Source organism: Mus caroli, unplaced genomic scaffold, assembly GCF_978045245.1.
Source record: "Mus caroli unplaced genomic scaffold, Mus_caroli_1 scaffold_16, whole genome shotgun sequence".
NCBI classification, from domain to species: Eukaryota; Metazoa; Chordata; class Mammalia; order Rodentia; family Muridae; genus Mus; species Mus caroli.
In genome coordinates, this window is record NW_028227271.1 from 73202398 (window position 1) to 73346576 (window position 144179).

General features: G+C 46.2%; 1 protein-coding gene, 1 non-coding gene and 1 pseudogene across 3 annotated transcripts; 1 reads left to right on the top strand and 2 right to left on the bottom strand.

Moving 5' to 3' along the window:
• Window positions 1-6975: 6975 nt before the first annotated feature.
• On the bottom strand, window positions 6976-7326 carry LOC147000796 (TIM double twin CX3C motif protein pseudogene; annotated as a pseudogene).
• A 2196-nt stretch (window positions 7327-9522) lies between these two features.
• Dap (death associated protein) lies at window positions 9523-59217 on the bottom strand. Of its 2 annotated transcripts, XM_021183854.3 has the most exons (4): window positions 58952-59217; window positions 48111-48207; window positions 11443-11485; window positions 9523-10657 (listed from the first exon to the last, which is right to left on the bottom strand). In XM_021183854.3, the coding sequence occupies exons 1-4, from the start codon at window positions 59004-59006 to the stop codon at window positions 10544-10546; spliced, it is 309 nt and encodes a 102-aa protein (XP_021039513.1). In that variant the 5' UTR covers window positions 59007-59217; the 3' UTR covers window positions 9523-10543. The 2 variants fall into 2 exon arrangements, with proteins under 2 accessions (XP_021039513.1, XP_085688153.1); XM_085832027.1 differs by lacking the exons at window positions 48111-48207; window positions 58952-59217 and adding an exon at window positions 47418-47548.
• A 23152-nt stretch (window positions 59218-82369) lies between these two features.
• On the top strand, window positions 82370-82505 carry LOC115029465 (small nucleolar RNA SNORA17). The gene has a single exon (XR_003835041.1). It is a non-coding gene; the product is annotated as a small nucleolar RNA SNORA17 (small nucleolar RNA).
• Window positions 82506-144179: the final 61674 nt, after the last annotated feature.

The window sequence follows — 144179 nt, forward strand, 5'->3', positions numbered from 1 at the left end:
TTTTAGCTGTGATAGTAAAACAACTGGGTTCGGAAGGACAGTCAGTTGTCACCAGTTGCTTTAGCATGCTCCCGGGGTGTTAACTGAGGAGAGAAAGACATTGCACATCATTCAAAGGGGGTTCCTTATTGCATATTATGGAAATGTGACTGTCTAGGTTTTCCTTGCTTTTGACTGTTGTTCTGAAAGACTCTGAAAGGAACCCCTCGCTCAGGCCTCAGGACAATAGCGGACACCCAAGAACTCACGATAGACCGAGCTTGTTGCAAACCACATGAGGCTTTATTCGGGGAAAGCCAGAGCTCTGGGGACGACTCATATCCCACACAGGGGTAGAGGAGTCGCCCTCGAGGGGAAAGAGGTCCCAGTTTTTATAGGCCCTCAGGGGAGAAAGGAGAAGGGGGAGTAGGGAATTTCCAGATCTAAACAATGTCTATTCTCAAGAAATGGGTATGGGAGGGGTACAAGGAAAGAGTCTGGTGCAGGTGTAGCAACTCAGGATTGGCCGGGCTGTGGTTGCTGGGGAGATTTTCTGACTCTTTCTCAGCAACCAATATCACAAACACCTGGCAATGGGCTTCATCAGTGGGCACACACATGAGTCAAGGAATGGTCAAAACATTGGCAGACACACGGGTTCAAGGAGTGGCCAGAGCATTGTGCACCTCTATTTTTCTAAATCAGTGAAGCTAGTTCTGCTAACAGTGACATCTATCTTGCTAATTTCAGGGCTTCTGTGACCCTTTACATTCTGTCAGGATCTTTCAGTTCCTGTTTTGCAATCCTCTTTACGTAGAGGTTCCGAGGGCAAGCATGTCTCAGGATGAGGGCTTCCTGCACTGGACACTGGGCTTGTCAGGTCAGGGTGGAGGCAGCATGGTGATGGGGAATAACACTGTGGAGAGGGAGGGAGACTTTGACAGTCTGTGTTGTCCTGTGCTCGGAACTGTGTCTTTACAGCCATGCGGACTCACCGAGCTGAACCTGGAAGCAGGGCAACTGGACGACAGCTCACGGCAGGAGGGCTGTCAAGGAACCACAGTTCCATGTTCATCTTCAGGCTGTGTGGGGTTAAGTAAGTGCATCCCACCAGAAAGAGGAGCCGTATCAAACACAAAAGAAAGTCAGGAGAACTCAGAAGAAAGGTACAACCTCTACAGGGGTATGTCAGTGCTGGGGGTGAGTCTTAGAGCTACCTGCAGGCTGTGCAGGGGCTTCCTGAGATGCAGTGGTACCCATGCTGGGGTTGGTCTTCAGTGATGCAGCTGCCAAGTCACCCAAGCACCTGGAAGGAAGCCCAGTAAAGTCACAGTTCACCAAGCTGGGCATGGATGATGGCATCAGGTCTTTGGTCTGTCAACAGTGCCCTATCAATGGTGACTAGTTGTTCATTTACATCTCTGCAAGAACTCCAACCAGTTCATGAATCGTCCTTGTTCCTCAGAATAGAAATGAGGGTGTGATAGGTAGGAACTTAGCTAAAAGACAGGGACACAGGCGAAGGCCAGGGACCCCTCTACCTGAAGGCACTGGTTACCTACTTGAGTTTCTTTCCCAGCAGTCTGTTCTACAGAGAGACGCCTGTTCTCTTCTTTAGCTACTTGTATTTATGCAATGAGTCCTGATAGCTCTGAGGTTAATCAGCTTGAGTACGCACTGTTCACTGTAGAAAACAGGCTGCAACCATTAGGAAAGAGGTTTCTAGACCTTTCTTAGAGAAAATTTAAATAGCTGAGCCCAAAGCCTGTAAGCTTGTCCTGCCTGCCCTCTGTGAGTTGGCTGGGGAAGCCACCAGGGGACTTTTATCTCTGTTCTTCTTTGTATCAGCATCGGAGAAAACAACCGTTACACTGTAGCTCTCCCCGAAGGAAGAGATTTGCTCTATCTCACGCATCCAGGAGCGAATCTGCATCATGGCAATTTGCTCTGCAGGGCTTCAGGGACTGAGAAGGCGCAGGAGCACAGGCTATGGCAGCCGCTTTCCCACTAAACGTGCCTTCATCACAGAAATGTGGATTATGTGTTTTCAAGATTCCTGATTAATGGGAAATTGCCTTTGAGTGTTTGGTTACATTATTATAAGCCAGGGGCTTCTAGGACAGGACAGGCTCATAGGATTTTAATGGTCTGCGCACTGCTGACCTTTTGAGTGGGGTCGCTCTTCGAGTGAGGGGATGGATGCCCATCTATTCATGGTCTCTACCCACCAGATGCTACCAACAAGCTCCTCCCATAGCTTTCTAGTTTTAACAACAAAAAATTGTCTCCTGTAGGATATCACTCCCGGGTGACAACCATTGCTCTGGGGATAATGAGTGTCCTTATTGATTCTTTAAATTCACTCCATAATCCCAAGAATGTCTCTGGAAGTGACCATGAAGGGTTCTTGTGACTTGCAAGCAACAGCTTTAGAATGCTGGCCTGTCTCTTTCAAGTGGCCTGCAATAGTCATAATGACAATGCTGAAATGTAATAAAAAAAATCTCATTTAGGGCTTCTGAGCAGAGTCCCAAATCCTCCTGATTATAGGACTTCATTATATCAGATGGTGCTGGGTTTTTTCCCGTTGACAAATTGGATTTTTTTTTAAAAGCATGGCAGTTGGATTTATCATAATATTTAGGATAAAGGGGGAGGAAGAGGGAAACGTATTTTCTCTTGTCACGAGTGTCCTTAATTGAATTTCAGATGGCCTCTTTGGAAGAGCACAGCCAATGCTAGACAGAATGCTGCAAAGGTTTGCGGACACGTCAGTGAGGTCAGAGGGAAACAGATCGGAAATCCTTTGGGACCCAGATGAACATGAGTGGTGAATTCATGTTGGTTTATTTTCTGTGTAAACATGCCATGGTGTCTAGATACTTGGTTAAACATTATGCTGGATGTCCGTAGGGGGTGTGCAATTTTTAATATGGCTTAAATTGGTAGCAGTGGACTAGAGCAGACTGTCCTCCATCTGACCTTTAAGCTGTGCCTCTGAGGCTGATATCTCCAAGAGTCAGGGAGGTCTATCACAGATGAGCCCTAGGCTCCCACTGTTATCTCAGCTCTTCCCAGGTCTGCATCCTACCGGCCCACTCTACACAGTGCATTTGCCAGTCTTCATAGCTGTTATGAGCTAACTCTCATCTGTATTTTAAAAATATTTTATTATTTTATTTTATTTTATTATTTTGAGGTAGGATCTCTCCATATAGAGTTATACTTGTGGTCCCAGCACTAAGAGAGACACATAGGCAAGAAGATGGCCAACATGGTCTACCTAGCATGTTGCAGGCTACTTAGGCCTACACAGTGAGTCTGTTTCAAACCTACCACCTCCGCCTCAACAAAAGGATGCAAAAGCAGGAGAGGGAGTGGTTGGAAAGGCGTGGTTTGGATGAGAGTGACAGGAGAAGGAAAGGAGGGTAAATCTGGTCAAAACATATCATGTATACGAAACTGTAAAGAAACTCCAGAGCCACATTGCAGGGCCGAGAGCTGGTTTAGCAGTCAAGAGGGCTTGCCTCATAAAACTGAGGGCCCAAGCTCAAATCCCCAGCATCACCCACTCCCACATGTGTCTGTAACTCCATTGCTGTATAGAATGGAAAGAGGTGGTTCACTGTGGCTTGCTGGCGGCTGCCAGCCTTGTTACAGGTACAGTGAGAGACCTCGTCTCAAGAGAATAGGGAAGAGAATGAGAGAACAGGACACCTGCTGTCTTCCTCTGGCCCTCTGCTCAAGGGTATATACATAGTCTTCTATCAGGCACTCATAGGCTGCACACACACACACACACACACACACACACACACACACAGACACATGCACATATATACACATACAAATAAAAGTAAAAAATAAACACAATGTACATGGATATGAAATTGTAAAAAAAAAAAGAGCAAACAAGTTTCTATGAATGTGCTTCTGCATGTATGTCTGCGTATAGCTAGATGCCACTTAAAACAGGTGTTTGCTCTGAGAAATGAGCCATGACATGATTTTGCCATTTTCAGACCTCGTGTGTGCTTACACAGCCCATGACAGGCGCAGTTTGCCTAGGTGATGTAGTCTCAGGGAAATCCCCAGCATAGAGTGAGATCTATGAGGCCAGTTATTGGCTACAATGTTCTATGAGTTGTGACTGTGTGTAGTCACGCCCTTTGGCTCTGGTTGTCTGGGGACTCCCAGCCTAGGCCACAGTTATAAAGTTATTTACTGCCGCTTCCTGGTTCTTCGGAAGAATATGGCTACGGAAGCCCCTCTGGAGCCTTGTGAAAGGCAGAGGGTTTTATGTTTTTTTGTTTTTTTTGTTTGTGTGTTTGTTTTCTTGGTTTGGTTTGTGTTTTGATCCTGCAGAGGCCAGCAGGATGCCCTGTCTTGGGGGGAAAAATTACTTTCGAGTTTGTAAAAGGTAACGCTTTAACCAGAACAGCAGCTGGGAAGTCAGGAAACCTGCAGAACAGCAGAACACCAGGGGCTGTGGAGGCAGGAGGCAGATGTTTAGAAAATAATTAATTAATCACAAACCTGCTGGGTTGGCCAGTATCTGCCCCCCACCTGGCTCTAGGGCATCTGAGTTCAAGGCTGTACTAGGCCAGGTTATGCCCTCTGTTTGGCTGATGCCCATTCTGGTGTCCACTGACAAGGGCTACCACAAGCCGGGTCTCTGCTCCTGGATGTACACAAAGGCTCTTCTGGCTGCCACACTTGCTCTCTGGAGGAGCGAGGATGGGTGTGCAGGGTAGTGCTGTGTATCTTCCAGGCAGCTGCTAAGCTTGTGATGGCAACTTGTGCTCCTGAGCACACCCCAGGGTTGATTCCTCTTCTCTTTCCCCACCTCCTCTTGGAATTGGATAATTGGACAGAATTCACAGCATCTCCAATCGATCTTGTTTTATAAACCAGAATGATGATAAATCAAGGTCATCAGAGAACCCACTGTCTTAGCATGTACAACGGTTATCAGGGAACTTCTGGGAGGTTCTGCAAAGTTCCTAGTTCCTGTGTTATGACGATAAAACTGAGGCTTAGAGAAGAGAAGCAAGTTGTCCAAGGTCTTGTGGGTAGCAAGCAGACAAGGCAGAGCTTACACTGGGGCCTATCCTGAGCCCTGGGGTTGGCTGTCCTGGGGAACCAGGAGCTAAGAAGAACCCAGAAAATGGATGAGTGTTAATCCACCTAGAACAAATCCAGGGCTCATTTGAATTTGACATTTGCCCTCCTTGGCCAGGAGGAGGCAATGTCGGGGTTTCCTCTGCTCTAGGCTCCCAGGGTTGTTTATGGGAGCCTACTTAGCTCAAGGTCACCTGCTTAGCTTCCTGATCCTGTTCAGTCTGTCTCATCTGCCACGTGTGCTTTCTGGCGTGCAACCCTGTTTCAACAGCATCTCTGCAGTCACATCTGCACCGTTCCCAGGGGGAGTGTCCATACCCCCTCTTTCACCAGTCCTTAGCCTTCAATAGAGCTTCCCTGACGATGGACCCCAGGCCGCACCTGGCCTTGGCATCTCTCCCAGCCTTCACTTCAACTTGTCAAATCTCTAATCAGAAGCTCTGCCTGAGGCTATGTAAGAGCCTTCGGTGAGTAATCTCTTCTCCCATCCAGGTTCTTTCTCCATTCATGTTCCCGTTGGTATCACTCTCCCTAACATCTTGGCTACAAGCCTGAAAGCCCAGCAATAGCTTGGCCCTCTGCCTCTCCTACTCTGACCAGACAGGCAGCAGCCCTTCCTTCCACATGGCCAGAGGCTCGAAGCTCTGTGGAGAAGATGATTCTGAAGTCAAAACAGCGTGGATGCAAGCCTCAGCTTTGTCATTTGCTGACAGTGACTTTCTTTTTTTTTGGAGACAATGAAACTTTACTTAAAAATCAAACCACTTGGAAAATATATTACAGGCTTGACACAGCAAACAGACAGATGTATCACTGTTTCAAGTAATTAATTGGTATAAATACAACATAGTACCTTATCTAAAAGATAAGGTACTATGTTGGGCCAGCTACACTGCACTGCAAAGAAAATAAAAAATTAAAAAAAAAAAAACCCAGGCAAAAATGGCATTTGGCAAGAAAGTGTGTGCCTCTCTTGCTCTACAGTGGTCCTAGCTCTCTGTGGCCCAAGTTGCTCACTTTCTGGCTTTCTTGTTGCTATAAGGCTCTGTAGATTCAGAGCTGGTTAATACTGGGTTCGCACTTCTCAACAATTCCTATGTACTGTTTACTCTCAGCGACTGGCCTGTGAGTGACAGCCAACCCCCTTGCTTTTCATAAGGATGTGTCACTTTGCTGCACAAGTCAGTGAGGGAGGCTGTTTCCCATGTTCACTGTGTGACACTGTCCGGCTTCTTCAGGGGCTTCTAGAGTAACAGAATTTGAAGAAATGGACATTCCCATCTTGATGGTACATAATACTAGGAACCTTTAGAAGTGACTCAAACCACTCTCCCTCCTGTATCTTAGATCCAGTGTGCCCTGCATATAAGACAAAACTCAGCAAAATATAGACTTGAAAAGGAAATCCTTTCCTCTGAATTCCTAGCCTACTGGGTTTTGTTTCCCAGCATATGCAAGGTGGTGTGGTGATACTTCTGGTCAACAGGATTTGTCAAGCTTCTCTGAGGAGACGCACCTCTCCTCAGATTTTACCAGCAGGTTGAAGAGAGCTGCCAGCCTGGATGTTTGTAGTAAGAAACTCAGCTCTTGGTACAAGGTTGATCTCTACTACAGAACAGACACATGCATATGAATATTTAGGATCTGGACTTCTCCTCTGAGCTCTCTGCGATCCAAATCTTAGCACCAGCTTCTTCCTACTTCACCATCTAAGATCCGGATGTAAAGGGACTAGTGTCCAGCAGTGAGCAGCATTTGTCTGGAACTTGCTGTGTCTAAGTTTTCCTCATTCGTAAACGTTGCTTAACATATTAAACTTCCATTCTTCCTTTTAAATAGCCTGCCCGCTGTCCCAATGGTCACTGGCAAACAATTTTATTTCCCGATAGATGACAGAGACTCCTTCATCTTCTTGGTCATTGTTGGGATGAGGTGCATATGGTCATCCACACACTTGGCCACACATCTGTCTAGCTGTCGCTTCACCTGAAGCTCCTTAGTTCCTGCTTCCATTGAGTCTTTGGCTTTGTCATTGCAATGCATCGTGTAGTGGGCCAGGCGGTCCTGGAACCTTTCCAGCTTGCTGGTGACCAGAGCCTGGGCTTGAGCCAGAGGTGCATGGCAGCGCTCGGTGCATTGGTGCACCTGCTGCATAGATGCTTGTGTGTCTTCACAGCAGTTGGCGCTGCACTGGAACACGAGGCCCTGCATCTTCCGGATGTTCATTCTACACTTTTCACCATGGTGTCCACAGCCTCCTGCACTCGGAGTTGCTGCACCTCTGCCATGGCGACCCTGAGCTGAGCCGGGTGCCCGCGTGTTGACAGTGACTTTTAAAGACTCTATCTTAAATGAGACGTGATTCCCATTGTACACACCCACCCACCTAAAGTATAAAACATGAGGTTTTTTTATTCAAGGTATGTATGAACCATTCCTGTGGGTTGTTTTAGGATATTTTCATGCCGTCAAAAGAAACCCATTCTCTGTTTTTACTTTAAAAAAAAAGAGAGAGATTTTATTTCTCTCTCTCTCTCTCTCTCTCTGTGTGTGTGTGTGTGTGTGCAAGCATGCATGCGTGTGTGCAGTGAGGCAAGAAGGGCCATCAGACCTGCAGCTGGCAGTCCTGAGCTGCCCGATGTGTGTGCTGGGAACTGAACTTGTGTCCTCATCAAGATCAGCAAACACTGTCACTTGAGCTGTCTCTACGGCTCCTAGCTATGACATCCCTAGCCCCTCTTGCCACAGCCTTACCTAACAGCCCCTCTTCTGGATTTCCATTCTGGACATTGGACAGGAATGACCTTATGTGACGTATGATGTTTTGTGATTGGCTTCTTTGACTGGTGTAGTGTTTCCAGGGTTCATCTGTGTTGTAATATATCATATGTCATTCCTTTTAATTATTGAGTTATATTCTATTACGTGGACATACACATAACTCTCTTCTTCGGTAGGTAAGGCATTTGAGTCATTTCTACATTTTGGATAATGGTGCCATAAACATTTCGGGCAAGCTTTGTGGAGGCATGTCTTTATTTCTGTTGGGCTGGTAGCACCATGTGCATTGCTCAGGGAACGGCTAGGTTCTTTCCCCAAAGTACTGTATAAGGACTGCTTGCCACACATCCTTGTCTGCTCCCGTAGCTATCTGACATGGGTTTTAGCCATCTTTCTTCAGCAGTGTTTCACCTAGTGTCTAAATTCCATTTGTTGACTAAAGACAGACACCATTTTCCTTTTCCTTTTTGGGACATGGTATCACTCTGCAGTGCACGATGGCCTTCATCTCATGACCCTCCTTTCTCAGCCCCTCAGGTGCTTTGGGGTACAGGCATGCATCACCATGCCCAGCAAGGACATGTAGCTTTTTAATGTGCTTATTAGCCATTGGTATACCTTATCAGAGAGCTGTTTGCTAACTAGCGGCTTGAGTCTGACTATGGAGATGTGTCTTGCCTCACACTGCGACACATCGGTTGATAGTCACAGTGCAAAGCTGAGCCTGGACCCCTGGGACCCTGGAACTATCGTCATGTGACTGAACCACGGATAGTATCAGCCACTGTACCTGGGCCTGAGAGCTCAAAGTGTAGGGCCCCAGCGCTTCTGCCCCCTTTGTCATCTCTGTCTGCCTATCAGTTCTGGGGCTGGTTACGGAACCTACAGCAGGTGACAGTCTCAGCAGTTTGGTGTGAATGTGGATGGTGGCTTCTGGTTTTTAGCACGAGGCTGACGAGGCTGACGTCCTGAGCTAAACAGTCTCTCCTGACACCCTAAAAGGGAAGAAGAAATACTCAAGGTCCCGCACTCATATGCTGTGTGGATGTGACCTCAGCTGCACACAGGGCCTTTGCAGCTGTGACTGGGGAAGATGTGATGGACTGTTACCATTTGAATGGGAAATGTTCCCACCTGGCTCACAGCCCTAGCTTGCAGTGTTGTTAGGGGAGACTAGAGTGTCCACTGACCACAGTTAGTTACTGAGATCAGCTCTCTGCCCCTAGACGCAAAGTGACGATCCACATTGCTGTCCTTTATGAATCAGGATGTGTGGGTACCCACCATGGCCTCCATAGGTGGCCAGCCTGGCTGGGGAGCCAGAGCATCTGCCACAGAGGGTGGTCATCAGCTCCTGAGTCTCCTTTCTGGCTTCTCAAGTCCTCCCTGACTTTTGTGCAGCTATGGAAGGAAACACTTCAGCTGCCTCGGTGCTGGGGCTCTTCCCTTAGCAGTTGAGATGACTTCCTTGTCTAGGAAGGTCCTGAGTTCAATTCCCAGCAATCACCTGGTGGCTCACAACCACCTGTAATGGGATTCGATGCCCTCTTCTAGTGTGTCTGAAGAGAATATCCATCATACTTCCACTGAAACTGCCCTGGGAAGCTGTAAAGATAAATCTCTGAACTGTAAGAGAGACACTGAGGCAGAAATGCAGGAGCTTTATTATAATCAACATATTCTCAACATCAAAGATTAGGAAATTCATTCAAGCAAAAAGTAGTCACCTTCAGTGACCCAGAATCCAGACACAGGGTAGCCCCTCAGGTTGTTTAACTAAAAGGGACTGTAGATGCTTCAGGATGTACACAGCACAGTGTAGGAAGGTCTGCACAGGGGGACCTGGTCTTATGGCTTTAAGGTCCCTTCCTAGATTTGGTTGTGGGTTGTGGCCAAGCCTGGGTCTCCAAAGTGACCCTTGGTTACTTCACACCATTTCAGTAATTACAACGGGAGAAACTGACGACACAGACTCGTGGCCTGGGTTTGCTTCCTGTAAATCCACTGCTGGGGTACTAAATTGCTGGAAAAATTTGAGGAGCCCATCCCTCCTTTAGCGACACAGCCTGGTAAGTAGTCCCATGAAGGCTGGAGGCACACACGGTGCCCGCAGAGCAAGCATGAACTGCAGCTGGAGCCACCGTAGGCCACTGGGACAGCCAGGAGCACCCGCCAAGAGCAGTGCTCCGGAAGGCTCTGCATCTGGCTAAGGGAGCCCTTTGACTTTTCAGAAAAGCAGGGTTCTGCAGCCTCAGCCTGGGAGCAGAAGTGAGCACAGCTGTGGCGGAGCATACCGCCTTATCAAATCTCTCCAAAGTGGTCTCTTCCTCTCAGGACCATGAGTAAGGACTTTCAGCGACTGCTACAGTGTGAAGGACTTGCCGAGTTCTGCTAATGGCACTTCTGGGGGGGTTCAATGACCCTTTAGGGACCCTCGACTAGGACTCTTAGAAACAAAGTTTGGGGTTTGAGCCTCTTCTAGTTTTCAATATGGGAATCTGAGAGAGCTGAGGCCCATGTTGCTTTGTCTGAGGTTTCTAAATGTAGTAAACTCTGTGGGAAGTACGGGAGTTGTTTTTTGTCAGGGAAGCATCCTGGAGATGGCATGGGTGCTGCGGCTGCTGCTGCTGCTGCTGCTGAGGTGCCTGGGTCTGGGCGCTGGTCACTTGCGAGGCTGTTGGATATGCTGCGTTCTTGGAGAAACGTGTTTGTCCATGGAGGCGTGTGGCTTCTGGTGGGCCACCTGTGCAGCCGCTGGAGGGAAGTCTTTGTCACCCTGTGGGGAGACAGCAATATTAACACTAGAGAGAAAAATCCTTCAAACCCAGGTCCGCCAGTCTCCTGCAAGGGTCGGGGATGAGTTGGCTATGGAGTAGTGGACTACTATTGTGGCTTGCAAGGCCCTGCAGGCCACCAGACCCAGGAGCAGGCAGTGGCATGAGCCCATGATGATCACATGGACTGTGATGATCCGTGCAGGCTTTGCCTCAGAAGATCCAGCTGCCACATGGCTTCTGTGAACTGACCTGGGGTGGGCAGGTTTTCCCTGCTAGATATATGTGTTTGCACCATCTGACCTGGGAGCAACACGGGCCAAATCTAGAGTCTCACAGTGGGACTTGTCAGCATTGCTGCGAGCGGGCCTGGGTACTTGTGGGGAAGAAAAGCTCAGGGCAGGGTGGGACCAGGAGATTGAGTCGGATGCAACCTGTGGGGGCCTAGGGAAAGGGCTGGGCTATGTTCCAAGGAGGGTACAGTTGGCTTCTCATACCAGCCATGGGTTTTGATCCGGCCAAGGGCAGACAGCCCCATGTAACCAAGGAGTGAGAATACTGAATAGCGGCATTTAATATTCTTGTGTACAGCAAACCTGCCATGATCTGGCCCTAGGTCTAAATGGCTGTGACAGGTTCTGGTAGTTATGTTGTACCCAGTAATGCTGGGGCAAAGGCAAGAAAAGACTGCACCGGAGTTCATGTGCCCACTCTTACAGGAACAAGTCAGGAGCAGGGATCCCCATCCCCATCGCCCACTGCCCATGTGCAGAGGTCACACACTTACCCGGGCAATAACGCCAGAGATGAACACTGTTGGTTTAGGTGGGCTGGAAAACAGAGAAGAGAAACGAGGATTTAATGAACAATTCACCTGAGGGGAAAAGGGGCAAAGTGACCGCAGAGGAGACGAGAATGAGTGGGGATGGCGTCTGCCACACGAGGAACTGACCTCACCCCCTCTGTTATTTTGTCAACAACCAGGTTGCAAGGGAATTTCAGGGTCACTGGGGACACTTCTGAAGTTGTTTCAGGAAGAATGAGGGTGGGAAGGGATTGCAGCAAAGAGCAGCTGAATCACCCAGAAGCATCGATGCGCCCGAGAGTGAGGCTGGAAACTGGGGCTTCCCTGAAGCAGGGCAGAAGCAGGTTCACGCAGGGTATTCCTTTACAGGGTCCAAGAGGAACCATGAACTAATGTTCCCCGAAAGAGCCACACCTTTGTTGGAGATTCCGAGTCAATGATTTGGGGCTCTCTAGTTATTTTAAAAGCCATTCATTATCTCCCCCTGAACCTGTTCTAACATCCTTTTAACTATTAGATAAAGCCTTTGGAACATGTTAACTAAGCAAGACATTAGCTTCTATCAATGCTGAAGCCAAGAATAAGATCAGACAATGTCTGAAACCTACAGCACAAATATTTTTCTGTGACCCCCGACCTGATATAACTGATAGATCCATTGTCTCAAGTGTGCATGGTGTGCATAGGCCAGAGGACAGCCTTGTGTGTCACTGCTAAAGCACTGTCCTCTGTCTGTCTGTCTGTCTGTCTGTCTGTCTGTCTGTGGGAACAGGTCCTCTTGCTGGCTTGGAATTTGTTAAGCTGGCTCAGCTGGCCAGGGAGTCCATGGAACCTGCTTGCATCCACCTTCCCAGCACTGGGATTACAAGTGTGTTCTACCTTTTCTTGCTTCTATACTGGGTTCTGGGACTGAGGCTCTCATGCCTGTAAGGCAAGGGCACTGTCAACTGGCTCGCTTCCCCACTCCAATGCATTGACTTATTATGACTTTCTTATGCTCTTATAGCTGCTTCCATGATAGAACGATTCATTGGAAGCAATCTGAACTCAAGTTGCTGGACCTTATTCACTTCTGTTTACCTTGGGATAAACCATTTCTTATTCCATTTGAAGCAGGAGCTGTGCTTTGTTCTGACAGCATGAGTGAGACACTCAGAGGCAGACTGGGGACAGGAGGTAAGGACAAGGCCACAGCCCCAAAAGACTGGGGCTGAAAGGAGGTCCTTGGGATACGGTCATGCCTGGAAGGCAGAGGTTGAGGAAGTACCCAAGAGCATTCGGCCCATCTCCTACAGCTCTGCTATTAACCTAACTGTTGAAGGAAGCCACAGTTAGGTTTTGTATGGGTGCAGATGATGAACCTGGTATTTAGAAAGTGTACCGCCGCTTATGTCCTGAAGACTTTAGTAAAAAGCCCTTGAAATTCCAATGATTTCTGTTGTCCCGAGAGCTGAAGAAGCGTCATCTAACCAAACAGCTCAGAAACATCCTTGGGTCACTTGGCTTTGCTGAGTGCTTGTGGTGGGGCTAACTGGGTTGGGGTTTCTCTATTGCATGTTCATTTAACGACAGAGAGGAGTCAATCTGAGAAGTCCAAACCCCCTCGTGTATTGAAGGGGCTCCAGAACACGATGGCTACTTCTGGGAGGAGCTGCCGGAAGGGCACTAAGCCCATCTCTCCCACAGGCAGCCAGCACCGAGGAGTTTTTGGGGGAGGAGCTGATGTCCTGAAACCAAGGTGAGAAATAAATCAGAGAGAGGAAATGGGGACCACCGTGAGCCTAACTCCTTCTCACATCCCTAGAAACTAACTATCCTACCCCCAAGATCCAATCCTCCTGTCGCTCATTGAGTCTTCTAGGCTTTGTTTAAACAGTACAGAAGCATTCTGGTCATGTCTTATGACTTCACTGTGGTCTGGAGAATTCAGAACCTAGGGAAGCTGACTGTGTGAATCTGGTTCCTCTGTCCAGGCCGAGAGTCCACAGGATAAGTGAGGGCAGACAGAAAGGACCGTGGTCAGATGCTCTAGGGTTCCTAAGGCCCATCTGCTTCACCAGATGACCCCGTCCATGGGGGCTGCTGAGTGTGTCTGGGGGATTTGAGGCTAAGAGGTCTGTGGACTGTGGACCCAAAAGCCTGAGGGCCAGAGACTGGACTCCAGCATTCTTCAATCACTTGGAAAGGAATCACTTTGGATGCCCTTTTAAATACCCAGGAACAACCCGAAGTAGGAGCAGTGTGATAATTAATTCCATGTCATTGTTCCCTAAGGTGCAGCTGAGAACTCAAGTGTCCAACTGCTGCAGTCTTTCTCGCTTTTGATTTACTTTCTAATGCGAGTCAAGGCACCTAAAGGCAAACTCAGCCCCTTCAGGAGAACTGCACAAGAAAGTCGTCCTGACAGTGCACCTAGAGAGAATTTGAGTGCGTGGCAGAGGCCATCCCTCAGCCAGAGTCCTAGAAACAGGAAGCCTAACCTACCTCATCTCTGTATACACACACACACACACACACACACACACACACACACACACACACACACACACACGTGCGCGTGCGGAGTTGAAAAGCAGATAAGCTAAAACAGTTAACAATGGCTTGGAACTATGTGACAGCTGCCGCCCCAAGTGTCCTGGAAACTAGGTTACCAGGGCCCTCCCATCAGCACCTGCTCCTGGGCATCAAGGACAGTTGGTCATACCCCCAAGGATGCCTTGGTACCATACATCTATTCCACTCAGTCATGGCAGGTGGGTACTTGCCGAGTCAAGCATGATGGGAAGGCAGGGCTCTACACTGTGACTGACAGGAGGGGTGAGAGTCAGGATAGGAGGAAACATGTGATCTCTCCTGTCCATTTCATCACAGATCACAGGGATGGCTGAGGGAGGGCACAATGGTCACAGGCTCTGAGGACCCAAGGACAGGAGGCCCAAGGACAACACTGTCCTTGATGTCCTTGATGGTTGAATCTTTTCTCTCTCTCTTTTTTTAATATCAGGTTTATTTATTTATATGAGTACACTGTAACTGTCTTCAGACACACCAGAAGAGGGCATCAGATATCATTACAGATGGTTGTGAGCCACCATGTTGTTGCTTGGGAATTGAACTCAGAACCTCTGGAAGAGCAGCCAGTGCTCTTAACCTCTGAGCCATCTCTCCAGCCCGACAGCGGAATCCTATAAACGCATCTGCCATTGGCCACGCCACTGCCCTATCTCAAGATACTCACAGGGACAGTGCCCTGTACCATGTAGCTCCTTATGTTGGGGGGTAGGGGGATGGGCGCTTCTGGAACACTGTAAGTGAAACTGACTTGAGGCAGGAGGAACAAACAGAGGACAATGTTCCTCACAGTCTTGGCCTCAGTGGGGTACTAATATCCCAGAGACACTGTGGGAAGGAATTTGAGAAGGAGTAAACATTGCCAACTGGAGAGGGAAATATTAAATTTTATATTGGATTAACATATTAAATATGATTAAATATTAAATATTAAAAATTAGTAAACTCTCAAAACATGAAGTAAAAAGTTCAAATATCTTTTCAAATACATTTTGACCATACGTCTCTTTTTAAAACAAGATTTATTTATTTCATATATGTGAGTACACTGTTGTTGTCTTCAGACACACCAGAAGAGGGCATCGGATTCCATTACAGATGGCTGTGAGCCAATGTGGTTGCTGGGAATTGAACTCAGAACATTTGGAAGATCTGTCAGTGCTCTTAACCACTGAGCCATCTCTCCAGGCTAATCAGATGTCTTAAAATGTGCAGTCTGGTCAGAGACCGTGGTGCCCTGCGGCCCTAGCACTAGGGGAACTGAAGCACAAGCGTTGGAAGCTGGAGTTCAGAGGCAGCCTGGGTCACATGGTACATCCCAGGCCAACCCGGTCCCAGGCAACCCTGTCTCAAAAAACGAAACCAAACACACACACTCTTGCACTTTATGTCCACGTCATATGCCTAGTGATGAACTCACATCAAGATACTTGTACTTCCCCGTGCCACCATGGTCTCTAAGGAGCCACCAGGCTCTGAGTTCACAGTAATCTTGTCACAATGACCGAGGAGACGTCTGTGACCACACCAGCCCTGCTCTGGCTATGAAGCCATAGCGGGACTCCATTTGTTCTGGTGGAGATGGTATTTGTGACTTTGCCAAATGGTTGGTGTGACCCAAGGTCTGTAGTGCCAGTCAAAGGAATTCGGAATGAGAAGCTTGGAACTTCCATTGTGAGCAAGGAATTCAGCTGATTCTGACCCAGCAGCAGGGACAGTAAACAGCCACCATCTAACCAATGAGCATCCTGACTGCCTTGGGGGATAAAGGACGGCCATTCCTAAGACCTCAGCTGCATCTGATGCTGATACAAAAGAAATCAGCAAGCCAAGCGTTGTGGCGCACACCTGAAATCCCAGCATTTGGGAGGTGGAGCAAAGAGTTCAAGGTCAGGCTGGAATCCTGAAACTGCCTTAAAAAACCCTAAACTTAGAACAAAACCAAAGTTAACACAAGTGTGTTCAGAGTCCTGCTGTCTGTGCAGGTCTTCTGGGAGGGATGGGAGAGGCTGGGTGGGCTTGCTTTTCAGCAAAGGGCTTCTAAAAGCTGAGTTTCAGACCTTCTAAGGTGGCTTTGAAACTAGCTGGTTCAGCAGTTAACAGAATTTACCCTCTGCCCATTTCTGAAGCACCCAGGTCAATGAGGTACAGAGCACGTACCGTGTTGTGCTAGCATCCTCATCTCCCCAGAGGTCCTGTCTCCTTCAGAGAGTATGCTGCCTCTCCACGCTGTCTGGTGATGCCACCTATGGCACGGGGCTCGTCCTAGGCAGGGTCTGTTGACTGCCAGCTTCTATCAAGCTTGGCCAAAAGACCTCCCAAGCTCACATTGCCCTTCCTGAAGACCATCAACCGCACCCTCAATTTCTGAGTGACTGCCTCTTACATTTATAAAGTAACTCTTTATAGAAGACTTGCAGACAAGATAGCTTAAATGAAAAGTTCACGACCAAGGGACTCTGCGGCATGGTACAGCATGGTTGAGAACCCTGTGGCGCCGTGCTTTGACACCGGTAAGTCTGAGGTTCTACAGACATGGGAGCTACTCTGGGGCTTCCTTTCCCCTGACAGAAGTCCTTCTGACAGATACGGTTCGGAAGACTCACCATTATTCTGTCAGGAAAAAACCGTCACTCCTGCCCTTCCTTGGCCTCCAGATCTCCAATCTTTAAAAATCACTTATTTCAAGGAACTTCGGGCCAGGAGGAAGAAGTTTCCATCAGTGCCTAGAGTGCTTCCTAGCCACTGCTGGCTCCTGCTTTGTCCCATCCGGCCTGGAGTAGCTGTTCCGAGTCCTCAGGTCACTAAGGTTTCCTGGTCAAGGACCACGTCAAACTTTCAACAGGGTCAACTGAACCACAAGTTCGTCCTCTGTGACTTCCTACAATTTCTTGTTGAACACTTACGTTTTCTGCTGTTTCAGGGTACCTGCAGAAGGCAGGATAAAACACCCACAATGCCTAGGGGCTCAGTGACCTTAGGATATGTTGGCATAATTGAGGCTTATATCACATACTCTTAACTCCCCTGAATCCTAGGTTAGCAATTTGTGAAATAAGTTTCAATATTTCACTCAATTATCTATAAAATGCTACTATCCCAACATGTCATGAATATTAAAATTTAGATGTAATTTTTGCATGGTTTTAAGACTTCATAAGCTTCCTTGTCAGTAATAATCTCTCTGAGAAGCTAAAGTGACGAGCTCTCTCCACCGGGAGAGTCAGACAGGATTCTGATAGTGACTGTCCTAACTTCCTGCCCTATGGAGTAAGGTACACAGAGCCCGGTGATGCTCTTCGGGCAGTGCAGATTTTCCCCAGGTGACAGATTCAGGTCTTAAATCAAAACAGATGTCATCACAGACCCACAGACTGCACTTGAAGGGGAGCTCTCTAGGCCTCGCTCTACTTGGTCTGTCTGACCCGATCTAACAGTTGCTACTTTAGGTCTTAGCTCACTGAAGTCAAGATGCAAATGAAAGTGACATGGTGCCCAAGGGCAGTGGAAAGACATAGTTGGGTCCTAGCTCTGGCCTCTCTGGGTGCAGGGGGTACCAGCCTGGCTCAGGGGAACGTAGGGGATTATCAGCGATGGGCTACCAGCTCTGCCACCCAAGCAGGAGACAGAGCCCGAGGGACTGTTGCTGGGATGGGACAGGCCAGCTGCATGGAGCGACGTCCAGAAAAGGCTCAAGGACAAGCTGGGAGGAGCCATCCCGGTATGGAGGTACATCGGCATTCAGAAAAGGACTTCCCCCTAGAACTCGAAGTTGCCTGGTGACTCAGGGGCAGAGGATCAGAGTCTTGATGTCAGTTTCTAGGAAGAGGCTTAGCAGCTGAATGAGCCGGCGTTTTCCCTGAGAGCAAGCCTGCAGCCGCCTCCTTTACCGGAAGCACACTTAGAAGGAGTGCCAGGCTTCCCCAACACCAGGAGGCTGGCCGTGAGCATCCAGGCAAATGGCGAGAAGTCGGCACAGTCGGTCCCACTAGTGAGCACTGCTAGTGCATGCCTTACTGCTTCCTGACCGGTGGGGATCACACCGACTGGGGAGGACATCGCGGTCCTTCAGAGGGACTGCCAAATCATGTGCTCACCTCAGATGAAATCAACTGCGCCTTCCCACATGGCAGGCAAAGCTGATGGGAACAGCTCTTACCTGTGAGGGGCCCAAGTGCAGGGAGGGCTCTGTGGCCCCAGGCAGGGGTTAGTATGATGCTAAGGGCCTGGGGGCGGGGGGAACACAGCTGTACTGCTCAGTATGCTGGGGACTATGTGTGTGTGTGTGTGTATGTGTGTGCGCGCGCGTGTGTTCATATATGTGTTGGGGCGGGACAGTGCTAATCCAGGATGTCACAGTTGAGCTCTGTAAGTATGCACATCTGTGACTGATCTGAGGTCAGGGCTCAGTGGTGGGAAGAAGCAGCTTTGTTAGGACAGACAGACAGAGGCGAGCAGGTGACCTGGGGGGGGGGTCTTGAGGGGTACGCTCTTCTTGGACACCCTCTGCATGGACACAGAGTTAGGACAACTTGGAAGCAGATCCCTGAACTGTAGTTCAGCTTAGTTTTGAACCCGTGGCCTCGTGTGCTCCCAGAGTTCCCCCTGGGGTGTTTCCTGAAGCATCTCGAAGCAAACAGATGGAAGACGAGTCCTTCCCTGCCTCTCTCCATCCTTTTCATACCTTCCTGGCCTGGTCTTCTATTATTGGGGTTATTAATTTCACAGGCGCCTGAACAGTCATTAGCATGGCTGGTGAGAGGCGGCTTGCTGCCTCACTCTGCTGCACCCAGACAGGGCTTTGTAAAGGCAGTCTTCAAATCTGCCTGCTAAGGCGGCTTCCCTGCCTGCTGCCACCAGATGGTGCTGCTGGTCCTTTCAGAACTGGTGAAGGCTGTGGCCAGGCACAGCATCTGGGAACCCAGTGTTCTCTGTGGCCAGTGGGTGGCTTCTGAGGCGTCAAAGACTGGTGAGAACTCCACCTGGGTACTTTCAGTGTGACTATCCTGATAGAGGGATCCAAGCCCTCTCTGCCGTAGGCACATGCATTTTCTGTGCTTTTCACGAGCAGGTGCTGGGCTAGCACATACATGTGGCTCATGTTCAGTCTGGTCTAACTGCAGGGGCTTGCAGTTAGGAGTTTTGTCATTGGAATTTGTCCTAAGTGCCCGCTCCCTCCTGTAGGCCTCCCAGATTCAGGGCCAGCTTGTTTCCCCAAGGGTTCAGAGGTGGCCAGGACAAGGGTCACATGTGATACAGCAACTCCTGCTTGTTGCTCTAACGCGCTCTTCTTTAGTTGCTTGGCTCACTGGATCTCGAGGGTCTAGCCTAGTCTAATTGCTCTACACAGGGAAGCTAAACCTCCCAGGGCTTTGTATGGGGCTCCCCTGGCTTCTCGTTAGTGCCTTACCATACTCAGGACACAGTGTGAGCGCTACCAGCTGCTTCAGGAGGGGTGTGGCCTTCACCTTGCCTGTGGACAGTTCCAGAAAGTTGCTCTTGGGCTAAGTAAGCTCTTTACAGTCAGAAACCTGCATCCCTTCTCTTCCTCCTCCTCCTTCCTTTCACAGAAGACAAAGATCAACGCTACCTCATGACTAATCTTTCCTCACTGTGGTGGTTTGTATATGCTCAGCCTAGGGAGTGGCACCATTAGAAAATGATGTGGCCCTGTGGGAGTAGGTGTGGTCTTGTTGGAGTAGGTGTGTCACTGTGGGTGTGGTCTTTAAGACCCTCATCCTAGCTGCCCGGAAGCCAGTTTTCTGCTAGCAGCCTTCAGATGAAGATGTAGAACTCTCAGCTCCTCCTGTACCATGCCTGCCTGGATGCTGCCATGTCTCTGCCTTGATGATAATGGATTTAACCTCTGAACCTGTAAGCCAGTCCCAATTAAATGTTGTCTTTATAAGAGTTGCCTTGGTCATGGTGTCTGTTCACAGCAGTAAAACCCTAATAAGACACTCACAGACTCCATATGCAGTAGTGATCTTGGTGGCCAAGAGTCACTACCTTCACCACAGAGGAGAGACCCCTGGGCATGCGAGCCCAGCGCTGCTTTTCCTACAGTCTTTAACCACTCAGAAGCACAGAACGCAGTGTGTGAATGGGCACCAGGGGGCATGGGTTATGGAGACAGAGGTTCTGGGTTCAGATGGGGAACCTCTTGGCCTTATTATCTGTCTGTATAACGGGAATGAGAGTCATCTCATGCAATAGCTGGAAGTCTTCTAAATGAACAAACCTATGGTCATATGTAGCACACGCCTGTTCACAACCTCACATCTGGTGGCAACAATGGAATTAATTTTGTTTCCTGAACTGTGATGTAAGAATTTCTCCTGGAGGCTGGAAGGATGGCTCAATGGTTAAGAGGATGAAAAGTATGGCTCACAGCCATCCATAGTCCCAGATTCAGCGGATTCAATGCCTCTGGTCTCTGGGTGGGGGGTGGGGTAGGGGTGGGGTGGGACTGCATTTGTGTGCACACACCGACACGAATAAGAAAAGTCAATCTGTAAAAAGAGGAATTTGTCCCTCATTCCTTCCTTTTCCATCTCCCTCCATTTTTTTCTTAACTAGAGAATTTCAGGGCTTCTCTGCGCTCATCTGAGGAGTGTCAGGATGTCCACTGGGTCCTCTTAAGCATCACTGGTACCCAAGGACTGGCAGGAATCAGGAGGAGAAAGGCTCCTCTGTGCTCTGAATGGGAAGCCCCATCTGCCTGTTACCCGCACTATTCCCAACAGGACAAGATGCCTTCCTCTGCCGGTGTTCCAGGGAAGAAAACTTTTAGGAAGATTGTGGACTAACACCAAAGGTAGGAACACATTTAAAAATAAGCTGTAGGGCAGGGGCCCTGCTATTTAGCCCCAGAGCCCTGGGGTGAAGGGTTTTGTTTGTTGGGAGGCAGCCCCTGTACTCGCTGAGTCGGGAGTTGGACTTGTCTGCAGTGACGTCTGGAGAGCCTTCTAGCACTGGGTCGGAACCGCCTGAGTGGTGTTACCCGAGCGGCCTGAGAATAATCTGTGTGATCAACAGCCTGTGGGTAAAACCGTCCGTGCATTAAAAGCTTTACAAGTTACCTGATTTCACTAAGTAACACACTTAAAGCGATCCCATCTTTGATTCTGAAAGCACGGATGTTTTTAGGCGCATTCTTTTGAATTTCAATTTTAAGGAAGTACCAGGGAACAGTCAATGGTGATTAGGCAGGTGCTGAAAACACGAGTATTAATCGTTATATCTGGAAATAAAATTCAGGCTCAAGGGTCACGCTTTACAGCAGATGGTTTCTGGGGGGCGGGGGTGTCCACAGTTCAAAGGACAAAGTATGTAGCTTCGGACTGAACTGAACTGCTCCTAAAAGTAGAAGGACCTGACAAGTCCTAATAGAGTCTCCACCAGAAAGGACAAGATGGTCAGACCCAGGCAGCCTCCCCCATCTGCACCTGCTTCTATCTTCAGATCAAAGGTCTTCAGGAGTCAGAACCCAGGAATGAGTGGAAAACAATGACCATTTCACCTCCTTGGGGCTCCTTCTGCCACGGAAGCTATGCGTCTAGGAAGAATCAAACCACCGCCAAGAGCTTAACACAGCTGGATCAAGGTCTGGCACACAGAGTACACACCCAGTATGAGGGCTCTCTGACCTCTTCATTGCTGGTTCCACAGGGTTATATATCTGTAACCCTCTTCATCACAAGTGGTAGACAGGGATTTGGAGAGCTGAGAGCATCAGTCACCTCCCGAAGAATTCTAAGATGACAGATCAGATGCCATCCTGGTTTGGAGATATGCAAACTCAACGGCTGCCTGTGTGGAGATGTAACTTAGGACCCTCTTTAGATCACACCACGCACTTGGGCCTTTTCCAGAGTTAGTAGAAAAGAACAAAGTAGTAAAAAACAAAACAAAAACAAAAACAAACAAAAACCAAATCAAAACAAAAACCCAACACATCACCAATTTTGCTCCCTTTAAAAAAAACAAAAGAGGACTGTTTTCATCTCACAAGGTACCCTGCTATTATCATGTCTACAGCAGGCTGTGTGGTAGCCAGGCATGGAGTACAGCAGGCTGGGTACAGACTGGAATCAAAGCCCCTCAGTCTGGTTCTGCGTGCACTTGGCGCCTCGGGCAGAGCTGCCACCCTCTTCCCTGATACGGACCGGACATGATGATCATTGATCTTGGCTCATTTTGGGTTAATCAATATGCAGAGCCCTAAAGTTGGCTTCTACGACCATAATCCAGGAAGTGTTTGTGCTACCTCTGGAGTGCTTCCTGCTCAGTATCTGGAGAGACAGAGGATGTCATCTCTCTCCTGTCCTAGCAGGAAGGCAGTGACCTCTACCAGGGACCCTGCTCACAGATGAGGGAAAGGCAAAGACTATTCCCAAAGGGCCCCTCTAAGGTCATCAAGAGGCCAGGGAAGCAACCCGCGAGGTCTGCTGGAGGCTGAGACAGAAGGACATTATAATTTTCTAGAAACAACACCGTCCAGTTTCAGTGTGGCCAGTCTCTGTGGCAACCGTGCAAAAGCTGAGTACGTCCTTAAGAATGGACAGAATTTCCACGAGACAGAGCCTGTTGGTGAGATGGGTGAGATGCCTGTCCCCTCACCCCACCCCCACCAAACTATTCTTGGGCTACAGAGGAAGCACAGCTTCTCTGTGAGCTTGGCAAATAGGGGTTTCAGGTGTTGAAAGGAGGAGGAAGAGCAGGAGTTGGTTATACTCTGAGTCATCCGGAGCCCTCCTCTCTCCCATGCCAGCCGCTCTGTGCCTTGTGCTTGGGGTGTCTCCTTCCCCGTGCTTTCCATGGGAAAGTTCATCTCACCAATGATGTAGTCTGGCTTTACTGTTGTAAAGTGAGAAGGCAGAAGATGAACTGAGAGACATTCTCAAAGGCTGAAAGAAACCAAGGCCATCAGGCAAGGCACTAGAGTTTGGATCCTGGTCTCTCTTATGAAACAAGGAGCCAAGCATTCTCTCTGGAGCTCAGAGTGACCTGGGAAGATCAAGTCATCTCTCACATGTGAAGTGTGACTCAGGGAGACACCTGCTCATCAGGGATATGAAGGTAAGGTCGATTCCAGAGGACAGGAGCAGTAGAGGAAGCAGAGAGCCATTGTCCTAGCATAGGGCAGCAGGGCTGCAGGAGCAGTGTGGCCTGTCTGATGCTTTACAGAAAGGACTGAACCCACGGCAACCTGGGCAGTTCCTCTGCAGGTCAGAGACATAATTAGGGAGATGGCTAACAGCATACACAGGGCAAGGAGGAGAACCCCTGGACTGACCCCTCAGCTGGATAGAACACGCACCCAGGAGACATTCAGGTTAAACGAAAACCTACTCTTTAAGTAGCTAGAGGAGAATTCATATTCCCTCTTCCACTACGGCTGGGAAAAAATATCCATTCCCATTCTCTCTCTCTACCCTGCCCACTCCCACCTTAGCCCTATTCACACTGAGTGAAGAAAGTATAAGATCAGTGTTGCTGCATTGCGTAAGTTTCTGAGTTGCCATCACTGTCACCAATGCCAACAAGCACAGCAAGACTGAACGACGAACAATACAACCTAGGTTGGGGCTAGGCTTGAGCAGGAGGCAGGGAATTGCCAGGGCTGGGGAGAAGGCAGGCTCAGTGGAAGAGCAGCTCCTGACTGGGAGTTGCACCTTGCACGTGGGGCCCAAGAGTGGTCCTGGTGTATAGAGCACAGCAGCCAGCCTGTGGGGACCTGTGCTCCCGCAAGGCATCCATAGTCACTGAGCAAACCCTAGTGCCCACCACGGTCTTGGGTGCTATGGACCCAGAGAGCGGCAGAAATGCAGTGTTGACTTAATCAAGTACAAACCAGGATCTAAGGGAGATGTGGACTCGGGGCAAACTTATCCACTGTGCAAACTAACTCAGGCCTTGTCTCTTGGCCGTGTGTGTGTGTGTGTGTGTGTCTGTATAGGTCTCACTCTACTAAAAAGCTAACCCTATAGTTTTGCATTTTGTAATTCCCCCAACACACCTACTGCCTCAAGTCTTGTGCGGACATTCAAAGAGAATGTTTGACACTGGAACTGCCCTGAAAAACCTGCGGCATGTGTCCCCTGCTCTGTAGCAGCAGGGGTGTGAAGCTCTGCTGGCACTGAATGCATCTCCCAGAAGTGAATCTGAAATACAGAAAGAAGGACCTTAGGGAGAGGAGACGCCAATTTGAGAAACATCATGGTGCGATGAACGAACATGTGGCTGCCACCTGAAACAGGTTTTCTTAATTCTTACAAACATTTATTTATTTTGTGCATGTGTGTGCATGTGTGCTGTGTATGTACATGTGCGTAAACATGTGCATGCCATGGCACAAGTATAAGGGACATTTGCAGGAGCTGGTTCTCTGTTCACTAGTTTTGTCCCTGAGATGAAACCCAGGTCACCGGGCTTGGTGGCAAGTGCTGAGCCACCTCACCAGCCTGAGTCTGACTCTGTGACTTGGTTCTCATTTAAAACAGGGAATATGAGCAATGCTCCCAGATGAAAACACCTGCACTCTGCTGCTTGTTTGATGACGGCTGCTGAAGATGGAGTGGGAGGGTCAACCTCGAGCACGGTTCTCTCACACTCAGGAATGCAGGGGAAGCAAGGCTTCTGTCCAGTCAGGATGTGTTTGGTGCATCCTTGGCACTTGACTTAGTAAGGGATCGACTGGAACAAAAAAGAAACTCCAGGATTTTTTAAGGCTCAGTAACGGGGCTGGTTATCAGAAACTATCCCAGTATAAACGATTTTGGCGCTGCGGTTTTCAGAAATGACCACAATGGCAGATGGTACTGTATCTTCTCCCACGCTTTACCCTAAAACAACTGGACAAATGAAAGCACTCCCCACCCCTGCTGTCTCTCTGCTGACCAGCAGAGGGAGAAGGTACTATTCGAGGGGGCCTTGAGTCTTCTGCAGAGTGGCCATGCCTCCACAGCACATTCTGGGTTTCTGGGTCTGTCCTGGTGTAGAGACCAGCAGTGACCTCTTTCATTCAAGGGCCCAGCACACTAAGCACATGCAGGCCACTCGAAGATGACACACGAGTCTAGAATGCTCCTCACCTCTATTCCTCCTCGTAAGACTTCCATCTTCCTGTGGCACCAATGCTCACCCACCCTCTACTCACTCTGACCTTGATAGTCGAGCCAGCTGGTAAATGCCAGCTTCAAAGGCGACCACACATGCTACCTTTCTGTACTTTCCCTGACTCTCTGAGGGCAGAACTGGTGCACTGCCAGCTGTGTTTCCGTAAGAACCTCCCACTTAACCAAAACACAATGAAGGCTTCTAGACCCTGGCTCCCTCTGGAGGTCAAAGACGATGGGGAGTTTGTGAACCCAGAGTCCAGCACACTGTTTGGTACACACAGATGTTCCCCAGATGCTAGGAGCATCATCAGAGAGTGACGTTAAGCTTACAAAAGTTTTTAGTGGCACAGAGATAGTTAAGGAACCAGAGGTGGCTAACCCCTGTTCCCGTCTGAGAATTGTATCCAGCTGCTTGGGTGCTGTCAGCCTCAAAGGTCTGAGAAAGAGTGACTGGAGATGTGTGGCTTGTTACCCAGCAATCCAGCTGAGCTGCATCCATGGGCCATGGGCTGCTACTCACTTTAGAGCCCAAGGAAACGGGTTCTCTCTCTAGCTTCTGTGCAATCTCATGCCTCCCCCAGCGAGCTCAGGCTAAGGAGCATTTCTTCAGAGAACTGGAGAATAGGGGTAGGGCCATGATAGGGACATTAGGTGGGAACAGAAAGGAAGAGAAGGGCCCGTTGTGTATCTGTTCAAGAGACTGAGTTAAACTTATCAGGAACTAGCCCTGTGCCCCTGTCCCACGCTGACTCGGGGCACTGGCAGCAATGGCTGGGTCTCTTCAGAGGACTCCTGCTGTATGTTCCTAAAAGTCTGGGATAGTTCTGAAAGTCCAGGTGACCAGCATCAGACTCCGTGGCACAGAAGGTTTTTCCTGTAAAGCAACTGATGTCATTCATAACTAGAAACTCAATTCAATGCAAAGAAGATCACTACCTCAAAGGCCTGTTCTCAAGACAGAGCTGTGAGGCTGCCAGCCTTGTCTTCAACAGAAAATCTGGTGTGCTGTCTCCACAGCCAAAATCTCTAACACCAAAGACTCCCTTCTTATCTGGGACAGCTTCCAACTACTGGGCCCAGTTACCTGTGTGGAGACAGAAGACAGCTATTTCCACAGGTCTGTTTTGTCATTGATCAGTAAGGGCTGGAGAGAGGTCCAAGGTCTGTGAGGAATGGCTCACTTGTGGGTGTTGGACCACCCTGAGAAGACAGCATCTCCCACCGCCCCCCTCAGGAAGCTTACTTATTGAGGCATGGAAGGGTCTTCTTATATACAGTGCGTTTTTCTTTAGGTTCTCATCTGTCTCATCTTACACAAAATCCGAGTGTAGGATATTGAATGTTTGTGCTAATCTCCAGGGCTCAGAGAAGAACCTGGCTCTCTCTAGACTCGGAGCAGCCCTGCCTGTGGGCAGGGAGCACAGCTCAGACTTCTAGGTATGGAGCCCTCCTATGTGCTGTGAACTAGGGACAAGTGTGTGGGATTCAATTTTAGAATTCTGCAAGTGTCATTTTGAGAGAGTAACCTGGTCGACTAAGCTCTAAAAAGACTCCCCTAACAATTAAAAGCAATAGACTGAAGGAGCCATACGGGATGAATAAATTATTAAACTACTAGGAAGTTGCTATAAATATGCATGCAATTCAATAATTCATAATGGACGAGCACAAGAAGGCTCTGCTGGCTTTAGCAGCAGCTAGCATCCCGGGGCATGTGCCATGGCCTCTCGACAGACAAGCCTGGGTGCAGGCGCGGGAGGAGCCTTCTGCCTTCTGGAGAGAAGCCCTTAGCACTCGTGCCATGCCCGTGAGGAGCACTGGAGACCCAAGAGCCTTTTCCTGAACTGAGGGACAGAGCACGCCCCTCAAGCACGCAGGCCGGGAGAAGGTACAGGGAGCTCTCAGCTCCCTGCCTCAGTTTCCACTGCAGCTCCCATCTCTTCTACCAGGAACCACCAGGGCTTCCAGAACTCTGTTTCTCAAGGAGGCAGGCCATGTGTGTGTGTGTGTGTGTGTGTGTGTCTGTGTGCTGCAGTGTGCATGTGGAGGTCAGAGGACAACCTTTGGGGACTGGTTCTCTTTCCACATTACTGAGGCAAGCTATCTGTTGTGTGGGCTGCTCTGGGATACTCCTGGGTAGCTAGTGCATGAGCTCTTGGGTGGTTCTCCTGTCTCCACCTCCCATCTTGCTATCATAGATGCCTCTGCACGCAGGTTTGGCGGGAGGCGAGTTCTGAGGACCGAGTTTTATTCATGAGGCTTGCACGCAAGGACCTTTAAAGTGCCCCACTTTTACCCTCATACATGTGTCTACAGAACACAGCACTATCCTAAGGAGGGTAAGTAAGGACTCACCTCTGTGGCACCTGCGTGAGCACGCGCACTTCAGCCTGGACACGTGAGGACCACACAGATTTCCAAGCCCTCTGCACGGCTCCTCTGCCTGCCCCGGTGTTGCTGGCCTTTCTGCTCTTTGAATCATGGGCCTTTCCCTTGAATTGCACGGACACTTATGGCAGTCCCACCCAAGGATCTACACAGAGCAACACTGGCTTCTCATTTAAACACACCCGCCACTCCGAGGGGACGGTGCAACCACCAGCCTTGACTTGTTCCTTTCTGCACTGACATTGCTGAGTATAAACACTCTAGCTTGTGGTTTTACAGTCTTTCCCTGATGCCTGTGCATGTCTGCCCACAGTCCCTCGGCCTTCAAGTGTATGCATGCCAGGAACGCGCAGCACTGACTTCATCCTGTGCAGCTGAGGCAGATCTAGCCTGTGGCCGTAGGACTCTGTGTATCTGTTGACCTCAGGATGGTGGTTCAAGATCTCTTTGGTCCTTTGGTGTGATTGCTGGGACCCCTGGTCACCAAAGCTTTAGGAACTCTGCTTCCTATGTGTCTCTTGCAGAAAGACAACAGACAGGTGTTTTTTTTTTTTTTTAAGCTGCCTATTGTTACATAAGCAGTGATGGGAGATTCAGGACCCAAACTCTCAGGTTGTCACCAGAGCCTGGGCTTCTAGCCATAGATGATGCTCTTCAAAATTCAAGGCCTCAAACGCATGCTAAGCTACATGAAACACCCCCAGGCTAGCTGCTGAAGGATTGGTCCCCAGTTGACAGTGCTATTCTTGGAGGTTCTAGAAACCTGTGAGAGGCAGAGGCTGGCTCGAGAAGGTCACTGGGGAAAGCCCTGGGGCTGGTCCTTGCTCCTGCCCTCCCTCTCTGCCTCTTGCCGACATGTTGTTACAGCCATGATGCTCTCTCTGCCTCATCTTGGATTCAGACCCTGCAAGCTGAGGACTATGGATTGAAACCGTGAGCCAAAATAAATAACTCCGCCCTTTAGCTTGTTCCCTTTGGCACTTGTCACAGAATGGAAAGAGTGACAGCCACACTGGAGGGCTGTGAGGAGGGTGGGTCTGTGACAATAAAACAGCTGTGACCACTACAACAGGTCCCCAGATCCTGTAACCAGACACCATGGCACAGAAGGGTGGTGTGCTCCTAACAGGCACGTGAGCTTTCTGACAGACTATAGCTTAGCTCTTTCACTAATTGGAAGTTTATGTTTGCTGGGGGGAAGGGCTACAGACGACAGGAGGAAGATGGCAGGAAACCATTGAAAACCCTTAAGAAGACTAGACTTTGGAAGGGAATTAGAAATATCCTATAATAAAGATCTGTACAGTAATAACTGGTATGTTTATGACAAACACTTCTTGTGCATCAATCACATTGCCCTCAGACAGGCTTGCGCTGCCATGTGATCTCAGAGGAGCACCATGCTGCTTTCTCTGGTCTGCAGAAACAGACCACACCGCCTGCTGTTCAGTATTAGCACCGGCTGCTGAGGTCTTGCACCACGAGGGCACATCTTGCCAATGGCTGCTGTTGACAAACAACAGACATGGTCCTTCGAAGACAGAGATGAGCCACTTGCTATGGAAGACAAACAGAGGTGCAGGTCTAGCGATGCACACCTGTCCTGTCTAAACACCTCACTCTTGCCTGGTGTCCAAGACCCAGATGGAGCAGACTCCCAGACAGGGGCACGGCAATCAGGCAAGACACCACATAGTTGCCACAGTTGGAGAAGGTTTTCACATGCTCTGTCACCTCCCAGGTATGGTCACGAGTGTCCCAGGATATTGCTGGAAGGTGTTGAGCAGTAGATAGAGCAGTGTTGTTGGGTACATAGAACTGTGTGGCTTTCTCTAAGGCAAGGGCCTTCCTTTAACTAGACCCCATGCTACCGCACACTGTGTGTGAACAGGAGGGAGTCTGTCTGGTGCCCAGCATCCCTTGACTATGAGACTCGTTATAGAAGTGCTTGTTAGGCCCAGTGTACTAAGACACTGGCTTCTGACAATGCTGTACAAAGTGTGTTCTCAGCCCTGCGCCTGGCTCAGCTGGAGCTGGAGTCTGGGGCAGATGGTGCCTTTCACTGGAACCTGTGCTCTGGCCAGGGGAAAATGCCCAGGCTGTGGCAAAAGTGAGTCAGGCTGGAAACCTAAACTGCTTGCCAGCTGCTGTACCTTCATGTTTTCAACTCAAGTGGTCCGAGCCCCAGCCTCTCTCAGGGGAACAACAGGATACCTCTGGGTAGATGAGCCGGTTACAGCTGACAGGACATCAATGCATACCCACTGCTGAGAATGGCCCAGTGACCACCACCCATAAAATGCCGCATCTTTCCACGTGAGAGATTTCTATCTTATTTCATTTCTGACCCAGAAACTCAGGCTCTGGGGGACGGGATGTCTTTCCACCGTCACAGACCGGAGGCTAACAACACCTAAAGCTCCCTCTCTAGCTATACACCCATAATGCTGCACCCTGCCCTAAGGCTTGGGGGGTGGAGTGAGGATGCTGGACAGCAAGAGCGGTCGGTCCCTCCAGCCAGCAGGCTGCTTGGTGTACTCAGAGACAGTCCTGGAGCCAATGAGGTGGCGCTGGCTCCTCACTTAGAAATGACTAGGGCAGGGAGAGAGGCAGGACTTTTGACAGCAAGTGGAAAAAGCATAGTCAGGTCTCAAGGCTGGATGGCAGGGGGCTGCCTCAGTCTGCTCAGCGTTTTTTGCTTGAAAATGGAGAGGGGAACTGAGCCTGGCAGCAGCCCTACACCCCATGGCTCTGCTCTACCCTGAGGTGTAGAAGCAGGCTAGGGATGAATTAGTTCCCAGGTGGCATCTGTTGACCTTAAGACCCACTACTGACAATGTCCCGAAGACCTGGCAAATGTCCTTCTTTTTTATTTTGGTGGAGCTGGGGACCCAACCCAGCTTTGTGCACGCCAGGCAAAGGTTCTCCTGACCATTGAGCTATATCCCTAGCCACTCATAAATAGTCCTCGAAAATTATCTTATTTTTACTTTGTACTTTTGCCTGCATGTATGACTGTGCACCACATCCTGGAGACTAGATGGTGTTAGGTTCCCTGGAACTGGAGTTACAGATGGTTCTGCGATGCCGTGTGGGTTCTGGGAATTGAACCTGGGTTATCTGGAAGAGCAGTCAGTGCCTATAACTGCTAAGTCATCTCTCTATCCCTCCCCTGATACTTGTTGAAAATAGCTATTAGGTCAAAACTAGGTCAACAGCACCCCTCTCAAAGCAATATAATAATGTGTAGACACAAACATCACAGAGTAAGTGGGTTAGCTCAGGTGTGGAGGACCAGTTCTCCGATGCCATGGGAAGAAGAGGGCAGGCTGCGGCAGGCAGGGTGAATGTCAGTCTAGCCCATCACCCGTGCCCCTAACCGTGAGAACCCGCCATGGGATTTCAACGTGAGCTATTTATCACTTTCTGCACACGTCAACTCGTCACATGGAATAGTTAATCTGATGAGACTAAATTGGGCCTGACAGCATGTCTCTTGACACATCCTGCCCAGACTTTGCAGCGATAAACAACGTTGTTAATTTCTCCAACGGGGAAAGCTCCCATTGGCCTAGGTTTGCTTGGTGGACGTCCACCTTACAGCAGCACTGCCCTTAGTGAGCACTGTGACCAACGCTTGCAAGCCTGATAGCCAATGGCTGTGTAATTACTGAATTACTGCATACCGTTTTTAGGAACAAAAAGAATATGACAGGAAAGTACAGAAATCGCAAGCCATCCATGACGAATCAGTAAGAAATGAGGCCAAATAGGCCCCAAATGTAAAAACGAAACAAAACAAACAAACAAACAAACAAACAAAAAACAACCTCAGGAACACAGCCAGCATGCAAGGCAAATCCTCTGAAGTCTAAAAAAAAGTCTGTGGGTAAAAGAAAGAAATCTTTTAAATATAGCTCCTCTCCATCATGGTGATTCTATTAAACATTCACTTCTGTAGGAGGGTGGCTGTTAGCTGCCATCCCCCACACAGGCTGGATACCACAGTAATATCACCTGTTGAAGATGGCCTTCTCACTCTAGCACCCACTGACTGACACTTGTGTCAGCTCTTCTCAGAGGCTAAGCTTTTCCATAGTCCTCTAAGGTCATCAGTGGGGAAAGAGACCACAGAGCCCATACCAATCACCAGAGCCACAATGCTAGACAGCCATTGTCCCATGTACCAAGAAATCCTCTGTATGCATTATGCTTCTAGCCACTGTAGCCACAAAGTCCCAACACTGTAAGGGATAGCCACTCCTTGGAGCTGTATTCCTTGACGGCATATCAGTGGAGAAGCAACACAGACACGTCCTGCAGCTACCACGGCCACCTCTATGAAGGACTTGAAAGCAGCTGAGAAGGACTGGAGAGATGGCTCAGCAGTTAAGAGCACTGACTGCTCTTCCAAAAGTCCTGAGTTCAAATCCTAGCAACCACATGGTGGTTCACACCATGATTTGACGCCCTCTTCTGGTGTGTCTGAAGACAGCTACAGTGTTCTTAGATATAATAATAAATAAATCTTAAAAACAAGAAAGCAGCTGAGTATTTAGTCTAAGGCAGATTGTGTGAGAAGACTAACCTGACCGAGAATAAAAACACTGTCTTGACAGCTTCTCAGATACAAAATTAAAGAATGTTAAAACCTATGGGAACTCAACCCCCCCCCCCCCCCACACACACACAAGTTGATATTCACAGTTGGCTGGCAACCTATGTCTTTTAACGGGGCTTGCATTTCTCCATGATGCCTTATGTAAGGGCCACTCAGCTTGTAGAAGAGCAGACCTTTACTCTCTTGCTATTGCTAACCATGTGTGCTGTCTGACCTTGGGACTTTGGGACGAGGCAGAGCCTACGAGGGGAGGAGGTGCCAGCAGGTTTGACCTTTAGAATACTCAGGTCAACCCATAAAACAAGAGTTGCTGGGCTGGAGATATGGCTCAGTGGTTAACACCATGTGCTGTTCTCCCCAAGGGTCCCAGTTTGGCGCCCAGCACCCACACTGGGTGGCTCCTAAGCACTTGTAACTCCAGCTTCAGAGGATTTGGTGACCTTGACCTCCAGCTACCTGCACTCATATGTACATTCTGACACACATGTACACACATGCACTGACATACATGTACACACGTGCACTGACACACATGTACACACATGCACTGACATACATGTACACACGTGCACTGACACATATGTACACAGCTGAACAAATGATAATGGAACAACAATAAAGACCCCTCAAGAGGTCCTGAGCATTTTCAGTAAAGGGAGACTGCAAGCTATAGGCACTAATTACCACAGCCCTTTTCAGAGAGAGATTCTGTCATAGGCTCCAGGCCAGACACTCAGGCTCCTATCTCATTATAAGTCTTTGGACCACAGTGGCTGTGTATCTTACCATGTGCCTCCTTCTCCATACCCTCATTAGACTGTCGAATCGTAACACCTATGCTGGATGCTGCAAAGGCGACTTTTGTCTATGCAGCTCTGCACCTCAGGGGCTGTTTGTTAAACTGTGTTTGCCAGGTGTCTGTCTGGAAGATGATTGCAGCAAATGGCAAAATACAAATGGTGCATTGTCTGGGTGTCTGTGTGACCCTGTAAGGAGGGACTAACGGATGACTGGGCACAGCATCATCTACTTCCTGTGCTCTGTATAAACGTTGAACAATAACTCTCCATGGAGCCTTTACAGCATGAGGCTGGAGAGGTGGCCCCATGTTAACAGCACTTCATGCTATGGCCTCACATGGAGGGAGGCTCACACCCATCTGTAACTCCAGGTCCAGGAGAGCCAATGCTCTCTTTTGACCTTTTCAGGCAGCAGATACCTATACATATGTACATGCAGGCAAAGTACTCTGATGTGCACAATAAATAAATCCCAGTATTTTAAAATTAAAACTTTACAGCATCTTTAATCCTGGAGTGGAGTGATTTTTAAACATCTGGAAGGAAACTAGCCTCCCAATAGAGATATCTCTACAAGGACCAGCCAGCAAGCTTTCTGTAGACCAACTTCTGCTTTCTGAGCTCTTCCAGGAATCTCACAAATATGGACAGCCACTAATGCATGCTGAGCTCTGGCTGCTTGTCAAAACTACAGATTCTCACTTCTATCTCGTTTTCTTGCTACCACAAACAGAAGAGAAAAAGACACATGTAAAAATTCTGGGCTCTAGACAAGGAGACAGGTGCCAAAGCTTAGTGATCTACCTGGGGCCACCCAGAAGGCATGGGCCAAGACCCCAGGGACAACTGGGGGCCATGATCCAGAATCCCAGGCAGTTCAGGGCTCTTTTTCTTTGTGTAAGATGAAAATAGTCCGTGTATAACTCTGACTCTTCGAGATGATGTAGCCCTGAGTTGTTTAATTAGCATCACACTTGTTGTCGATATCACACATGTAGCCCATATCACACATGTAGTCCATATCACACATGCAGTCCATATCACTCATGTATTTGATATCACACATGTAGTACATATCACTCATGCAGTTAATATCACACATGTGGTCAATATCACACATGTACTCCATATCACTCATGCAGTCCATATCACACATGTAGTCCATATCACACATGTAGTCGATACACTTGTAGTCCATATCACACATGTAGTTGATATCACACATATCACACATGTAGTCAATGATTGCAAAAGAAATTGTACATCGGGAGTCAAGCTCAAGCACCAAGGTGAAACCTCTCCCTGACACACAGCATGTGATGCAAGAGGGTAGGCTCAAAGGGGAGAAGGCTCCTCACTTCCCTGGCTTGGCCTGTCCAAGCCTCTCATTCAGAAGGAAGGAGCTGCACCCATAGGCAAGGTCTGAACTACCCCAAAGACACCTGGGAATTCCAGAGATGCTGGCTGCCCTGCCCTGCCCACTTCCTGCATCTCCCTCTCCCTCTCCCTGACATTTCCATTTTGTGGGCTCTGACCTGCCAAGGCTTGATGGTCTACTTTTCTTTCCCATCTGCAGTCCCATATGGTACAGATTCTGGCTCAAGGAGAACAAACCTTTCTTTCTTCAGCTGGCTTTGCTTGCGGGCCCCACTGGCACTGCCTTCTCATTTAAGGCAAGCTTTTTCCACTTAGGGTCCTAACGGGCTTTAGAGGCGATGAGTCAGCAGTTTTTACCCCGACTCAAACTTCCCCCTTTGTGTTTTTCCTTCTTGATCTCTTTTCTTTGCAACAGCCTCTTACATCTCCCAGCTCTGAAATCGGGGTGACCTCCTGTGTACCAGTAAGTCCAGTTTGGAAGTACAGGGCCTCAGATCCTGGATTGGTTGGTTCCTGTGTGGGCTGTCATTTTGCACTAGCAGCTGAGAGAACAAACCCCTTCCACAGAAGCCGGTGCCCCTTGCACCGACACTTACACACCGACTGTTCCAGTGCCCTGTATACCTCGATGCTGGCATCTACTCAGGGTAGGTGGAAAGCTACAGAAGTGTCCCCTTCTGAGATGATCTCAGCTGGAGACCAGTGCCCAGTAAGGCAACCTTATCCTGCAAAGATGCTCCACCCCCACACCCTCTCCTCAATAACCTGCCCCAGGTCTTTGGGGAAATACCACTGGTCACCAGAACAGAGGCAGTGTGCCCAGAGTGACAATCACCTCTGAGATCAGACATTCGAGCCAAATCCCAGCTCAGTCAGTCTGTCAGTGTGACCGAGAGCACGGTCTTAGCCTTTCTGGGCTGAACTTCTCAACCATAAAACGGAGCCACATCAGCTTTCCTGCAGATGTGAAGACGGAAAAAAACTACCTAGATGAGTCTGAACATAGCTTACATTTGCCGTTATTAGTCATGAGGCTTTCTGAATGAGGCTGGATTGCTTGTTTAACATCCACGACAATCTTCTAAACCTCTTATCCTCCAGGGCCCAGGGAGGATGCCATGTAATTACAGATTCAATAGGCTGAATGACAAACTTTGCAGAGCAGATTAGAGTCCTATGAAAAACACTTTCTATGCTACTCTGCGGACAGTTCTTCTGTATCTGCCTCCTCCTCTCCTCAGGAGAACCCCCAAAGGCAGAAGTCCATTGTGGAGTTGTAACAACTTCCTCATGAAGCAGGCTCTCCCTCTTAGGGAGGGCGCTGCACAGGCTGGGGCACGCGTATGCTTTGGAGTGAAGGGAAAGGCGTCTCAGGTCCGGCAGATCCACGGATGAAGGTCAGCCTGTGATCTGCAAGTACGTTAGTCTGAGAGGTTCTGCCCACTCCTGTCTCCCAGAGGAGGATGGACACTGCTGGTAAGGTGACTGGCTCAGAACTCAGGATTCATAGTCAAGCCCCTAGTCTACCACTGTGTGTGTGTGTGTGTGTGTGTGTGTGTACCACACATACTGTGTATACACACTTAAGAGATTTAAGAGAGAATAGAGAGGGAGAGAGAACAGAGATCTAAGGTCTCTCTTTTCTCCCAGCTCATGGGAAACAACCACCATTTCCAGACAAACGGGAGTAAAAGCCAGGCCAGTGATCTGTAGCAGCAGCCCCTTAAGCATCAATTCCTACAGTAAAACGGCGGCATCCCAAGGACCAGATGTCACCTGTGCATGCTAGTGGGATCCTCCCAGGATAGAACCCCTGAAATGAGGGTGGCTGATATATTACACAGGGCTCTGGTGCATCTTCTCTCCTCTCTGGAGACAGAGAGACAGCTCTCCTTGGCTGCAGACACCACCAGCATCCATCTCAGGAGTGAAAGATGGAGCCTTTCCTCCTCTGATCTGGATATATCTGGGAAGGGGCAGTGCTCAAGCCTCTCTGACCTGGAATGCTTCCTTTCAGGGTAATGCCATCTCGGTGGTGTGTCCTGGCTCTAAGGATGCAGACTGCAGAACTGTGAGGTATCCATGGAGAGCTGACTGTCAGCACGCCAGGACAGCATGTGGCTGACACAGCGGGAGAGGAGAGAAGCAGCGCTGGGAGCTTGCGAGTAGAGGACTAGAGAGTAGCGGCCATGATCAAGTCAGTGCTATGACAGAGGACGGCCCAGCTACTTATGCAAACACCAACTCCACCACCCTCATCCAAGAACAGAGGAGGAGAGGTCATCTGGGAAGTCTTTCCCAGCTTGGTGGGCCAGTGTTCAGAGCTGAGGCAGAGCCACAACAAGGAGGTGTGAGGTGTATACAGGATGGGGCTGCAGCCTTGTTTTCAGTGAGGAGGGGACTGTCTCCAGGCATTCACGATGTGAGGGGCAGAGAAGAAAGTATGGATTCCCTGGTTGCAGTCCAAGGAGCTCAACAAGGAATCTGGGAGGCTCAAGGTGGAGACAGCCAACTAATACACAATTAATAAAAAAGAAACAATATCAGGGAAATGTCCTCCCCTGCCCCGGGTGTGCACAGGCATGTGGAAGCCAGAGGCTGACACTGGGTATCTTCCCCAGTGGCTTTCTACCCTATTATGTTGAGACAGGCATCTCGGCGAGCCCCGATCTCTACAGCTCAGCTATGCTAGCTAGCTGGCAAGCCTCAGGGATCTTCTGGACTGCGTCCCACAGAGCCGGGCTTACAGGCACACACCATCATGTCCAGCTTTTATGAGGGTGCTAGGGACTGAAAACCACCTCCATGCTTCATGGCCAGTGCTCAACTGACTGAGTCGTCTCTCCAGCCCGGCTTATCTTTTTATTTTCATTTTTCTCTTTTAACGCAAGAGAAGTGCGGCCTTATTTTGTATTTGTTTGCCACTGATATTTATTTACAGACATTTGGTCTTTTACGAATTGTTCTTCTGACCTACAGGGAGTCTGGTTTTCTGATTCACTTGTTTTGGGTCTCCAATTGTCTCGACAGTCTGTCCCTGGCTCTAACGAGATGGTGACACTTCAGAATATCAGAGCACAGGATTCTCAAGGCTCTGGGAGGACCCAGGTTCCACCAGGGATGGGTGACAATGTCTGCCACCCCACCACAACCCTGTGCTCCATGTTCTCAAAGCTTCTGGGAAACGAGATGCATGCCAGTGTGCAGGGCACAGGACCCTGACTGAGCAAAGTCAAGCAGGCCGTGTGACAGCCTCACTGACACATTCCTCAGGCGTCTGTCCAGCCTGTCAGTGTGGGTAAAGCACGCCCACCCGCACTGCTTCAGTCCACACACACACACACACACACCCCTGACCCCACCCCGCCAGGGCCTGGCTCTCACTGGTCAGTTAGGAACATTCTACTCAGCTGGCCCCGTGTTTTTGTTTTCTCCGCTGTGTGGAGATATATCTATCCAGAAAAGCATAAACTCATCAGCCTTCTAGGTTCGTGTTAATGGCAGACCAGAAGTAGATAGATCCTGTCTGAAAAGTGAATGGCCGACCATAACCCACAGCGTTAGCCTGGAAGCCTTGGGAAGCCACACGCTCAGATGGTAATGTTATGTGAAAAGGAAGGGGTGGGGGTGATCCCGGCCTCACTCCAGTGTCAGCTTCATGGTCTTCTCTTCAGAAGCATCATCAACACAACACTGATCCGTTAAACTGGCACTAATCCCCATACATTATCAAGATTCGGTGTGCTAGGGCCAGTGAGATGGCTCAGCAGGTAAAGGCACTTGCTGCCAAGCCTGATGACCTAAGTTTGAAGCTGAGGGCTGACCCTGTGGGACAGAACTGAGACTCCTAAGTTGTCCTCTGTCCTCCACACATGTGCCACGACATGAAATACACACACACACACACACACACACACACACACACACGCACGCACATGCACATGCTCCTGTTATTGCAATGGGGCCACTCATTGCACGGTACCACCTTGTGATTCAGCAAAGGCCACCGCCAGATGCAGCCCACCCAGCTATAAATCTCCAGAATCATTCGTCAAGACAAGGCTTTGCTTTATAATCCATCAATTATAAGAGTCTGTTTATAGAGATGTATGATGTACTAAGACCGCAAGACAACAGCTAGCCCTTCCCTGTGAAGAGCACAAACTCAGAGCACTGAACTAGCTCCCTCCCCTCATGACTCACATGAATCCTGCTAGCGGTGGCCGTATGACTTTTTTTTTTTTTTTCTGTCTGAAATGGAAGAGATATACTCAAAAGATCTAAGACCAAGTCTACTTTTCTCCAGTGGGCTGCGCTTGTCCCACATGGGGTTCTGCTTTGTGGAGTCCCAGGGAGGGCTGAGACAACCACACCTGGGCCACACACCATGCAGCTCTGACAACTGCACTGTCCTCATTACCAATCCTCAGGCTCAAGTTTGCCACAGCTCTCGAAGTCCTGCCTGCGGAGGTCCCATTCCAGCATTGCCTTAGTAGAAAACTCACCTTCCCCGGGGACACAGCCAACAGCAGAGCAGAAGTGCTCAGTTGCTTGAACGCTCACAGGAACTTTGCTTGGTGAGCTTCCCACACTGGTGGACTCATAAGATAGCCCCCTCAGCCATGGCCCAGGACAGCCATTCCGCTTCCAGTCATTGTTACTCTACCCACGCCTATCCCCAACAAGGCCCTGGCTGTCATCATGGGAATTAAGAACATGGAGTCAGACTGTCTGATCCATGCAGCTTTTTTTTTTTTTTTTTTTTTTTTTAGGAGCTAGAGAACCCTAGACGCCCTCTACTGTGAAACTTCATTCTGGTGATAACATAACTTTAATTTTCTAAGCTTACAGTCTCCAAGGGAATGCAAGATCACTAGCAGGCCCTGCACAGGGAAGTACCTGGCACCCAGCAGTGCTGTGTGCACCCTGGGGACAGCTGAAAGCTGCTGTTGACAGCTGGTGGGATGTCAGATCTCTGTCCCATGCATATCCACTAGAAGACTTGGGGCAGCAGTATTCTAGCAAACTTAACCAGTGGTATCTGGTTAGCGTCAAGGGTGCCTATAATGACTACACTTTAAGATGTGGCTCTATACCACTTTGGTGACAAGTAGGGTAAGTGACATTCCCCAATTCATCCAATGAACTATAGCCTCTTTTTACAAAAAGTACTTCAAATGAAACAAATAGAGTTAAAAACACATCCTCTGGCCACCTACATTGCTTGTATGCAATGTGGCCCCTCAGGGAGAACTAGGTTTCTCAATGACTGTTTCTGCATCTCAGAGTTGATGTAATTCTTTGCTTAAATCTTTGACTATATATTTGAAATATATTTCAATTCTTAAAAAAAAAAAAAAGATGTGGCTCTATGCCAAACATTCATTCTGCTGAGAATGATAGGTCTAAAAGGATCTGAGGCACAGTCATGTGACTAAGTCCTGACAAATGGCTTTGCCAGGGGGCTTCTAGCATAGCACCTTCTTGCTCTTAAAAGCAGACACGAGATGGCTGCTTCCTCTTCTGAGTACCATTCCTGTGGATGTGGCCCATCTATGTGATGGCAGAGGGCCAGCCCTCTGAGAGCTCAAGGAAACAAGTGTATGAGTTCAGGGCTTCAGTGGTGCAGCTCAGCTGCCCTGCCCTTCCTCAATGAGACCATCAAGTCCACGCATCTGTCTTTCCCCTTCTCTGAACAGTCCAGGTCCCCCTGGAATTGTAGCCATAGTCATGTAGAAAGTCCTTTCAGCACTTGAACGTACAGGTTCCCAGTTAAGACACTGAGGCTGGTTGGTCTACAGCCCGGGCTCCCTCCCCCTTTCTGAGGTATCAGGCATAGGGAACAACCATCATCATTTCAGCCTCCTAAGAGTTGTACAGTGTGACAGCTGAATTCATTTTCTTTGGGGCCATTGCCACTACCTAACTCTAGAACACCTCACCGTCTTCAAATGAACCCATACCCAGTAAGCCACAGTTCTGTATGGCTTCTCTTCTCCAGACATCAGTGGCCAGTGAGCTGCTTTCTGTGTACAGATTTCCCACAAATGATACCAGAGCCATAGCTGCTGGTGCCTGCTTCCCTTATTAGCAAAACGGTTTTCAAGTTCACCTACCGTAACGAGACTCAGTCTTCAGTCATTCTCTTGGTTAGGTGATATTGCACCATATGGATGGAACACGCTCTTCCCGTTCATCAAGATAGATACTTGGCACAGTGTCACCACTAGCTCTTATCGACAATGGTGTTGTAAACATCCACAGATGGGCTTTTAGTTGGTTCCTTTGTTTTGAATCCTCAGCGGTGAACACCTAGGGGTGGGTCTGCTGAGTCATGGGGTCGTTTAGCTTCTGAGCTACCAAACCACTGCCACGGGTGGGGGCCTCTTTGCTCTGCTGTGCTTATGCATTCACGGTGGTAAGGAATGTGATAAAACTGACCACCTTTGCCCTTTTTAAGTGTACCGCTCTGCAGTGCTCAGTCTTCACAGTGAGAAAGAAGACAGAGCTCTGGGTCTCCTGCATTTTGAGCATATGAGACTATACTGAACACTCCCTCCTCATTCTCCCCATACTCTCCCTGACTTCCATTCTACTTCCAAATGGACAACTGGGCCTGCCATAGACCCACCAGTGGAATTCTGCAGGCTGAGTCCTTTCACCTCCGGCTTCTTTCACTTGGCACCGTAAGTCAAGGTCCACTTGTGCTGTGGCAGTACCTTGTAACAATTCTTTGTTTTAACTCTAATATTTGAGTGTATGTTCTCATAGAACTATTATTTCTTGGGTACAAACAGCCTTTCTAGGTTGCAACAATGAATGAAGAGAGGGGACATGCTAACTATACATACTCCTGGGGCAGCGTCCACAGGTACAGTCACTGTCCTGTGAAAGGTAAGGATCCTTTTTTGTGTGTGACATTGCTTTCAATCTTCCAGTCTACAATAATTTACCTTTAATGACTAAACCCTGTCCCGAGGGATGAACATAAGCAAAATCAATGACCTCTTTGCCCCAAGAAAGCTGAGCAACAACAGCACATGGCCAAGAAGGTGAAGAAGGCTCTTCTATCTTTAAAGAGTCAGCTAGGCGTTTTTTCAGTGCTGTGCAATAGGAAAGTTGAAGCCAAGAGGTTTATTTAAAGGAGTTAAAAGGCTCACGTAGACATAAGGCAGTAGGCTCAACCAAGGCTCTTGTTTCCATGTAGTTATTGCTACATATTTTATTTTATAACGTTAAGCTGGAGAGTTGATTTAAGCTTGGCTCACATGTTTATGGTAAGCAGATGTTCCTGATAGACAGGATAACTCTAGTCTCCATAAACATGAGGGTATGGAGAGGCCAACCCTCCTGTGGACATACGTTAAAAGCCTCATTGCTTTCTTCCCCTCCACCTGCTGAGAGGGGGCCTCCGGGAATGGAGGTTGCAGCTGGTTCCTAAGGACCACTGAGAAGCTGATAAACCACTTCTGGTTTCCATACCTGGTATGGAGCCAGATGTTATATAAATGCTGCTTCCTCAAAGCTCATTACCAGCAGTGTGGCCCCAAGGAAAGCTGAAACTTCACACCTCCTTTCTCATCCCAGACCCAAGGAGTCCAGCTAGAATCCTGTGATTTATGAGAGCCCACAGGCTCGTCACTGTGCGGAGACACTTTGATTCCCTGCACAACTAGCACAACTCTCCTGGGCTGCTCACCTGGATGAGAGGAAACGGCCAACTCTTGCCTGCCAGGGCTGTTTGCCACACATACCCTGCTCTCTGCTCACAGGGGATTCTGACTAGAACATCTTCAACGTTCTTGTCTCTCAGGCTAAAACTCATGCTCCATGTGTTTTGAAGGAAGGTTTAACTTCTGCTGTGCACAATGAAAAGATGGGCACTGGGTGGGGCTGAGAATCACTCAATGAAGAAGGTGCAGCCTTGAGTTTTAGATGGTTATAGTCACTCTGGAGAGGGAGATGAGTGTGGGAACCCAATCCATTACATTTGGTCGCCTCTAAGAAACAAATCACACTAAGTTAAATTGCCACCAACTAACATGTGGGCTGATACACTTGTCTGCAGGTGGACTGTCCATCACTAGGTCTCGTGGGCAGATAGGGTGACCCCTCACAAAGCCATACCCTTTCATCTGCCCTCAGCAATCTATGTACAGCTATGTGTGGTTTCCTGAGGCCAACTGTCTCAGTTCTTCCTTGACACACCCCAAGAGCCCAGAACTATGTTCAAATGCTGCCTTAGGAATGAATCTAACTAAACTAGGTTTCTCAAGATGGGCAAGTGGCTTACAAGGAGGATAACCTAAATGAGCACTTGGGAGCAGAAAGGAAAGAAAATATTCACATCTGAGTTCATCACCAACAACGTAGTAAATGCCAATGGTCTAATTGGGTCTGACAAGATGCAGTCTGCCTCCACCAAACCTGAAATTACCCAGAAGGTCATCAGAAATATAAAATCACATCCTCACTAACGGGAAACTCCACCACAAGGGTGGTAGGACCTTGGAGATATTAGCTGATGGTACTATCAAGTTCTAGTGCTGATTTCACTATTATCAATTAGGTTGCCTTCTGTTTTGTAGATGTTTGTGTGTGTGTGTGTGTGTGTGTGTGTGTGTGTGTGTGTTTGTCTAGCAAAAGGCTATGTTTGGAGCCAGCCTAGACTTCAGGGTGAGGCCTTCCTCAAACTCTCAAACAGAAGGAATTCAGAAATCATTCTTTAAAACTGATGGGGCGTGAGATTAAAGTGTAGGGCCACACCGTCAGCACAGAACATCCATGACGCCTGGAAGACAGGTTGCTATGGCGCTCAACCTGGACAGCAGTAAAAGCTGGCAGAGGGGCTCCTTTGCCGTGGGAACTTCATAGATTACTGTACCACCACTGCCTTTGGAATGTCAGTGGGGTGGAGTTTTCCAAAGAACCTATGTTGAAGAGCTAGCCCACAGTGTGTCAGAATGTGGCTTTGTGTGTAAGTACCATCAATGCAGTTTTGATTTGTTAAGTGAACTCATAAAACCTTGGGTGAGTCCTACTCTACCATGGCTAGTAGCCTTTTGAAGATGGAATTGGACAGACTTGTGACTAGTAGACTCCACACAGGCAGGGCTGGAGTTCTGTCAGCACACTGATGAACCATCAGAAGCTGAGGGTACTGGGGCAAATCCCTCCCTGGCATGTCAGAAGCAGTGTGGCTGCTGGTACTTGACCTCAGGTTCTCATAACACAAGATATCATAGTGTTTAACATACTCAGCCTGCAGTGCACTGCCATTACAGCCCAGGAAACTTAAGAGAGACAGACAGCTCATCGCCATGACAGTGGACCCATCTGTGACTCTGGGCAGTAGCCAAGGGACAGCCTGAAGAGTCACTGAGGCAGACAGACACCACACTGCAGCTCTCTTCTGGATGCCAGCAGATGTAGCTTAACAGAGTGCAGCTGATGCTCTGAGCTCACCCTGCTGCCTAAAGGAGGTATGGAGCCAGTCCTGGCTCAGCCAACCTTCCCAGTAGTCACAGGTAAAATGATGACTCTCACCTGTCCCTCGCTGTTATGCAACTGGGACACATTGCCCTTGTTCTATCTACAGACTTAGAATGAAGATGTACCAGTCTCACCCAGGTCACCCTAAGGAAGAGCTGACTGACGGGGGCTACTGCCCTCCTACCAACAAACACTTTCCAGAAAAAAACTGAATGAAAGATGGATTTTGTTGCAGTTTTGAAAGCTCAGTTCATCAGCGAGGGGAGGGCGTGGCAGAACAGGGACCTGTATCACGGCAGCCATGAGACAGAAGGAAAGGCTACAAAGCCAGCACAGGGACGGTACCACGGCCACGGTCCACAGCTCCCTCCACTTCCTGCCCATCCTCCATCAGCAGGCTCCTCGAACACAGCACGCTGCCCAAGCATGGGGCTGAGCTAGCACACCATCCCGCAAGCACTGCACAAACCTCTCCTTTTACGTTGTTTATGTCATGTGTTCGGTCACGGTGGGTGACAGGGAGGCTAACAAATGCACCATCTTTTCAAAGTTGAAGGACAGAAAATACATTTTCAGGCGGATATGAGATGAAAGAATTCATCCCCAAGGGGCCGTCTATCCTAGTCCATTTTCTGTCACTACAGTGTCGCCATCTAATGTTAAAGAAAAGCGCCTTTACCTGGGCTCATGGTCTAATCCAAGGTCAGGGGCTGCGTCTGGTGAGAGTTCCTAGGAGATGCAGGGCAGCTAGGGAGTATCGGACATTATCACTCCATTCTCTCTCTGTCTCTGTCTCTCTCCCTCCCCACCCCCTCTCTCTGTCTCTTTCTGTCTATGTCTCTTTGTCTCTGTCTCTCTCCTGTGTCCTGTCTTGTCAAGCCACTGGAATTCCATCACGGGTCCAGGCTGCAACATACCAAACCACACTCACCTCTTCAGGCCTGCTAGTCTGACCACCTTTCGACTTTCTCACTGTCTCACAGTGGAGGCTGAATTTCAACACATGAGTGTCTGAGGGGCATACTTAACCCATTTTCAAGCTCAGCTCCTTCACTATAGAGGACACAAGACAGAATAAGTAAGTGGACATCTACAGTGGACCATAAAGTAGTTCATACCTTTGAACCTCTTCAAGACTATGGACTGTAAACAACAAACATAACTATGCTATGCACGAGGGGGCTGTAGTCCCTGGAACGCTAGAGCCCATGCTGGTGTGAGCGAAGGCTAGAGGTCCCTCTTCACGTGTCTGTGCTAAGTGATATCATGTTTCTACTTCAAACAGGCCGTGTGGGAGTATTTACCTCACAAAACCAGCAAGTGCTACAAACGGAGGCTGGGTCCTCTGGAGGGGTGTGATTAGGCAGTTCCCAGCATGCTATACCGAGAGTCCAGAGACAATCAGGAGCTCAGAGAGAGAGGCAATAGCAGGAGCGCACACACACACACACACACACACAGGGGGAAGGGGTGGCTCTGCGTGCTGAGAGGACAGAGAGAATAGAAGGAACACCAGGAGAGTGGTCTTAGAACAGTTACAAGGTTCTCTCTTATTACACCTTATTATTTTATATGTATGGGCATCTGTCTGCATGTATGTATATGTACCTTGTGTGCCTGGTGCCTCTTGATGTGAGAAGAGTCAGCAGATCCCATGCCAGAGTCATAGATGTTTGTAATCCTCCATGTAGGTGCTGGGAATTGAACCGGGTTCCTCTGTAAGAGCAGCTCGTATTCTTAACCACTGAGCCATCTCTCCAGCCCTGATTTTCATGGTTTTGATACATTCCGTTTCCCTTAAATGTACCATCTCAATACAGTCTGATGACATAAGGCATCACTTTGAAACCTCTGGAGAATTAAAGATTAAGGGAGTAAGGGACGCACAAACTTACTTCAGGAAATAATTATCAGGGAGGCTGTGGGTTCTTTGGGTCACATAACAACCCCCTCGGGGCTCTGAGTGTTCATTTTCTCTGTAAATCCCTGCTCTGCCTTCAAGAGGAAGAAGGAAGCCACCAGAAATGAGTCAGTAAACAGTCTTAAATGTCCAGGAAGTGCCTAGAAAGGAGTTTGCAGACAGACAGGGTGCTTATTTTCATATTCGGAGAACATTTCAATCAAAACATGCAAGAATGTAAAAGCTTAGGACTGTGAGAATGTGTGAGACCAAACTGCATGTCCAGTGCCACACCCAGGAGGATGACGATGTATTTTATACACTCTGAAAATAAGCAGGCTTTTCCATATACAAAGTGAAGCCAGCCAAGTCTCCTGGAGCCTTGCTGAAAACTCATCTTTCACCCTCTCTTTATGGCAAAGGTGCAGAGTAAGAGAGGATTACGGATTTGAGAAGAACAGATTTTCAGAACTAACTCGCCTTAGACAGGGAAGGATCCAGACTGCCCTCTGTGTAGCCGAGGGGCTCCTGGGCATCTCGGGCTGAATTCTATGCCCCTACTAGATATGCATGAGCTAGCTGGCTGACCTCCCTAAGGTTTGCTTTCTTCACCCATGCAGAGGCCATAGAGATACCGAGTCAGCAAGTGTCCAGCCCCAAACGGCAGCTCAGTGGGGCAGCACAGCCTGGAGGCTGATCTTGAGGAGCAACGAGCCAGCTGCCTGCACTCTGCCACTTATCTGTTAGTGCCCACGGAAGCTGAGTCTACTCTCTGGAGAGTTATGGAGTGGGTATTCTGGAGTGGGGACAATAGCCGACTCTCAAGCAGGGAACATAAGAGAGTAATGAGAATCCTGTATCAAGGTGCCTGGAATGCTCAGGAACAAGTAGGCCCCTTACACACCACAAATTAGCAATGGTAAGTCAGTGTGGTGGCACACACCTGTGAGTCCAACACTCAAGCGACAGCAGAATTGTGAGTCTGAGGCCAGCCCGGATTGTAGCAACTTATACCGTCACACAGGGCACAAGGCCTGATGCCTGTATTGGCAACACAAGTCAGCAGTGTGATAGTCACAGATTTCTCCCCTGCCAGATATGCTCCCATTATTATAGGCTCCCATTACATGGTTCAGCCTACACTGGTGAAGAGCCAAGCCAAAGCTAATAGACCCACAAGGAACACAGCCTTCTGACTTCAGGAAGGCATAACGGAGATGCTTTGGTCACATCTATGTAAATCTGCTATCATCTTGCTTCAAAATCCCAAGCTCTACAGAGGTGAGGGAGCTGACCCTGTGGGCTGAGAAAGATGCTGTAACCTAAGGCGGGCGCATCCAATTTTTCTCTCACCGACACCCATTCTCCATTATTTAAGCTGCTCATCTCCTCCAGCTATTCGACTTCACCTCATAGGACAGTCAGGAAGAAATGTTAGTGATAGTTCTGTCTTGCTCCTGCACACAGAGATAACTTTGCACCCTCCAGAGTTTAGAGGCTGACCACAGAAATAAGGGTTCCCTTATTCCACGCCTCCTTTCGTTGCCACTCCCCCTCTCCTTCCTGTTATAGCAGAGACACTGTCTGCAGTCAAGTTCTGAGCAGAGAACTGGACTTGTGACGTTCTTCCACGTGGACGTATTCAGTTGTGTCTGTGGTGACTATGCTATGACAGGGTTACTTACAGCGAGCCAAACTTTGAGATGAGAAACTTCAAGGAAAACCGGCAGTAAACAGAGAGGGGTGACCAGAATCCAGAACTCAGGAAGGCTGTGGCAGAGATGTCACTGAAGGGACACATCTGGCCACTTAAAGAGTAACTTATTAACTACAGACCTGCCTGCAAAGCATTTCTGAACTCAGAAGTTCTCTATGTAAACAGCTAAAATTCCACTAGTGTGAGTGATCATGGGGTGTCCAGGAATTTCAGTCTGCAGCCCTAGAGAGAGCTCTTGACCAAAGATAGGCACTACACATGTCTCTAGACTGGGCAGAGACCTGAGCAGAAAGATCCATCAAGCCCAAGAATCAATTTCCTCTATTCTAGCATGGTGACCTGCCAGGAGAGGTGGAAGCTATGTGTACCATCATAGTCCCAGAGGAAAGTACCACAGGGTAAGGCCCATGTTCCTGCTTAGCTCCTAGGCTCAGCAGCCCTGACTCAACAAGAGGGCAGGGTGCACAGGGAGGTGGGCCAGAGGGATGGCTTCAGATACACCGGCTCTCTCCAACTAGCACAGAACCCTGCATCATGATGGGAAAGGAAAACACATGGCACAGGGGCTGGAAGCCCAGGAGTTCCCAGAAGCACAGAACAGACATTAATATTTAACCGAGTGGTCATTTCGTGGTCTGCTCGAGTCGCGGCCTTTCCTCACCTGGTGCTTTCCCATTCTTGGTCATCTTTGTCTCTCTCTTCCTTCCCATCTCCGGTATGTGGGTGTTTCTGCACAATCCGCATCCCGCCGGCTTTCACTGAAATACAAACAGAGGCAGGGGTGACCAGGGTAGAGGTGCATCTGCCTGTGGATCAGGTGGAGAGCCACTGTTATTGAGCGACAATCATTAACACGGGAGGGTGGTGTGACATAGAGGAGACTGGACACAGTGGAGCCCTAAGTGCCCTCGTATATCTTGTGAGCTCCCCAAGGCTCCAGTGTTCCATTCTGCTCACCTCTCAAGTACTTTCTAATAACAGAAGCGCCAGCAGAACACAAGCCACGTGACAAACTGGCTATTGGATTAGGGTCTGTATGTCATACAGATGTAACACAGGCCACTTAAACCCTGCCTGTTGATCTTAGTTCTTCAAGTGCCTGTGGTTTGGACGGGGTGACATAGTCACAGATGCCCAGGAAGTTCTAAGAATCTGTCATCTCTGCCTTCCTAGCACCGATTACAACATGAATCTTGCCCAGCTTTTTAGGTGTGTCCCAGCAATCTGAACTCACGCCCTCAGGCTTCCAAAGTGAGTACCGGACTGAAATGGTATTCCCCGATCCAGATGGGCTCTTTTCAAGAATCTGCTAGTGGGCCATTCTCAGAGCCCAGATAGGGCCTACAAAGCCATTCAGAGAAATCCTTCCCAAACTGGGTTATGGAGGCTCTGTTGGCGGATGATACTTTCTTTTTAAAAGCAGCTTTATGGAAACAGAACAGCTTTATGGAAACAGAGTTCACCCGTTTAGACTGCCTAACACAGCCTGCGTTATGTGTGGCCATTGCTATGACTGCGTTCATCACCCCCTGCAGAAGACCCGTACCCATGGACAGTCTTCCTATCCATCCCTCCTTGGCTCCTGGTAACCATCAGTTAGACGTTCCTATTCTGGACATCTAGGGTGGAGAAGAAATCACAAAACACACAGAATTTGGTCACTGGCTCTTTTCCTGGGTTACCCCATGTACTAGGCTTCCTCCTTCCTCCTCTGCAGGGACATACCACATTTTGATTTAGCCACTCAGTAGGTGGTGGGCATTTAGGTGGTTGGCAGCTTGGGCTGTTATGAGCACTGAAGCTCTGGATACCATTTATATCATTTTCTCTGTCTGTGTGTTTGTTTCCTTGGATCTGTATATAGGAATGGGGTAGTTGGGTCCCACAGGAGCTCTGTATACCCCGCTGAGAAATCAGGAGGCATGCACCAGGATGAGCCCCCAATGTCTACACGTGCATCCACACTTGATCCTTCTAACTGTAGCCTTGACAGTCAGTGTGAAGTGGGATCTCTTTGTGCTCGGATCATTACTGACTAATGTGATTATTTTATAAGGAGGGAGGATTGGATGTGGAGATTCTAGGATGGGAGGCATGAGAGGGTGGGAAACGCCAGGTAGGCAGAACCAAGTGCGTGAGTGTGGAGGCCAGAAGCAGACCCTCAGTCTTTTCTTTCTCCACCTGCTTTTCTGAATCAGCCAAGTTCTGAGAATCAGTCTCTCTTCCCTCCCTAGCAGTGGGATTACAGATACGAATTAGCTTTGATGTGGATGCCAGGAGTCTGAACTCAGATCCCTGGGCTTCCAGAGCAAGCACAGTACCAACTTGGCCATCTCTCCGGCCCCAAATGGGCCTAAGAAAGATTTTCTGAGCATCCATCATGCCGGCGTGCATCAAGAAGCTTTTTGGTGGAATGGAGTTGGAAGTCACCCCAAATGTATCTGACACCAAATCCCCCCAGTAATCCTGGGGTTCATGTTTTAGTAGCAGTGATCCACGACATGGCTTGCAAGTGCTGGCTCTACCCTCATGCAGCCTTACATGGTGGTGTGAAGCTGAAGGTCTTTGGAAAGCTGATCTGTGTAAAGACCCCATTGGAGGCCCGTGCTTTCCTGAGTTGAGTGGTGAGCACTGTGGTAGTGAACAGAGGGTCTTGTGGGTCGAGTTTAAACTACCTTGGCTGTATCTAGCCATTAACAGCCATTGACCTTCAACCTCTGTTTCTAACCTAATGTTCTCAAGACTTGGATAATTCTCTAAGAATGTATTCCTTAGCAGACCGGTAGCCTCTACCAGACCTAAAGCCAAAGACTACAGTAACATCAACAACCTACAGGGAAGATTTCCCACCTGTTCAGCCACCAACTTGACGCTCCCTACCAGGCATCTGCCCATTGTACTGACTTATGGCTTTCTTCTGTGTCTACAAAAGCTTGTCACCTCTTTCACAGGGGTTCTATCAGTCACCCACTTCTGTGTTCCTGAGACAGTTATGCCAATCTGGTCCAGGATAACTGTTTTCTTGTTTCCTTTAAAATGTAATTATTCTTCATCGCCAGTACTTGCCAACACACAGCTCCAAAGACACTGAAGCTCCTAAAATAGAGACCTCTAAACAAGGACAGGAGTGTCCTGCTGTGGTATTCTGTTGCCCGCAGAGCCCCTCCCTTCCTCTTGAGGTTAGCTATCTATGCTTCTACCACAACGTTGACAGCTTGTACCCCATGGAGTGGAGCAGTCAGCTTGTCTTTGCTGTTCCTCACTTGGATGGGTCCTGCTGGGTCACACGGACAGGCAAGTTTACAGTGGACAGGGAGGAGCAGCTGAAGGACTTCCCAGGCTTGGACTCTGATGAAAGAAAGGGACACTGGCTTTTCATGATTAGCAGGCAAAGGAGCTGTCCCCAGAAGGCAGAAGAATGGACCAGTGGATCAGAGGTCTGTACACCGGCTACTCTGTGGTGGAAACTAAAACCTTGGTGTCTCATCTTTTAATATGGGAACACCAAGCTACTTTGAAAAAAAAAAAAAAACAACCTCTTTAACAATACTCTCAGAAATTTACCTTTTATTTCAACAGTTGATTTTTAATAACTTTACTTCTCTTTAAAGAGCTTAGCTTTGTCTCCATATCCTTGAATCTTATTTGTTGGTGACTTACTCTTCCCTAGTCTCTAATCATGCATTTGTTTCAGGCACACCTGTCTTACAATTGCCTGTCCAGATATTCAGCCATCCGGGGTCCTGTGTGTCTACTCTTGCTGTCTGCCTGTCTGCTGTTCTTGTTCCTGGGTGAATGGCTGTGGGCCATGTGCTGTCTTCCCTGAACTTATTAGGATCCTATGGGGTCCTGGTGCAGACAGGAGCTCTGTGGCGAGGAAGCAACTATTTTTGTTCAGGTTCTGTCACCCTTCCGATGGGTTTCGTAGCATGGAAGGGCCACAGATGTGATGGTTTGAATGTGGCGTGTCCCACAGGGCTGTGTCTGGAGCCCTTGGACTCCAATTGGTGGCTCTGCTTAACAAGGCGGTGGAACTTTGAGACACGGTACCAAGGTCTTTAACCTTGAATATACGAAGCTCAAGGGGGTAGGGGTGACACTGAAGGTGTTATAACTCAGCTCTGGTTCCAGTCCTGGGCACCAATCTGACAAGAATGAGAAGCGTTCACTACACCTCCAGTCACCATGTGTGACTGCCACCATACCTCTTTGACTTCAAGAGTCTGAGACCCTGAGCCAAAATTAATTAGAAGAAGATGCTTCTAGCAGATCTTCTTCTTCTTCTTCTTCTTCTTTTTTTTACAGACTAGAAACGCAATGGACATACCATATAATGTATATTTCAGCTTAACCTCCACTAAGATCATTCCTGTGTTTACAGATTCTCCAACTTTTGACTCCCATTCAGAGCCTGGGCTAATGGAGGACAGCTTCTTGCTGTCTCACTGCGAGGTTGGACAAGCCTCTCCCCCACAAAGTTTGACCTCTAGGCTTCCAGCTCTATGCTGAGGTCTGGTGTCCTACACTTATGCTGGGGTCTGGTGTCCTACAGTTATGCTGGAGTCCTATACTTATGCTGGGGTCTGGTGTCCTACCTACACTTATGCTGGGGTCTGGTGTCCTACCTACACTTATGCTGGGGTCTGGTGTCCTACATTTATGCTGGGGTCTGCTATCCTACACCTGGCCCACTAAGGCCCAAGTCTCATGTCTCATTTTGAGATCCTTTTTTTGTTGTTGGTCCTTAAGGATTTCTTTAACTTTGAGTTTAGACTAAAATTTAAAAAATTAAAAAAAAATGCAAAATCTAAAGAGCACAAAAGAGCCACCATTTGTAGGGAAAATTTTAACCTAAGGCTTCTGCCCCACTGAAATACTTGGATTAAAACTCTGTGGTATGTTAAGATGTTTTTCTATCTGAGAATAATGGACTGTTTTCACAAAATGAAGAGTCTAAAACTGACCCCTAAGTGGTTTTTAGAATATACTTCCTTCCTCCTGCCCAAGCCCACCAGAAACTGATGAAAGATGCTGTTTTATCATGAAAGACACACAGTGAAGTACTAATTGTCACCGCCTGAACATTGTAACGGTGAAGTAAATATCACTAGCTACAGACTGAAGATTGTGATGGTATTAGGCATCAAGGCCTCTAAGAGATAAGTTAAAGTCAAAGATGATCCCAAGGCAACAGAACTTGTGCCCCCGGATGTACATTCATAGAGAAAACCAGCACTGTCAACACCTTGATCTTGGATTTCCAGCCTCCAGGACCATGAGAAAGAAATGTCTATTGTAGGAGCCGCCCATCTGTGGCATTTAATGGTGTCTTTGGAAGATTTCAAATATGGCAGTTCATAGATACTATAGTCTCCACAAACTGCCTGCAAGTGAAATGGGCTAGTTCACAAAGAGAAAGAGAGCTGGTAGCGAATGTCAAGGTGACGTCTCAAAGACCCCATCTCTGGAGGCGCCGCCCCTGGAACAGCCTGTTCACTCCCCGCAGAAGCTCTCGGTGCCAGGGCTCAGTCACCTAGCATCAGCACTGACATTTGATTCCGTTTCTAAAAACGATGAACTTCATTAATCCATCTCAGTACGCTTGTGATTAACGCAGCAATAAAAGTGGCAATGTTGACCATAACTCAAGGCCGAGGCAGATTCAGTTTAGCTTGCAAGAATGTGAAAAGTTATGACAGCATGTTACAATGGTTCTATCAGCTTATCTAGAATTCTGTTTGAGAAACTAGAAATCTGTAGAATCATTTGTAAATGTAGGTTTTTTTTTTTTTTTGAAAAAAAAAAAAAAAAGGAAAATTCAAGATTTTGGGGGGTGGCTCTTACTGAAATTAGAGTCACATTTGAAGAGTAACAGACTCCTTTCAGTCTGACTGTATTGCTGAGGTTAAAGGCCTTCAGATTCAAACCTCGGCTCTGCATACACTTGTGTGTACGAATGCATAAGCATGCCTGGCCCTCTGTGCCTCAGGGGGCCTCCATCTGTGAAGAAAGAGTGACAAGTCCCTCCCTCTCAGTGACACCGAGGATAACTGAATTAGCTCCCGAGGCATCTCTTGAGAGAGTCTGGCATACAAGATGTGCTCCGCTCTACCAAGTAGGTGCTGAAAGTGAAAATTCAGGGCTCAGAAAGGTCTCATGTACTCAAATCCTCTGTGCATGAACATCTCACTGTGGAGGTAACAACTCCTAGGGAAGGAGACCATTGTGGTACTGATGTGATCACTGGCAATCATCGGACCTTCATCAGGACACCAGCACTAGGTTAGGGACTCTTCCTGAGACTCCCAGATCCTGGGTAGGTCTGCCATCTCTGCTCTTTCTTTTACTGCCATGATGTTCTAGGCATCGACCTCACCTCACCTCACCATCACCACACTTTAGTGCCCTGTGACAGGGCCTGAGACATGCAGGACCAGGACCAAGCCAGTTTCTCTCAGGGGCACAGCCTGCAAGAGGCACAGCTGGACCAGACTGATCTAGACCATTAATCACTGGGGAATCCTTTCAAGCATAGCGTCGAGACAGACTGTGGACAGGTCCTGATCACTACATTACCTGTAGGAGGGAAGAAAGTTAGAAATAAAAAGTGATCTGTAGATTGCCTGTCCTAGCAGAAAACGGGGTAGACGAAGCTTTTTTTTTTTTTTCCTTTTTGGTCAGACTGGCCCTGGAAACAAATGAAGGGGGCAAGTGACTACCTGCCATCCATGGACCAAGCTCCCCTCAGCTGTTACAGTGTGGAACATTGAGAGGGAGTCACTGGCAGCTATCGCTAAAGAGCAACAAATGGCTGGAAAAGCCTGCAGCGGGGTGGTGGAGTGGGGAGAGAAAGTCCTTCCAGGACCCTGCAGGCACTGGGCACAGCATCTGATGGGGAGTTGGGGACAGCTGTTTGTAATGCACACCAGTGTCTCTCAAGCCTGACTGCAGATCCTAAATCGTGCAGGCCAAGGGCAGCTGCCTTTGTAATTACTAGAGAAGGGCTGTTGACATGTTATCTATAAGGAGGCTAATTCACCCTTAAGAGATGAAGGGTTTTTGATGGTCGTTTTGGTGGAGAGAACACAAGAAAACAACCTGCACGTGTAGGTTAGATTAAGCCCAGGCAGTGCACTGCAGAGGCACGTGTGCAAGGGGAGGTGGAATCAGAACTCCCCTGGGGTAAGTGAGACAGGAGCATAGATAGAAGGGAACAGGAAATGCAGTCTATCTTAGTTAGGAAGAGTGACTCTACTAGTGAGAGACAGACATCACCGGGCAAGTGGTACAGAGTGTCTGGGACTCCGTGCTGCAGGAAAAAAGCAAACTTCAATTCGTCTGCTCACATGCTGTACCTCACAGGGTTGTTTTCACACAAGCGAATATTCCCTATGTCCATGAGAAGTTGTCTGATGTATGGATGGGAGACAGCCACCAACCCACATCAGGACACAGAGTGGATCTGCTGCAAAGAAAAGGACATGCACAGAAGGCTCCAGAAGGGATAAGTAGCCAGAGATGTCGAAGGAGCAGAGGCAGCACCTATTACCAGAAACCACTCACAACAGGGTCTTCTGCCCCTCAGCATGCTGGGAGTGAAAGCAGAGGGCTCTTGAGCCTTTCGACTTGTGGTCAATGGCTGGCTCATTGGCTGAGCATGGGTGCCTTCATCCCATGAACATTACAGGAAGCTCGCTACCGTAAAAGGCAGATTCACCTTCCATTTACAGCAACAGGACACTCTGGATAATCCAAAAAACTTCCGCAAGAAAGTTCTTCAGGGTCAATGATCATGCACGGGCTTTAATTCGGTCCTGAAGCCATGTCTGAATGATTAGTGTAATGGGGCTGGATTATCTGTGTTGCTGAAACTAGCGAGACGTCTACTTCCCACTGTGCTTGACACACACACAGCCACGTTTATGTTTCCTTTGGCTCCGTTCTGTGGGGGATGTGAGAACAGCTTTTGGGGGAAAGACACAAAATTAGCAATGGTGGCCGATGGGATCATATCATGAGATTTGTGAGACTTGACTTACTTATAGTTTTGGCTCCCCTGGGAAATGGGTGCATGAGGCTGGGGCTATAGGCCTGAAACATGCATGTGCCAAGCTCTTCTTTATCCAGGTCACATGGGGACTGGCAGGGATGAGTCACCATGAGTAGTGTGGGCCACTGCACGGCTGGCTGCTGAATGCCACTTCTTAATACATGGCTATCTCAGTCAGAGCCCTGAGGGGAATGCTCCCGCCCTGTCTCTCCACACACATTTTCCAGTGAAGAGCAGCAGGCGGGCTTGCTGTTAGGGAGATGCGTGCACACTACAATGAAATGTCACCTCTCACAGAAAGGTCTCTGCAGCACCGTGTCCTTCCGTCCTTCCCTCCACTTTCTTTTGGCAGGTCCTCCAGTAAATCCCACAGCTTCAAGAGTGACATCCAGGGAATAATGACACGGTCAGAATGCGAAGGTGCCAATCTCCAACAACTAGCTCTTAGGCGTTAGCAAGTCACCTCAAACAGCTCTGCCAGAGGTTTAAATGGCACCGTCCACAATATCTCGACATCGACATCGGACCATGGTAGCGAAAGTGCCAAGCACCTATTTACATTGTAACGCGGACCAGGTTCTAATTACTGTTTCCTCCCTTCTGACTCTGCACCATCCAGCCCCCTGTGCAGTGGGGAAGAGAGGGAGGCTGCAGGTATGGTGGGAAGTGCACCCTGAGGAAATGCTTCTGGACCTGTTTACTGAGTGTCTGTTCCAGGCACTGTGCCAGCTGCCCCCTCCCCAGAAGGTAAAGATGTTAGTAAGCCTGGAAACCAGAAGAGTAGGAGACAGTAGGTGGAGGAGCCATGAGGGAAACGGGGACCCTGTAGGGACAGGGGAGGAGGGTCGTTAAAGAGAAAACACGAGAGTGGACAGCAGAAGAGCGGTGAGAGGATTTTATTATTTCCAATGAAAGATTTAAGCACGAGTCTGGTACACAGTTTAAGCACTTAATGAAAGTGTTCCCAAAGTTTTTAAGGCGGTCCTTTTGACTTATGAACTGTGTTCTTGGCAAACCTTTATTCTTCGTGACTAGTGGGTGGCCGTTTCTTCTTTTAAAAGATATTTACTCTCCAGCACTGCTGCCAGACAGATAAAAAACACCCTAAGGCCTCCCTGACACAAACAGGCAGTGCCCTCGGTCTTCTTTTTTTTTTTTTTTTAAGATTTATTTTATTTATATGAGTACACTGTAGCTGTCTTTAGACACACCAGAAGAGGGCATCAGATCCCATTACAGATGGTTGTGAGCCACCGTATGGCTGCTGGGAATTGAACTCGGGACCCTTGGAACAGGGGGTCAGTTCTCTTAACCACTGAGCCATCTCCAGCCCCTGCCCTCGGTCTTCTGTGGATAGGGAGAAACATGCACACTAGGGGCACTGCTGAGAACCAGTCACTGCCTTCCCACCCACCCCTCTGGGCTCACAGGTCTAGCTGGCCTTGGGATATGCAGCATGTGACACTGACAGCTACTCTCCGGCCAGACTTTTGGGTCAGGTAAATGACCTAAGGTCACATGAATTTATCTGTTTGATTAACTAGAGGAACAAACAGAGGCAAAGAAGCAAGAGATACAGCCCCAAGGCTGGGCCCAGCCGCGGGTGGCTGACATCCCCAAGGTTGGCCCAGAGATCCACCGTCTGCTACAGCCTCTAAATTCAGGTGAGAAACGCAGTCCCAGAGGAGCCCAGTGGTGCTCCCCAAGACTCTAACAACATGCGCTTGTGGCTCTCTCTGCAGGCACAAACAATGTATTTCATTTCCAATCCAAAAGCCTGTTTACAAACTAAAGAAAAATCAGAACTCTCAAGTCAAACTTCCCCCATGTGTGTTTTTCTTTCTATGATCCTAAGATGTCCATATGAATAGTCTCTACATGTAATTTAATTAGTGCTATTTTGATTCAATGTCTTTCCAACAGCACACACTAATGAACTCCTTATCTTGGGAGAATCAGTCATGTGATCCTACTGTGCAGGACACACCAAGCAGCTCAGAGCCACAGGCAGGTAGACACAAACTACTCCTTTAGGAATTAAAGGTCAAGGTGTTCCTTAAAGGAAATGTTTGCTGTTGTTTTTTTTTTTTATGTATTTTTAGTAGATTTTTTTCATACACTATAGTCTGATTATGTTTTTCTTCTCTCCAACTTTTCTGCCAATTCCTACCCACCATACCTCTCTCTCTCTCTCTCTCACAGAGTCCACAAAACCACAAACCAAAATACACAAGCAATAGACTAGTAAGATTTTTAAAAATGCTCAAAGAAAGCCACATGAGACAGGAAGTCTACAAAAATACCACTGAGTTCGTTTTGCGTTGGCCATCTATTTACTGGGGCATAGGGCCTACCCTGAAGTGTGGTTTAATATACTCAGTGAGACGCCACTGGCGAAGCAAGCCGGTACCAATTACGGACAGACTTGGTTAGGGATAGGAGCCAGTATCTTAAAGGTAATCTTTCCACAAGTTGGTTTGTATTGTAAGAAGTGAAAATTGAACCCAGAGCCTTCCATACTCTATCATAGTATCTTACACTGAACACAGACTCCAGTAGCTATAACTCCTAACCTCAATTAGTCGAGTTGAGAAGCACTGTCACAGTGAATCAGCTTTGAAATGCAGCATACTTTAAAGGCAGTTTCCTCTCTCCTCCTGTTCTCCAGTGGGGCCAGCAGCTGGAGTGTCTAAGTTTTTACTACAGAAAGATGGTACAGATGTGTCCCTACCCCACACAGTCCTCCAAGGTCTGCAGAGAGAAGCCCTGGTTTTATACCACAGGAGACTTGGCTTCTGGGACCCACGGCCTCCAGGCTGGCTCTCTGTGGTGCTTCCACAGGTATCTCTGCCACCAGAAAGGGCAGCAGAAATGCCAACTCCTCCAGCCATGAAGGAACAAACAGGAACTGAGTGGAGGCGGCTGCCCAAGGCACACAAAGGTTGCTCACCATTTCCTAAGAGAGGTGGCTTTTTACTGGACTGAACTGCCAGTAAAGAGAAGTTTTGGCTCAGAAGTTCAGGGTTTGCTTTAAAAAAATACCGTTTTAACCACTTTCAAGAGGGAGTTGGATGCGAAAATTAAATGAATAAAGGAAGTCATGCCGGGTGATTAATGATCATAATTATTTCCGCTTCTTTGGTCTGTCAGTGTGAAATGCTGTCAGCCCACGATTAATCATCATGATACAACACTACCTTTTAATTGTTGGGGGTCTCCCACGCAAACATCTGTGCAATCTCATAAAAACTGCCTACTTTTGAGTTTTGACTTGTACAACTGGGGTGTCCCCGCCGGGGAGGGCTGGATTCCGCGCCCCGCTCACCTGCACCCCGGGCCCGCTCACCTGCGCGCCTGCGCAGCGCACAAGCAAGGGGCACCCGGGCACTGGGACCCCGATCCTGCCCCGCCCCCGCCCGGCGCCCCAAGACAAAGTGCAAACCAGTCAGTACCGGCGGGCGGGTGTCCAGCTTTGGTCTCAAGCTTTCCTTCTGGAGGCGAAGACATGGCGCCGCTGGTTTTCGGAGGGGCGACGGCAGCGGCGGGGTGGGCGGCAGAGCGCGCGCGAGGACTCGGGGGTAAGGCGTGAGGCGCGCGCCGCTCGGGAACGCGCACTGCCGCCCCGGACAGGGGGGCGTGGCTCCAAACGGCTGCGTGGCACGGCCCCGCCCACCCGAGCTGTGCGAGCCGCCTCGCCTCGCCCCGCCCGTCCGTGTGGAGCATGCGCAGCGGCCAGCGCCACGTACGACTCCAAGGCTGTTGTAAGGGAAGGATGACAGGGCGCGAGTGTACGTGAAGGGCGGGACGGCCCTGCGATCGGCGAGGGGCTGGACCGGTGGTGCACGTTCACTAGCCAAGCTGTCACTGAGGGAAGCGTAGCCTGCTGGTGGTTCGAGACCCCAGCCCGCGGTTTCGTTCAGAGATGGCAGCTCCTGGCTCCTTGGCTCACTTTGCAGCAAAATTCATCCGTTACTCTCTAGAACTCGCAGCTCTGCAAGATCAGCAGTCTTCTATCTTTAGAAAAGGGTCTGCCACCATCCCTTCCAGGCTGCACATGGACCTTTGATGGACACAGCTAATAAAAGAGGCAGGGTGCCACACCTCTCTACTCCTTCCTTACCCTCAGAACCTCTTGACTGACCTCTCAGAACCTCTCCCTGACCCCAGGCTGCCAAATCCGAAGGTCACTTGTCCAGTGCCTTTGATCTCGTAGGAGCACTGCAGACAGCTCTGGATGCTCTTTAGCTTTAGGGACGCCATGTCTCTGCTTTGTCCAGACCACCGTGGCTGCCATTCGGCTTGGCAAGCTTCTCTGTAGACTTGTAAATATTTGTATCTCCCGTGCATCATCCTTGGCCCTCTTCCCTACACGTTCCTGGGGTGCTTTCCACTGTAACGGTGTTGGCGTCTGAGTAATTCATAAATTACTCAGAATTATTTAGCTTGCGGTTCTCAAGAGGCAAGTGGTTTGCAGGCTTACATAGAAACAATTTCTTAGTAGAGGAGGTTTGAAGCCCTTGTGGCCATCAAATGCAACCTGTAGCACATACAACCCACAAGGCTTTTTCGTGACAGGGCCTGGCAAACTATCAGTTCATTGCTTATGGCTCCTCGACCCATATTGGTTGTTCTGATCCTTCTTTAGTGGGACAGGCCAGTTCTTCTGGTCTTGGCATCTGCTATTTCTGTCACTGGGCACTGATTCCTCCAGATACCTACACGATTGACTCCTTCCTGCAGTACAACCAGCTTGTGAAGTCAGCTGACCTGTGGGATCTGAAAATGTAGCCAAGGTGCCCGGCTCATGTTTATGTTCATGTTTTTACTGCCTCCACGCGATCAACCTCATCTGGCAGTCCTTATTTCTCTCTGCTCATTTACTGGAATTCTCCATGGACTAGACTGTCAGCTCCATGGAAGGAGAAGCCTGGTATATGGTTTTCACTTATATTCCAGGCCCTTAGCCATGGCAATCGCAAAAGACCCATATAATCCTGAAACAGAGAGGCAATGGGTCCCCTACAATGTTGTCTTGAGAGAGAGAGCAACAAATGGGGCCTACACAGAAAATGGTGTGGATGCTTAGGATATAATAGTATATTCATTCACTTTCACTTGTGGAGGAGGCATGTGGGTGGATGTGGGCATGTCCAGCCCAGTCTGTCACAGGTACTAGTCTACATGTTGAGTACCACTCTGGGAGCATTTTATGCACTGGTGTCTACCGAACAGATTCTAGTAATGTTGACTGGTGTTAATTGAATCTTACAATGGTTCTAGGGATGAGAGAGGATAATTCATTTTTAACAAGAACATACACAGAGAAAGAGATAGAGAGAGGGGAAGGGGGAGCGGGAGGGGGAGGTGAGAGAGTCCTTTCAGTCTGGTGAATGTGAGTTGGGCCCAGATACCAGGTTTCTCAGCCCAGCAGTATTTCCTCCTAGTGCTGGCTGACTTCTGGGTAAGGGCTTTGGAGGACATTTCTCACTTTTCTCTAAGTAGGCTGTTTCCTAAACAGAATCTGGAAAGAGTGAAGAAGTAACAGAAGGTGCGAATTCTCCCTGCCATTGTCTGTTTTGAACGTTAGTGACATCATTGAGCCCTGTGGTTTCCCTATCTGCAAGAAAGACATTGGAGGGCTGTGCCCCCCCATCCCCCCCCCCCCCCCCCGTGTATGCAGTAACTCGCCTGAAAAAGGAGAGGTTCGGAGGCAGCATACTTCAGTTTTCCACAGCTTCCCTTGCAGGAGCCACATCCTGGCTCTATCCCCACTGCAGAATTAAATAAATACATTAAAAAATAACAATAAAATCTTATGGCCACAGCCTTGGAGATTCCAGCACCTTCCTTACTGGCCCCATTGCTTTTGAGCCTGTAGCAACACAGTGGCTCCAATCTGTTCACCTCATGGCTGGGGGAGCAAATGAAAGAGGAAAAAACTCAAGAGTTCCACACATCCTTCAAACAGATTCCTTCAATGACCCAAAAGTCTCCCATTAGACCCCGCCTTTTAAAGGTTCTCCCATCAACAAATATTGCCAGACTGGGTGTCAAGCCTTTGCCACGCGCACCCCTGAGGAACATTCCAGATCTGAACCATGATGGGTGCTGGTGTTGTGAGGTTTCCGGTTCAGTGGTGAGGCAGTTCTGTATCATCCCAGTGACTCCTACAGCATCCCCAGATGGGGAGGCCTGAGAGAACCTGCTCTTTCTGTTGTCCAGATTGCATAGTTGAAAGTACTTGTGAACCATAGTACACTAAAGAATATATTTTTATTCCTGCACTGGGTTGTTTTTTTTATCATCATGCATTGCCCCGTGTATGGCATATAAAAATGACTCTGTGTGTCAGCCAGACGAACACTGCTTCCTTTTTCCAGAGGAGCCTCTACTTTCTGTCTTTCTGGGCTGCTGCCTTCTGGATGGGAGTTTTTATATTCTTACTCACCACACAAAATCCTTTCACATTGTTGTCTTGGCTCATAAAAGGAGGGTGGCTGTCATTCTTGACTTAGCTTCATAGCATCAAAGATATTTCTTTATTATACTATAGAAGATATAAATAAAATTAAGTATAATTGATTTGTTATCCACACAGGTTCCAAAAGTCAAAGAAGAAATGAAATTGTGCCATATATTACACATACACACACACACACACACACACACACACACACACACACACACAGAGGCACAGAAGCAAGCAGTCCTTGGGAATTTCACGTGAGTTTCAACTTGCCCTCAGTCATAGGGCGAGAAGCTATCTGAGGGGTTTTCAGAAGCTATTCAATAGCTAATAAAGTACGTGGAGTCAATTCCAGTCTCATACAAACATAGTTTAGTAAAAGACATTTGAAGAAAGAAATGACCAACCTTGGCAAATATTCCTCTTATCTTTATCTGGAAGTTAGAAAATAGAAAAACCATAAAGAAGATGAGCGTCGTGGCACTATGAATACTGATTCCCTGCCGAACTTACAAGGCTGTTGTCGATTATTTATGAGAGAATGTGTTTTGTGGAGAAATGAGGGCAAGGGTGTGGACAAATGACATCTCCAGTTTGCCCTCTGAGCCAGGATTTGACCTTGTGGCAGCTCCTCATGTAGTGTGTGATTACGGTTCTGTATTGGTGGCAATAATACTTATCTTAGGGTTTCAAATAGTTATTCAATATTACAGCTTAGCATTTATCTCGTGGTATAAAATTTCTTACAAGGGTATATGAATTGCTATAAGTATAAAAATAAACATGACAAAGACGCTGAGGATAAAGAGGCTCTCAGCAAGACAAAATAATCTCAGGAGAGCCCAGAATCTAAAATTGAATAATAAAATATTTTTGTTACTTTGTTTTTAAAGAATCTATCCAGGAGACAGTGCTACTGAGACATGACTTTGCCCTTAAAAAATACATAAAAGCCTTTCAGGAAGTTCTTTGGCTGTGAGCTTGTCATTCTCAGAAACCCTACATGAGAGATGAACAGCACGAGGCCGTTGAGATCACCATGACCTCTTTGAACCTATAGGGCTCTGCTTGGACTTTTCCTATGGGGGCAGACTAGAGAGAAGTCAGTGGAAGAGATCTGTAGGCACACTAAGACCCTTCCCAACCACACGTCATTTTATGAACTCCAGAAAATGCATCCTCTGTGAGGCTCGGTGTTCCAGTCTTAACATGGAGAGAGTCACATGCCTTCTAGAGTGTCTCTGTGGGTTGACACTATGACACACTGGGGGCGCTGTGTAAACCACGAGGATTGAATACAAGTCTTCCCAAAGTGTATTGCTTGTTTAGAGATCTCAGAGAAAAGGATGAAGTAAAATGTGTTTACAACACAGGGCGGAGTGTGCTGGATGCTTTAGAGCAGCAACAGGTTCCCGCTGGTTTGTCGTGGTTCCAGGGAAGGTGAGGAGAAAGATGTTCAGAGGCGAGAGCAAGGACTTGAATCTTTCCACTTGATTGGAGATGGAGTGTTCATCCACAGGAAGCAGAGAGGAGAGGCACAGAAGGTAGAAGACAGAGGGCCATGCCCTCACCACACTTGATGTGAAGGCAGAGTGAGTATGCACAGGAAGAGCAGAAGGTCCTGTGTTATGTTTGGCTGCAGGGAAGACAGCTACATCCTCTTTCTATCCATGTTCAGTCCCTTGTCATATCCCATCATGTGGCTATCAAAAAGCTTCCCTATGCCCTCAAGACAGAGTGGGAAACATAAGGTTTTAGTATATCATAAACGTGATCACCTCCCAGTTCTTCTGCATAGGTCTACTTTCCTCCTCCACTGCCACCAGATTTCCCGAAGACGCTTGAGAACTGTTGCTGTAGCTCAGTCCTTTGTCACCGACAGAAGGTGCAGGATGAAGATGAATCTACGGACGGAGGTGGTGATGGAGCCATGAAAGTACTTTCTGGCCAAGCGTGAGCACCGGAATTTAGATCCCCCCAAAACCTATTTAAATGTCTGATGGCTATATATGCCCACTGTAACTCCAGTCTCAAAAGGTAGAGACAGGATTCCTAGAGCAGGATGCTAGCTAGACCAGTGACTTGAGTGCACTGTGGGTTTTTGACCAAGAGACCTTGCCTCAATGAATAAGGTAGAAAGCAACAAAGGAGGAAGTCAACCTTGGGACATCCCCAGGTTGTCCCCATCGTGTGCACACACACATGAGAATGCTCACCTGCGCACATACATGCAAAAAAAAGACCATGCCTTCACATATAGGTACACTACAGGCACACATAAAAATAGAAAAAGGGAAAAAAAAACCCTTAAAAATAAAACAAACAAAATTCCTAATCTTGGTCCTCAGAGCAGCACCAGAGAGAAGGCCGTGAGAATATCAGCAGCACAGTAGCCTGTGATCAAGAGTGCCAGTCAACAGATGAGCCTAAGACCTTCTCCTTCTCTTCAGCCTCACAGATGCTGGTCAGTCCCTTTAATGGAAGGCTGCAAGGGGGCTGCTGCAGCTCTAGATGCTTAACCATGTCCTGCAATGCAACTGTTTCTGGGCTCTGCTCTGCCCCTCTGTGGTGGATTGTCAGTTCCAGAGCTCTGAGCATGTTGGAGCACCAACTCCTCTTTCTTAAGGCTTCCCTGAGAGGAAGGGCTAAAGGTCTCTGCTATGAGGCTGCTGTCATTTTGTTCCCTTCTGAGCTCTGTGTTGTGCCTCTTTCTACTGGCCACAAAGATGTCTGGACTGCTTTCAGGAAAGACAGAGATGTTATGAGAGCATGTTGGATGAGAATCACCCAACAATGCCCTTTGTAAACCCAAGCAGCAGAGGAATTCCTGAAGAGAAAAGCAAGCCAGCACTCATCAGCCCACCAGGCTGTGGAGCCAACCACTAACTGTGTCCTTTCGTGTGCCCATCCCAACCACCAGACAAGAGTGATGTTTTTCTTGCTATCTCATTTTGTAGAGTGTCCCTTAATTGATATTGGATACTTTCCTCATTAACAGTGGCTGCAGGTTTGGGGAGGAATCCCCTAGGACACCATGCTCACAGTAGGAAAGGGAATGCATGCTGTCAGTGTGTCTGTCTTGTTACAGGAGATGCTGTCCTTTATCGCTTCATGGGTGGACAGGGTTTTAAAACATGGCAATTTTATAAGGCAAATGTATTGGTGAGGTCAGCTCCTTATTAGTAATCATTGTGAACTGGCTGATGTTTTGTGTTTAGATATGGTGTCAATGTCCTCAAGACTTTATGCATGGAAATTTCATCCTCATAGAAAGGATGGAGACTTGATATATGTTTGCTGTTTAGAGGGGAAACATTCAGAAATAGGTTGAACTTAATACTATGGAGTCCCAACTATTGTATTTTTGAAGCTTTATAAAAAGGGGTAGAAGGTTGAAAAGACACACACACACACACACACACACACACACACACACACACACACACACTTCTATACTGTGATGCATGTATTGGCCAGAGGTCCTGTCAACAAAGAAGACCACTATTAGATGGGGCAGCTGATCTTATACTGTAAGATAAAATATACCTCCTCATCCTCTCTCTGCCTTCTCCTCCTCCTTGTTCTTCGTCTTTGAGATACAATTTCTTTGTGTAGCCTTGGCTATCCTGGAACTCTTTCTGTAGACCAGGATGGCCTCAAACTCACAGAGAGTCTGACTCTGCCTCCTGAGTGCTGGGATTAAATACCTGTGCCCACCACCTGGTACCTTTTCTTCTTCTTAAAGAGGTCAACCATGGTATTTCATAATAGTAATGAAAAAGCAGACTGAGGCAATCTTAGTTTAAGTCCCAGAATAGTTATAAGGAGCCTAGATTAACAAGCTTATCTCTGGACACAGTTCTGGAAGATCCTTGTGGGGGCTTTCTCCACCCTCTTTCTTATTGTTTATGTCCCGAGCTTGTTATTCTTAACAAATTTAAAGCCTATTTTTCTTACTGAAATTACTCAGGCTTCTTTCAAAACCATTTTTCTTCTCTGTTGGTGATTTCCCATCATTGATTAATTATTCTGCTTCCGCCAGAGTGTCTGTGTGACTTTGCAGACAGGAGAGGGCTGTAAATAATGACTTCTGTCGCACCCTGGTCCTCCGTGTCTACGGCAAAGCCCATTTTGTGTTCGTTCAATACTAGAGAAAGTTCAAGCTTGAGAAATAGAATTGCTGCAAATCCAGATAAGGACAAATCTCCATCCATCCTTTAGGGGTGGAAGGACCCTCTGGGTGCCATTCTGGAGCCTTTCCCTGGCACAAATTAATTGACTACCTTTGACCATGGAAAAGAGAAGATACAATTTCAGTAGCTCGTTGGAGACTTTCCCATCTTCTTTATCTTAATGAAGAGTCGTGAGACATTTGGGGAAGAAATGCTACACTTGAGCATTCCATGCAGGGCTGTGGAAAAGATATGGCTTAACAAGACACCACTCAGCAAAAATATTACAGAATAATGACCTGGGCCAGTCTCCTCTGCCTCTGCTACTCCTCTGTTCCTCAGAGGTGGGTGCTGTGCAGTTATCCTCGTTTCTCTCTAATACCCATCCTAAAAGAGATCAACCTGAATTCTTATGGGATTTTTTTTTTTTTTTGCAGAACACGGCAGTATGTCCTGAGGTTAAGGAAAGACACTGTAGCCTCAGCAATGACCAAGAAGGCTCTGGACATGCCAACAAGTGTGTTTTATCTCTGGACATTGCCAGTGAATGACACCACGTGACACTCCATCAAGTGTTAGCCACAGTACCAGATATTTGGTCAAACATGATTCTAAAGGTATTAAAGAGACAGTGTTTAGATGGGGTGGGTGTTTTAATTGGCAGATCTGGAGTAAAGGTGATAAGCCTTCATGATTCAGGTGTGCCCAATGGTGGAAAGCCTGAATGGAGGAAAGACCAAGCACAATCCCACAAACTGACCTTTTACAACTCTCTCTCTCTGTTGGTGTCTGCTGAGGTTTGAATGCAAAGTGTCCCCCATAGGCTCCTGTGTTTGAACACTTGGTTCATAGCTGCTGGGGCTCTTCTGGGAAGTTATAGAGTCTTAGGAAGCAGAGACTTACTAAGAAGGTGAGTCTCACAGCTCCAGCTTTGAGCCTATAGCCTAACCCCACTTCATGAGATATTTACAAGGTATTATATCCCAGAGAGAGGACATGCTTGTTAGAATGCTCAGAGATTCCTGGTCTTTACTGGACTGAGGGCTGCAGGGATTCTCTTCAGTACAACAGACTGCTATGTCTACAGATACCCCCACAATTATGCTTCTATGAACTGTGCTGTCACACTACAGGCTAAAATAAACACTTCCTTTCTTAAGTTGCATCCTATTGGGTATTTGGTCATAGCAGTGAGAAAAGTATGCAATGCAGTGATGCAGCGTTGCTAGGACTTGTCACGGTCTCTCTTTATCCACACAGGGTGTGTGTGTGTGTGTGTGTGTGTGTGTGTGTAGGAAGTGTGCACAATATACTTATCCACACGCTTCCTAGTCTTGCTTCTCTGGAGAGCCCTTGCTCACACATCCCATCCCTCTCTCACATGGCCATTATAATTCAGAGAGCCCTGCAGCATCCCCGGGCCTCCACTCACTGGGGATCAAGTGTTATTCTAGTGCCCTTTATGGGTGTCAATCAGTAAGTGAAATCAGAACACTTACAACCCAGTGACAAAAGCAAGGGGTTGTTTTTAAAAACAAAACCCCAATCATTCGATTTACCTGATGAAGATTCAGGAGCTAGAGGCTGACTCCCTCCTGACTTCCTCTCACTCTCTATGGTTTTTCCTATATCCATTCCCTGCCAACTGGTCGTTTGCTTCTCCTCTTGACCAATGGTTGCCTTTCTTTAATCTTATTTACAATAAACAAAAACCTATTGGATTAAAAGTGAGTTCGAGGGCTGAGCCCCATCCCAACTAGAGACAGGTTTCCCAATATACAATCTTGGGGTTTACAGTGGGATCAAATATCCTGCAATATCAAGGGGCAGGAACCCCATTAGCAGATGAAGCAGGTCTCAGGCCACACTGGATTTGCTTATGCTCTGGGGATCTGTTCTAAGGTTCTGATGCACCATATCCGATTGTTAAGTAAGTTGATATCAGGAGATTAAGGCAACTCAGTCCTCTGGGGCTGTCTTTACCCCCAGGAACACAGCCCACCTCTTCATACCTTGTGTAGGTCCAAGTTGGCAAACAAACATAAGAGCTTTGCATCAGGCCCTCAGTCTGCCCCTGGCGGGGAACTGTTTCAGTTCACAGAGGTGCCTGCTGTTAATGAGCTAGCTCACTTGCTTTAGTTATTTGGCTAATCACTAGGTTGTATACCTGTGTAAACTCCCTTGATAATTAGAAGATTCTCAGACCTTGGAGCCTAGTTTTTTTTTCTTTTTTTTCAAACTTGTGAAGATCACAGAATTAAAACAAAGTTCTGGTGGCTTGTTAAAATATGAAAGGAACATGGAACATCATAGTGACCCTTATAACAAAGCAAGGACATGGGACAGGATTGTCCCCAACAATCCCAGTGTTTATAGCATGCCTTGTGAATGTACTCATTCAGACAGATGAAGCACCATGCCAATCAAGTTGACTGGCATCTCCATGTCTCCCTCCTTCAGCTCATATCAACTTACTTTACATATCTCCCTCAAGAGGAACTGTACACTATTCATCATTCTGTGAGTGTACTATTTAACTTGAAACATTCCCTCAAGGTTCATCCAAGTGGTTGTATATATAACAACAGTCTTAGCTGGTTTTAACATGCCCAATCCAGTAGCTTTCAAAGAAAGCAAACAAAAGAAATAAGAAAGGGGTTCAGTAAAAATAACCATTTGGGGGAAGGTAGAAAGCATGCATTTCAGCCATCTTTGGGGTATTGTTTTAGGATCATATAGAGGGAGAAATGGGGTAGGAGGAATTGGTATGAGCGAGGGAGTGCGTGGTTACATAGTCTTGGTCACAGTGAGCTATGGATAGTCTTTATCTCAGTTCTGGTCATGTAAGATGGTCTTTATCACTCAAGATGATGGACTATTTTCCAAGAGATAACTGCTGTGGCCCTGGGTGATCTTGTCTGTGAGACTCTGCTATCCCTAGACTACCAGGGGGATACATGCCCATGAGGATGAGTGCAGACTTTCAGGATGGAACAGGACACTGTAAAGGCTGATGGTGAGACCTCTCAGTCACTCTTATCTTTCTGCTTTCAGCCTTGAAGGGGGATGAAATAGGTTAATCTCTAGGTCATATGATTCTCAAGCTTCACTGACTGTACTAGCCAGGCAACCCATTATCAAGAGAAGACACTCTTTGAGTGGTTAACGTGTCAACAAGCAGGCTTAAACAGAAGTCTGACTCTAAGTTTTAAGACAAAGTAGACATGTAAACCAAAGGCAGGACTCCAGGCCTTTGTCTCCCATAAGTGATTTCTAGGGCAACTGTTACACAAAGGGCATTTGTTTTGTTTTGTTTTGTTTTTTGTTTTTGCCAAAGGCCATCTCTATAACTACCGTTTCTCCCTTCTGGGCAACTGACTCTTTACTAAATTGTGTGTTAATTTATTGATCAGTTGAGGAATACAATTTTACTGGGACAATAATGCACAACTGTGGATAAAACCAGTTTGCTATACACAGCCAAGGGGGGCATAATATTAGAAAGTTTAAATTAAATAGGAATTTTTGAACCTCACTTTTTCCTTACTCCCGCTGGCCAGCACTACCTACCCAGATGATCTTTCTGTTCTTGAGTCTGACCTGGCCCACCAGATACAGTGCCCATTACAGGCCCTGTCCACTGATAGCTCTAGGGTCTCAGCCTTTGTCCCAGAGACCTGCCCTCAGAGCAGCTGCAAGCAGAGTCTCAGTCATCATTGGCTACTCAGAAAACCACACCCTCCCCTCCCCTCCCCTCCCCTCCCCTCCCCTCCCCTCCCCTCCCCTCCCCTCCCCTCCCCTCCCCTCCCCTCCCCTCCCCTCCCCTCCCTACTTTTTCTTTCTAATATTTGCCAGAGCCTAGATGTCCTGGTCCAGGCCCCTGAGGGACACTCACTTCCTCTGAAGCTCCTCTACTCTTGTCACGTGGCTACTTGCCTGCCACATAGCTGGCGGCCATAGCTGACTCAGGTATGGGTTCATCTCAGTCTCCCTTGTCCTGAAAGCTGCTGAGACTTTCAGCTTCCCTGTCCTGATGTTTTTTTCTTTAAACAATAAGAGAACTGTCCCTGAGCTTCCTTCTGAGTTTTTCCTTGAATTCTTTTGTTAGTGAGACCAAGAACCTCAAATCTTAGGGTAACATGCAACATCTAATGCGGGGTTCCCAGAACTTTCCAGGACAAAGGAATTCTGTTCTTGTCATTTCTCCAAGTGTGGTAGCCTTGGCTTCATAAACACACCCTCTCTCCTAGGACAACTTCTTGCTACTAGAATTCTGGGACTGTCATGGTGAGGGAGGAGGGAAACTCGGTTGGCTACCAGGCTCCAAGGCCTAATTTAGATATCATAGATATCATAATGTAAGAAGGAATCTTGATCTTGTAGACTCCCTTTCATTCAACAAATATTTTTGCTATATACCGAATTCCAAGAGCCTTTCTAGAAAGTAGAGGTAAGGTTTCCACTTTCGTGGCATTTATAGTCTTGTTCACTGGAGGCTGTCAACTGCGCTGCATGTTGAGAAGTGACAGAAATAGGCTATGATATTCTCTGAAACAAGCTGCAAAGGTGAAGAACACCTCACATTCTGAAGCTTTGTGACATTAACATGTTGAGTTGTTTCTGATCACACACTACCCATGAATCCTTGGGACAGAGTTTCAGAGGTAGAAGGGGGGTGCCGCTGCATTTGTGGTTCTGATTGTAGGTGTACAGGAAGAAGTACGGGGTAGGGAGGGGCTTCCTGCATAGACTCTGTCCCTTTCATTGCTCCTCCACAAGAGTCTTTTGAAGCGTCCTTCTTTCTCCAGGAGGGATCAGAGCGCTTTGGCTTGAGTCCAGAATCAGCCTGCTGCCGGTGTTTGTACTGTGAGCTTCCTGGAACACAGCACGTGTGTGCTGCCAGTGGTGGTTTTTCCCTTTTAGAAGCACATGGAGCAACTGTAATGGAGGTGGAATGCACTGCCACACCAGACATATTTATTTGGCTTCTCATACCGTTTGCAGCCCTCATCTTGTAGCGGTAGGTTCAGGAGTGCGGTCCCCAAGCCAGCAGTATTTGTGGCACTGAAAGCTTGCAACACTCTCCAAGTTCTCATCCAGCTTCAGGTTTAGTGAGTAAGAAAGTGACAGTGAGGCCTTTCTTTTTTTTTTTTAATATATTTTATTACGTATTTTCCTCAATTACATTTCAGTGAGGCCTTTCTGGTGATTCTTGTCGCTGGCCAGGATTCAGACCTACAGAACATCATGCAATCCATAGTTTTAAGGAGACTAGAACCTTCCAGGGACTTGGAAGTCTGCCATCATTTTGGATTCCTCGTGTTTCCTTACTTTTTGGAAAGTGTGATGGTGTGTTTAAGAATGGTGTTTACCGCACAATGATCATTAGTTGATTTTATATTATATGGGCTGATATCTAGTTCATTGGTATATGAACATCATACTCATGTCCCTTTTTATGCTAAATTTTTTTAGATTAATTTTTTTTATTGCAGTTCAGAGTATGGTATCAGGCTGTGTGTTAGTGAACTGTGGTTGTAACAGCTCATCACACTGTCTTGGGCAGTAACTGCATCTAGCTCACAGACTCCCACTAAGGCAGTGGGAAGAAGGCACAGGCATCCCTGCATCCATCCTCACTGGGATGATTTGTGATGCTGAGTCTGAGGATGTTCCCCAAGTGTGTTCTGTCTTAGCTTGCCTGTTCCTATGTAACAGAGCGCCACAGCCTGGATATGGCACGGAGGAAGAGGTTTATTTCTTACAATTATGGAGATGACAGATCAAAGTCAAGGTGAGGCCTTGTCTGAATTATAACATGGTGGAAGGTAAGCACACAGGGAACCCTGAACATGTTCTTACCCAAACACTGGTGATAGTGAACATACACCACTGATAATATTAACCCACGCAGGAGGGCTCTGCCTAGAGTCTCAATTGCCTCTTAGAGGGCCTATCTCAATACTGTTGCATTGGGAATTATTATCTAACGTGTAGACTTTGAGGGTCACCTTCTAACCACAGGACATTCCTTTAAAGAAGAAAGCTTACACCATGGGTCCATGGGCTTGTACCAAACTGAGCTTAGAAATCTGGGATACTGAAGGCACAATGGAAACAAGTTGGAAGGATAGGTCTTGGGAACTATTGGCCTGTTATTTGAGATAACAAGTTTCTCTGGTTATACCGATGCATTATGAGTGAGGAGATTCCAGACTTCACTGAATGTTTGACTTGACTAACTCTTGTCTCTAGACACCAAACTTTGAAAAAGAAATTGACCAAACTGGGTCTTCCGTTGTCTTCATGCAGGCTTAGTAATCATCTCTACAAGACTCTCACTTACACTACTGACTGTGTCCCCTGAACAGATAGGATTTCCTAATAAATCATTGTCATGGGACCAACTGAAGCACACAGGAGCACTAGCTGTGTTCGCTTTTGTCATCAGGACATCATGTTGAGAAAATAACAAGAGAGAAAGCATTTGATTTTGGCTTATGATTTTACAGGTTTCAGTCTTGCTGGACTCTTGCATTCTGGGCCTTTGTGTAGTGAGGCAAAATGTCATGGCATGGCATATACAGAAGAGGGGCTGCTCATGTCCTGGTGTGCATGAGGCAGAGGGGGCAGAGACAGGGTCTGCACTGATGGGCTTCCTTCTGCTTCTGTTCCATCTGGGTCCCTAGACTATATGATGATGTCACCTCCATTCAGGATGCGATGCTACCCTCCAATTACTACCACACACGTTAGTTAGATAATCTCTGGAAACACCCTCCAGCCACACCTGGAGGTGGGCTTTACTGACCTCATGCACTTCTGTCCATGCAATCAAATCACAATTAACCATCAAGACATTGGTCTAGTTGACTAGGAAGAAATTCATCACTAGACTGAATTCCAGGTCTTTCCACCTTCCCTTCATGGGCTCAACAGTTTCATACTAGTTTTTAAATGATTATAGATGGTATATCAGCAGCATCTGGACAGTGACTACTAACACAGCCTGTTAATATGAAATCTGGAGATGCTACGGTAACCCTTTCTTCTTCTTTTTTATGCTAACTCAGCTTTTGAAAGGCATGCTCGCTTAATGCTTTGTCAGAAATAGAAGCACATTAGTTATGTTGGACGTTTAGCTTTAATCTCCTTATTTTCATATAGAATACATGTTATTGCCTGTGCAGGGCTGCTAAAGTATGACCCATGACGTGAGTCTGACTCAGAACCAGCATGTTTGAGTTCCATACAAAAGGACTAGTTCACACCCCTGAGTCCTGCTCTCTGCCTGCTCGTTACTTCTTCCTCTGAGGTGAGTCAGAGGGAAGGCTCACACCAAGTCCTGGTTTCTCAGCCCTAGATTTTCTGGCCTCCAGGACTGTGAACCAAAATACACTCTCTTTTAGTTACTTTTCTATTGTGATAAAATGCTATGGTCAAGGTGACTTATAGAAGAGAGCCTTGGGTTGGGCTTACACTTTCAGAGGTTTAGACTCCACAATGGCAGAGCAAAGTCATGGAGGCAGGAACGGTTGAGAGCTCACGTTTTGTGTCAACAGGAGGCAGAGAAGGCACTGGAAATGGATCCAGTTTTCTGAGACCTCGAAGCCTACCCCGAATGACACACCTCCTCCAAAAGGCGAACAAGTATTCAAACACACAAACCTAAACTTTGTGGGGCCTTTCTCATCATCCAGGCTTTGGTGGTCTGCATGGCTCGCCATAGGACACCTCAAGGCCCATGTAATCTTGAATGGCCTCAGACACTGATCTACACACATGAGTCTTTAGATAAAACCTTATTCCTAGTGACAGCTCCATTTGAACAAGTGAAGGGCTGGGAAGGAACCTGGTACCTCCTCTGTCCCCTCCATGTGCATGTGCATGCACAGGTATGTACCTGCACATACTTGCACATATGCCCCACCCCCACACATAACACACAAATAGAAAAATGTCATATAGGGAACATAATGTTTTTTTAGTAAGAAAAATATCTGTAAGGTTAAGAAAAAAGTACAGACAAAGCATTTTGAGCAAAAATAAAATAAAATAACAATAAAAGAACAAACAAACAAACAAACAAACTCTCCTAAAGTATTGTTGAGTTCATTTTATGTTGGCCATCTACTCCTGGGCTTGGGGTCTCTTTTTAAGGGTGGTTTGTGTACCCAGGGAGGATCCACAGGGGAGAACTGAGTTTTTTCCTTTGCATGTGGTTGTCAGTTGGAGATAGCTTCTGGATTTGGATGGAAACTTGTGTCCAATTCCCCTCTCAGCACTGGGACTCTATCTGGTTTATACCTGTGTAGGCCCTGTGCATGCTGACACAGCTTCTGTGAGTTCATGTGTGTGTTGGTCTTACTGTGTTTAGAAGGTCTTGTTTCCCTTGTGACTTCCATCCACACTGGCTCTTGCAATCTCTTCTCCTTCTCCTTCCCCTTCTTCTTCCCTTTCCCCTTCTTCTTCCCCTTCCCTTCCCCTTTCTGTCTCCCTCCCCCTCCTCCCTCCTCCTCCTCTTCTTCTTTTTCTTCATCTTCCTCCTCCTCTTCTTTTTCTTCATCTTCTTCTTCCTCCTCCTCCTCCTCTTCCTCCTCCTCCTCCTCTTCCTCCTCCTCCTCCTCCTCCTCCTCCTCCTCCTCCTCCTCCTCCTCCTCCTCCTCCTCCTCCTCCTCCTCCTCCTTCTTCTTCTTCTTCTTCTTCTTCTTCTTCTTCTTCTTCTTCTTCTTCTTCTTCTTCTTCTTCTTCTTCTTCTTCTTCCCTGAGCCCCTGAGGGAAGGGGCTTAATGGACTGAGTGTTCCAAAGTCTTTCACTCTCTGCACATGGTTGAGTTCTGGGTCTCTGTGTTGGGAACATCACCCTGCAGAATTATGGGCATCCCTGTTATCCAGAGAGAATCAGTTCTAAAATCCCCAAGAGATATGAATGTTCTCACTATGCAAATCCCTTGCATGAAGCAGCATGCCATTGGCATATAACCTATGCATATCATCTGCTATGCTTTTAAACCATTTGTCAATTATTTGTAATGCCTACTACAGTATCAGTGTTATGTAGGCAGTTGCTATGTTTAAATTTAAATCAGTTTTCACTTTTAAGGCTGTTTGAATATGTTCAGACTATTGTCACTTGAACCCATGGATGTGGTCCCGTGGACACTGTCCTGACATGAGTTCACATGTCCACCTGTTGTCAAACATAACAGGCGCCCAGCTCTCTGTTCCTGGATTTCACGCTATTCTGAAAACAGGCAAATGCCTCAGGCAGGGTTTCATGTCTTTATGTACAGATATAATTTAATAACATGAGTAGGATCATAGCTTCATGCACAAAAATGGGATAATAAAATATCAGAAAAATGCTCATTTTGGACTAAAATGCTGTATCTATTTTTTTTTTATAATGAAGCTATATGCATCGCTGATTCTGGAGTCTGGACTGTGTACAAACTAAAGCTTCAACCTGTATTCAGTCTGGTGACCAGCTCTCACGCTCCATTAGCTCCCAGAATCTGCCGTGGCCTGGCAGAGAAGCCGCTAGCAACCAGGCCCTTGCAGCTGTTACTGCCCAGTGTCCTTGCCAGCCCTACATGCTGCCAGTCCCTTGCTGATTATTAGCTCTGACAGCTGTCGAGTGGCCAGCAAAGCCAAAGGAATCTCTGGCCATCAGCTTGAGCTGTGAGGACAGAAGAACAGGACGTGAGGGGCTGTTACTATGGCCTGGGTCTAGATGGAGGCCGGAATGGTAAAGAGAAATCAATCCAACCTGAGCTCTTTGTTTTCCTTTATGGGTCCACACATGTGGACTCTTGAAGTGAAGGCACTTTCTGTATGTGGGCATGAATTTGGAGCAATCTACATATGGAGTTGTACATGGACACACCTTCCTTCTTAGGTCCCTTGTTCACGGATAGCAACGACAGCAAAAGGTACTTTAAACAAAGAGCTTTAAAAACTTTTAAAAAACTTTAAAAAACGGAGAGCCAGGGCCCAGTTGGGCGGGAGCCTAGAGCAGGAGCACACAGGTAGTACATCTCCTCCTCATGGCTGCTTCGCACAGCTTGTGCATTGGCAGTTCCCGAGTCTTGGAACCGTCTCCTGGGGGATTTGCTCTTTTAACACTGCACTGTGAAATGGTAATCTAAGAGAGTGAATCTATCATTCACCTATGCTAGGATGCATACTGCTGTGGGCTGCAGGTTAGACATATCTGATCTATATATCTGCAGCTCCCCATTGGTGGCCAAAGCAGCAGACATAGACTGCTTTCCAGACCTGGGGCATGGAAGCCTGACTGCAATGTGTCAGCAGATGTGACAACATACTCAAGACAATGAACTTCATAAAGAAGGTTTCAGCCCATGGTGGCTTGGTCCTCTTGATTTGGACTTTTGGCGGCAAACTAAGCCATGCTAGAGGAGATTGTTTACCTTATAGTGGCTGAAAACCAAGGTGATCAACATGGAGGGGAGAGTTTAAATATCCCTTTCAAGAGCACACGCCTCAATGACCTCACTTCCTCTGACTAGGCTCCACCTCCTAAAAGTTCCACTACATCCCCAACTGCCACAGACTGGGGACCAAGCTTTGACCCAGAGGCCTTTTGGGGATAGTCAAGTTCCAAACTGTAGCGGCAGAGTTGGCTCATTTGGAAGCAGAGTCTGTTCTGACATCTCCCCATGGCTTGTAGGAAGCCATTTTCTTCCTTTGTGCGTTCCCATTGTCTTCCACTAAGACATGTCTCTGTCCAATTTCTTTGTGTTACAAAGACACCGGCCATATTGAATGGGGCCTCCTCTTCAATGACCCAATTTCAGGTGTTCTCACCTCTGTAAAGACCTTAATGCCAATAAGCTCACATTTGGAGGTCCTGGGAATCAGGAATCCAGTATACACCTTTTGTTCTGGTGGGGGGAGGGAGTCACAATCAAATTTATATAGCAAAACCTTCACCTGAAAGGCATTTAGCATTCTGAGGTTAGACAGCAGCTCTAGCTGATGCTTATGGGTACTTTCTCTCTGTGCGGAGTGCATTATGCGTATCCTTCAGTTTCATTCCAACCTCTGAAGGCATTATTATAACACCTGATGCAGAGATGATAAAACAGAGGCTTAAAGAGACTAGGCAACTTGGCCATACTTTACACTGGCAGATGGGAGGGTGGGACTCCAGTCTAGGTTGATCCCAGATACAATGCTATTTGTGATGGTTTGTACATGCTTGGCCCAGGGATTAGCACTATTAGGAGGTATGGCCCTGTTGGAGTAGGTGTGTCACTGTGGGTGTGGGCTTTAAGACCCTTGTCCTAGCTGCCTGGAAATCAGTATTTTGCTAGCAGCCTTCAGATGAAGATGTAGAACTCTCAGCTCCTCCTGCACCATGCCTGCCTGGACGCTGCTGTGCTCCTGCCTTGATAATGGGCTGAACCTCTGAACCTGTAAGCAAGCCCCAGTTAAATGTTGTCCTTTATAAGACTTGCCTGGGTCATGGTGTGGGGGAAGGGGGTGTCTCTGTGTGTCCATGTTGAGGCATTCCTTCCCTCTGAGGGACCAGCCACATGAATATAGTATAGAACAGAGTTCATTTAGGCCATGGGGAGGGGAGTTGAGAGGGTAGTAGAGGCAGAGAGAGTAGTAGAGTAGAGACAGAGGAAGGCAGAGACAGAGAGAGAGAGAGAGAGAGAGAGAGAGAGAGAGAGAGAGAGAGAGAGAGAGAGAGAGAGAGAGAGAAAAGAGGAATAGAGGTTGGCCATGAGCATGTGGAGAGGAAGGAGGGGAATGGGGGGAGAGAGAGTAAGGAACCAGTGGACAAAGCAGGAGCAAGAAGGCAAGAGAGAGAGGAGGGGGCAAGCAGCCCCTTTTATAGTGAGTCAGGCACACCTGGCTGTTGCCAGGTAACTGTGGGGCAGAGCCTAGACAAAATGCTAACAAGGCTAACTGTTAAACTGAGCCATTTATTTATGGTTAGGTAAGATCAGGAACAGGATCCTGGGACACCCTGCACAGAAACTAGGGAATAACAGTTTTTCAGGTGCCTTTTTAGTTTATACCCCTAGGAACTTGACTGTTGAACTTGACACAGTGCTGTAGGCATCAAATCCCAATGGGTCAACAAACTAGGAAAGAGGACATGTCAGCCCTGCAAGGCCCCGCCGACCTTGGCTAGGCCATAGCCGAGCTGGGGGACACAGAGAGTGAGTGTCTGTGTGGGATAGGAGTCCTTGAATCCCGGGAGGGAGAGGAGACTCTATGCAGGGTGCTTGTTTTCCTGAGGCTCAGGAGGACAATGCTAGCATGGAACAGAATCATCCAGTCTTTTAGACTCTACTGAGCTAAAATGCAGGTGGAAATTCTAACACGCTATTTTTTTTTGTTATTGTTTTTATGTAAACATTGTTGAAAACTGTGTTTTTAGGTCAACTTGACACAAACTGAAGTTATTTAGAAAGAAGAAACCCCAGTTGAGAAAATGCCTAATAGACTGGCCTGCAGGCAAGACTGTGATGTACTTTTTTTTAAAAAATTCATAATTAATGTAGAAGGGCTGAGCTCATTTGTGCCGTGCCACCCCTGAGTGTTGGTCTTGGGTGCTATTAGAACAAGAACTGAGTAAGCCCTGAGGAGCAAGCCAGGCATCTGTGTTTCTTTATAACTGGGCTTTCAGTGTCTGCCTCCAGCTCTAGCCTTGAGTTACTGCCCTCATTCCCCTAAGTGAGAGATAAAATAAATCCTTATTTTTCATTTCTTTTTTTCATGGTGTTTGTCACAGCGGTAGAAAAGTAACTAAGACAGCAATTTATCTAGTATTGTAGCCCCTTTGCATGATCTTATATTGTGCTTCTTGCAAGTGTTCCCCCTTGAGCCACAGATGACCCTGGACACATCTATGAAATGACTCCCTTAGCATGTCCGCTTTAGCTCCTTTAGTTCTTTAACACGTATTAGCTGTAGGGGCTACAATATTAGATAAATTAGAGCCTAATTACAATTTCTCTTGGACTATATTACCTCCTTACCCGCCACCTAAGAACTGCATCTTGCTCACCCCTGTGTCAGGCCTAACATCCTAATAAATAGATAAACATTTTTGGAGTCTATTAACTTAACAAATGACAGAAGGGTTAAGAATGATAGTTGAGATTCCTCCACCTTATGGAACCCTCCTCTGATGTTGTCATTTCTTCTAGGCTCCGCCCACAGTGACCTGGCAACAGCCTGATGTGTCTGACTCACTATAAAAGAGGCTACTTGCTTCTCCTTCCTCTCTTGCTCTTCTCTTGCTCTCTAACTCTCTTCCCCTCTCTCCCCCTCCCCCCCTTCTCTCCATGTGCTCATGGCTGGCCTCTACTCCTCCTTTCTCTCTCTCTCTCTCTCTCTCTCTCTGCCTTTCTCTGACTCTACTACCCCCTAAACTCCCCTCTCTATGCCCTAAACTCTATTCTGTGGCTGGTCCCTCAGGGGGAAGGGATGCCTCAGCATGGGCCGGCAGAGGCACCTCCTTCTCCCCATCCCCCCGTACCATGCCTCCACCAAATATATCCCTGGCTTCTTTTTCTTTTTTATATAAAACATAACACCATCAATTTAAACACCTGCCTTGATTTACAACTTTCTTTGTTTTGTTACTGTGAAAACTTCATGGAGCACCTTGCACGTGGGAGCATTTGGGATTACCTAAACTGATGTTCCTGGGCCTAGTCAGTCACACTTCAGCTCTAGAATAAAGCGTCTCTTCTTTTCTTTCAGTCGAGAGTTTTGTTTTGTCTCAACACACTCTGGGCCCTTGCCTTGTGCTTGGACATCAGTGCAGGGTGAGACACTCTGCTTTTTGATCTTTTCCTTTGTCTGTGACCTGAATGATCTTCTGTAAAGGATCTCCTCTGTCCACTGTACATTCAGTCCATTTGGCTGGGGAACTTTGTTGATGATATAGAGATAACCGGTCATGTAGTCTATATTAGCATTGAGGGTTTTGTCTCCCTCAAGAATACAATCTTATTGTCTGAGGCTCCATTGCTTTTGGATAAATACAGTGTGTTTTCAATTCCTCTATTCCAATGTGCAGTTTTTCAAATGGACTGTAACAGAGCTTCTCCCCCCTCTCTGTTTATATTGTGAGCCATCTCAGGTTTGCATCCAGAAAACCTAATAGCCCGAGCGTCTAACAATCCTGTGGAAGCAGAGGCATGAAGAGAAGTTTTTTCGTGAGCATTTTGCAAAATAACAGAGCAAGGCTGCTACTTGCAGGCCTTAGTCAATTTCTTAGGCAGGGGGTATTGCTTTTGTCCACATAGTTGCTCATTCCCGGTGTGTGTGTGTGTGTGTGTGTGTGTGTGTGTGTGTGTGTGTGTGTGTGTGTGTCTCAGGTGACCATCAATCTGCAGAACTGCCTCACCCGTGCCGCGGAAAGCCTCTCCATTTCGGTGTCTTCTAGAACAAGCTGCATATCTAAGATGATTTCCTTCCCATCCCCTTTAGACTTGCTATGATTTTAAACTGTTCAAAGTTACAATAAACAAAACCAGAACAAGGCAAACAAACCTCCCGAGAGTGGCTGTCTCCCAGACTGCATTCAATACTCTTTGTCATTTTGCCAATTTCTGCAAGGAAATTTTGCTATATTTGTTAGCTGCATACGGTGCCAGGAGTCAGAGGGAAGCTTCCCTCCTAAAGATTCCCCTACTGTTTTGGTTTACTGGGTAAACAGGGCCAACAGAATAAGGAAGCAGCAGCTGGCAACCGAGATGGTGTAGCATCCCTGTTTCCTGTTGGTTTTGGACATCCATCTTTTAACATGTGCCACGCTGCTCCTGGGTACCTGCTTGTCTGGTGCTGTTCACAAGAGCTGCTTGCCAGAGTCTTTCCTAACTGTTTTCAGTGACTTCAAGCTGGTATCTTGAACCAGTGCACGAGGGGTTATTTACACCATGGGAATAAGCAAACGCTACAAGTACCTTGAAGTCAAGACTTCTTCATGTCTAGGTGGTAACATCCTTCCCATGGCTATTAGTGCTCCACATTTCAAACCCTAGGGGGTGAGTGTTGGACAAAAAGTTGGCCTCCATAATCTTCACAGGTAATACTCACTGTAAACCTTACAGGGACCCACTGAGGAAAGCCACTTAAATTCCCACCGACTCTTGAGAGGAAGCCTCAAAGAGGGGAAATAACTGGTCCCATAGCCAGAGAACGGTCACAACTGAATTGGAAATCAAATCCCTAAGTGCTCTGTTAGATTTATGATGCCTCTCAAGGATCAGAAGAAAGATTTTTTTTTAAATCTGTGCTACTTTTTATCATTTCTAATGTGAGTATCTCTTTAACCAGTATCATACCTGAAATGTATCCAGAAAGTCCCGTCTCCCCAGACAAGAATGAAGATGTTGATGCAGTCTCCATCATTGTGGAACCTTCTGTGTTGATGAGACACTAGCACCATTCAATATCTGATTTCTCTGAGCAAAAGAGATAATCCTCTCATGTTTGCTCAACAGATAAATGCCCAAGGAGATATCTGTCTGCTAAATCAACCTCTTGCTCTGTCTTAGGGAAAAGTATTTCTTAAAAGGAGGTGGGGAGGGGAGGGAGGGAAGGATGGGGGAAATAGGGCAGGAGAGAGAGAGAGAGAGAGAGAGAGAGAGAGAGAGAGAGAGAGAGAGAGAGAGAGAGAGCAAGAGCTCCTTCCATGTAGGAGCATTGTATTTGGAATTACCTAAATTGTTGTTCCTGGGGCATAGTCACATTTGATCTCCAGAATAAAGCATCTCTTATTTTCTTTCAGTTGAGAGCTTTGTTGCAACTCAACATCCCTGAGAGAGACTTTTCCCAAGTGCCTCGGACTCAGTCAGGGCAGCTCAAGTTTATTCTATATCCTCTTCTTATTGGGATACAGATGGCTCTTCTGTGGATACTATGTGTGGATTCTCCTCGGCAGGGAACAAATTATGACTATTGGCCACTGAAATGAGCTGCAGGAAGAGGCACAGAACATGTGTGAATAGAGGCAGAAAAATGTACCAAGTGCTTACTAGGGCAGTAGACACTGCGGTGTCAGTGAGGGGACAGTCGAAGTGAAGCAAATGCTGTTGACTGCTGAGGTCAAGCTCTGTACTTCACACTGCTTAAGCTCATAGAATGTTCAGACATGGGGCAGAGGGGGTTTTGAATTTCTAAGGAGATGCTTTGTGCAAATCAGATGCTCAAATAGTGTGCTAAAGAACAAATAGCTCTCTGCCCCTAGAGGCTTTGCAGGTGTGGCTGCTGTGTCACATGTGCATCAGTAGGTGGCAGAGAGAAGAGAGAGAGACTATGTCCTTGCTCAGTGTTCTGAGATTTAGACATCTGAATGATTAGTGCTCTAACATTCTCTGAAAGAAATGAGCCTGAGACTACCACCAGTCTGGTGCCAGACAGGTGCCCAGGATGGGAAGCAAACTAGAGACTAGAAAAACCCTGCTTGGGATAGGTGTGTGTGTGTGTGTGGGGGGGCAGGGAGTGGTGTGGCTCCAGAGAGGAATCTCAATCCCAGTGAGATTCCAGTATCAATAGAGTAGCAGAAGCCAAAGGCCTCGTAACCAGACCAATAAGTCATTGTAAGAACATTTACCAGCACAGAAGTGTGGACAACAGGGTCACAGTATGGGACAGCTCCCATAATAAGATTTCTGTTTTTCTCTGTGGGGAGCATTGTAAGGGTGGAGGGCGGGCACAAGGGGAGGGAGAGATGAGTGGGATTGGAGTGCATGATGTGAAACTCACAAAGGACCAATGAAACGTAAACAACAACAACAACAACCACAACAACCAAATAACTCAATAAAGACACACCAATAGTGCCAAGTGTCATCTGTCTGCCTCCATTAAGCAAGAAGCTTTTTTTTTTTTTTTTTCCAAGCAGGATCTTCTTAGAGGTCAGACAAGGCAGGCCATGTTACATTCCTTCTCTTAGCTGCAATCCCTTCTCTGTCTGGGCAATGGTATTTTATTACTGACTACTAAAAGCAAATATGTCTGAATGCTACATGTTTGTGAATTTCATAGTTAAAAAGCATTCCCCTAGGTTTTCCTGCTGAGTCCATACCTTCCATCTATGGGCAGTAGGTACAATGCTGTTTCTTATTTGGTCAATCAGAAGTCTATTAGAGGAAACAAAGACACAGATGGGGTTGGCTTCACAGGGAGGTGACCAGTTTTCTACCTACTGCTGCTGTTCCTGGGTTGTCTGATATGTAGCACACCATAAAATCGTTGACTGGTTGTAATTATATAGTAAAGTATATGAGTATTAAGAGCAACCTGTTTCAGAAGTTATATTTTTTTCTGATCACATATTTTGGTCTTGAATAGACGGTTGTAAAGCTTTAAAATACTCTATATCTCTGAGGGGCTTGGCTGCAAATAGCAACCATCTCTTTTGTGTGGCACAAAATATAAAAGAGAATCTTTTTAACTTCTGTAGAAGTGTTCCTGACACATCTCAGACAAACTCAGTATGCTCTTTCTATCTCGATCTCAGAAATGTGCTAAAGGGAGCTCCTTGGCAGCAAATCTTAGAGTATGTCTTACATTTTTGTGCTTTGACCACAAACACAGCAATGTGTTTTAGGTCCTTTTCACACAGTACCATGAACCACCATGCACCACCATGCACTACTATGCACCACCATGCACTACAATGCACTACCATACACCACTATGCACCACCATGCACTACCATGCACCACCATGCACTACTATGCACCACCATGCACTACCATGCACCACTATGCAGCAACATGCACTACCATGCACCACCATGCACTACTATGCACCACCATGCACTACCATACACCACCATGCACCACCATGCACTATCATGCACTACCATGCACCACCATGCACCACTATGCACCACTATACACTACCATACACAACTATACACCACCATGTACCACCATGCACCACTATGCACCACCATGCAATAACATGCACTACCATACACCACTATGCACCACCATGCACTACCATGCACCACTATGCACCACCATGCAATAACATGCACTACCATGCACCACTATGCACCACCATGCACCACTATGTAGTACCATACACCACCATGCACCACCATGTACTACTATGCACCACTATGTACTACCATGCACCACTATGCACCACCATGCACTACCATGCATCACCACGCACCACCATGCACTACCATGCACCACCATGCACCACTATGTACCACCATACACCACCATGCACCACCATGCACTACTATGCACCACCGTGCACGACCAATCACATAGTTGGTGATTGATTCACATGCACCACCTCTGGATATGGGCAGCTGGCTGAAGTCCCCCAGGGTCAATATAGCAGGAGCTGTTGACAGCCATGACCTCGACTGAAATAGCTTCCTTGGTCCGTTTCTTTATTTTTGGGTATAAGGTCACTGTATTCTCTTACAAAATTGATTGTTTTAATTTTTAAAAATGTGTATCAGTGTTTTTGCCTGTGTGCATGCATGGGTGCCGTATGTCTGGTGCCCATGGAGACCATCAGAGCTTATCTGATCCCCTGGAACTAGAGTTACAGGCCATCGTGAGCCACCTAAAGTGGGTGCTGGGAACAGAATTGGGTCCTCTGCAAGACAGCAAGTCTTCTTAAATACCGAGCCATTTCTCCAGCTGTCTCCTACCCCTGGCCTTCTAATCATCAAGAACATGTTCACTGGTGTTTTTTGGGTGGTCTTTCTAGGTGGGCATTAACAGGTCACAAAAGTATCCATTCACAAGTGGTTGTGATTATTTTGTATAGAGCAGGAATAATTGTGCCAATCTTACGTGGCGCTCCACTGGCTCTCAAACTCAGCACATGCCCATTGAGATCCCATTTCCACCTCTCCTTCTTCTCCAGTCCCGTGTTACGGGGGTTTTGAAGGTCTTCCTATCAGGAGGTGGTTTCCAGTTCTTGACCCCTGGGTCGGTCTATCTATCTATCTATCTATCTATCTATCTATCTATCTATCTATCTATCTATCTATCTCTATCCCAGTTGACTTGCATCGGGTCCAATAGGCAACCAATATAATGGTGTAGAAGACCTAAGCCTGGGCCTACAGAGTTCTGACAAATAATCCACGCATGCTCATTCTCCTTGGATTTGCCATGACAACACCAAGCCAGCCTGTTAGAGGATGGAAGACCATGTGTGGTAGAGCCAACGTGCCCCAGCTGAAGTCAATCTCTCACTCATCACCTGCCTGCTGCAGGCTCAAAGACCAATCAAATTAAATCCCCCAGGTAAGCAGAATCCACCATCAAAGTCAGAACTGATCAATCTGGCTTGCAGGCACAGAATTTGGAGGCATCTGGTTAATTATGAATAACTAATTAGAACAGTAAGCATTTTGTAAATATAGTTAACGTTTTCTGTTGTTTAGTCAGCACACTAAATAAATCTTGGTTTTACCATGACTCCCCTTCTTCCTAATAAATCTTAGTTTCATCCTTCGCTGTTCCCCTCCTCCCCCAATGACTTACCTCTTGGGTTCCTTCAGAGCTTGCTGTCTTCTGCACAGGCATTTTCCAGTTTCACAAACACCACCTAGGCTTGTTCTCTGCTCTCCTTCCCCATGTAGAGCTAGAGAAGAGACAAGCCCAAAGGAATCCGTAATAGAATATACCAGATCATTGCAACTGTATTAAATCTGTACGCCAAATCAAAGTGAGGGGCTACAATGGGTCTCAACCTGACCCCTTTCTTTCTCTTTTAAGCAGGCACAAGCATCAATTTCTTCCTCACAAACATCCGGGAAATCTTCAAAATGCTGAGTATGCAGCAAAGCGTGGTGTGGAATAGAACTGAATTCGATGGAAAGAATGCGGGTAATTCTGGACTTGCTTTTGACTTGTTCCAGATCTTTACCCTCGGACCTTTGTCCAACCAGCAATCTTCTAAAAATGTATTTCTTGTCAAGCAAGAACAGTGTGTGCTCCACATAGTCATTACTTTGAGGATAAAGTTCAATGGCATGTGAGAAAATGCTTCCGGGGACAGTGACACAAAGTCTAGGATGGCTCCTGCTTCTCAATGAAAAAGCATTCTGGCTCAGATCACAAAAGCAGGCTGGCAGACACAGAGAACTGGTGGGAGCTGGCAAGCTGGCCCTCAATCTCGGGTTTAGAACGCAGGCTCCTGGGTAATGAAGATCTGGGGAGGAGTCCTGGTTACAGCAGCCAGATGCAGCTTAGCAGAGTCACCAGCATCCCACATTCTTCCCAGCATCCCTTAGGACCCCTGCTCAGGCAAAGCCAGATCTTGCTACATTGAAAACAACTTCAGGGGCTGGAGAGATGGCTCAGTGGTTAAGAGCACTGACTGCTTCACCAGAGGTCCTGAGTTCAATTCCCAGCAACCACATGGTGGCTCACAACCATCTGTAATGGGATCTGATGCCCTCTTCTGATGTCTCTGAGGAGAGCAACAATGTTCTCACATACATAAAATTAAAAAAAAGAAAGAAAAGAAAACAACTTCAGGAAGTATCAGATTAGCACCAAGTTAGTGAGTTCATTAAAGCAGACATAAGGGACAGGACACTGCTTTTGGATTTAAGCAGTGACATTTAGGACACACCCACACACACAAGCACGCACAGAGGACTGCACACAAACACATGGATGTAGAGAGCAAGACTAATACAGAAAGAACATGAAACTGTCACATTCCACTGTGTCTGTGTTTTAAATTATATTTTTTTTCCAAGACTGTAATTTACAACAAGGTTAAAGAATAAGGAAAGTTTTGAAATGAACTAAAAGGAAAATGTGAGCTGTCTGCTTATTTATCTTCTCTTCCTTTTTTGAGGATATATATATATATATATATATATATATATATGTTCATGTATATACATGTGCATGTGTGTGTCTATGTATGTGGAGGCTCGAGGCCAATGTAGTGCACTCTTCCTCAGATATCTTTACCTTGTTTTGTAAGGTAAGATCGCTCACTGACAAAGAGCTCAACAGGTCAGCTAGGTTGAGTGGGTGGGGCCCCAGCAATCACTTCCCTCTGCCCCTCCCAGCACTGGGATTGCAAGCATGCACAACCACACCCACTGTCTTCAGCATTCTACTGACTGGCTGTCTCCCCAGCCCCGGACTTATTCCTCCCCTCTTAAGGAATTTCCCTTTGAAAATGAAATTTAAAGATGGATGATGGATTATTAACACAGTCAAACACAAGGCTGCAAACATTCTGGCTGTTAGTAGATACAGTTGTTTTGTTGTTTTGTTTTGTTTTTAATGAAGTAAGGAGATTTTGGCAAATCTTTCTATAGGCTAAAACCAAGGTCTGAGGTCCAATGGGCTTGAGGATTCTGGTGAATGGGGCTCATGGAAGCAGAAATGAGTATAGAGTAGGTGGACATACATCCAGACATCAAGAGAGAAGGAATGTGTGTGTGAATGTGTGTGAGAGATCTTCTCATTTATGTTGAGCCTGCAATGAATTAAGTACCGTTTACTAGGCCTAACTCCCCCAAAGTTCCATTAGTCTGAGTAGAGCCATTCTGAGGACCATGTCATTAAAATATGGACTCTTTGGGATCATCCAACATCCCAACAAATTTGCTAATTTAATGCGGGCTTGTTTGAGATGTCTTTAGAAAGATAAGCGCCATCTGTGCAGGCAGTTTGGGTTCTGTCAGTTGTGTGGAGTTTCTTGTCTCAGCAGCCAGCAGGAAACTCAAACTAGAACCCAGGACGAGGGAGCTTTTTGCTTTCTCTCACCCGTTCAGTTTTTCCTTTCTATCCTGCCTCGCTGGAAGACTCAACACAGCCACGAGGAACAGATAGATGCAAGTTTCACTATCAGGAAAGTGCACTGGCTTGCTCAAGTTCTTCTGTATCCAAGGGCACAGCTGACAGCACAGCCTGAGGAGTGGGCCAGGGTTTAAGGCTCGAAGTGGTGGCGCATGCCTTTAATCCCAGCACTGGGGAGGCAGAGGAAGTCAGATTTCTGAGTTCGAGGCCAGCCTAGTCTACAGAGTGAGTTCCAGGACAGCCAAAGCTACATAGAGAAACCCTGTCTCGAAAAACCAAAAAAAAAAAAAAAAAAAGGAAAAGAGAAAGACCATTCTCTATGTGATGCCCTCAAACTAGGAAAGTAAGGGTCTATTATTGAGGGAAAACCACACATATCCTTATAGGAAACCGATCCACATATGCAAGAGCAGGCATTCAAGCCAGCACGCACAGGTAAAGGTCATGCATGTGTGCTCAAATGACGGTAGATTCTGGAGGGCGTCTGGGTAAAAGATTCAGTCTTAGTACCAGCAGAGTTGACTCTAGGCCATGTCAAGAGTGACTCAGAGTGACTCAGAGATTTGGGCTTGTTTCTTCTTTCCCTGGAGGCCAATAACTGAAGCCAAAACAAACCCGAAGGAGCTTTGTAAGAAAGTTAACAGTCTTCAGTTAGCAGACCCTCCCTTCCTGCCCCGTCACTGTCACTGCAGATATAGGTCATTGTATGCAGCGGCTGGCACTTCCGAAAGAATGCTTCCTGGGTACATAGCATTGCTGTCCCGGGAAGAGTACCAATCTCGGGGTTCTGCACAGGAATCCTCTAAAATCTACCCCCAATCTGGTCAGAGGAAACAGGGAGCAATGAACCAAGGAGGGAGCAGACCAGAGGCCACTGGTTATCCCTTACGGAGATGTCCCGAGCCTGGTTAAGACCAGAGTTGGCTAATTCATCAGTTTAATAAAAGTCATTGCAGGATAGGACAAGTTTTGAAGATCTAACCCCGGACCTCAGATCATGACTCTATCTGAAGATGGGGTGAAGGCTGTTGAGGTCTCAGGTACTCTTGAGTCAGTCCGGTTCCATCAGGATCCGTATAGAAGAGTTAGAGCACAGGCATGCACAGGCTGACCGACTGTAAACACATGGAGAAGATGGTCACCCAGACAACAAGACAAGAGGCTTCAGAAGAAGTCAGACATACTAACATCTTCATATTCAAGCTTCCCCGATTCCAGGATGGTGTCTGTGGTGCAAGTCTCCCAGCCTGTGCCGTTGTGTTAGGGCAGCTGAGCAGGCTCATACATTATGCCTGTGTCCAAGGGATTTTAACAGCTGCTAAGTTCTTTACAGTGATGCTGAATGCTCCCTGAACTCTCAGGGCCCTGCTTCTCTGGCATAAACCTTGCCTTTCTGTCCTCTCTGTATCCTGCTTACAATCCTGCTGGCTGGTTTCTGATCAGTGGACTTGGCTCTGTACCTTTTGGTAAATTATTCTCTCCACTGGAAACAGTTCTCATTTCCTAGCTCTCCCCTCTGCATCTGTTGAAACACATCAATCCTTCAGACTCACCCCAACGCCATTTTCTTAGAACCACAGTGAGTGAGATCACCATTCTGCTGTCCCTGCATCTCTCAGTAAAATTCCATGATGGCCACCAATCTTATGGTCGAGATCCCACCCATCTCTTAAAAAAAAAGATTAATTAATTTATTTTATGTATATGAATACACTAGCTGCACTAATGGTTGTGAGCCATCATGTGGTTGCTGGGAATTTGAGTTCAGGACCTCTGCTTGCTCCAGTTGGCCCCACTCCCTCTGGCTTAAAGATTTATTTACTATTATATGTAAGTACACTGTAGCTGTCTTCAGATGCACCAGAGGAGGGCATCAGATCTCATTACAGATGATTGTGAGCCACCATGTGGTTGCTGGGATTTGAACCCAGGATCTTCGGAAGAGCAGTCAGTGCTCTTAACCATTGAGCCATCTTTCCAGCCCCCCCACCCATCTCTTGAATATACCCAATTGCCTTCCTCTTTAACTGCTGTTATCAAGGTCAGGTCTTCCCTCCATCCACTTTCTGGTCTGTGTAAAACAGTGGGGCAAGTAGCATATTTTCCCAAATTCGGATGGAAGAAATGGCAGGCATGACTAGAATACAGGTTCAAAAATCAGGGCAGAAATGTAGACAGAAGTAGCAGGCATTAATTAAAGTGATACTAAGCTTAGGACAACCCGGGGGAAATTGGGGGACTGGGAGGGAGCAGCTCTGGATAGAGGCACATTTAACTATTTACAGCTCCTGAACATGGGATTCCTGATGACTGTTCTGGAAAGAAAACCTTTGATGTCCAGAGACATCTCAAGAGAACCCTCTCTTGGAAAGCTGGCTGGCTGGAATATTCTGAAGGGGTTTTCCTCTGAGATTTGCTTCTGAGATGTCCTAGTGGAGGTTCAACACCAGGATTGGGCAAGGAGTGGTGTGCTCTGAGGGTTAAGACAAACCCGGCAAACAACAGTTCACTGTACTGATTTACACACTGCCCAGACTGGCTGTACCTGGTCAAAGGCAGGGCAGTTGTGAAATGGCCTTTCTCTTTGTTTGCTGGACTCTTTCACTAGGGTGAAAACTTAGAGCCAAAGCAGGAGAAAACCCAACATAAATGCTCACACACTCTCTCAAACTCCTTCAAAATCAGGACGGCAACCTTTTTCTCACTTCTTCATGAAGAAATGCTGTGTGAGTTTGTGGAATCTGGTAGGGAGATGGATGGATTTTCTGTCTTAGGTAGCCTTTTATTTTATATACATCTCTGTGTATCTATATGCATGTTCATGTATGTGGAAGCCAAAGGAGAATCTTGGTAGTCACTCCTTAGGTAACAACCACCTCTGTTTTTCTTTTTCATGTCTGTGCAGGGGGTCTTTCATGGGCTTGGAGTTTGCCCTGTAGTCTCGGCCAGTGAGCAGCTAGCCCTAGAGATCCATCGCAGAAAGCTCACTGCTGTCACATATACTTACAGCCACACCCAGCTTTTATTGGAGATCCAGGATTGAACTCTGCCTTTGTACTTGCAAGGCAAGAGCTTTATCCTCTGTCTCCCCAGCTCCCTTCACCAGAGAAGATTAAACCAGCAAGGCTTTCAGACACCCCCTTTCTATGGCCCCTGGCCTGACACATAAGAGTAAGAACTGCTGAGGGAAGGGCAGGTGTCATCAAGGATGTTAAGCTAGAGTCTTGGAGATAGGTGTTGTGTAACAGCAGGACTAGGCAGACTCCTCCGGGCTGGTAAGCGGCTATGGGTATGAAAAGGCCTGACTTAGCAGGCCAGCTGCTTTTAACTTGGTTCCCCTGAGTATAAGCCGTCAGGGAGCCTGCAAGGGGTCTTTAAAGGCAGGGACCCCAGGAGAAGGAAGACGAATCAGGCGTGGAAAAGTACACAAAGCTGTCCGATCAGCTACTGCCAGGTCCCAGAGTAGTTCTGCAGCATGAGTCAGACCACACAACCCATCCGTGCTGGTCATTTGTCACCGGCAGTAACTTTCCCCTAGGACGGAAGGAACATGAGTCAGAAAAGGGAACACTAGTGGATTCTCGCTGTGTTTTTTTCTGCCTTGACGGTTACCACAAAGTAGATCTGAAGTGCTTGGGACTAAGATGTTGGATATTATTTTAGATTTTGAATATTTGCATATATATGCATGCATACACACAGATATATATGTGTATATGTATTTGGAAATCTTGGAGATGTGACCCAAGTTCAAACAAGAAACCCACTTACGTTCATACATATCTTTTAAACAAAGCTTTTTAATATAATTTTCTACAGTATCTTTAAATAAGATCACATTTTGAAATCCTAGGGCTTGGAATTCCAACACACTAAGACTTGGGGTAGAGGGAGAATGACCATTTGCCCCTGACTACAGCAAACACATTTCAACATTTTGTGTGTGTGTGTGTGTGTGTGTGTGTGTGTGTGTTGTGGAAGGAGGCTGCCCTGGATGGATGCAGCCTCACGTAATGGAAAGTCCAGCTAGAGATAAGTGGGAAAGGACCACTGTATGGCATAGAGTGTGCACATGTGCATACACAGTCTTGAGAACAGTAAAGCTTGAGGAGCAATTAACAGCTGAAAACGGCTTAAGGTTTGTTAGTTATTTTCCCACTGTGAATTTGTTGCTAGAGGTAAGCAGCTAGGAATTCCAGCAGCCCTGGAGAGTCCCCTGTGTGGCTCTGCTGTTGACTGGATGCTATTGAGTTCTCTGTAGTTCTCTCACCTTTTGATTTCTAAGGATTGTTTTTGTAAATTGATTTTGTTCTAGGTTGTGTCCCAAAGTTAAATCTACAAAATAAGATTTAAGTAAGTCCAGCTTCTATTTCTTTGTGTATCCATGGGTGGATAGATGGTCATGGATGTGCACATGCGTGTGGAGGACAGAGGTCAACACTGGCTGCTTTTGTTCATCATTCTCCATTTGACTTTTTGAGATGGGGTCTCTCTCCCAACCTGAAGCTTGGGATAATGCAAAGCAGGTTGACCTTGCAGCTGCAAGGACCCTCCTGACTTTGCCTCTCCAGTGTTACAAGTGAGCACTGTGGTGGCCAGCTTCCCCACCCCATCCCAACTGTGCAGCAAGCAGTGTACGGACTGAACCACCTCCACAGACTGTGGCTTCTCTTTCTTTTTTCTTTTTTTTTTTTAAAAAGATTTATTTATTTATTTTATGTATATGAGTACATTGTAGCTGTACAGATGGTTATGAGCCTTCATGTGGTTGTTGGGAATTGAATTTAGGACCTCTGCTTGCTCTGCTCACTAAGTCCTTGCTCATTCCAGCCCAAAGATTTACTTATTATTATACATAAGTACACTGTAGCTGTCTTCAGACACACACCAGAAGAGGGCGTCAGATCTCATTACGGGCGGTTGTGAACCATCATATGGTTGCTGGGATATGAACTCAGGACCTTTGGAAGAGCAGTCAGTGCTCTTACCCGCTGAGCCATCTCACCAACCATGGCTTCTCTTTCTATCCCTTCAGTTCTGTTACCTACTCTATTCAGTTATTTCTGCCTATAGGTGACAAATGCTTATATTTTTGTGTTTAGAAGAATTTAAGTGAATTCTCCATATATCCTTCCTCATGTCCCCCTCTTCTTTAGTCCAATCTACTCACCAATCTCTCCTTCCTTCCTTTTCGTACTTGATCACAGAGATCATCTCATAATGCACATATACTTGTCATTCTACATAGCTGCATCGTACCTTAGCACCATGTGGTACTATGATGCTCGGATGACTTACTAAGAATTTGGGTCTTATGTAATTGGGTTGTTCTAAGCTCTGTGCATCAAACCAAAGATGTTGCAATGAATAGCCCTTGGAACTTTTATTTTCAAATTCTTGTCAGTATCCCATTGGGTTAGATCCTGAAAGTGGGCTAACGGTACTTACTTTGTCAGTTTGGTTTTCATTAGAGATTGCAAAGGGCTGATGTTTAAACTCAATTTATCTTTATTCATGAACTGGAGAAGGCTCCGTTGATCACATCTCTGAGTGCACCCAATGACAGGTGTTTAAGAAAGTCAGGGTGCTGGGTGAGTTTTTCTCCCTTGTTGACATTTACTACAATGATTGGTTCTCAAGCACTCAGCACAGATGACCAAGGAAGCTTTTCTGTCTGAGTTGTTATAAGCATATGCATTTAACAGCTGATGCATTTCCATTGGATGGAATATCGGGGCAATTTAAATTGGCACTTGTCTTGTTCTAAGCAAAGCAGAGCATCTTGTTGTCTGTCAGCGAGTCAGCTGAATTTACTTCTCCACAAATGTCCTGCTGATATTTCCACTGTTGACTACTGGTGTTGGCATTGGTCTTTTCTTTCTTTATTAGAACTACAAATTAAGTTCATTGGTCTTTGTATTTTTCTTAGCGTATTGACTATCACTTTAACTTTATTCACATGTTTTTTATTTAGCCATAAAGAACAATGTTGGGGAAAATAGGATCACAATGTTATAACTGTCAAATATGTGTGTGAAATAAAAAAAGATGTTTAAAGATAATTAAATGAATTAATTTTCTATGATTTTTAATTAGTTTTTTTTGAGATTTTGTACAACGTGCTTTGCTCATACGTAGTCTCCCCTATCTCTGCCCAGTCCCTACCCACCCAGCTCTGTAGCCTCTTTTTTTTTTTTTTACCCATAAAATTCAATTGTTTTGCACGTGTACTTTTGGGGGTGTGGCCTTCACTGGAGCACGATGGGAGTACAGAATCAATACTGTGATGCTCATGAGAAAGTGGGGTCTTCCTCCCCCTGCAGATATGTTCTTTATCTCCTCTAGGTTCCAGATCATAATCAGGGAAATAGTTTTTATTCGCAAGTTATTGAGAAATCTATCTTCTTTTTCTTTTACTATATATTTTTGTTTACATTTAAATACTTATCTCATTGGACATTTATCCAAAGTAAATATTCAACTTCTCCCCCGACCCCAGTGTCACCTGTGAGAAAGATAGGCTCTGCTGGCTCAGTGAGGTGTCATTTTTATATTACGTGGTAAGTTTTTAGTCATGTGAGTCTGTCTCTGGATTCTCTCTTCTATGCTGAGTCTGTCTGTCTGTCTGTCTGAATGACAGAGGTTCGATTTGTGCTTTAGGACCTGAGCTGTCTGGCTGCCCTCAGCTCTTCCCATTGCTCTTCGTTCTCAATGCCAGGCTTGCTCGTCATTTCAGATGAACTGTATAATCAGACTCCCTGGCCTGTGGTGGTGCAGTTTTCAAAAACATCTTCTACAGTCTAAGAGACTGGAACTTTCTTGGGACCTCACAGCCAGGGTTAACAACATATTTTGAGGTCACTGAAGACTTAAGCCTGCTGTCCTATTGTGTACTCTGCCTGCTTGTTTAACCTGCCTGTAAGGGAACAAATACGATCAGCCTTACCTGCCTTAGATTTCACTCATAACCAACGTTTTCAACCTAAGCCACTGCACAGTTGTAATCTTAACTTATGTGCTCTTCCATGCCCCAGATCCAAGTGTATGTGTGTATGTATGTGTGTTATGAAAACCGTTTGCTGGCCTTATAAAATGAATATTTACCATAAACACAGAAAGCAGTACTCATATTGCTTGATAAGAATGTGCTCTCACATGTGTTGTGTGTGTGTGACCCTGCAGCCAACTTTTCAGTTCCTGGTATAGCATTGTCTTTGACTTGCCAGGAGAGGAGGTCTTAGAGCAGGGGTACAAGAGTCCCCACAGTCATTAGTGTGGGTTCATGGAAATGGAATAACGTACTGAAGGTGACTGAGCCAGAACTTGAACCCAGTCCATATCTGAAGTCCGTGTCCCATCTGCTGCAAGCATTTCTTTCCTAATGTATTAGGTACAAACACTTAATTCCATATACTCCTTATGTATGTTTTATGCCCACCTTCTTTTTTTTTTCTCTCATTCCAAAAGTAAATATGTATCACTGCCATGTGTGTGTGTGTGTGTGTTTGTGTGCCAATAAATTGTACCTTGGACAATAAAGGAAGTGGACAAACATCTCCCCAGTCTCAGGAAATTTATAGTCTGCCTGTAAAGAGAAGACAGGAGTTGTATTGAAATTATTTATATTCAACGATTTTCACTTTGGGGGGATTCTTGCTTGTCTCATTTAATTACCTCAAACAAAATTGCCACTTCTTTTTTTTTTTTTTTTTCAAGAATCTTCCCAACTGAGAAGTGGAAGCAGGCAAAAAAACGTGGGATTTCCTTTTCGATTTTATGGCTTTTGATTTCCAGCCTGACTGTTCAGTTAGCACAGTAAAAGACAACTCCCCGCACGCCCCCTAAGCCTTGCAAACCCCACCTGTGATCGGAAAATCCAGCTGTGCGCTTTCTATTTCTCGCCTCATTGCCAGGAATAAGGATTCAGCAATCCTGGCTTTAGTGACAGAGCTGCCTGTAACACCTGCGGCAAGGCACAGACCAGCTCAGCAGTTCTTGCGGGCAAGCAGAGCAGAGCAGAGCAGAGCAGAGCAGAGCAGAGCAGAGCAGAGCAGAGCAGAGCAGAGCAGAGCAGAGCAGAGCAGAGCAGAGCAGAGCAGAGCAGAGCAGAGCAGAGCAGAGCAGAGCAGAGCAGAGCAGAGCAATTAGTCAGGAAGAGGAGATGTGATGCACTGGGCACCTCCCACTCACTCACACGAAGCTTCAGGTGCCCTGACTCCGCTCCTTAAGGTCATAATATATATCCCACACCTTGATGTGGAGATGTGACACGACCAATGGAGAACACAGTCTAAAAGACTCTGCTGTATCCCTGTGGCCACTGTTTGAGTTACTCAGGACTCAGACCTGACAGTGTGGCCCCTGGCTTTTCTGCAGGTGTCCTGGAAAGCACCTCTAACAGGAGAACAAACGCTGGGTACCGATTCCGGACACATGGGCTTGAGGTTGACCTTGGTCATTATCTCTCCATTGGTTGTCACTCTCCAAGAATTGAATGGTGAAGTGACCTAGCCTTGAAAGACATTGTGGTTTTTTTTTTTTGAGGGGGGGGGGGTCTTGCAAATCCGTAACAGAAGGTCATATATAGACGACTTTTATAATTTTTAAAATCCTTGTTAGGAAGTTCATTCCAATTCTGGTTGGTTTGCTTCCATGGTCTACGTCAACACTCGGTCTCTCAAGCCACAGACCACAGTGTCCAACCTGTGACCCTCCCAGAAATAGAGGAATTTCATTTTAGCTAGTATGTTCCCATGTTCAGACTTCCCCTACACCCTTTCTCTTTGCTTCTTCTTCCTCCTCCTTTTCTCCCTCTTCCTCCTTCTTCATAGATAGGGTCTTTCTATGTAGACCAGATTGGCTTTGAACTTATGATCTTCCTGCCCCTCTCTGCCTCTGTGTGCTGGGGTTAAAGGTGTTTGCTGCTATTCTGGTTTACATAAACATTATCAAACAGCTATGCCATGGTTTAGCAATGTTGTCCTTTGCTTAACAAAGGAGGTTAGATTCTCACTCTATGGTATGAGTAAATGTTTCAGTCTGTTCACTCACTCGCTCGCTCGCTCACTCACTCACTTCATTCATCCGCCCAGCCACCAACCCCCTTCATTCATTACATAAATATAAGAGCTTCTACAAGGCACCCTGAGACCCAGCACCCATACTGCTGCGGTTTGAGGCTGGTGGTTCAGGGACTGCCATCTTTTTGCCTATTACTTCCCTGTCTCAGCATCTCTGCTGTGATGCGCCTACAAGAGTCTTTTAAGAACTATAGCTTACTTTTCTCATAAAGTTTTTATACCATAGAAATCGATGCAATTCAGCATTGGCTATTGTGTTAATTAGGAAGTCTTTGGCATCTGTATGCAAAATCCTTTCCAGGAAAGGTCAACTTCCCTGTCCAAGATACAACAAAGATAGAAATAAAATTATTTTAAATTTCTTCTTTCCTTCCTTCTCTCCTTGTTTTTATTTCTTCATTTCCCCCTTATTCTAGATTTTTTCACTTATTATGATAATTTCTAGTTCTGCTCATGTTTCTTGCTATTGGTGATTCCCTCTTCGGTTGTTGAACAGCAGTTTAAAACATGCTATGTTTTGGGAACTGTTATCCTTTGCTTAACAATGCAGGTTCTCACGGTACTGTATGTACACTCCACTGTGTGTACACACCACACTTGCTTTCCTCACAGACAGTTGGTGATCCCTGGGACTTGGCTGTTAGGAACTGGGAACTGCTCTGTGGTAAACATTCCGAGGCTTTGACACAAATGTCGCAGATACAGTGCTGATAAGTTCATTGGATAGTGAGTGATCTAACGGTGACCTGATCTCTGAGTTTCCTGAGTGCTCACCTATTGTATGGCAGCAAGTCAGAGCAGACCCCAGCTTGTTCCCCTGCCAGTGCTAGTTCCCTTTCTTTCTAGGTCAAGACCACAACCCAGGAATGACAGGGAGGCCCTTCACCCCCTAATCTCACCTGGCTCTTGGGTCCCATAGTAGTATTTCCTTGAAAACAAAACTTTTGTGTTGGTCCAGCGGAAAAGACATGCAGTTGCTCTATCAGGAGCCCAGGTGGAAGCAGCCGCAGCAGACGTTTGTACACATTAGAGTCTAAGAAAGTGCTCTCAATCCTTGAAGAAAACCATTACTTGGCTCACTGCAAGCTAATTGCATTTGTTCAGTCAGTGTGAAAATGAATGCAGACGGGATGAGCTATGAAACACCCTACTGTTAAATCACAGAATAAAGCCACTTGTTCAGGAGACTCGGCCTAGGATGAGACTTTCACCAAGAAGTGGGAAATTGCTTGGTAAATTTCACTTTTATGCTTAAGTAACTCTTTTAATTAATTTCTACTGACCTGCTCCTCCTCCAGCATAACAGGTGTGCAGAGCTAAAGCTGGGCTGTGGGGATGGGAAGCTGCTGCTTCCCTTTGCCCTGCACAGACCTGCCAGGTGCTGGACCCTGCGGCTTTGAGGGCCAGCCTCAGAGGACACAGCTCAGTAGCGCGTTACCTCCAGCTCTTGTGATAAAAGCTTACTTTGGGGATTAGAGGCCATGTTGAGACTTAGAAATCACGGAGAATCAAGTTTTAATGGGAAAAAGTACAGGACATTAGGGTACTGAATTTAAAGGGCAATACTGGAGTCAAGGCTCCGGTATTATCTCTCCCATCACAGGCGCCATCCCATCTTTGCTTTGATTGGCTGATTCCTTACGTTAGTCAGCTCTTCCTTAGTAATGAAACAGAGAGGTGCCCTGTCATCCAGTTACACGTGGAAGGAATGGGGGGTTGATCCCTGAGTTTTCAGAAAGGTTTTAAGGCACCTGGTGAATAAATATAACATCCCCTGGTGTTTGAAGAAACATGTCTCCATAATAAAGGTCTATATTGTTGTTTCATGTTCAATACTGCAGAGAAATACTTAAGATTATGAAATAGTTATTAGATACTTAATAAAATGAGCAATTTATTTTTCAAGTCATAGTACACTCTAGCACTTTAAGTGGTCTGGTTTTAGATATGTCACTAGACTACGATTTGTATTATCATGTATGGTCTTCCCAGTTAATCAGGCAGGAAACAGATAACAAGGTCTTTTAATTATGTTTAAATAGTCTTCGTGCAGCTGCCCGAGGATAATCCACAGTTAGGTACTTGAGAGTCCTGAGCCTAGCCAGACGTAGAGGAGTCTATGTTTTTCAAGGTCACACAACTCCTTAGAGTGGAACCAAGATAAGAGCTAGGTCACCAGAACCTGTCAAGGCTGCTCCCTGAAATTTGAAAGTAGCGTGGGGCTTCGTCTTAAGCATCCTAAATGGTCTGTGGAGAAAGGACAATCTGAAGCCTTGCAAACCTGGGAGATTATATGTGGGACAGGTACTTGAGCTGTCTATACCATTTCCGGTAGCTTGATCTAGTTTCATGAGAAAGAAAAGTAGGCATCAGCCTGCCTGTTAGGCCAGGGCATAAATATATCTTCTTGGCTTCCTCAAGGCTGCATGGCTTCCTTCATGAAATACACACTACAGTGTTGGTAACATGTGGGGAGATAGAGCTTTAGGGCGAGAAACCTGTCTAATCCACCCAGTACCCAAACTGAGGTCTCCAGATACCAGACACACTGGAATAAGGTTCTCATCCTATCTGTGATGGAAAGAAGCTATAAATTGCATCACATCTCTCTCTCTCTCTCTCTCTCTCTCTCTCTCTCTCTCTCTCTCACACACACACACACACACACACACACACAAATGTAAAAAGAGAGAGATGGATGGAGATGGGCGAGGGAAGATGGAGATTCTGACCCTGAAGTATTAGCCATCTTGTTAGCCTCATGGATATTCAATTACATAAAGAGAAATGTGCTTTAAAAATCTTTAACTAAAATTCTATTCAAAATGTGCACACATGCAAAATTTATTCTCTATATCATAATGTGGAGCTGATAGTGGCTTTGTCCCGCTAACTAGGTTTGACAGGCAGCACCCATGTTTCAGAAGAAAACTGGAGACTGACGTCATTTTTCTTTTCAGTGTTGTGATAACTCAGCAAAGGCAGGTGCTTCAAAGTGAAGTGTGTCTACAGCTCCAGAGCACAGTGTGCGTACAGCTCCAGAGAGCAGTGTGCCTACAACTCCACAGAGCAGTGTGCCTACAGCTCCAGAGAGCACAGTGTGCCCACAGCTCCAGAGCACAGTGTGCCTACAACTCCAGAGAGCAGTGTGCCTACAGCTCCAGAGAGCAGTGTGCCTACAGCTCCAGAGAGCAGTGTGCCTACAGCTCCAGAGAGCAGTGTGCCTACAGCTCCAGAGAGCAGTGTGCCTACAGCTCCAGAGAGCAGTGTGTCTACAGCTCCAGAGCACAGTGTGCCTTCAACTCCAGAGTGAGTGCCATGTGTCTATGACTCTGGCTTCTTCCTGGGTACATCTGCACAGCGAGAGGCTGCTGACACTTTATCAACTGCTGTTTTATTTAAATTGCTGAGTCTGAAGCGACGCTTCCCCTCCGTTCCTGTTCTCTAAAGTGCAGAAATCATTAGCTACTTATTTGGGAAGCGGCATGTGGTACCACTCCAGTTGATTAATATGTGGAGTCACTATTTTTGCTTTATTTTAAAACATTCTGATACATGGTTATTTTTTCATTTTTTCCCTGCCTCTCTTTTACTTTTTCTTTCTGGCATGAGTATAAATGTTAAATATTCCATTTCTAGCAAAAGGGAAAAAAAACCTGGTCACATTTATTTTGGGGGAGGTGCATTCATTTATTTATGTTACTAACAGCCTGGGCATCATAGGCTAGCCTTACTGCTTCTGTTCTCAAAATGACAGTGACCATGAGTGGTCTCATTAATTAAAACAAACAACACCCAAACTTCCTATATTCATTTCCAACTTTTGATTGCCCTCCCCCCATCACTCCATCTTGACCTGGGCTATGAACTTGTGCCCTACTGCATGGACACCCTTTTGATTATTGTGGATAAATTGTTTACGGCTGATCACTGCATGTAAAATGTATACCTTAAGGAACAGTTTCTCCAGAAGCTGTAAGAATCGAGAGCTGGGGTTGAATTCTACACTCTTCTTAATTACTCCTGGGTTTTGATTTACACACTTTCTCAGTTAATTACTGCTATTGTACTAAAAAGAAAAATTAAAAAAAAAAAGTTAAATGAGGTTAGGGGGAAAAGCCCAGCAAAAGTCAGAGGGCAGAGCCATGTCCCCAAAGCCTTGGAGTGTTCTCAAAGCCTTGGGGTGCCATTTCCTTCTTGTGAGCCACATACTTCCTTCTTGACCATGTCCTAGGTAAATTCTATCCTCAGTGAGCTGCGAACAGAGCCCCTAATGCACCTTGTATAAGAACATCTCTAGGCAAGCACACAAATAGTACATGAACAGAACTTAGGAGACCCAGGCACTCGAGGGGCAATGCCTGGTGCCTAAGGCAGAACAGAGAAAATCTCAGCGAGCTCAGGAAGGTGAGATTCTGGGAAAAGAAACTTCACTGCACAGACTTAACTCATATGAGTATTTTGGAGGGTATAGATGTGTTTGAATAAGATTCTGAAATTAAATAGTAAAAAATGGCAGGAAAAATATTCACCGCTGCAAACTACATGGCTTTAGAGACTGACCTCAATAAACTGATGAGAGAAGAAAGAACAGACAGACAGACAGACAGACAGACATGTAGAAAAGCTGGGATTGGTCAGGGCAGGTACTCTGACGGGGATGCACTAACATCCTGGAGACTCATTTATTGCACTAATTATATTTAGGGCTTATTTCCAACCGACAGGGCAAAATTCACTGTATTTTTACATCCCAGCTCCTGTTTAATGTAGAGACAGTTTCTTAGGTGTGGGGACCCATGATGGTGGACATTAGAAACCCATGCTCCAAGGGCAAGAGGACTCTTCCCATGTCCTGGTACCTGGGACTCTCTGCGTGATTCTATCCTCTCCAGTATTTCTCTGGGGACAGATGGGTTCTGAAAAAGTGAAAAACCAGGAAAGCAAGAGAAAGCACAATTTTCTTTGGCCCAACCTCAGATTTTCTTCAATGATCATAGCCAAGTTACCTCCAGGGTTCAGAAAGAGCTAAAAAATAATTCTTGTGCCCTCACACACACCCCCAACCACATACCTCACATTTCTATTCTTAGTCTTGGCTTCGTCAAGTTGAATGCAGACCCCAGAATCTGCAATATAAACACACTAGGAGACAGAAGGCTGTTTGTCCATGTGCAGATGCTGCAGTTGGATCCTAGCCTGCTTTAGAGAGGGGAACGTAAGGTGCTGCCTGCACAAAGACACGGAAAAAGGAAAGCCAGAGCTCCCAGGGATCTGAGTAAATTTCAGGGATTTATCTCTGTTCTGTTCATCTTCCCGGGTTTAGTGGGGTTCAAAGGAAAAATCGACCTTAAAGATCGGCTGGTTCAATCCCATCATTTACAGAGAAGATTGGGCCTCTAGAGGCTGATGCTCGCTCCACAGAAGATGTGGGTCCAGGCTGGGCTCTGGATTTGCACAGTTCTTTTCATTACAATGCGTGTTTCCCACAGGCCATATCTCAAGACAAAAGCCGTGGATGGTCTTTCCTACCTGGGCTCTGTACAGGGATATGTCAGGGGATACGAGGAACTAGAAAGCAAGGGATTAGGAAGCTGTGAGGACCCTCGATTCTACAGACCCCTTAGCTGTGCTTTAACTGCTATTTTTCAAATAATCCACCCAGGATCCCTTGTATAACCCTGAGGGCTTTCTGTGGCTCTATCTGCAATTACCCAAGTTCTCAGTGACTTGGTCTAAAATTTGATTGACTTGTGCATATTTGCCTAGTTGGAATTTTTAAGAATTCTCTGATTTTGCTCAAGCAAACTGGGTGCTTTGCTGTCTTTCTCACCCCTCCCCCACTCAGTTTTTCAAGTTCAGACAGAATCTATTGCTTTTGAGATTTTTGCTCCCTGCCTCCCATGTCTGTTGAACACCAGATTCTCAGGAGGAGTGGAGCTCTGATCGTTGTGGCGTGATGGAGACCTGTGCTTCAGCCAATGCTGTCCTTGTAGTGTGATGGACATGTCCGTAATGAGAACTTCAAGGTGTGTGTGTGTGTGTGTGTGTGTGTGTATGTGTGTGTGGTTACATCACCACAGTTTTGTTACCTGATCTGAAGCCCTGGATTTGAGCTCTCTCTGTCCAAGTCCCTTCATCTAAAAATGAAAATAGCTCAACAAGATCTGTTTAACTCACAGCGCTGTGAAAATGAAGTGTACGTATCAAAACACATTTGCAGGTATCACATATTTGGCAAATATTAAATGCAACAGAGTTGGACCTTACATGAGTGCAAAAATTCCTGTTAAACTTGACAGACTTCATTATTTTTTTAAAAGTTAAAAGTACTTTTTAAAGAGCTAATGTCTAGAGCAAAAAAGAGAGCCATGCCATTTTGAACAAAGGACAATGGATCTGGTTTAAAGTTCTCTAATCTGTCCTCCTGGGTCACACAGCTTTTTGCTCTGCGCTTTTCAGAGTGCTGTTGACCGCTGGGGGAATACACAAGGATATGGGCCAGTTCACCATTGGCTGAGATCCAGGAATGGAAAAGCTCCTGTTCTCTCCGGTCCAAGAGCTCCCTGTGTTAGGAGCTGTGCTGGCTGCCTCTGGTATACATGCTTCTAGACTGTGGGCCCCACATACCCAAATGCTTCCATGCCATGCGGGAACTGCAGGATTACAGAGCTGACTGAACCCTCCCATGTGAAATGTCCCCAAAGGCCCATGTGTTAAAGGCTTGGTGTTCAGCTTGGTGCCATTCAAAGGCGGTAGAAACCACCAGCATCAAGCAGCAGCTGAGGCCAGGACTGCGTGGGTTTAATGCTCAGAACTCAGGATGTTTGGAGAGAAGACGTAAGTAATACTCATCGTCAAGAGGCTACTGCAGGCCAGGGAGCCGGGGAGCCCAGGGAGCCCGGGGAACCCAGGAAACAGATTGAGGAGTAGGAGGATGGACCTGGGAAGAGGTGATGCTAAATTCTGCTGCAAGATTGATAATCAGAGAAATGAAGCACCACAGCCACTGGTTGAGTTCATGGGTCTTTCTCTCTCTCTCCCTCTCTCTCTCTCTGTGTGTGTGTTTCTCAGGGACTACTACACACGAGTCTTTACTGGCCTCTGATATTTGAGGGGGGTGAAACAGGAGGTACGCAGACACTCCTTGATTTGCAGTATGTTGCAGTACAGCCACCACAAAATATCACAAGTCACAGGTGTGCTCAATCTTCCTGCAGAACACACCTGCCTTAGTCACTCACACAGGACACCATAGCTAGCTAGTGGCTGTCTCTCTTCATGACTTCAGGGCTGATGGGAAGGAAGCCTGCTGATGGGGTCCAATACCAGAAATAGCATTTCATCACACATGTCTAGCTGTGGGCAACATCAAAATTGGACACTTATTTTCTACTGGATAAATTCTGCTTTGGAAGCAATAAAAAAAAAAGGTTGAAAAATCCTAAGTTGAACTTTCACAAGCTAGGGACTCTTTGTGTGTGTGTTGGAGGCTATCTATGTATGCATACACACATTTATTTTACTTTTTGAGATAGGATCTCAGTATGTATCCTAGGATGTTTCCACATTTCCAGTCCCTCGTTGTCCTCGGTGCTAGGTTTGCCGACATGTGCCGACATCCCGCAGAAACTCCCTCTCTCTGTGTATGTTCTTTCCCCTACTCTCTGCTACAGACTGGATATTTGTTCTCCACTGGTTGATCCTCTCTTCAGTTCTGGTTAATCTGTCACCTAACCTGTCCATGGGCATGCTAGCATTTCCTGTTTTCTCTTCTGGAAACCGCATTCACCAGGAAAGCCTGCCTCTTCGTTCCTGTCTTGGTGTTCCGTGGTGCTCACATTTGTTTGTCTTTGATCATTTTTAGTGGGCGGACTTTGTTATGTCTACCACGTTTTCCCAGTCCCTCAAGATCCCGACGATGCTCCTTGTCCCATTCTCTCTTTTCCCTCTTTTAGTGACTGCTGAATCCACGCTATGACATCGATGCTCCCTCTATCTCTCCTTTCTGACATGAGAGCCCGTTCACCCTGACAGGAAGCGCTGCACAGCTGTCTCTACTGGTAACCACAGGTTTTCACTGCTCTGAGATGTTGGTTGTGTTTTGTTCTATTTTGGGGTCCTGGCTCTGTTTTGATAGTACAAATTTAGACTCTACACCTAAGCTGCATACAAAATTACTGCTTTGACTTCTCATCGAAAGACCTTAAAGTTACTTTTAACCTTAATCCCCAGACAGAGATCAATATCATCAGGCCAGCTGGAGAAGTCCCTACTGCCTTTCATGCTAATTATTAAGGGATGAGCTCTCTGCTTCAACCCCAATGCCTGCAGTGTGCTCTATGATCCCAGGGATGCAGTTCTGTAAGCCCTTTGCCACCAGCTCTCTTTTAGCTTTGCCAGTGAGGTACTCAGAGTGAGAGTGGAAGAAGGGAGGAACGAACAGACTCCACTTGCTGACTGTCCTCTTTCCTGAGCCATCAACCCTAGCCACAGCACTCAGCTCAGTCAGCAGTGCCAGCCACAGAGCTCAGCGCAGTCGGCAGTGCAGGAGCTCTGGTTCCTACTTCCTTTTCGAGGTATCCAGTTCAGCCTCAGAGACACAGTGCCAGATGGTAGCACCCTTTCTTTGAGGTCTGAATCTTATTTGTGTGGGGACCTAAATCCAGGGTGTTTGTTTTTAATAATCTCATCCTTTGTCAAGAGCACTATGATGGGCAGACCCGCATCTTTCCTGTCTGTGCTTGCAACTCTTGAATATGGGCTGAATGATAATGATGGGATACCATGTCTGAGAAGAGGCTTCAGGCTCTGCCTTCTTCTATCTTGCTTGATCTTGCCTTTTGTTTGTCCACTGTCAGGGAAACTGGCTATTCTGCTACAAGAATCTCTGTGTTGAAGCCCAGTGATGAGGGACAGAGGGAAGCCTTGGTTAATGTCTGCCAATGGCTTGCAGCTGATGAAGAACTAATCTTACTGATAGGAGTGATCTTGGGAAGAAATCCACACCCACTTGATATCTTGAAGGGAGCCTTAGAAAAGGCCCAGATAAGCCATGCCAGGATATACATGCTACAGAAGCTGTGAGATCATACGTGATCATGGCTTCCAGCAACTCTACTTATGATAACAGAATCATATTTTTGTGGAGGCAAAAGATCTTTGAATACATTGATTAAGAGTAAAGCTACAAGCTCCAGTTTTCTCTAGCTTCTAAAGATGCCAGAATTCATTCTCTCTAAACACAAACATTTAGTCCTGGCCTCCACCTTTGGGCCTCAGGATCTGGGTGCTTCTTGGGTACCATGTAACCTCTTTCTAAGTGCCTAGAAGCATCTGGGCATTCCATATCCTCTCTCTCTCTCTCTCTCTCTCTCTCTCTCTCTCTCTCTCTCTCTCTCTCTCTCTCTCCCCCTTCCTCCCTCCCTCCCTCCTTCCACATTCATGTTGTACATGTGTGTACAAATGTGTGCATGTACACATGTACATTCATGAAGTTGTGACTATGTGTTCACTTACATGTAAAGGTCTTGGATCAATTTCTCCATACTGTCTACCTTTTATTTGTGAGGTAGGGTCTCTCGTTGGCCTGGAGATTCTTGGGTGGAGAAAGCTGATTGACCAGTGAGCCCTAGAAAATTTGCCTCTCCAAGAACTGTAAGTTTACGCCCCTATGTCTGTGGCATATTACTGACTGCCAGATCCCTGCTTTTACGTGGATTCTGGGACCATTCTCAGGTCTTTATGTTTACACAGGGTTACTTCACCAACTACATCATCACCCCAGCCTTTCATGAAACTTTTGAACTTCTCTTCTAAATACTTTGCACATTACCCAGGGTTTCTCTTCATTTTAGGAGGAAGTGGGTATCCCCAGAATCCTGCTTTCTCCCCACGGTCAGATATCAAAGTCAAGCGGAAGGCTTTGGCTGTTTCTACACAGGGTAATTAAGCATCAAGAAGTCTCTGTGTTTTAATTCTCAATATCAAAACAGATTGATCTTTACCAGTTGTTAAAAGGTAATCTCTAGTTCCTAATATAAATGGTCTCCCAGGATGAATGCCATTCGGGCAATCTGGTGGACTAATTGCTTCCTCCCTCATGACTTATGACTTGGAGCAGATAGGAAAGTAGGATATCAAAACAAACACTCGAAGCACAAAGAGAAAAAAAACGCTAATAATTAGTAACAGCTAGAAGCAAAATTAATTCACAGTGGGCCCATAATGCCAGCTATTTAATGCAAATTAACAAATGACATTTTAATGTAAAGGACACGAATGCTAATATTCTAATTTTCCTAGTAAGATCAATAACTCAACAAACAATAGTGTGTTCTAAAAAGGAACTTAGAACCAGGGCAATAACTTCGCTTTGGAGATAAGTGAAATGCCACACAAGTTTAGATTTGTGGTTCCAAAATTAGACTAAATTAGAATTAGGTGCCACAGCCTTGGAAGGAGGGCCTCGTAAAGAAGGAAAGAGCAAGCAATGCTGGTCGCAAAAGTGATGAAACTGGTCGCGTAACGCCGGATAATGAGGCAATCTCTCACTTCTCCGAAGGATTAGCAAGGGCAATTCTGAATTAAAATGGTGTTGTCTTGAAGCCTTGGCATCTTGTGTCTTAAATACGAGTTTCAGGAATGAATGATGAAACAGCGTTCCCATTCCTTGCCTTGGGTTGCTTGAGATGAATCGTTTTAACTTCAGGTTCAAAAACACACCCCGGCATTCAGACCAGAGGCTCACTGCGACCACAAGTGACCTGGTTTATTTTTGTCTGGTTTGTACAAAGCACAAAATAAAACTCCTCAAGCTAGATACCTTCTGTAGCCTGGTACCTTGTAGTCAAAAGATAAACTCTCCCGGTTTATGCCATTTCTTCCTTAAAACAAGCCTGAATGGTAGGAGTTCTTAGCCTTGCAGTGAGAGAGTTGAAACCTTGGGGTTTGCACAGGGTCATGAGGTTTGCAGCTTCACGATCCTCTTGATTTCAGTAGTGGCCTCATGCTTAGGGAACTGATGTTGCCTGTACTCCTTTCCTGTAACGCTATAGCCCCTCCACCCCTGTGTGTGTGTGTGTGTGTGTGGAGAGAGAGAGAGAGAGAGAGAGAGAGAGAGAGAGAGAGAGAGAGAGAGAGAGAGAGAGCTCTCTCCAAATGGCCTATAAGCTTTTACCAATTCTGCAATTTACAAAGGGTGTTGTTTCTCTGTCTGTTCTAAAGTATGTTTTTAGTTATTCATTTATGTTGAAGACAGGGTCTCCTAGGCACACGCCCTCTTCCCACCTCAACTTCCTGAGCAGCTGGGATGTGCTGGCTGGTTTTGTGTGGTCAACTTGACACAAGCTGAAGTTGTCACAGAGAAAGGAGCTTCAGGTGAGGAAATGCCTCCATGAGATTCAGCCAAAAGGCATTTTCTCAATTGGTAATCAACAGTGGGAGGGCCCATTGTGGGTGGTGCCATCCCTGGGTTGATAGTCTTGGGTTCTATAAGAAAGCAAGCTGAGCAAGCCAGGGGAAGCAAGCTAGTAAAGAAAATCCCTCCATGGCCTCTGTATCATCTCCTGCTTCCTGACCTGCTTGAGTTCCAGTCCTGATTTCCTTTGATGATGAATGTGGAAGTGTAAGCTGAATAAACCCTTTTTCTCCCCAACTTGCTTCTTGGTCATGATGGTCTGTGCAGGAATAGAAATCCTGACTAAGACATTGTTGTAGAAGGTAGCAGGATGGGGTTTAACCTCCATAGTTCTGGTATGACAGGCCTCTGATGGGTATCCTTGGGCTGTATGGGTCCAGATCAGCGGGTTTGTTTGGTTTAGATCCACGGGTCTGATGAAGGTGGGTGTAGAGGTGGTGGTGGTGGTGGGGCAATGGAGATCCAGAGTGGATAGCAGACTGCTCAGGGTAGCTTGAGGTGCCCCTGAGAGACAAAATCTTTTGGGTTCAGAATCCATCTTAGAGAACCTGACCTCAAGTAAACTGACCTAGCGCCAGTTTCCAGGCTACCCCCAGCAATACCTGAATCCAGCACCAGTTTCCATATTATTCCCCAACAAATCTGTACCCCTGCCCCCTAGTTACAAGCTTGGTCCTGGCACTTTATTTCCTAACAACCAACAATCAGTAGGAAAACAGAAGTTAGGTTTATGGTTTGGCCCCCAGCACCAGCCAATCACATGCGTACCAGGCTAGATACCCTTTTCTTGCCTCTATGAATGCTTGCCTAAAGCTAGGCTCAGGGCTCCACCTTCCTGTGTCAGGGTTGGTGTGGCTCAAGATCAAGCTTGAATAAAGGGACCCCAATGGGATTGCATCGGAATCGGTTCCATGGTGGTCTTTTGGGGTTCACAAACATTTCCTGGAACAACACCCCAAGAGGACAGAGAGCAGGGGAGATGGCTAGGGGAAGGAAAGTTAACCTGTATGGTTCAGTATCTGCAGGTCTCAGGAAGGTGGGTAGAGAGGCAGCAGGAGAATTGAGAAGATGCGCCTCTAACCTGGATCGTTTGAGGTGAGAAGATCTACCTTTAATCTGGATCACACCTTCTGTTGGAAACCTATATGAAGAACATGGGAGAAGGAAGCTTTCATTCTTTGTGTGAGCTTGTTCTCACTTTCACTGGCTTGTCCATTCCTTCGCTGGCGTTAGAACCTACATCTCTGGGATTCCAGAAAATTCTGAAGACCAGCTGCAACATCCAGTCTTGTAGACTGAACAACTACTGGATTCTGGACAGACATTGTTGGACTAATTGGATCACAGCCTGTAAATCATTCAAATAAATCTTCTTTCTCTTTCTCTGTGTCTCTGACTCTACTCTCTCTGTTTCTCTTCCCCCACCCCAGCCAAATGTGTGTGTGTGTTTCATTTTATCAGTTCTGTTTCATTAGAGAACCCTGACTAATACATATTTCTACAAGCAAACATCTTCTAGACACATTGCGATACCTACACAGATGAACTTACGGCACTTGCAACACCATGTTCAGAACCTGCTCAACCCAGACCAAATCAGACCAAATCCAGCTCAAAGAGAGGAGTTGACTATACAATCCCACCCAGGCCATAATGTTATTGGCAATCATCAGCTGCTGGGGGAGGGGGAGAGAGTGTTCTCTAGGGATGTTGATCACTCCCTGCTGAAAGTTGATCTGAACACTGGAAAGTCGATCCCTCTCCTGTGAAGGACCACACACCTGAGAATGTTTGGGTAGCACAAATTAGTCTTGAAGACTTGCAAAAATAAGGAACACAAAGTTGGGTAAGTGAGGAAGGGGATGGACTGGGGAGGAGGGACAAGCGAATGAATATGATCAAAACGTGCCCTGGGAAACTCTCAAAGGACTGATAAAAATTTAAAAAAGAAAAATGTAAAAAAAAACATGAGATAAGTGTAGAGCATGTGGTGTCTAGTCATGGCATGTACCATATAGTGGATATACTCACATGCACAGGGACTTCCATTCATCACCAGGGGTCTGCTTCTTTGAAACCTAGCTGACATCAGTAGCAACTGCCTACACCCTTTTCTCAATAGTGAGGCTTTTTTCCACTCCATGTTACTCCCTCTCATTTGACACTCTGCTCTGCACAGCCATTTGCCTCCGGTTACTGCTCACAGCATCCTGCACCTGTTTGCTGTTTACATTACAACTGCTGCAATCTTCACTGATTTGCAAAGCTGAATACATTCTGATGATTTAAATAACATTTGAATGCAAGCTGTGTCTGAGGAAAAATTTCCTTAGTGTATCAGAATATATTTATATCTAAATTTGACCCTGAAAATACTGACAATAAGAAAAAAAAAACATTCCTTCTTTCCTTTTACCTAGATAATTCTTGAACTTTTCAGAGCAAGAGACTTTGGTCTTTTTCAGACAAAATAATAAAGATCAGGTGACTTAAAACAACTGGCATGTGTTCCTTACAGTTCTGAAGCTAGGTGTACATAATGAGGGGGAGAACATGGCCAGATCCTGAAAAAGGCCTTTGGCTTGGCTTGTAGGTGGTTTACATGGAGGAGCAAAGAGGTGGGGACAAAGGGACAAGGAGGGAGGGAAAAATAAGGAAGAGGAGGAGAAGAGGAGGAGAAGAGGAGGAGAAGGAAGAAGAGGAAGAGGGGAAGGAGGAGGAGGAGGAGGAGAGATGACGAAGAGGATAAGAAGGAAGGGAGCCGGGTGTGGTGGTGCACGCCTTTAATCCCAGCACTCGGGAGGCAGAGGCAGGCAGATTTCTGAGTTCGAGGCCAGCCTGGTCTACAGAGTGAGTTCCAGGACAGCCAGGGATACACAGAGAAACCCTGTCTTGGAAAAAAAAAAGAAGAAGAAGAAGAGGAAGGGAGATGGGAGGAAGAAGAAGGAGAAGAGGGGAGATGAGGAAGAGGAAGAGGAGGGGAGATGAGGAAGAGGAAGAAGAGATGAGGAAGAGGAAGAGGAGGGAGATGAGGAAGAGGAGGAGAAGCGGTTTTTGTTTTCTGATGACATCAATCCCATCACTGAGGGCACAGTCTCATGTCTTCATGAAACTGTAATTGCTCCTCAGAGTTTCGATTTGAACACTGTCTTATTAGCAATCAGAACTTCTGTATGTGGACTTTTTTGGAGAGCAGTAGAATACAGACATTCACTCCCTCTCAAGAGATAAGAAACAGTATAATCACTCGACATCTTGGCCACACACACCCCAAGCCTCCAACACTTATGGTTCATGCTTTTCATGATTGCCTGCGCTGAGTTCATTAACAGGCAGAATATTAACCACGTAGGAAGAATTACTCTTTCCACTCAGGTGCAGAAAGGGCTGCTAAGCATGTAGCACACAAGGATGAGTTGCATAGGACAGCATGTCTTCCTTGCCACCAGTGTGTTCCGTCCCGCAGGGATTTTTACATACCTACCACTGCATTACAAAACCCTCTGGCCAGCCGGGCGTGGTGGTACACGCCTTTAATCCCAGCACTCGGGAGGCAGAGGCAGGCGGATTTCTGAGTTCGAGGCCAGCCTGGTCTACAAAGTGAGTGCCAGGACAGCCAGGGCTACACAGAGAAACCCTGTCTCGAAAAACCAAAAAAAAAAAAAAAAAAAAAAAAAACCCTCTGGCCAAATCAGATGGACAAGGTATGGGCGTTTCCTCTGCTGGGAGACTTAAGTGTTTTCACCAGGAACTTGTACTGTCAACAAGAGGTGACATGTGGCACTAGACGCATCTATAAAGCACTGTATCAGATAGACTGGCTTCCAGTTCAACTGGCTTACACAGAAAGAGATCTCTTGACTCTCTGACTAAAACACCTAAGGGTTGGACTCTCCAGAGCTTTAGCTTGATCTAAGAGCCTAATGCATCATGTAAGGATGAAAGACTTGTTCGATTTCTTGACTGTTTTCAATGGGTTGGTGAAATCTCAGGGTTTGGTTCCAATGATGCTGCAGAAGTTCCAGTCAATGATGTCATGGTTAAAGTAAACAGGGTATATTGTATCACCAGTTCCCTAAAGTCCCATCTGGAACATCCTCCAACCTCCATGGCTTTGCCTGAATCACCTGCCCACACCTACATCAACCCCATAGCTAGGGAACTTCTCTGTTTTGAATGTGGCTCACCGGGAGCAAGGGCTGGAGTCAAAGAACTTGGAAAATAAGGGAAACAACAGCAAGGGATTGGTTCAAGCTGCTAAATGTCCCTCCGCAGCCTTCAGGAGTCATGGGAAGATCACAGTTTACCATGGAGAGTCAGAGACACAGAAGGGTCACTTGACTAAAACAGAAGTTTGACATCAACACACAGAAAAAAACAAAGTAGGAAACAGAAAGATGCTTGTGGTCTGGTGTCTGGGGATTGATGCAGTCTTGAGTCTCCTTGATTGCTCCGTGACACTCTCCCGGCCCTCTGCCCTCTGCATTCCTGTCCTCTTTCCATGCTCTCTCTTCTCCCTTCCTTTCCCCTTTTCTCATTAAAGTAGCATGCGTTGGTGGGTGTTGTGTTCAGCCAGAGACATTAACAAATCGGAAGAACTTATCCGAAGTCAGTACTTTATCACAGCTCCATCGGGCAAACGACTGGAATGTTGCCCAGGCTAAGGAACAGTCTGTCTAGCTTGAAATGGTAAGCGACCAAACTGTGGATTGTAATTTGAGACAGAATACTGGATGCTTGCTTTGGCACTAATGCACCCTCCCCCCAACCCCTGCCCCTTGCTGGGGAACTCAGTGCACCATCATTCTCCAATGGGCAAAGCTGATTCTCTGTTTAAGCCAATCAGCGTTTTCCAGTCTTTGGCACCAGAGAGACTGGCTTTCTGGTGGTAACCTGATGCCTACATTCGAGAAGAGTTTTCTAGGCTTTCATTAGAACTGCCTGTGGCCTGCTATCTTTACCTGTAGCATGAATTGGAAAGGGTCAGTGGGCTGGAATTGTGGCCAATTTCTTTTGAGATGGACCCGCAGCACGGACTAGGCAGGGCTGAAAAGTTCAGAGAAAGATGCTCCAGCCCTGAGAGGCCCCGTGCAGCCTGGATCAAGCTGTGCCTGAAGCAACAGCGCCCTTAGGATTCTTCCGTTTTGTGAGCAAAGAAATCCCGTTCTTCTTTTCTTAAGCTTATTTGAGTTAGGGATTTTGTCACTTGCGGCCTAAGGAGTCATAACTAATACGGTTATGGGAAGCTGGGTTTGAGGGAAAGTGTCAGGTAATCTCCAGGATGGAAAGGCTGAGCTATGGGCAGAGACAGGTTCCAAAGCTCCGCTAGGCACACACTCTCCTTTCCCTGAATTCATAAACCACTTTGCTTCTCTAGCCAGAGGTGGTATATATACATCACACTGTCTTGAGCTGTGCTTCCAGTCCTTGCATGGTAGGTACAGTTTTCACGTCCATAGAACTCTGGTATGAAGAAATGTAACTTTCTTTATTGTTTTATAATTGAATTTAATTTAGCTCAAAGACCTTTGTGTCTACAAATGGCAGAGAACTTTTATCTTGCTGATCCTAGCCAGTTCTGGCTTAAAGCGTAGTATCTGCTAGGGAATAATAAGTTAGCTCATGATCCTGAATAATTTTCTCCTGGCAGTGATGTGCTTTCTAGCAAGCATGGCAGAAAGTTCAGAGAACAAAGCAGTCTGGGCTGGGAGCTGACCTCTGACGGTGGACAGCAGGCTCTGATCCATGCAGTGGAGCTGGGCAGCCATCCTTGCTGCCTTTATCCTCTCTGTGTACAGGCTCAGCCTCTGCACACTCCGCCAGGCCCTCTTGGTGTGTACAGTTTGGGTTTCCATGATCCCTAGACTCCTAGCAAAGTCCTTTCTCCATTCTGGTTCTTGGGACCCAGCCTCCTTAGCCTCCCACTTTAACACCAGGAACTTCTGTCTTTGTATATCCTACATGGGAGAGAGAGGCATTGAGTCAGCTAGGTACTCTGTCTACCCAAGGTGGCTGATAAGTGCTTAGAACCACCTGGAAGACTCCCCTGTCTCTCCCTTCTCCCTCCCCTCCTTCTTTCCTCCTTCTCCCTCCTCCTTTTCTTCTCCCCTACCCCCTCCGCCCTCCTCTCGCCCTCCCTCTCCTCCTTCTCCCCTCCCCCTCTCCTCCTCCTTTGCCCCTCTCCTTCTCTTCTTCTCTATTCCTCTGCCCTTCTCTCTCCCTCCCCTCTCCCCCCTCCTTTCTTCTTTTCTTTCTTTCCTCTTTCCCTCCCTCTCATCTCCATGTGCACTTGGTTCTGCTTCCTTGGTGAAGCTAGAGCACAGACACAGGGACCTTGTGAGGTAGCTTCCTTCCTCCTGATACTCAGAAAAGTCTTCTGTGCTCTGGGCCCTTGAACTCTCTAAGCCCAGGAAGAATACCTGTCCTCATGTGTCCTGGGCTGGATTCTGTGTCCTAGGTTTCCTTAGTGGATTTTGTGTTGACATGAATGCACGTCCCTCCCCTTCCTTTCTTCTCCTCCTGTACCGTGTAGTCACATCCCTGGTTTCCAAGACACTTCTTTCCTTTAGTCTCTATCTCCAGATGTTGGCTGTACAGATGCTATGTGAAAAGGTTACGAGTCCACGTCACAGCCTTTTCAAGATGGGCTTCTCTTGTTCCTGAAGCTTGGACCTTGTCCCTCACAGTCTTGTTTTAATGGAGAGAAAAAATGTCAGTGCAGAAATGATAATTCAGAAGAATTCCTGAGAAGAAAGGGCACTTGGGCGCTATCACAGCATGATTTGGCTTTGGAAGCATCAGTGTTCACCCACCCTTGGGACCACTAGCTCATCTCACTCCTCACGGGGCATGCTTGTCTGTCATTGCCTCAACTGTCTGTCCATCTATCTGAAACTGTGGTACCAAATTCTGCCCACTCCACCAAGGGGCATCACCATGGAAGGAATGTTCTATCCCAGCACAGGTACCCTTTCCAGAAAGCTGTTGTTTTTTAGTTACTTAAAATTGGCCCTCTTATTTCGCATTAGCAAAGTTGGTCAGAGAACCAACTTGGAGTTTCTTGCAGCATCCCCTGAGGTATGGTGGTCTCTGCATCTATGAAGAGTGTGGCCCTTCAAGTCATCCTTGTTGGTTTGGGCTAAACTGTGTTTGCCCCCAAAGACAGGATGAAGTTCTAGTCCACGGGACATGTTTGAAACAGTCTTTGCAGCTGTAAAGGAGCACCCTTTGGGAGCACCTGCCACAGAAGCAGATGATCTCCGAGGAAAAGGAAAGGACACATATAGACAGAGATGCTTGGGAGGAGGAAAGCAGCATTCGAGCCAGGGATTGGAGGCACCTATCTAGAACCTGAGCGGCATGGAGCTCCAGAACCTAGAAGAGATTCTGGAGGGAGCAGAGCCCTGCCAGAGCCTTGGTTTCAGCCTTCATGATCCCAGAACTGTGAGAGAGAAGTTTACATTGTTTGGAAACCGCCTGCTTTGTGCTGCTTCCTTCCAGCAGCCCCAGAAAATGAGAAGGTGGAGGAGATTACCTCCTAATCCACTTCTCTCCATCAGTTCTTGGGCTGATGTCCCGAGAGCTTGGAACAGTTCAGGAGCCACAAGGCACCCAGCTCTGTCGTCCCAACTGGTGTTCCTGGGTGCTGAACATTTGGGAGGCTGACAGCTCTAAGCTGCTGCTGTATTGAAAAAGATCTCTCTGAGGAGTGGTAGCTGCCCTGCCCAAGTCTTAAAGTCCCTGGAGGGGAGGACAGCCCCCAGCCCATTACCTGCTGGCTGACATGGTGACAGAGGCCATTTTCCTTCTTGTAGGATGAGATTTTGGGTGAGTTCATGCTTAGCAGCTCTCTGAGGAGTCAGAACTAGATGTTCTTCATCAGAGCCTATACTCCAGTATTCCCCTCCCTCCTACTTCCCTCTCTTCCTTCTTCTGAAGGGGCACAATTGCCATGGCTCTGTCTGAAGACCCAAAGCTTCAAGGAAGGGAAGCTGTCCTCTGAGGACACAGCCCATTCTTATCCAGTGAGGCTCATTTTCCCCATCCTGCTTAAGAGTCTAAGTCCTGGGTGGGATATGAGAGCTGGCATGTCCGGCAAGCTTCCACGGCTGTGGCTGTTAATTAGGGGACCATGCTTTGAGCCTCACTGGCCTGAGCTGCCTGAGTTGATGGGATCTCACTGGTTGATTCTGGCAGGACCCATGGCCAGACAGAGCAAGTCTGTGAGGAGGGATTTGCAGGAGCTAATTTGCGTATGGGAGTTTCCATGATGGGAAATTATACGGAAGTCTCCCTGTGCCTTGGGGATCGGGTATGATGTCAAAGGCTGAGTACTGAGTCCAGCCCCTGGGTCTGGGTCTCAGTCCTTCGAAGTGAACTGGGCAGAAGCTCAAAGTGATGGTTTCTGTGTCAGGGAAGAGTCCCCAACATTTTCCCTTTGGGCTGATGAGACAAGGTTTAATTTAGAAAAGAGGAGAAGAGGAAGGCGAGCTTTCATGTGTATACACCTGTACAACTGCACATGTCTTGTGCACAGCATGCGTGTGTACATGAATTAGCATACAACCATATGCAGGAATACATGTCCACCTGTGTGCGGACATGTTTTAGGGGAGACACATACATAACACAGAGATGCAGCCTTGAAAAGTATTTTGGCTTTACTTGGGCAAGACAAAGCCACCGGCACCCGCAGCTCTTCCACAAAGGTGACAAGAGTGCCACCCAAAGTGAGCAAACCCTGTGTGTTTGAATGCTCGCTGCACTTGAAGCCATCTATTTTTGTGTGAAAGATCTCTTTGCTGTTCTGTTCCTGAATATCTTGCGCTTGCTGCTTCCAACCTTGCTCCCCTACCCGGCGAAGCCCTCCAGTAAGCCTTTCATTGCGGCTCTGCCTTTCTGTGTGGATTACACGGAGGGAAGTTTAGAATCTCTTTTAGCTTTTGTTGCTGTTCCCCTCTCTGGCCGCTTGTTTTGAGGCTATAGATATTTTACCTCACAGAGAGGGGATCTGAACGCTCTGAGTTCTTTGTTCACAGATAAACCTGGGCCTGGAGCCCTGCTTCTTGCAGATGCACAGAATCTGTGCCGAGCCATCTGCCAGCAGGTGGCAGAGCTCGCATCCTGCTTGTTTTGATAGGCGCTTCCAGAGTTTGCACTGAGCACTGTCTGTTCTGACTGCCCCTCTCTATTATAACTTACCAGGCAGGAGCCTGGGTCCTGAGGTTAACTGCATTCTTATTTCTGGCATGTTCCCGCCATCCCGCTGTCTGAGATCTGCTCCATTATATTTTCTGTGGTTTTGTCGTCTCTCAGTGCCCTCCTCATTTGTCCCAGGAGCTGGCTCAGAGCACTCTTACAGCCGCTAATTCCAGACCTGAGAGCGACCCTTGCTGAGTGGTCCCAAGTCCAGCCAGGACTTGAGTGATTAGTCATGTGAAAGGCCAGTCCCCATGAGGCAAGAGAACAAGTCTGGGGTATGATTGATGCCCCACAGCAATACCAAGAAGCTTTCCAGCCCCTCCCCCATAACCTTGCTGGTCTGTTCATCTGTTCTATCCCGTTTCCTTCCTTCTTTCTCCCTGCAGGCCTTCCTCATTGAGTCATTAAAACCTGAACCTTCTCTCAGGATCTGCTTCTAGGGACCCAAAGTAGATCTGAATAGAATGTGTAGGTGTGTGTGTGTGTGTGTGTGTGTGTGTGCATATGTGAGCATGTGCGTGCACACACATATGTGTGCATATACACATGTGTGTGCACACGTGTGTTTGTGCACATGTGTGTGCATATGCATTTGTGTGCACAAGCATGTGTGTGTGTGTGTGTAGCTACTTGAATACTATTCTTCACGCTCATCCACTCTGTGCCCCATTGAGCATTACATGTCTGGGACCTCTCCTGGTGCTATTTATGCATCCAGCTCTCTGCTCCTCCCTGCTCATAGTGGAGCTGCTGTTGTATACAGCCACTTACAAATGGCAGCAGATTGCCTCTTCTCTATGTGACCACAGACACAGTCTTTATGCATTTCCTTGCATGTGGAGCCTTGGCCTGGAGTGACAGATGACTAGGTGAACAGCCATTGGGGATTCATACCAAGACTGAGGGCAGTATACCTAGCTCCATGGAGTCCTACAGATGGCTCCCCATGGCTTTGCTGGCTCTCGAGAATGTCTCTTCTCACACCCTCTTCTACAGCTGGAGGCCCATCCGGTGGCTTGTATTCTGGTGTTGGGTTTCCACTGTTGTTCTAATTTTCTCCACATTGCAGGGAACGTTCAGCGTCTCTATGTGCACTTGTCAGATAGCTCCCATTCACAGAAACACCTACTGGTTTAAAAAAAAAAACAATTTAAAGACATTCTTTGTTTATTGTAGACATTAATCCCTTGTTGCCTTATTCAGCAAGAGCATCACCGTCGAGTGGACTATCTGTCTTTTTCCTTGGCTTGTGGCATCCTTTGCTGAGCAGAAGTCCTTGGGATTACTGCCTTATGTTCTCACCGTCACGGGGAGATTTGGATGAAATAGCTCTTTTATATTTATCTCACTTGGTATTTAGCACACTGGTCCCAATAGAAGCAGGTAGAAATCCACAGGGAGCGGTGTCAAAGGGCAGGAACGCACCCACCTTTCCTAGTTATCTTTCTGCACTCTGGATTTCTCTTCTCCAAACCCTATTTGTTTTTTGGAGCCTTCATGGGCAGGGGCTCTCATGGGTCATCTCCCTGAACCCTAGAGGTAGGTATCTTGACTTACTTGAACAACAAGGACACTCCATGTTAACAAGCCATGCTAGACCTCACACCACTGCACAAACAACAGGAGCATGAGTCCAGGCAGCCCTTCCTAAGAGGGATGTTTCGTCTCTGTGCATCTTGTCCCCTGTCCCCTGTCATTGGTATTGGTCATCAATGTCCAAGCAATGGATGCAGAACTGAGCTGCCTGTGGTGCGTGCTGGAGCTGAGGAGACAAGCTTTCTTCTTAGTCTTCAGAGACTCTTGGCGGGCTTTTAGTGAGCATTGAGCACATTGGTAGGTTGGCCCTATGAGAAAGGATTGTTGAAAGGATACCTTTGATTCCCCCAGGAATGCCTGCAGAAGAGGCTCTCAGACAAGCAGGCACAGATAATAGGGCTGGCACTGCCTGCAGAGCTAGACCTCAGCCTGGCCTGTTGCCTGGGCCAGGACCCAGCAAGTGTTTTCTGTGAAGAGCCAGATAGTAAACACTTCAGGTGTCGATGGCTAGTCTTTGTCACAGTGATGCTTCTCTTCCAGTGCAGCACAAAAGCAGCTATAAACATGGGAATGCATGGGTGAGCCATGGGCCAGTAAAACTTGATTGACAAACCTCGGTGCTGGCCAAGCCCTGGTTATTGTGACAAATATTCATGGGAGTGCCCACACGTGGTCTAGTCACCTTCCAAGTCTCTACCTTTTAATAAGATTATGCTAGAAACACTTAAGTTTGGTGTGTGTGTGTGTGTGTGTGTCACAAGCAGTGTCATTTATGGCTGTGAATTTGCATATTGTTTTTGGCTACTTTAGGAGAGTGACGGCAAGGTTGAATAGAAACTCTGGGGGCCATATGGTCCTTCTGTGGTTTAATGCTGAAATGTCACCATAGGAGCATGTTCTGAGTGCTTGCTCTCCCAATTGTGGTGACATTTAGAGACTGTGGAGTCTTTAGAGGAGAGGCCTGGTTGGTGGAAATGGGTCATTAGGAGCAAGTCCATGAAGCTTAGCCATATGGTTCCAGCATGTTCTTGCTGCTTCTTGTCAGCCATTGCTCTCTGGCCTGCTGTTTTTGCCTTCTCTGCCTTCTTGTTCTGTGACCTTCTGAAGCCTTGAGCTTAGATAAAGATCCTCCATCAAGTTGTTCCTGTCAAGTCTTACACTGACAGAGAGAAGAACGTTTCTCTCATTCAAATGCATGACATCTGCTCTCAAGCCCTTGCTAAGGCTGTCTGAGAATCCAGGGAGAGAAGGGACTGTAAGACCCTCTGCCTCCTTTCTGGAAGCATGCACGGTTAGACTTAACTGTGACTGTAAGACCCCAACAGTGGTGACTGGCGTGGAAGCTCTGGCTCTTGTAGCCAGCGACAAGCCCAGCAGTCATGGATACTACCACCTGATCCTCCTGCATTGCTGTCAGACTGCAACCAAACTGTGGGAACCTGGAGCTGTGTTGTGACAGAGTCAAAGTATGGTATGGTAGGGAAGGACAGCTGCTCTGGGCACCATCCACAGGCACTGCTACCATCTTTTTATTTTTTTATTTTTTAATTTTTTTTAAAATCATGTGTGTCCTGGTTAGTTTTATACCAATTTGACACAAACTTCAGTCATTTTGGAAGAGGGACTATTTATTTATTTATTTATTTATTAGATATTTTCTTTATATACATTTCAAATGCTATCCTGAAAGTTCCCTATAGCCTCCCCCCACCTTGCTCCCCTACCCTTCTTCCACTCCCACTTCTTGGCCCTGGCGTTCCCCTGTTACTAGGGCATATAAAGTTTGCAATACCAAGGGGCCTCTCTTCCCAGTGATGGCCGACTAGGCCATCTTCTGCTACATATGCAGCTAGAGACACGAGCTGTGGGGGTACTGGTTAGTTCATATTGTTGTTCCACCTATAGGGTTACAGACTCCTTCAGCTCCTTGGGTGCTTTCTCTACCTTCTTCATTGGGGGCCCTGTGTTCCATCTTATAGATGACTGTGAGCATCCACTTCTGTATTTGCCGGGCACTGGCATAGCCTCATATGAGACAGCGATATCAGGGTCCTGTCAGCAAAATCTTTCTGGCATATGCAATAGTGTCTGGGTTTGGTGGCTGATTATGGGATGGATCCCCCAGTGGGGTCGTCTGTGGATAGTCCATCCTTTCATCTTAGGTCCAAACTTTGTCTCTGTAACTCCATTCATGGGTATTTTGTTCTCTATTCTAAGGAGGAATTAAATATCCACCCATTGGTCTTCCCTCTCCTTGATTTTCTTGTGTTTTGCAAATTGTATCTTGGGTGTTCTATGTTTCTGGGCTAATACCCACTTATCAGTTAGTGCATATCTAATGACTTCTTTTGTGATTGGGTTACCTCACTAAGGATGATATCCTCCAGATACATCCATTTGTACAAGAATTTCATAAATCCACTGTTTTTAATAGCTGAGTAGTACTCCATTGTGTAAATGTACCACATTTTCTGTATCCATTCTTCTGTTGAGAGACATCTGGGTTCTTTCCAACTTCTGGCTATTATAAATAAGGCTGCTATGAACATAGTGGAGCATGTGTCCTTATTACCAGTTGGAACTTCTTCTGGGTATTATATGCTCAGGAGAGGTATTGCTGGTTCTTCTGGTAGTATTATATCCAATTTTCTGAGGAACCCCCACTCCAGACTGATTCTAGAGTGGTTGTACAAGCTTGCAATCCCACCAACCATGGTTCCTCTTTCTCCACATCCTTGCCAGCATCTTCTGTCACCTGATCTTAGGGGCAATGACAGTGCTGCTGTTTCAAGCCTCTGTACCATCATGGGGCCCTGTAAATACATGGGCATCTCATTGGCCATGTGGAGCTGAACATGCAATACCAATCTTCAATGTAAGGAAGGGTAGATGTGCAGGCCAGGGATAGAATACTGCGGCCTCTGCGACACCCGCCCTCAGATAAAGTTCTTCTCACCTCCTGATAACTTCTCAAATCACCCAGCCCATGAGATGGGTGTTGGGTCTTTCCCTTAGAACAGAAGCTATTGTTGTCCTTGCCTGGTTTGTGAACTCTGTGGTCATTTCCAGGCCTTCCTGACATCCATATCGTTCTGTGAAAGAAACATGGCTGACCTACAATTCTTGTGGTTTATATTCATGGCCTTCAAATAACTCATGGTCAGCAAGACGATACATCCTTTCTCTGCCTCACTCTGGCTATCAGCCTTGAGTGCCAAAGTAGTTTCCCAGAGACAGATGACCCTAGCTGGTACTCACGTGCCTCGATTTCTGCCAAACATGAATTTCCCCTAAGGGCCAAACCCAAGACCTCCCAAACACCCTGAGCTGTGCTTTTGGGTTAGGATCTCAGGGTGGCTGTTATCAGTTGGCATCAGAAGTCATAGAGGGGACCCCCGGTTCTAATCTTAGGTGAAATGGGAAATGACCAGTGATGATTTAAGTGACCTTTTGATATGATCTACAGATATTTAGGGAAAATCCACATAGATGTGAGTTTTGACCTCTAGAAACTCAAAGTATTGTTGTTTGAATGGGGAGTTTCGTTCCCCACATTAGAATAAGAGTTGAATGTATTTGCCAAGGAAAATCTGTGGATTCTGGCTACTCTTTGTTACCCCAATTCATTAAAACACCTCTTCCCTTGGACTCAACATGGAAAGTGGCAGGTTCATACTAACACATACTCCAAATAGTTGGGCTATACCCTCTACTCGACAGGTAGATACAAATGGGATAATGTATTAGCCAACAAAACCAATAACTTTGCTAATTCTAGGGATATTTCCATTTCTAAATTAGTCTGGTTTCTATAACATAATATCATAGACAGATTGGCTTATAACCCACAGAAGTTTATTTCTTTCAGCTTTAAGGTCTAGAAGTCTGGGATGTGGACTCTGGTGGTATAGTGGGCAGTGTGAGCAGCTTCCTGGTTCACACAGGGCCTTTTCACTGTGACTAACGAGCTCTATTTGGCAGGAGACTGAAGACTTTCTCAAGCCTCCTTTATAAGGGGACAGACCTACATCGTAAGAGTTCCTGATCTTCTCTCATGGCTCCACCTTCTAACACCATAATCTCAAGGGTCAGAGTTTCAGCATCTGCATTTTAGAGAAACAATTATTTGGGGTATAGTATTACATATACTTATTACAACTAGCCGGGGACACATTTTAAAATGCTACACCGATTTTTTTTTCTCATTCTTTTTTTTTTTTGGAAAATTTACAAACTGAGTTGACAGGGATTCCTCCCACTCCCAGGTCATCTCAGCAAAGAAAACAGATTTATAAATGGAACAACCTAGATGACTGCTTCTGAAAGGTAGTAATGGCCTTTCAGGGCAGGAGACAGGGAAAGGAAGAACTCAGGGATACGAAGGGGGTTGGTTCTATTGCAAAACTACCAGATGAAGCTTCCAGAGTGCAGCTTGATAGTTCTGGCCTGCTGGGCAGAGGACAGAAGATAGAGAGCTGTGTTTCTATGAACATGTCAGGTGAAATGGAAACTGGGTAAAAATGTGTCATCGGCTGGGTTCCACACTAACATACTTAATTTCAGAGCTACCATGCCAGGGCGTCTGTTAGGGTTCTGGCCTGACTTTATAATCCGAAAACTAAAAAGATTCTTTTTGCAGGAGTTTATCTGAAATTCTATGTGCTTGAAAGACAGAAAAGGAGTTTTCCAATCTTTATTTGTCCACCTGCAAAGACACTGGATTTAAGAATAAAATCTACAGGAAAGAAAAGAAGAGGAGAAGCAGTTTGCTCTCAGTGAAGACCTTGCAGCAGAGGGTCTGGGTGGTAGCAGCGGCTTTGTCTCTCTCACTTGAAAAACCCAGTAAGAATCTTGTTTGTGATGGTATCCATCACAAGAGGTTTAGCCAGCTGCCGTGATAAACATTCCCGGGGAACTTCGCCAGCTTGAAATACTCAGATTCATTTACTGCTCAAAGCACATGGAGGTTGTGGGTTGTAGAAGACTCTGATTAGCCTTTTTGGAGACTTTGAGGTACAATGTTGCTAATTCTATAAATGTTTCCATTGCTGGGAATGACAGAAAAAGGTTCTTTGGAATGGCCTTGAAACAATAAACACACGCTTGTGTCTAGAGGTGACAGTGGCTATTTCTGTTTGGACACATTGTCTCCACCTGTGTTGACTAGGGAATCAAAAACAATGCATTGTGGACCCAGAAGCACTAACAGCAGCTTATGACTACCACAGAGCCCCTGCCAAGGTAGAGGCATTAAATTTTTGAACCTTTATTTATTATGCTGCAATTCATTCACATTCATTCTGATTTGGAAAGCAGTACCTCCAGACATTATTTATCTTGATTATTGCGCTTTATGGCATTCCCATAAATTTATCAGACAAGTCTCATTTTTGCTACAAATTGAGGGAAAATAGAAAATATCAGGGTTTTGACTGAACAGTTGCTTTTGTGAAAGAGCCCTGGGAAAGACCAAACCTTACAGAGTCCGGGTTGTAGCTCATACCCATGTAAACATTCACAGAGAAAGAAGCACAGAGGAACTGCAGACCGGGGAAAGAAGAGGTCAGTTTGGGATGGAGGCTCCGGATTCCTGGGTGTCACTGCTCTGAGTTGTTATTTTGTCAGTGTGCCCTACAGGAAGTGTTGTGTGTGCAATTTCCCCAGTGACCTTCCAAGTACATCATGGAGACAATTAAAAGCATATCCCAGAACCACGGAGTTCCGGTGATTGGATGGAGGTTAATCAGTGTGAATCGAACGGGCAGCTTGTTGGAGTAAAATCGATTGGAATCCTGATGAGCGAAAACGGAAATTTTTGCCGATATGCTTCGCTTTTTAGAAACTGTTTGGGCGCGTTTGTGTGTGTGTCTAAAGTTGTACCAGAATCTGTGGAAGCTCCTGTAAGATGCCAAGAAATTGATTTCGGTAAAGATCCTGGATAGTTTCCATTTATTGAACTGTAAACATACAGCGATTTACTTATTCTGACGGCATGGTTTTTCTTTTAACCAGTATCCCTCACATTTTGTGCTCCTGTGAGTTTCATGTGGGTGTAAATCTATAAAATTGACCCAGGTCCTCTCTCACTCTCAGCAGAAGACTGATCTGTCTCTCTTTTCTTCTCTTTCCTTTTGCTCTATAGGCCTGTGTTGTACCTGTGGGCTTGCTTGATAAACTCCAAAGAACTTTGAAGACTAGAATTATTTGCCAGCTGTGTTTCAGCTCAGAACACAAGTGAAATATACACCCACAAATGGCTCCAGAGGAAGCCCATGTTCTTGCCTGGTCTAAGTTTTAACATTCACCTAGCATCCCAACAATCAATGTGTTCACTGTTTGAGTAGCCATGGCATCAGAAAAGCTTGGCGTTTTGAGAAATACTTTGTGTAAAGCTCTTGACTTGCAATGTGCAATACTGTGAAAAAAAAAAAAAAACAGACCTCGATATAGCTGAGAGTCCCGGTGATAACATTATTCATTGTCATCTGGTGGGTTCACTTCCCTAACCACCTTGCTGGAGATAATTGGGGTCTCAGAGTGATGTATTAATATCGGTTACCTAGGCGTTGACCCACTAACAGGGAGCACGGATGGCACCAGGGAAAGATTCATTGAGCTGATAATGGGAAGTTCTCCTCGTAGGCAGATGCTCAAGGTAAACAAAGAATGTGAAAGGACAGAGTTTGCTTTTGGGTTACAGCAATCACAGAACGTGTCACTAACACCTGGGCTGGATTTGAAGCATAAGTTGTTCATCTGGTTGATAAAGGGCAAAGTGAGGGAGGAGAATGGAGGCTTGCAGACCATAGGGACCATGTGGAATCAAATGCAGGTTTGATGGGGATGTCCCCAACTGAGGACACTTGTCTAGTCTACTGCCACCTCACTCCCATCTGCCAGCTAAAGCTACCTGTGACATTGAAGGATTTTCTCTGGGTACTGTGTCTCTTCCCCAGGTCCATTAACAAAAGGGAAAGTGACTGGATATATAAACTCTGTTTCTCCTTCCCAAGAGCAGCTCATGGTTCACAAGGCAAGAGGCTTCTTTCCTCAGATCTGGGACAAGCTCAACGTGCAAACTCCAGCGGCCAGCAGCCAGCAAGCCAAGCCTGTCCTCACCTGGTGTGGTGCCCTTTGCTTCGCTCTCCTCACCACTTTAGGGTCCTTTTGGGGGAGGGGTTCTTCTTGGTGAATCCCTTGAGCCTGATCTCTACTAGAGGCTGGGGAAACCTTCCTCAGTGATGTTTGCTAAAAAAACAACTGTTGGTAGAGTTGCAGGAGTGGAACAGTCAGAAACTGTAAGCAAAACTACATGACTTTGGACAGCCGATACAAAATGCTGTGTATACTGCAAAAGGCTTCACAGTTAGCCACACCTAAGTTATAGGTAGAGAGCAAGGAGAGAAAGACGGGAGACAGAGAAGCAAGGAGGAAAAACGGGTAGGAAAATGTTAGAGTTATTGCGACATCAAATCCGCTGGCGGAGAATTACGGCTGACGCCCGAAATGGCTCCCAGCCACCATAACTCTACAAACTTTAGAGAATAGCACTCTGTGCAGTGGCGGCTATATAAAGAGTATTGTCTCAAGGCCCGAGACTTCTTAGTATTCATACACAGCCATGTAGTGATCACATGTGCTGCAAGGATGCAATAGAAACAGCTGAGTTTATACCAAGGACTAAAGCAATGTCATGGTCAAGAAGACACCCTTTCACCCCACACATAGGGGTACAGTTCTTGATATTTGAAGTTGATTTAAGTCCTTAAGAATTTATCTGTGCCCCTGGAAACCCACTTTTGACTCACATTCCCACCCTATAGATGTGACAACGGACATCAAGTTCTCAGGTTTGTGGGCCACAACTATCCTGTTGGGTCTTTAGCTCAGAGCATCCACTGAGCCCACTTGAGTATCCTCAGAGCATCATATATCAGTACTCTGATTACAGTTGCAGGCTACATGCAGATTCCTTCAAATCATCCTTTTTCCTCAGAAGCATCATCTCCTTGTGGTTACCTTGCCATTTGCATGGGGCCTACAAAGCGCCTTTTGTAGGCAAGCAGCATAATCAACCAGGACCCATCATTCTGGAATCTTCAAGCAGGTCAGTGATGTCCTGGCCCCCGAGGAATGTGTTCAAGAGAATGTTCAAGATACCATCCACCGACTGCATGCTGTCCACTTTTCTTGGGCATCTCCCCTTATCCCAGACCACATAGCCCATAAAACACACCCATTGATGATGTGATGACCTTTGCTGCAGAGATGCAAAACCCAGAACAGGTGATTCTCCTGGTATTTGGATAATTTGGAGGAATGATTAGCAAAACCAGTGATTCATTTTAGGGTAAAGTGTGTAGAAACTCAGACAATTTAGTTAGCTCCCCTCCCCTGGGTTGTATATAACAATTACCTTCAAGCTTCCCCATGAACCCCGTACCCCAATTCCATCCTTTCCTCTTTTTCTTTTCTTGTTCTTCACCTGGAACTTGACTGTAACTTAGTACTACATGTGATGCTCAATTGTAAATTTAGAAGTAGATATAAAACAGCCAGCCCGCAGACAATATCTATATGCTCTCCTATAAAAGCCACTGTACCACCAAGTCTTGTCTAATGAAAATGAGCGCTAAAGGCTCACAATTCTGAAGCATGCAAGCCCTGGCTCCTGGCAGCCATCCGCACTTCATAGCTGAGTGGAGAAAACACCATGGTTCTGTTTGCTTAGAAGCAAAAGCAAGTGACCATGCCTCCCAAGGCAGGAGGCAGAAGGAGAGTGGCAGGAAGTGAGAGCAGAGAAAGCCCACAATGGGTAAGAGTTCATGAAAGAGTCTCCCTGCCACAATGGTGGTGGTCAGGCAAATTTGGCTAAACAGGAAGTTCAAGTCTGAATTCTCAACTGAGGAAACGCGAAGGGCTCAGAAACACCTAAAGAAATGTTCAACATCCTTAGTCATCAGGGAGATGCAAATCAAAATGACCCTGGGATTGCACCTCACACCAGTCAGAATGGCTAAGATGAAAAATTCAGGTGACAGCAGATGCTGGTGAGGATGTGGAGAAAGAGGAACACTCCTCCATTGCTGGTGGAATTGCAAACTGGTACAACCACTCTGGAAATCAGTCTGGCGGTTCCTTAGAAAATTGGGCATAGTACTACTGGAGGACCCAGCTATACCACTCTTGGGCATATATACCCAGAATATGCTCCAACATGTAATAAGGACACATGCTCTATGTTCATAGCAGCCTTATTTATAATAGCCAAAATCTGGAAGCAACCCAGATGTCCCTCATCAGAGGAATGGATACAGAAAATGTGGTACATTTACACAATGGAGTACTACTCAGCCATTAAAAACAATGACTTCATGAAATTCGCAGGCAAATTGATGGATCTTGAGAATATCATCCTGAATGAGGTGACTCAGTCACAAAGGAACACACATGGTATGTACTCACTGATACATGGATATTAGCCCAAAAGCTCCAAATACTCAAGATATAATTCACAGATCATATGATGCCTAAGAAGAAAGAAAACCAAAATGTGGATGCTTCAGTGCTTCTTAGAAGGGTGAACAAAATATTCATAGGAGGAAATATGGAATCAAAGTGTGGAGCAGAGACTGAAGGAAAAGCCATCCAGAGACTGCCCCACCTGGGGATCCATCCCACATACAGCCACCAAACCCAGACATAATTGTGGATGCTGGGAAGTGCTTGCTGATGAAAGCCTCACTCATATGGCTGTCTCCTGAGAGACATTACCAGAGCCTGACAAATACAGAGGAGGAAGCTCACAGACAACCATTGGACTGAGCTCGGGGGTCCCCATGGAGGAATTGGAGAAGGGACTGAAGGAGCTGAGGGGGTTTGCAGCCCCATGGAGGGAGCAACAGTGTCAACAGGTCATACCCCCCAGAGCTCCCAGGGACTGTACCACCAACCAAAGAATACACATAGAGGGACCCATGGTGCTGGCCACATATGTGGCAGAGGATGGCCTTGTTGAACATCAGTGGGAGGAGAGGCCCTCTGGCCTGAGGGTGTTCAATGCCCCAGTGTAGAGGAATGCCAGGGTGGGAGGATGGGAGTGGGTGGGTGGGGAAGCACTCTCATAGAGGTAGGGGGGATGGGATGGGGGATTTCTGAAGGGGAGATCTGGAAAGGGGAAAACATTTGAAATGTAAATAAAGAAAATATTCAAGAAAAACAAACAAATAAATAAATTAATCTAAAAACCTTTATTCAGGGAAGAAATTTTAAAGAGTAAATAAAAAAAGGATTTAAAATATGTAGCTCTTTATGGTCAGTATATTCTTTTTTGGTTGAATTAGGGAAAGGCTGGAAGAAGTTGAGGAGGGCAGCCCCATAGGAAGACTGCAGTCTCAACTAACCTGGACTCCTGAGGTCTCTCAGCCACTGAGCCACCAACCAGGCAGCATATGTGAGCTGGTCCGAGGCCCCCAACACATATATAGCAGAGGACTGTCTGGTTTGGCCTGAGTGAGAGAAGATGGACCTATCCCTGGAAGAGACTTGAGTTCCTATAGAGCGGAGGCCTGGTGGGTTGGGAGACGGGGTTGGAGATGGTGGGGGAGGGGAAAGGAGGGGAAATGGGATGAGGAACTGTCGAAGGATGGACCCGGAGGGGGATAATGATTGAACTGTACAAAAAGATTAAAGATAAAAAAAATAGGAAAAAATATGTTGCTTTGGAAAGGCCATTGAAAGGACTTTTTGAATTTCAGAGCGAAAGTAGAGGGTTGATATGTGTAAGTAGAGGGACCAACATGCCCCATGGGGAGGGGGGAGCAACAGCAACATCTCAACCTCAAGCATAGCTTTCTTCCCATGCCGGTTCCCTCTCCTCTCCCTCTTCTGTGCCCAGCCCAGCTATGGACACTATTTTAAACCCTATCTCCCTAGCAGAGATGCAGTCAAGATGAGATGTGGCTGGGACACCTGACACTGTCCTTCTTCACTAGGCCAGGCGGTGAGTTTTGGGGGTGTTTCCCTTTTCTTCTGGATCCTGGGACATAGGCCCTGCAGGTATGGGTTACTATTTTATGTGGCCCTGTTTAGAGATGTCGAGTCTTGTTTTTTGATCTAGAGAAAAAAAATCGATAAAGACCCAGAAAGATGAGAGGCAACGGAAAGAGCCTTGTTTCATGTGTTAGCATCTTGGAGCTGGGATGAAATGAAGTGTCACAGTCACCATGGTTACATCCTAAGTGAAGAAGAGGTGGTGATAGCATGAGCTCCTGGTAAACCCCTCCCCTCAGATTCCAATTTACACGGACCTCTCAGTTTTTTTCTTCCAGAAGCATTGTTTTTAGAGAATGGCCTAGTAACTCATGTGTCCTTTCCCCACACACCTCGGAATCTCTAGATGATGAAAACACCCAGGTTTGGAAAAAGATAAGCAAAACTTGACCGCCAAGAAAACAATTAAACCCATCACTAAGAACTCCGTTTTCAAAAGTGGCTTTCATTTTTAGGCTTGAAAAAAAAATCAGAGATTAAAACTTAGGTTTTGAAAGGAGAGTTTTATAAATGAAATGGGGAAACTGTGGAGTATTTATATCCCTCTTTCCTTGTACCTGAGGAAATATTTCAGATAAAAATATGTCTTTGGATAATTTTAGGTGAAGCAAAAATGCATTATGATTAATATTATCAATTGGACAATTTTGACTCTTTCAAATGATCAATGTATTCAATTAAGAGTAATTTTAGCAGTGTATAGAAACTTAGTCCATTCATATCAGAAAATTTTGACAGCTTACATTTCATTAGTGTTTAATAAAAATGATAACAAGCCAAAGAGATCTCAGTTTGTACACAGGTAATTTTAGTTAGAAAAAAAAATAACCTTACTAGGATTCACACTTGCTCTCTCACAGACTCTGCTCGAAGTTTGGACATGAATCCTAGCATGTACATAATGATTTATGAATGTGTGTAGGGTTGTTTCTCATGCAGAGACATTGTAGACAGCAACAGAATCCAATCTCCGAATCCTGCAACTTGACATCCAACGTTGAGTGTCAGTGGAAAGGTAATGGGCTGTGCAAATAAAATCTCCATCTTTTCAAAGATGCGACCTAGCAGCCAGCCTTTCCTGGTGAACCTACCTGAAGCCCCTGAGCCGCTTCCAAATGTACCAGGGAATGTATAAAAAGGCTGTTCTCTTCTTCTCAGCATTCTAGAGTTTGTTTCTTATTACTATAAAAAGTTTCCACAACCGTCGTTGTGGTCTTAAAGTAACACAGATTTGTTCTTTTAAAGTTCTGGAGGTCAGCTGTCTGAAATGAGCTACATTGAGCTGACAACAAGGTGTTGGCAGGGCCACATTCCTTAAAGTGGTTCCAGGGGGAAGACCCTTCTTTGTATCCTTTGCAGCGTCTAGTGTCCCCTTAAATTCCTTGGCTTATCCTTCATCTTTGAATGTTTCAAGCCAGTCTTTGCCTTCCTGATCATAGCGCCTTCTCCCTATGCCTTTCTTAATGAGTAGCTGTTGCTATATGAAATTAAATGATTTAAAGATTAATGTGTGGGGCTGGAGAGATGGCACAGCAGGTAAAAACACTTGCTGCTCTTGCAGAGGACCTGGGTTCAGTTTCTAGCACCTACTTGGTGTTTTACAACCATCTATAACTCCATTTCTAGGAGACCCAACGCCCTCTTTTGGCTCCAAAGTCCACCTGCATGCCCATGGTACAAATACATACATACTGGCAAGGCACTGTACAAATAAAGTAATTTTTAAAAACGTCGAATATTTAGATTATTTTTAGGGTTTAATTTTTTTACTGTAACGTAATTTATATTGTGGTTATTTTTTTCTTTCACGCAGGATGAAGAGCTATTGGCAATTTATGGCTACTGATTGGAGAAGAGTCAGTTTTCTTCAGAGGTGTGGGCCCTGGTATGCAACTCATATTCTAGTGGATAGTCCTACACCACTGAACATATGTACAGCAATACTGTACTTAGTACAAAAGTTATGCAAATGTCATGGAGACTGGGCAGGGGGTTCAGGAGGAGTGTCATGGAAGGAAAGATTGAATGTGATCAAAATTTATTGTATTTTATATGGAATTTCTCAAAGAATAATAAAAATATACTAAAAGACTTTGTAAATTGGAGAATGCAAGGAGACCCCAAAGACTTACTTAGGGATTGGCAGATTTTAATCATATGTATTTTATATGAAAAAGTAAGGTCATATTCAATGGTATATATTCAACTTTAGATTTCTCTGAATGTAGAATTTCCTCTTAATTTTTGCCAATTAAGGCTAGCTTTAAACAATCATTAATATTTTGTCTGAGACAACTATAAAATCCAACTTAGTAAAATTCAGATATGAAATTTAAGAAAGACATAGAGCTCAAAATAATTTTTTTAGCATGTAAAAATAAAAAAAAACAAACACAAATGTGCATAAATTTACTCATTTGGTATTATTGTATGAGACTTCTGGTTACTCTAGGTCCTTTTCAACACATGATATTGTCAGACTTTTTCATTTTAGCCATTCTGAAGAACACACATCTTACTGTAGCTGTAATGTACATCTCTCTGGTTACTAATAAGCTCACATAAATCTGAATATCCATTGGATATTAGGTTTTCCTCTTCATGAGTTGCCAAAATGAGTGTTTTTTTCTTGTTCCTTTGAGTTGTCTAGATTTTCAAGGATTCTGGACACAGCTCTTTTATCAGAGTGCAAATGAACATAGAATTTCTAAATTCACACTGTGAAATCCTAACCCCTCATATAATAAAATTTGGAGGTAGAGACTTTGGGAGTGGATTGGATGCTGAACCTTCCTAAAGCCGAGCCCTAGCATTACAGACGCCCAGAGAGATCTGCAGGCTTCCTATAATCTGAGAATGGGGTGGACAGAAGGCGGCCAGCTGATCACTGAGTCCTCAGGGGATACTGTCTTCAGGCATCCGGGACTTAATCAGCCTTCAGAACTCTGACAGATGAATGTCTGCTGGTTATAAACCACACAGTCTGTATCAACATGTTATAGCATCCTGAAAGGACTCATGTGCCCTGGCAGAATTCTCATATTCTCTCCCTCCCTCTCTCTTCTCTCTCTCCCCTGGGTTTCCATTCTCTCTTTTAATGAATGAACCCTGCCCCCCAATTTCATCTCCCTAATTTCTACCTCATTCATTGTCTTTTGGGTGAGTGTCCTTTTTAAATGTTTCTTTTTTTCCTTTTTCTAAGTTAGAAGTCTTATGCAATCTCATACTGGTACAGCCTCTCTGGGATTCATTATCTTTAAGGTTTGAGGGCATACATTCTCTTTTTAAGAAGATGACTCCCATTGACCCACCCCTTCTTTTGAAAGCATCATCTTTCAGTGCCTGCTTGGGATGTTATCGTGGCCACATGTTAAGTAAGATGTGTTTGTATGTCTCCTTCTGGAATTTTGTTTCACTGGATGTAACTTGATTTAGAGGAAATAAGGAATTGTGACCTTTCTTACATTTGTGTGCTTAGAAAAAATTAGAACCATTAAAATTTTTTTGTTGTAGTTTTCCCTTCCTTCCTTCCTTCCTTCCTTCCTTCCTTCCTTCCTTCCTTCCTTCCTTCCTCCCTCCCTCCCTCCCTCCCTCCCTCCCTCCCTTCCTTTTTAAAAATAATGTTGGGGATTATCAAATCCAGGGTCTCAAACTGGGCAAGCACTCTACTACTGACCTCTGTACTACTGACTTCTGTACTACTGACCTCTGTACTACTGACCTCTGTACTACTGACCTCTGTACTACTGACCTCTGTACTACTGACCTCTGTACTACTGACCTCTGTACTACTGACTTCTGTACTACTGACCTCTCAACTCTCACCCCAGTAGCTTCCTTTTAGTCAAATTATTTTGAGTATTTTGATTATGCTCTTCGGTAGTTCATCCTAATTATATCCCATCTTGTTTCCAGGTTTTAAAAAGAAAATGGAATCCAGCAATGGCTTTGGAGTGGCACAGTCTCTTCCTGGCTTCAGCTGGAGGGAAATGAGAAGTGAGCCTGGTGTAGCCATGGCCTTCCACTAACCATCAGCCTGATCCGAATTCACTTTTCTCCTTGGAGGGCCCAGTGCGATTCAACACAGCTCATATAATGTTGCTGCTTCTCCAAAACACTGCCCCCATTCCATACGAAAGCAGAAGGAAAGCCCATGAAAGGAGGGATGTCAGTGAGAGAGGGGATGAGGGGGAGGCAGAAAGTGAGGCCTGGATGTGAACTAAGCGTATGACACTCTTGAAATCACCTTGTGGAATCCGGTATTATCCACGATGAATACATGCCAATGAAAGAAATAAAAGCTATATTGTGTTTAAAACAAAACAAAGCACAACCGGCCAGTTCATTTTCCTCTTGTCTCTTTCTGGTGCCCCAGCAACGGCCTCTTCTCGCTTTTGTACTACCTAAAAGTCATCTTGTCTGGTATCTTCTAGAAAGTCTCTCTCAAGCATGTTGACCCTCGTGGCTCCCTTTCTCCCCTGCATCTTACAGCTATCGTTATTTCTGAATTGCTTGTTCTGGCCTTTGCATCATTATTAAATATTTTATGGGTGCTTATCTATTTTTTTCCTCTCTTAAGCTGGAGACCCAGCTGTGTGGGAGTCAAAGTCTCCCTCTTACTGAAAGTAGTTGCTCAATAAATATTTCATCAAGGAAGGAAGGAAGAAAGAGTGGGCAGGGCAACTGAGTCCTGTGCTTGGGAGGCTGAGAAGGAAGCATGGAGAAGCACAAAGGATGTTTGCAGCTGCTGAGGAATTCAGAAGCGCCCACTCTTCCCTCCTCATGCACACTTGCTGGAACCTTCACGTTTCTGAGACCCAGAATACCAATGTCAGTTTATTGAGAGGTGCCCCAAACCCTTACTTAATGTTTCCGAATGCCTGAACCAGGAAGGATCCTCTCACAGGGCACAGTGGAGAGGAACCTAGATGAGAAGAAGATCACCCCATTTTTAGTCAAAGCTCTTTGTCACCCAGAGTGGCCTTGAACTTACTAAATGAAGTGGAGGATGACCTTGAAAGGCTCATTGTACAGCCTCTATTGTCTAAGCACTGGGGTTATAGGCTATGTCACAATGTCCAATTTATGAGATGTTGGGAGTTGAACCCAGGACTCTCAGCGTGCTAATCAAGCACTTATTGAGCTACCTCTAGGGCGCTCTTTGTTTTTTAATGGAAACGGGAGCAACAGCTTCCAGAAGGAGCAATCTGTACCTAGAGGAGCCGTGGGAACTGGATGGACAGCTCAGACTCCACTTCCTTAAGGTTGTTCATAGACTCCTCATTTGCATTGATAAACTGGTGCACCTGTGGCAAGGGGCAGCCTTTAAATAGCTGCTAAACGAGATCGGTTTGATAAGCCTTCCATGGAGAGTCATGATGAACTGTGCATGCAGGCTGGATGGCATGCTAGGAGAAGCAGCTGGCTGTAGGTAAAGTGAGACAGACACGAGAGACCTCAGTGGCTTGGGGATTTCTGTCAGTCACCCAAGACTGGATTTTGGATTTTTGCCCCTGGGTCTTGACAGAAGTTCTCTACTTAACATCCTCAAGGTTTCTAGGAGAGTGGAAGGGGAGATCTGTAGTGTGTTTTCCTAAAATATTGCTTTCTGAGATGTGGAAAAAGTTGGTAAAATAAATCCTGCCAACTCAGCCCTGTAGGTGGTTTCTGAGAAGTGATCATTGCAAGTGTGAGATTCTGATCTTGTTGGGGGATGGCAAATCGTTCACAGTCACCCATCTGCCAACCATGGGCATGCTGTTTGCTACAGGGGGATTCTCAGGAACTCATTAATCATTCCCCGCTGGGTAGTCCTTACATCCTGAATGGAGATAAAATTATGTGGGGTATAAAGTACTTCTGATAACCAAAACTCAAGGCTCAAGATCCAGCAGCTAGACCAGTTGCTCTCCCAGTGTGTAACGAGCCTGGCGATGTTTTATCCCGCTCTTTCCAGGCTGAGGACTCATTCCATCAGGGCTAGCTGAGACAGACCTGCTGGGGGGAGAAGGGAGAGCATGAATGGGCAGGGGGAAACCTCAGAGCTGGTTCCTGTCCACTAAAGCTAAACAGCAGGAGGAATCACGTCTTGGATCTAGGAACATGTGACCTTCCACTCCCAGATCCTGGCTTTTTATGTAGTTCCAGGCTGAGTCACCTTCCAATCTTCATCATGGAAAAAAATGCCATATGCCTTTTGTCCTGGTCCCCTGTTCTCAAATGGTGTCATACAGTGATCCCTGAGGTATGCAGTGGGCTGTGGATATCTTATCTCAAGTGCTTAAGATCAAAAGTCGCATTTTTGGGGACTTTACATTTTGGAGTATTGGAACACTTGTATTCTAAAATCTTGGGGAAGAGACCTAAGTCTAAACAGGAATTTCACTTAAGTTTAACATGTGGTCTCCTACAATAGCCTGGATGGGACATTAGGTATGTTTCATGCCTATGTTTTACTTCAACCGATCACAGGGTCAGGTGTGGGATTTTCAACTTGTAATGCCAGGCTGGTGCTCCAGGTTTTAGACTTTGATGCATTTACAGTGTTGGGTTTCAGGTTGGAGATGTACATGTACAACCTGGGGGGTGGAGTGGATGTCAACTGTGAGGGTGATCTGGGTATTCATAATCGTCAGTTACAAAGTGAGCACCCCCTTCCGGTCTGACCAGCACCGGGGTAGCTAGGGTGCAGAGTCTGCTGACACCCACCAGCTACCCATGACACCTGCCATGGGATCTTAAGACTTCTGAAACCAAGACCACTCACCATCATCAGAACCCAGCACTCCCACTTCGCCCAGTCCAGGGCACCCCAACACACCAGAAAAACTAGACCCGGATCTAAAAGCATATCTCATGATGATGGTAGAGGACATCAAGAAGGACTTTAATAACACACTTAAAGAAATACAGGAGAACACTGTTAAACAGGTAGAAGACATTAAAGAGGAAGCACAAAAATCCCTTAAAGAATTGCAGGAAAACCAGACCAAACAGGTGATGGAATTGAATAAAACCATCCAAGACCTAAAAAGGGAAGTAGACACAATAAAGAAAACCCAAATTGAGGCAATGCTGGAGATAGAAACCCTAGGAAAGAAATCTGGAACCATAGATGTGAGTATCAGCAACAAAATACAAGAGACAGAAGAGAGAATTTCAGGTGCAAAAGACTCCATAGAGAACATAGGCACAACAATCAAAGAAAATACAAAATGCAAAAAGATCCTAACTCAAAACATCCAGGAAATCCAGGACACAATGAGAAGACCAAACCTACGGACAATAGGAGTAGATGAGAATGAAGATTTTCAATTCAAAGGACTGGCAAATATCTTCAACAAAATTATAGAAGAAAACTTCCCAAACCTAAAGAAAGAGATGCCCATGAACATACAAGAAGCCTACAGAACTCCAAATAGACTGGACCAGAAAAGAAATTCCTTCCGACACATAATAATCAGAACAACAAATGCACTAAATAAAGATAGAATACTAAAAGCAGTAAGGGAAAATGGTCAAGTAACATATAAAGGCAAGCCTATCAGAATTACACCAGATTTTTCACCAGAGACTATGAAAGCCAGAAGGGCCTGGACAGATGTTATACAGAAACTAAGAGAATACAAATTCCAGCCCAGGCTACTATACCCAGCCAAACTCTCAATTACCATAGATGGAGAAACAAAAGTATTCCACAACAAAACCAAATTCACACATTACCTTTCCACGAATCCAGCCCTTCAAAGGATAATAACAGAAAAAAACCAATACAAGGATAGAAACCATGTCTTAGAAAAAGCAAGAAGGTAATCCCTCAACAAACCTAAAAGAAGACTGCCACAAGAACAGAATGCCAACTCTAACAACAAAAATAAAAGGAAGCAACAATTACTTCTCCCTAATATCTCTTAATATCAATGGACTCAACTCCCCAATAAAAAGACATAGACTAACAGACTGGCTACACAAACAGGACCCAACATTTTGCTGCTTACAGGAAACTCATCTCAGAGAAAAAGATAGACACTACCTCAGAATGAAAGGCTGGAAAACAATTTTCCAAGCAAATGGTAGGAAGAAACAAGCTGGAGTAGCTATCCTAATATCTAATAAAATTGACTTCCAACCGAAAGTCATCAAAAAAGACAAGGAAGGGCACTTCATACTCATCAAAGGTAAAATCCTCCAAGAGGAGGTATCAATTCTGAATATCTATGCTCCAAATACAAGGGCAGCCACATTCATTAAAGATACTTTAGTAAAGCTCAAAGCACACATTGCACCTCACACAATAATAGTGGGAGACTTCAACACACCACTTTCACCAATGGACAGATCATGGAAGCAGATACTAAACAGAGACACAGTGAAACTAACAGAGGTTATGAAACAAATGGATCTGACAGATATCTACAGAACATTTTATCCTAAAACAAAAGGATATACCTTCTTCTCAGCATCTCACGGTACCTTCTCCAAAATTGACCACATAATTGGTCACAAAACAAGCCTCAATATATACAAAAATATTGAAATTGTCCCATGCATCCTATCAGATCACCATGGACTAAGACTGATCTTCAATAACAAAATAAATAATAGAAAGCCAACACACACATGGAAACTAAACAACACTCTTCTCAATGATACCTTGGTCAAGGAAGGAATAAAGAAAGAAATTAAGGACTTTTTGGAGTTTAATGAAAATGAAGCCACAACATACCCAAACTTATGGGACACAATGAAAGCATTTCTAAGAGGAAAACTCATAGCTCTGAGTGCCTCCAAAAAGATACTAAAGAGAGCACACATTAGCAGCTTGACAACACACCTAAAAGCTCTAGAAAGAAAGGAAGCAAATTCACCCAAGAGGAGTAGATGGCAGGAAATAATCAAACTCAGGGGTGAAATCAACCAAGTGGAAACAAGAAGAACTATTCAAAGAATCAACCAATCAAGGAGCTGGTTCTTTGAGAAAATCAACAAGATAGATAAACCCTTAGCCAGACTCACTAAAGGGCATAGGGAAAGTATTCTAATTAACAAAATCAGAAATGAAAAGGGAGACATAACAACAGATCCTGAAGACATCCAAAACACCATCAGATCCTTCTACCAAAGGCTATACTCAACAAAACTGGAGAACCTGGATGAAATGGAGAAGTTTCTAGACAGATACCAGGTACCAAAGTTAAATCAAGATCAGGTTAATGATCTAAACAGTCCCATGTCCCCCAAAGAAATAGAAGCAGTCATTAATAGTCTCCCAACCAAAAAAAGCCCAGGACCAGATGGGTTTAGTGCAGAGTTCTATCAGACCTTCAAAGAAGATCTAATCCCAGTTCTTCACAAACTATTCCACAAAATAGAAACAGAAGGTACTCTACCCAACTCATTCTATGAAGCCACAATTACTCTGATACCTAAACCACAAAAAGACCCAACAAAGATGGAGAACTTCAGACCAATTTCCCTTATGAATATCGATGCAAAAATCCTCAATAAAGTTCTCGCTAACCGTATCCAATTACACATCAAAACAATCATCCATCCTGACCAAGTAGGTTTCATCCCAGGGATGCAAGGATGGTTCAATATACGGAAATCCATCAATGTAATCCATTATATAAACAAACTCAAAGACAAAAACCACATGATCATCTCGTTAGAAAGCCTTTGACAAAATCCAACACACCTTTATGATAAAAGTCTTGGAAAGATCAGGAATTCAAGGTCCATACCTAAACATGATAAAAGCAATCTACAGCAAACCAGTAGCCAACATCAAAGTAAATGGTGAGAAGCTGGAAGCAATCCCACTAAAATCAGGGACTAGACAAGGCTGTCCACTCTCTCCCTACCTATTCAACATTGTACTTGAAGTCCTAGCCAGAGCAATTAGGCAACAGAAGGAGATCAAGGGGATACAAATTGGAAAAGAAGAAGTCAAAATATCACTCTTTGCAGATGATATGATAGTATACATAAGTGACCCTAAAAATTCCACTAGAGAACTCCTAAGCCTGATAAACAGCTTCAATGAAGTAGCTGGATATAATATTAACTCAAGCAAGTCAATGGCCTTTCTGTACACAAAGGATAAACAGGCTGAGAAGGAAATTAGGGAAACAACACCCTTCTCAATAGTCACTAACAATATAAAATACCTTGGCGTGACTCTAACTAAGGAAGTGAAAGATCTGTATGATAAGAACTTCAAGTCTCTGAAGAAAGAAATTAAAGAAGATCTCAGAAGATGGAAAGACCTCCCATGCTCATGGATTGGCAGGATCAACATTGTAAAAATGGCTATCTTGCCAAAAGCAATCTACAGATTCAATGCAATCCCCATCAAAATTCCAACTCAATTCTTCAAGGAATTAGAAAGGGCAATCTGCAAATTCATCTGGAACAACAAAAAACCTAAGATAGCAAAAACTCTTCTCAAGGATAAAAGAACCTCTGGTGGAATCACCATGCCTGACTTAAAGCTGTACTACAGAGCAATTGTGATAAAAACTGCATGGTACTGGTATAACAACAGACAAGTAGACCAATAGAACAGAATTGAAGACCCTGAGATGAACCCACACACCTATGGTCACTTGATCTTCGACAAGGGAGCTAAAACCATCCAGTGGAAAAAAGGCAGCATTTTCAACAAATGGTGCTGGCACAACTGGAGGTTATCATGTAGAAAAATGCGAATTGATCCATTCCTATCTCCTTGTACTAAGCTCAAATCTAAGTGGATTAAGGAACTCCACATAAAACCAGAGACACTGAAACTTATAGAGGATAAAGTAGGGAAAAGCCTCGAAGATATGGGTATAGGGGAAAAATTCCTGAGTAGAACAGCAAAGGCTTGTGCTGTAAGACCGTGAATCGATAAATGGGACCTCATAAAGTTGCAAAGCTTCTGCAAGGCAAAAGACACCGTCAATAAGACAAAAAGTCCACCAACAGATTGGGAAAGGATCTTTACCTATCCTAAATCAGATAAGGGACTAATATCCAATATATATAAAGAACTCAAGAAGGTGGACTTCATAAAATCAAATAACCCCATTAAAAATTGGGACTCAGAACTGAACAAAGAATTCTCATCTGAGGAATACCGAATGGTAGAGAAGCACCTGAAAAAATGTTCAACATCCTTAATCATCAGGGAAATGTAAATCAAAACAAACTTGAGATTCCACTTCACACCAGTCAGAATGGCTAAGATCAAAAATTCAGGTGACAGCAGATGCTGGCGAGGATGTGGAGAAAAAGGAACACTCCTTCATTGTTGGTGGGATTGCAAGCTTGTACAACCACTCTGGCAATCAGTTTGGCGGTTCCTCAGAAAATTGGACATAATACTACCAGAGGACCCAGCAATACCTCTCCTGGGCATATATCCAGAAGATGTCCCAACCGGTAAGAAGGACACATGCTCCACTATGTTCATAGCAGCCTTATTTATAATAGCCAGAAGCTGGAAAGAACCCAGATGCCCCCCAACAGAGGAATGGATACAGAAAATGTGGTACATTTACACAATGGAGTACTACTCAGCTATTAAAAGGAAAGAATTTATGAAATTCCTAGGCAAATGGATGGACCTGGAGGGCATCATCCTGAGTGAGGTAACATAATCACAAAGGAACTCACACAATATGTACTCACTGATAAGTGGATATTAGCCCAAAAACTTAGGATACCCAAGATATAAGATACAATTTGTTAAACGCATGAAACTCAAGAAGAACGAAGACCAAAGTGTGGACACTGTGCCCCTTCTTATTATTGGGAACAAAACACCCATGGAAGGAGTTACAGAGACAAAGTTTGTAGGTGAGATGAAAGGATGGACCATCTAGAGACTGCCATATCTGGGGATCCATCCCATAATCAGCCTCTAAACGCTGACACCATTGCATACACTAGCAAGATTTTGCTGAAAGGACCCAGATATAGCTGTCTCTTGTGAGACAATGCCGGGGCCTAGCAAACACAGAAGTGGATGCTCACAGTCAGCTATTGAAGGGATCACAGGGCCCCCAATGGAGAAGCTAGAGAAAGTACCCAAGGAGCTAAAGGGAACTGCAACCCTATAGGTGGAACAACATTATGAACTAGTACCCCAGAGCTCTTGACTCTAGATGCATATATATCAAAAGATGACCTAGTGTGTCATCACTGGAAAGAGAGGCCCATAGGACTTGCAAACTTTATATGCCCCAGTACAGGGGAATGCCAGGGCCAAGGTGTGGGAGTGGGTGGGTAGGGGAGTGGGTGGGTAGGGGAGTGGGGGGGGAGTGTATTGGGGACTTTTTGCATAGCATTGGAAATGTAAATGAGGAAAATACCTAATAAAAAAGATTAATTAAAACAACAACAACAACAACAACAAAAACCAAAGTGAGTACCCAAGTGTCTGAGTGACATCTCACACATTTCCACTAACGACAGTCCAGAAAGGCCCAGAACATTTATAATGGCCATTGCTATGTTGTACCAGCAATGGGAAATACTCTTTTAAGGGACCACAAGATTAACGTGCGCCTCAAGCTGAGCCCTGGTGATTGTGGGAAGCCTTTCACAGTAGCAACTGCTTAACACTGACAGTTTCAGGATTGCTTCACAGTTTGAGTGGCAGGGAATGGAGGACCTAATCATTAGTGAAGTTTTTAGGGTATATTATAGTAGTTTTTTTCTATGCATGGAAAGGAAATGCTAATTGGAGTTGAGAAAAATGGGATTATATGATTTGCGCATGATACACATAACAAGGCCAGCTTTGAAATAGGGGTGAATAGATATTTGAAAAGCTCAGCCTGAGTTCCTACCCTGAGAGCACGCCACTGAGTCATCTGTCATTTGAGTAAATAGATTCTCATGAGGTTCCTGAAACAGACTACAGAACCTTCTTCTGGGTACGAATTCCCTCAAAAGATAATGGCAGGTTGACCTGGGACACTGTATAGTAAAATCATAAAACCGCATCGGCATAAGCAGGAAGCCATGAGATAAGGTTGATTTCAGCTCTTCAGTTAAGAGAAGGTGATGAGTGGGAGTGTTTCTTTGGTTTACAGATGCCTCAGAAATGTAGAAGACATTTCCCACAGCTGGTGGTGAGGATGGGCTGGAGTCTAGGCCACTATTAAAGTCAAAAGCTCAATGTGCATTGCTCAGATGCATGGTGCTGTGATGTGACAGTAGGCTAAGGCTTTCTCATTTGAAATGCTCACAGTCTGGATAAACTTGGTACCTATCAATTTTCAGAGACTTTTTTTTTTATTTCTGACACTGCCAAATCTTGGGGTGACCACTGCAACTAGGAATTCACTCTCATGGTTCTAGGCATGGCCCTGCTAAGAGACTCCACACAGGGATTAGGACTGCTTCATGTTGCCTCCCTGGCTCAGCTTTTCTCAGAAGTCTTGGTGGAAGCCTCTATAACCTTGTAATGTATGCATTCTACTTACCATGTGGATGGCACCAAGTGTTGGTGCTAACTGAGGCAGGAGATGAATTCCTTTTGAGCAGCAATTGCCACTGGCACCCTGGATGGCGAACTTAGGAAACACTCCCTTATGTTGCCTGCTTTGAACCGAACAACTTGGAGGATCTCTTTCCAAAGGAGCGGTGTTTTGTTTGTTTGCTTGTTTTTGTTTTGTTTTGTTTTGTTTTTGTGAGTCTGTTGTCTTATACACTGGAACCTGAGACTGGTGGAGCCTTGCCAAGTCCTGAACCTCTCTCAAGGCATCTTCCCCATTGTCCTGGTGCAAATTACTTTGTGTTTAAATGTTCTTGGATGGGTGCTTTTCTAGTTGTGATAGAAGCAACTGGAGGAAGGAGAGAGGTTTCCTTTGGCTTGCGATTTAGAAACACAGCTCCCCGTGGTGAGGGGGGGTGGGGGGATGGTGTCTACAATGGATCAGCCTATGGTAGCAGG

Coding starts and splice junctions, on each gene's coding strand:
- Dap (XM_021183854.3), bottom strand. CDS start 59,006: ATGTCTTCGCCTCCAGAAGGAAAGCTTGAGACCAAAGCTGGACACCCG. Junction 48,208..58,951: donor AGCTGGACACCCGCCCGCCG/GTACTGACTGGT, acceptor TTTGTATTTCAG/TGAAAGCCGGCGGGATGCGG. Junction 10,658..11,442: donor TCTCTGGCGTTATTGCCCGG/GTAAGTGTGTGA, acceptor GTCTCCCCACAG/GGTGACAAAGACTTCCCTCC.